Consider the following 144,179-nt stretch of genomic DNA (forward strand, 5'->3'; position numbering starts at 1 on the left):
GCTATATAAAAGCTGTATGAAATTAAAGGTTTACAATACATTTTTGTCACTTCTCATTTGCATATTCCTGGGAGTAAGTTGACATATGACACGTAATAGTCAGATTTGAAAGGCCCAGCATTTTGTTTTGACTTCATGGCTGTGGACTGTGCCTGTCCGTTCGCCCTTGCAGGAACCTGTGTAAGTGCAAACACAATCAGAGCAGTTGTGAAGTGAAACATAGTCTGGCAGTCAGACACGCACATCACACCGACTGCACCCAGAAGGAGACTGAGGGCAGGATGGAAGGCAGAACCACAGATGCTGATCTGCAGGTAAACCATGTTCCCCATGGTGGGAACTCATTGTCCCAGATCCTCATCAAAGTCAGCCATTTCCAGGTATGCGGCCTCTTCTTTTGGAACAAGCTTCAACCCCTGGCTGTGGGGTTCCCTCAGCTGGGGAATGGAATAGACAACTGGTCGGCTCTTACCTACCTGGGACATGGGTGCATTGGGAAAATCCTTCTGGGCCATTCATCTGGCCTTGGGAAACAACACAATGCACAGCAGCATCTAGTGCCAAGGGCACAAAAGCAGATTGTTAGAAAAACTGCCTTTTTCTGAAGATGTAGTGAAATGCTAGTGTGTATGTGCTGATGTGTTAATAGAGGCCTCCAACACAAATATCATGCTAAATCCTTGTATCTCCCTGCAGGTTACTTTTCCAAGTGGGGGAACTCTTCAAATCACATTACATCAGCATTGTCAGCGCAGAAGTGTGCCTTGGCTCATGTCCGTGAGTTCTAGCAAATGGTACTCATTTGAGTGCTCTGTGCATTGCTGTGACAAAATCTCACCAGTTTGCAAACAAAACCCTGAAAACATCAATAGAGGCAAGAAAAAAAAAAAGACAATTACTCTTAGGCAGACTAGGGTCAGATAACTCACAGTATCTTGTCATAAACTTTTATTATCCTCAGCTCTGCAGGATACAATTGGGATATTAAAAGTTCTCAGCAGAGTGACATGCTCTGATCTTGTAATCTGACTAGCAGGAATGGTAAGGATCCAGATTTGCCCTCCCTAAAAGAAAGTATACTGGAAATAGCTCGTGACAGATGTCAGAGGGAGAGACATTGTATCAGTCCTACTGGAGTTCTCCAATAAATAAAATGACATAAGGGGAAATAGAAAAATGAACTTTGCTTGGAAATGAAGAAAATTGCCTAAGAAGTTCTGTCAGAGCATATAGTATTTTGCTTAATGGTGAAATTGCTCAGTGAAATAGGTTCTAAGGGGACTGTTGAACTTGAGGGATGTTTTCCACCATTATCATGTACCAATCCAGAATATGTTTCCAAATGGACTATTGTATGCTCAGGTGTTTAATACCTCTCTCAACACATCTTCAGCTAAATATCTATAAAGGGTACGCCTCTGTATTTTATTTGTCTTGAGTAATAGCTGCTATTTTTTTATTTATGTGGCACTGACAGTGTGTATTCATTGATTTACAGAAGTGTGCCTTCTGACAAGAGAAAAGTCCTGGCATCCAACTGCTCATTTTTGGTTCCCCGTCCCATGGGTACTGAAGTGACGACTCAGCCAGAAGGCAAGGAGGGGAGTGGCAGTGGCAACAGTGGCTTAAAACAATCTTTTGTGCTGCTTTAGCTCTGGGTGTAACTCATCTGTGTGGAGCTCTAAAGTATCCTGTAAAGATTTATGTGAGAAGTAGATTGGGCCTGTGATTACTACCCATTGAACACAGGAAGAAGTGAAAATCTGTGGATGTAATTTTTAGCAATACTACAGAACAGCCTACACGAAAAAACAACAGTTTGGCAGCTGGCTTTTTGAGCATACTACTCTTACCAGCATTAAAACCACTTGAAATCTCACCCTGACCTTTAGATTTTGGGCCATACACAGCTAAAATCATCTAATTATCCCAGTCTGTCTGCTGATTAATTATCCTTGCAAATTCTCCTATTAACAGTCTGTTAATAGGAAACATACTGCGCTACATATTTTTGTCCCAATCTGCCAGGAAATTCTACAACATATAGTCAAGCTTCTCATCTTTCTCATGCAGGCTATTTTCTCTCAGACATGTAATCATCAGAATTGCTCTTTCTTAAAGACTTCTTTAAGGTAAAAAAAAATCATTGTATGACTTACAGCATTTCCTTATCAGTGCCTGAAGCGTGGTTTAGCCTAGTACAAGAGCTTGTTTGAGGAGAAACCAAGCATGTGTCCCTCACTTTCTCTACAGTGCCCCACAATGCTGTTTTTTCCAACCAAATATATTTGTGGTCCTGACAGAATTATCTAACTAAAGGCCAATGTGATGTGCAGGCTCACAGTCCACATTAGCAAGGATAGCATACCATACAAATACTCTATATGTTTGCATGGGGTTTTTTTCCTAAATCATGTATTCCAGACTCACTGCACCAATGTGTCTCCACTGTGAGGTATTTCACCCCAGCCATCCCCAGCACCTTGCCTATTTGATATCACATTATGCATGTAAAGATTTTCTTCACTTGGATGCAAGTGACTGGGTTTTATATATTCTGATAGCCCATTCATTTTCATTGAAAACAGCTTGATAATTTGCAGTTCTGCCAACATGTAGGAACTAATCAAAAGTGCTCTGATTTCATTTTCTGCTTTAAAAGAGATAAAAATCTGGTATCTCAAGAAAAGCAAAAAATACAAATAGGAAAGAATAAAAATTACAAAAACATAGTTACTGACCTCTGTTTTGCTGTGAGTTTCTTACTAATTATATAATTTTCAATCCCTGTTACCACAACCCTTACCTGACATTGAAGGTTTCCAACAGATTATTAAAACTAATGTTCCGTTGATCTACTTTCACTTTCTTGGTAATTTCAACTATTTTCTAATTTCTGTCTCCTGCAGATGGGAATCAATAATGGCTATGCAGATCCTTCTAGGGTAGCTATGCAGGAGTAGCAACACAAAAAAAAGTTGATCTGACTTCATGCTTCTTGTTGGCTAAATATGTAAGGAGAGATCATTGCCTTCAAATACATCTGTAAATTCATCAACACAGAGTACGTGTCAGGTTCTTATTACAATGCCAGCTTCCCAGGGCTATGCTGGGAGCCAAAGGATTGGCATCATGAGGGGCCAAAAGATATTGCTACAGGCATGGTTTTGTGGGAATGGCAGCAGACTACCAGATCAGTCCCTGCATGTGGAACAGGTGGTCTCTCTCCTTGCCCTGTTGCCTACCTGTTTCCACATTAAAGTTTTTTACTTGCTCAAAGTACTTTTTTTACTTCTTGCTCTAAGTACTATTTTAAAATCTTGCTGTCTTCTTGCTCTAAGTACTATTTTAAAATGTCTTCTTGTTCTAAGTACTATTTCAAAATCAAGGAAAATTACAAATTAGGACAAGAGCTTAAATGAAGGCCTTCAAAGCTTCCTGAGTTCTATTTCCCATCTCACTGCTTGCAATGCTGCTTCTGCAGTATTTGAGATTGAAAAACCTACCCAAAACCTTACCAAAATCCTCAGTCACTGTGTCAACTTTTTCATACAACAACATTCTTAATGACTTCACTGGGGCATTATCAGGACAGAAATCAAGAGTACTTATTCCAGAATCACAACTTTGAGAATGTATACTCCACAAAAGAGAGACCGTGAAAGATCAACGGAACAGACAATATGTTAAGGATCTTCATTAAACTCATTCCTCTAAAATAGTACCAAGATCCTATCTGCCGCGGGTGGTGAGGGAAGACAAGCACACAATCAATATGATTGATAAGCAAGCTCCGGTTTATTCAAAGATCCTGTCAGTTTATATAGTATTCTACAAGCAAAGTCGGCAACAAGCTCTCATTGGTTATTTCATAAAGGGTCATTGTTACGTTTCTTCTACTTGCAGTTGCAGCTGCAGCCAAGTTCCTCATCTTACAGCTCAGTACATTTCATTTTGCTAGATACATCTTGTTTCATATCCTGTTCTTGTACAGCTCATATCTCAAGGATATGCTGTCTTTTGCTATCTGTACATGCGATGTGTGCTGTTCCCAGGCCAGGCACAGTGCTCGGTTCTGGGGTCTTAAGCAGGGGATTGCTGGAACCAATGTGAATGTGTCATGTACCTTTCAGCCATATCTCCAGAATAATGGAGGTGAAAATTGTGACTGTGATTGACATATGTGTGTTGCTGGATAAATATGTGACATACGTGTGTTGTGCAGATACAGTCCCAAGTCACACACATGCTCTTTCAGCTGCTTAAGCATAGGGGCTTAGAGTAACTACTAAGAAAAAATATAGAAGTACTACATTCTAAATAGCACCTTCTAATTCTGATCACTAATTTAATCACATAACTCTCATAGATACTACAGCAAGCTGGTAGGGACCAGAAATTAGAAAAACAAAAGCAATCATAGAACTTAAGGTTTTTAATGCACCCATTAGCAACTCTCTTTTCTGCAACACACACTTCCCTAGAGAACCCTCCATTACATTGGTAACGCATTCCCATTTATTTGTCTCTGACATGTTTGAGGTCTTTGGAGTGCTGCTCAGTGTGGCTTGAGTTAGTCAAATCTTGGCCTTCAGGTGACAAGAGGAAGAAAAGCTCCCAACGGCTTAAAGTACGCAGCCAGCTTTTAGCAGAAGCTTCAGAAAAGGTCAACAAAAGGCCTTAAGAAAGTCAATCACACTTGATTGCATTAATAACCAGCTACAGAAAAGCAGTATAGAAGCTGATAAATTTAAAACTCATGATGAAAAAGTGGCACAGACAGCTGCTGAGTAAGGTCTTAAAGCTCCAGCATGACTGATGTAGTAGTGTGACCTATGCAGTCTGCCAGTTACCAACACAAGCAGCTGCTAAGGGTGTTGATTGAATGTACAAATGTGTACCAGGGACAGCATCCAACTTTTTGCTGTGTTGAGATTTGGCCAAGACTAAAACCTTCTGTAATTTTGCCAGAGCACTCTTATGTCCTCTTCTGTCCTGCTTGCCAAGATCTAAGAAGAACGGTATTTTGGAACACTGGGACTTCAACATAGAACTAACACCTTCATCACATCCAGAATGCTTTTCAAGAAAACCTTTGAGACTTAAGACACATTAGGAATTGTTTATTTATTGGTATGCCTGCTATCTCTTTTTGTTTCTTTCAAGTACAGTTGTGGGAAACATTTTCTTTCTTCTTTTATAACAGAAAAGGGAGATAAACAAGGAGATAATTGCAAAAGTGGCAAGAATCAGAAATGATGTGAAAATATATTAAAAATTCTAGAAAATAGGGGAAAAAAGAAGGGAAGAATTAGAGGGAAAAAGGAATTAATAGGATTAATAACTATTCAGTTGTCTTTTATATAGCTATAAATCAGGAGAAAGTGAAGAACAATAAAATGATGTTCACTTGGGACCTTGGACTTTTCCAGGGTTTTTTATTTTCCTCTTTAGTTTCCATTTCAATTTTAATGTGAAATCTAGATTTCAATGAGGGTGCAAACAGGAAGGGGAGGGGAGGGGAGGGGAGGGAAGGGGAGGGGAGGGGAGGGGAGGGGAGGGGAGGGGAGGGGAGGGGAGGGGAGGGGAGGGGAGGGGAGGGAAAGGGACGGTGGTTTACTTGAGCAGATATTTCAATGGATACTTAGAATACAGCTGTTTTATCTTATTTTTATTATTCCTACCACCTACATTCTCCTATGTTGAGGTTGTTACTGGGTCTAGGTCTTCAAAGAGACACAAGCAGTTGTTCGTTGTTATAAGGTTGTTTATTGCATGAATACCTAAGTCTCAAAGGCAAAGGGTTCAAGGTGTTAGAGTCCATGTAAAAGCTTTTCTAGTATAGAGTCCCAAGCTGGAGCAGCAGCTGCCAGGCTGCTTTCTGGTATAAAGTCCCAGGTTCCATGCAGGAACAGCAGCAGCAGCAACAGTTGTTCTCAGGCACAGAGTCTGATGTCCTGGGCAGCAGCAACAGTAGTAGAGTCTGATGTTCAACACAGCAGCAGCAGGGATCACAGCTTTTCTTTTCTTTTTTCTTCTTCTGTCGTCTTCTTTTTCTCATGGCTGCTGATGTGTTGATGCTGTGATGGTTGATGATGAAGGTGAAGCTGATGTTGAAGATGATGTTGCCAATGATGATGATAATAATTGTACCCCACTACAGGGCTTTTTATTTATAAAACATCCAATCAGCTAAAAACATTATTCTAAAACATTCTTTCTAAACCAATGTGAACTAGATTCTAATGTGCAAAGTATGAAAGTAGTGTCAGTTCTTACCTAAAAATCTATGCATATAATATTATCTATTTATGCAAATGCACTGTTTTACTTAAAATTTACATCTATAAGTTTATTTATTTACGTGAATAGTTCTATCTCTTAACGCATGTAGTTTTATCTGTTTTACGTGAATAATTCTAGCTGTTCTAGTGGCAAGGTTTTGCTACGTTTTTGTTATGAATAGGGACAAGCTGCTGAACTTTTAACGAGGCCTTAGGGCCTTCACTAGTTAATACAGTTTCTTAAGGCACTTAGAATGTATTTCTACTTACTTAAAATCTAAAGTTTAAACTTACTTATAACTATAACTTACACTTCTACTTACTTAAAACTTAAACCTCCACTTCTAATTCATATCTATGTGGCTTAATATATCTTAGTTTCTCTAAAGGCTTTAATTCAACTCCTGCATTCATCTCCCCCTCTGAGGAACTCAGACAGGCTTGCATTCCAACACTTGTACAAATGCATACTAAAACTAAGTTACTGACTCCAGGCCTCTTTTCATATCTTGTGCTTTTAGTTTCTTTGGAACATCTACAGGGTACTAAAGATGAAAGCCAAGCCACCTTTCCTTGCCATCATGCCACCAACCAAATTCCCTTCTACCTAAAGTACAGCTTTATGCAAAAATGAGTTGGAGTGAGAGGAATAGGCACTCATTTAGGGAACAGAAAATTAATTTCTATAATTCCATTGTCAAGTCTGGAGCTCCTTGACTTCTGGGGCAAGTTAAGCATTGGCAGAAGTTACTGGGGGACACAGACACTGGTCTGCAGCTGCAGAGCCACAGATCTGTCTGTGTCCAGGCTGTCATGTCTGCCAGCACTCCAGGTCAGGACTCACAGGAAAAAGTGATGACCACTCAGTCCTCATCAAATAACAGGAAGCTGATGGGATCAATATGGGGCCAGATCATCCCATAAAGAAGGATAGAGACAGCCAAAGGGCTGAATGCAGGCTCTGCTATCTACAGACACTAAAAGCTTGCTCTTGGTTTCCTTAAAAAAACACACAAAAAAACCCCCCCAAAAAAAAACAAAAACAAAACCAAAAACCCCAACAACAACAAAAAACTAACAACCCAAAAGCTAAGCCTTTAGTAGCTATCATGTACTTCTCAGATGACACCTGGCGGACAAAACCTAAAGTGATGAAAGCATTCTGCCTTCACAGTGCAGAACCTTGATCCTTACTCATAACTGCATTACTGCACTTACTGCAGGTACACTAATCAGCTGTCCTCCATACTCTGCTTATCCACCCCAGGCCCCCAGTCCATTATTACAGTTTCCCAGAATAAGCACTTATCAACCATGTATCCTCAACAGCTTTTTTTTTTCAGCACTCATCCATTTTCTTTATTCTTTAATTATTATACTGACTCATGTCCTGAGTTTGTTTAGTTCTGACTTGCAAGTCTGAGGCTAGGCTAAAGTGGACACACCATTTCCACAAATAAAAATACAGGGAAAGAAGCACATGGTAGCAACAACAGGGTGCTTTTATGACATGGGATAACTAGACAATTTTATGAATGCCTTTACAAGTGCATAGTTGCACTCATAGCGTTAAAGGCTTTAGATTAGTCTGATTATTTATTTAATCTTTTAAGCTAATTCCAATTTGCTTCTGTTACAGTGTCTGTCTTTTCTGCAATTGCCCTAATGCATCCCTATTGAGATCTCAGAAATAACTTAGCAATATGAAGAGGGGGAAAAAAGGTACTCTGAAGAAAAATGTGTATTTAGAAAAGTGTTTCTTATGGGGATGCTTATATCTTGTGGTGAAACAGGTGATTTCCTCAAGGATCTCATGGATAGGAATATTAAGTTCTGGTGCAGTCCTGTTTCTCTATTTGGCTCAAAGGATTTCAGATAATGTCAGATACTGCTGAATCAATGCTGTGACACATGAGGCCTCTGCCATAAATAAGGTGACCATGATCAATTGTTTGATTGCTGGCATTGCATCTTCCGTTTTTTTTCCTGTTATTTGCTTTTTTTCCTGTTCTATGTATACTCTATCTCTTTAAATGTTAACAACTTTATTTTTTCCTTGGTGTATTTCCATGCTTTCTTTTTGTGCCAAATCTTGGAAGATTTTATGAAGCAAAACACACAGAGAAGTCAGGGATTCATTGACTCCAAACACCAAGCTAAGCTGAAAAATAATGTGGTAAAGGTCAGAAGGAAATTCCATAATTATCTAGATTGCTTCTTGTGGATGCAGATTACCTGTTTCCCTGTTTGGCAAACTGGCCATCCAAGAGTTGTAGCATTGGATTTTGTCTGGCTGAGGTGGAGGTAACATTCAAACAGCTGTACTTTGTGTTTGTAGCCACAATGGCTGAGACCACTCCAGTGCTGGGCTGCTGGTGAGCCATGCTCAGGTGACATCAGGGCTGTCTCTCCAATACCTCCCACAAAGGCCAGCAGGCCTGGAGTGTGCAAGAGGCTGGGAAGGGAGACACAGCTGGGACAGTTGGTCCAAAGTGACCAGAGAGACATTCCATACCATATGATGAGTGAAAACGAAATCTAAGGGGCGGTGAATTTTTGTCATTAAGGTGTTTGTCTTCTAAAGCAACTGCTATATGTACTGGGGCCATAGTCCCAGGAAGTAGCCGGACATCACCTGCTAACAGCAATTAGAGAATGAATATTTTTGCTTCCCAGTGTGGCCTTTGCCTTCATCTCAACCAATGAGTTTTTCCATCTCATTTTCTTCCCCTGCCCTCCTGAGCAGAGCAAGTGGTGGAGCATGTTTGTGGAGTCTTGGTGCCCAGTCAAGGTGAACCCACTGCAGGCATATCCTGGCTGAAATGAAGCTTTCTCCACAGAGAGAACAAAGTAATGTCCTAGCATAACTGAAAGCCAGGGTTCATCTTTATACCAGCATCACAACTGGATGTCTGACACCCTGCTGTCCAAAGCCAGAAGTAACCTAATCTAATTATGCTCTGATACTTGAAATATCCCTGCATATAGTTTCCAGACCCATTCTGAGAAGTCCTCAGGATTCTGAGTAACTCACAAGTAAAACATTCATAAAGATTGACCAGCTAGAAACTGGTGAACTACTGAGTTACACTATGAGTAGAAACACCTTATTAAAGCACTTTCTGAAAAAAGGTGCTTCCTGTAGAGCAGATCCCAACCAATGACCAATTTGCTGCTCACAGTAACAGGAAACTTGGAAGGGCTGACCATCACCAAAAGAAAGCAAATGATAACACAACTTACTTTTTTTTTTCTCTTACACCCAGTAATGAAGGCCAAGACAAAAAAGACTTTGAAACGCTGCTGAAAAGAGAATACAAGCCTTTCAGGTAGCAATCTGTGAGAACAACCCTCTTTATTTCGTGCTGAAGAGTATTTGCAGGTTTGACATGTTCTCCTTTACTTTTTAATTTCTATTCAGCAAATACCAAGAGAACAAGCATAGTCGTTAAATACAAATAGGAAAAATTTATCTGGAAAGTGCTGTTAAAAACATCAATTAGGCAATACAATGTCTTCAGCATAGCACTTCGGGCAGCATCTGTGAATGCGTTTGTATCCCGCAGCCAGGAAAACACCGGTTCCTAAAACCCCTGTAGCTGGAAAGCCACTGGATAAATAATTATTTCTGTTCCACAGAAATGTTAAATGGCAATTCATTTGAAAGTTTGACTTGCATACGTGAGTGAGAAACAAGATCTTCAGAGCCTACCCCCAAGAATTCATTGAATCATGTAGAATTCTCCACAGTCTGACAGGCTAATGAGGGTATATCCCGCTTTTCCTGAAGTAAGCAATCCATACGAACCCCGGCACATAAGCGGAACCAGGGGCAGCGAGAGCACTCCCCGCAGCCGCGGAAGGAAGGAAGGAGTTAATGGCGGCAGCGCGGGGCGCGGCCGCCCCTCCCCTCAGGGGGCCGGCAGCAACATGGCCGCGCTGGCCCCGGCGCTGGCGGCGGCGGCGGGGCAGCTCCAGGTAAAGGCCGCCGGCGCCCCAGCCCGGAGGAGAGCGGACTCCCGGAGAAGCCCTGGGCTGTGCGGGTGTGTCGGGCTGGCCGCGGTGCCCAGCGCCTGTGACAGCCCTTCGGTGTGGCAGACTTGGCGTTTCGTGTGTGCGGCGGGCGTGCCACACCCCTCACTCCAGTTGCGTGTCCCTGCTGCTTAAATTTACTTGAATCGCGCCAGTAGAAAACCGAACTCTGCGCTGTGGTGTTGTCTGCTTGAAAGTAAACAACGAGCATTAAAAAAAAAAAAAAAAAAAAAAAAAAAGGTTGTTAATAACGATTGATTTTGTTATCTACAGAATGAGAGCTGTTCCAGTACTGCAGGTGCTGGCCGACAGGTTCAGAGCTGGAAGATCAAAACTGAACGAGCTAAGAAAGTTGAATTCATAAGAACTGCAGAAAAGCTAAAAGCTCAGTAAGTTAAACACTTTATCATAAGTACTTTTTCATTCTGCTCTGGAGGTAACATTATTAACTCGAGGTTCAAAGTAAGACTATATGGTAATGAAATCTTTAGGCTAAAGGTATCCTTTTCAGGAGCTAAAATTATTGTGATTATTACAGTAGCTCAGGATAGACTTATGAGCTCCAAAATGCCCTGTTGTTTGCATTACCATTTGGACTTACGCCAGTCATGGAGTAAGACTTGAGACGAATTGCTGCTCTTAGGTGCACCAGAAAAGGAAGTGTGAGGCACAATTGAGTGCTCAGTCTTCCTACTTAGCTGTGCTTACCCTCTAAGGACCTAAAGCCCTTAAGACACACATACAAAAGGGGAACTGCAGCAACAGAGGATTGAAAGACTTCATCTAGAATATCTAGGCCACTGTTTTGAAAAACAAGGGTTCAAGACAGCTCAGGCAGAGTGATATAAATCTGCTTCCCCACATCTTGACCAAGTGCTGATGACAATTACACTGGCAGCGGAAAGAACAGGGAGTTTTCTTGTCAAACAGATGAGCTTTATGGGGAATAGCTAATCTAGCCATCTGATTGAAGGCGAGGTTTGCAGTTGTGAATCCTGATTGAACAGGGCACTTAAGTCTCCCCCCAGTGTTTTATGCTGTGTGGCTGAATCGAACTCACCTTGATTACCCTGGATCCTGGGTTGCGGCTGAAAATTCGACTGCTAATCTAATGTAATGTTCCTAAGCCGCTTGAAGTGAGGCATGCCATTTAACTGTGGCTCAGCATCCCTCTGTAATCTTGTCTGTGCTGGGGCTCCATCTAGGTGTGCCACTGCATTAATACAGCCTGTCTGCCTGCACTTCCCAGGGAAAACTCTGGCAAGGCTCCCAGGGAGAATGCATGCACATAAAATTTCAGTGTGTAAACCACTGTATGCCACTGAGATGATTTCCTTGTTAATTTCTTGTTAAAGTTCTTGAGTTACTGTGGTGTGTAGTCTTATAGCTGCAGAAATATTTTCCTTGAAAACAGTTGTAGAACAAACCAGGGATTTGTATAAAATCCAAGACAGTCCTGTTAACACAGCCTGCACACTAACCTTGGAAAATCTTGGGGCTTTGCTGAGTGTTTGTGCCTTACTCAGTGTGGCACCCTTTCTTCCTAGGCTTGCAAATACAGAAAAAGAAAAAACTGGACACCTTTATAAAAGGAAGAGTGATTTCAGGGTAGAATATAGATTGCTAGAGGAACTGGAACACAGCATGACTGTCAGCAGGAAAATGGAAAGTAAGTGAGGTTTTATTTGGGCTTGTTTGCTTTTTTTTAAATATGCTGTTGTTTTTGTAAATGGTTTAAAAATCAGTAGTACCGAGAGATGATTTTAGAAGGAAGATGGATACTGATAAATGTAGTATTTCACCATGTGCTTATAAACAGACAGTTCACTGTAAAATTCAGAAGCATGAATATTTTGGGCCTCATATGTTATTAACTGATATCTTTTAATCTTCATTGTAAAACCACTGTGGTGGAAAGGTACTGTTCAAGAAACTTGGACTCAATTTTGTGTGTTATTGCAAAACCCAATGTAGTCCAGCTAAGGTACAGTAAAAATACTCTTACCTCAACATTCACACACTGACTGTCGCTTGTTGAATATTCCTAGTTCAAGTAGTGCTTTAAGTTGGTGCACAGTCTGTCCTGCAGTATTTGTTCCACTTACAGACTATAATATAGCTCAAGAAAAAAAGTTACTCCCTTTACTCACAGTACTTGAATTCTTTCAACAATAATTGCATAAATCATGCTATGCCATCTGATACAGATCAAAATAAGTTTAAGAAAGGAAAGGAACATAGAAACAATTAAAAGTATACTTTCTTACAAATTTGCATGTGTTCTGATGTGCACCTTTTATTTAAGGAATCTTAGAATATCCTTTACATCTTGCAGTTCTTAAGACATGTACATTTTTGAGGAATGACTAAGCTAGTAAGTTCAGAATTTTTTTCCATTAGTAAGAAGGGAGCATGGCATATGGATGGAAATACGATGTAATGAGATAATAAAGAGGACAGTGATGAGAGAAATATATGTCAGATGTGAAGGAGTATATCCTAAAAGATACAAAAGTGTACAACCACCCCCCAACCTCCCCAAATTCCCATTTACTATGTTGAAGTCTTTCAGGTCTTTCTGCATGATCTGTGTACGATTTTCTGTGGTCTCAGCAGGAATTTGTACTTTCCTTAATCCAAGTCTTTTAGGATAGAAGATACAGCTTCTTAGTATCTGAGATGTAGCCAGAACTTCATCCTCTTCAGCAGTGTATTTATGGACTCATGAGGAGCCAAGTGGTAACAATGCAAATAAGTGCACACATACTTGGAGCACATGAAAATATTGATTCTTCGTCATTTAACACAATGAATAAATGAATCTTGTTGAAGTAGTACATTGACATACACTTTCAAAGTTTGTTTTCTCTTCATAAATGGGTGTTTTGAAGCCTAGGTCAAAGTCTGCCTCAAAATTCTAGAAGCTACCACCTGCATAGGCAATACTCTCAAAGCTCCCCTTTAGAAATGGGAGCTACTAATTTTAAAGTCTGCTGATGCAGCGTAGGGAGCTAACATGGACCACGTGGTCAGCTACATGCAATTAGCAGTTAAAATGCTTAGTACTATGGCAGTTTCTTATCATCAAACAGAATTTGTGTCGCTGCTTAGATCAAACCCCTGGTTTATTTTTGACACTTCATTGCTCTTGTTCTTTTACTGAATTTAATGCATGAAGAAATAGTTAGAACTATCAGCACCTTATTTTGTTTTACAGAAGCTAAAATCCTGCAGCAGCTATCAAAAATACAAAACAACATGAAGAGACTTCAGCAGCAATTGAAAGATGTGAAGCCTACACCAGAGTGTAAGTAAGACAACAGGTTTAAAAGCATTTTCCTCTACAGACAGATTTCTTGCATAGTTGTCTTTCTCCTGCAGACTTAGGACACTCCTCCAGTCTTTAAGATTTTGCAGGACTCTGGAAAGGGAAGACTAAACCTAGAAATGGCAGAAACCTAAGAAATGATAAAAGATTGTGCAGTTCTGTGTGGAAACCGAAATGTTGTAGTTTGACATGGAAGTGATTTTTTCAGGAAGTTGGGTCAAACCAATCAGTGGTCAGGTTTGGATATTGGCACCTGAAGTGACCACTGAAGGTATGGATGCGCCTCTGAGAACACAGGGGGTTAAAAGCAAGAACTCCCAAGAGCTTGCTCTCTTTGGTTCCGGTCAAGGTGCTGTGCAGATCTCCCCTGCCCAGCCACGGGCTGGGTGGGGGAGGGGAAGCCATGTAGCCTGGTCAAGGTGAGCTGAGGGGTAGAAGGACTGGAACCGAGCCAGCTCCTGTGGACGGAAGGGTGGAGAGAAGCGGAGATGTCTTTGTCATCCCCCCTTCAGAGGACGGCACCTGTAACTTTGCCGGCTCGGAGGCGAAGGAGGTGGGGGGAAGGTGCCCAGCCTTGGCCTTAGGAATCGGCTGCTGGGCAGAGATTTCGGCCATCCAGGGAGTCTGAACTTTTAACCCTTTCCTGGGAAATGAAGGCTTTGTAAAATATGACTCCTTGATTTGAAGTAGAAGAGAGACAGTCTGGGATCCGAAATGATAGAAGAAGAAATTCTTGAGTTGGAAGGAGATGATGGAGTGGCTTGTAGCTGGACTTTTCCTGTTAGCCATAGACTGAACCAAATTCTCTTGACAGAAGCTGCACTTAGAGGGGTGTGTTGGTGGGCCAAGAGACCTGTTTCAGTGATTACCAGCAGAGGAGTGGAGAGAACAGAGGAGAGTTGGAGAAGGTGGAGAGAAGCCCTCCATCTTTGAGGAAGATGAAGAGGAGAAGAAGACCTCTGTTCTTGGACCCTCAGCCCCAGGGGAAAATGGGGGGGACTGTAGTCCCAAGATGAGAAACTGAACTGTTGTCTCTTTTGGTCCATGGCAAAGCATCCTTAAAGGAGCCCTATGAGCAGTCTGTCCATGCACAGTGGTGAGAGCACTGTGACATTGAAAGGAGAGTGTCACCATGGCAGATTTTCTCCGGGTGGTTGCCATGTGTGACATGGAAACACAAGGGTGGCAATTGTGTTTCCTGGGGGGTCTGTGGCACAGGAGAGACTCCTGTCTCCCTTGAAAGACTGAGTATTTGATTATCTGAAGGGTGGCAACCTGATCCTGGGTGGTGTCTCACTGTTGAGTTTGTTTGGAAATTAGGTGGGAGGAGGAGGGGTGTTTTGGAAGGTCTTCATCCAGGATTTAGTGTTTGTAGTTTTTATAGTAGCAGTAGTTTAATAAAGTTCTTTTTTTTGTTATTAAGCTTGGGCCTGCTCTGCTCTGTTCCTGATCACATCTCACAGCAATTATTTAGAAAAGTACATTTTCATGGGGGCGCTGGCATCGCGCCAGTGTCAAACCGTGACAAGAAACTTACTTGGTCTTACAAGTGGTGTGTGTTTGTTCCTTGAGGTTGTTGAAAGCCAGGTTTCCTATCTGTAACATTTGTCTTATGGAAAATAAATTTGGTATTCTACTACCATATAACTCCCTTTGATCTGCTAAGAGGTCACAGAGTAGGTTCTACAGGGAACTCATTTCTAGCCACAACATGGTTTGAAATGTAAATTGGAATATTCCACAGAAGATGCTGCAGCAGTTTGTTCAGTTTGGATATTTTAAAACTTTTGAGAAATAGGTTCTGAAAGAACCATCCTCATGTGGTACCTACTACCTTTTGTGGAGCTCGGGTTGAGGGCCTCCTACTAGCTGAGGGTTTCTGTCAGTTAAGATACTAAGAACTAAGGAGGCATAAAAGCTGAAAAATTAGATTTCGTTTATATAACTTTACCAAAATACAGGTTAGTTGAACTGCATTCAGTGTGTCCATAGAGACACTGGACTAATTTAAAACATATTTTAGTCTAATAATATCATTTAATCTAATGGGTGGATTTTCTTCTACTGCAAAATATATCTTTTCTGGAGATCTATATTACCATCTTAAGTCAGGACTACAGCATGCTGACAGTAAAGGACAAAGTCTTACACTGATGTTTCTTTGTCAGCTTTGTAGAAGTAGTTGCCTGCAGGTTAAGTGGGATTGCTGTAGTGGGGTATAAACCCGAGTTGTTTGTGCTTAAGTCACTAACTACATTGCTATAAAAAACAAAAGTGGAACTCTAGGATAAGTCTGTCTTATTTTGGGCATAAGTTGAAGGTTAGTCAAGGTGAGACTTCTTTAAGGGAAATAAACATTTGTATTGGCATTTGCATTCAGTTAGCTAAATCCTTTCATAAACACACCTTTTGAATAAATAAGAGTTTGTCTTTTAAGGCTGTTTGAGATGGAAATGCATGCTTTTTTGTACACTGAAATACGTGTCCTGAAAGTCTTCACAAGTCCTGCATTTATGGATAGTGCTGATAAATACTGCAGACTTTATATTTGTTATTTATATTTACTGTAGAAGTTTTATGCTTTTTTCTTCTTTTGCTTTTTTAGTTGTTGACAGGATCAAGGAAATGATGGAAGAAATTGAAAATGCAATCAATGCTTTTAAAGAGGAACAGAGGCAAATGTATGTTTATACATGCTTCAGCTACTAGAAAAAGGGCCTTTGTATGACACAGTGAAAACTTTGCATTAATCTAGCAAACTCTTCTTATGATTTACTCTTTCGGTAGTGATTCTTGTGGTATATAAATCAGAGCACAAGCTGTCAGCGTTAGAATCTTGATAAACTGCCTTTTTAGAGAGGGTGTTTAGACAGCTATTGCAGCATTCCAATGTAACAACGATTTGCCTATGAATAGGCTTTTTAGAGAGGCTGTAGAAGAGATTAGATTGTGGGGAGTTTTTTTTTTGTTGTTGTTGTTGCTGTTGTGTTTTCTAATCGGGTTGGGGGGGCTTTCATTTTCTTTTTACTGGTGTCAGGAGGGGACTGAGTTAATTGTATGCATGCCATAAATGTGTTCTTTCAGTAAAAGGATAACTTAATTCTCATTGTGTAGGGCTTTATTACCGGATCATTACGACTGTGCTGTTACCACTTCAGTTCTTAATCTTTGAAGAATAGCTCTTGTGTGGTATTGAACAATTCCAAAATTCATTTTTGGTGAATGGACAATGAATACTGGAATTTTTTTTCCTTACATTTCAGTGTTTGTCTCTTTTCAGATATCAACAGCTTTTGAAAGAGGAAAAAGCTGTCATTAATGAGCTCAGTCTCTTTGAGAGAAAAGTGGAACTGTGGGCATTAGGGAGCTCAACAGCAGAAAAAGTTTGGAAATTACCATCAGCCAGGATCACAGTTGATAAAACACTGGAAAATCATCTACCCAAAGAAGTAATAGAGTTTGAAAGATTTCTTCAGCGAACAGGGGGGCGGCAAGGAGGCTGGGATGATTATGATCATCAAAATTTTCTGAAAATATGGACAAAATATAGAGGAAGGCTATCTTACATGGATGAAGCCCTTAAGCATCTCAGTGGAAGAACAAAAGAAGATATAGAACAGCATGACAAATGGTATCAGGAATATGTACTTTTACATGAAAGAAAGAAAGAGGTAAAATAACCCTTCTAAGGCTTTTGAAGATTTCAGAAAATATACTTATTTTTGAAACACATACACTCTTGTTTTTGTATCTGCCTCTCTGATCGTAGTGCTAGGCAGATTTCTCTCACAGTTGATGGTCTATAACTGAGATCTTTAGCATCCCCAACTTGCCAAAGTATTTGTCTTTAATAAATAATTACAAATAGGCAAAGACTTAACAACGCAGGGAAGTGGCCTGTGTATTGCCAGAATATATTACAAATACTTTTGAAGTCTGCGATCTAGAAAGTTAGGTGAGCAGTTAGTGCCCAGAGCAGTTAGTGATCCTGTCTTCCTGTTACATTTGTCTCTAAGAATATGTGTCCCATTGTATAAGCAATGACTGAGGCAGACTGACTAAGGCAGACTGACATGATGAATAATGATTCCCTCAAGAACTATCTAAGTAATAAAAGATATACTGACTTAAGAACTACTATAAAACAGTGGGTTAATTGGAAAGAAAGCAAGAACTGAAATACGTTTGCATTAAAAAAGTATATTTCATCAACATTCGTAACCACCCGAAGATACTATGATTGCTGTAACAGTTTTAGCAGACATCTGTTAAACCTGTTTGTGTGATTCATAAAGTAGAAAAAAAAAAGAGAAAAAACACATACAGGTGTTGGTTCTTGGTGTTCTTGGTTTTAGGTTTTACCTTCAGTAGACTTATAATTCCTATATACATTTTTTGTTCTTTGAACCAATGTCTTCATCAGACCAAATCAATGTGAGTATGTAAAATTTTCATTAAGACCTTGGATTTTTTTTCCTGTGGTCTCTTGCAGTCAATTAAAAAGTGGAAAGAAAAGCAGCAGCAAGAAAAAGAAAGAAACTTGAAGGAGAAAGAGAAATCAGAAAAAATGCTCAAGGAAAGATGGCTACAGCATGAAGAAGCTCAAAAGCAAAAAGCAGAAGAAGAAAGAAAAAGAAAACAAGCCACAGTTGAAGTCTGGAAGAAACAGAAAGTAGTAGCATTTGCGATAGATCAAGCCTCACAACTAAAACTAGAAGAGAAAGCAAAAAAGCAACCAAAAGAGCGCCAAAGCCATGTGAAGTTACTGTTGGAAAGGAATACCTTGCAAAGAAAAGTAAAGGAGGAACTTGAAAAGCTTGAAAATGAGAAGAAAGAGGAAGCTGAAAAGGAGGGAAGGAAGAAAATTGCTGCAGAAGAAATTTCTAAGTTTCAAGAGCATGTGCGTAATTTCACCTCCATTTTTGCACTTTGTTGTTTAAAATTTGATACGTCCTACTACAATATAATCAGTTATACTGATTATAAAATCCAAGTATCATTCATCTAAATCCATTATTGATTCCTTACAAATAGCAGCACCTATTATTGCAGATAAACAGTATGAAACTTTACTTTAGACAAAGATGCTCCTTTTCTTCAATATCTAAATTCTACAGGATTATTCAAGCTCATATTTCTTTATCCATATAGAAGTGGTTTTAGTTCTTCAGTAAATAATTTTTTTGAGAAAAACTGCTTGGGCTATGTTGCCTAAGAAGACTTCAGAGGACCTGAGTATCGTATTCAGATGGGAGGTAGAAAGAGTTGTTTGAATATCCTGCGGGTTTTAGTACCTGTTCAGCAAAATTAGATCCCATATCAATGTAAATGCAATTAATGGAGAATTGATATTATTGTCAGCATTCATACTAAAGTTTTATAAACAGTGTTTGAACTACTACTTTTTTATTTCCAAGCCATTTAATGTAACTATAATTTGTTTGTGTAGGACAAGCTATAGAATTTGCTACCTAATGAAATCTTATTTTTTACTATTACAATAATTTCAAAACAAAAACAAACAAAAAAAACCCCAAAAATAAACAAAATAACAACAACAAAAAAAAGCTGTGAAAAGGATGCATGTATAGTTTTATATAATTTGTTTTACTTCCTAATAAAAGATTGCTTTTCCACTCATTATGTTTCAGGATCTACATAAACTGGAGCTAAGCATTTTGCAAAAACATGCTAAAGAGATAGAGAAACAGGAAAGAGAAAAAAGATTGGCAAAGTTAAGAGAAAAGGTAACTTTTTTGTTTGTTTTAACCAGATCTGTGTGCAGCTTAGTGGTTTAAGCAGAGTTTTTTTCTCATTGATCTAAAAAGCAATTGTTTTTAATTATCTAAATGGTTGATAAAAGAAATCAAAAAAGTCATGCCTGTAATCAGTAGAAAGAATTGCAGCAGGCATAGTTGTTCCTGTTTAAAAAAACGGGGAAAAAATCCCTAGAATTTATGTCTCTCACAGTAGTATTTCACTGGGTAAGGCCTATAAAAGTGAGTTCCAATATGGGTGGTGGATTTCATTTTTTCAAATAGTTTTCTACCATTAGTTAAATAAGTAGGCTGTCTCCCAGAAGCGTTTTGCATACACTGGGTTTAACAGGACTTTAACCTTTTCTATTATTAAATTATTAAAATTTAATGACAGCAAGCAGTGTCACTGTCTTCTATGGTGAAGAAGCAATGAGCATCATGAAACTCCTTTTGTGATGAACGAAAAAGGCTAATTATTTTTGGTTGTTTGTTTCACTCTGAGGTCGAGTTTCGGGTCACCAGAGACGGATCCAGGTTGAACCGACCTTCCAAGGGCTGGGAGGAACGCAGGCAAGAGAAGGCACCAGCAGCTGCAGAACCGCTGTTGCGCGTTTCTCAGAGGTGAGGAGGGGGCCGATGGACATGCAGCATGACACAAGCGCACTTTTATACTTCAAGCCTTTTTGTTTTCTTGTCAGAGCTGTCTCAGCCTGGAGAGGAGGGTCGTAGCTGCGCACCAGCCTGTCTCTGCCGCAGTACGAAGCAGCAGCCAGCACTTCCCAGCACAGAGCTGGACTGACCCATGGCGTGTATTACCTGTGTATTTTGCGAGTGTCGGGTTTGACACGCCGGCTGTCAGACCGGCCGGCTGGGATGTCCCTTGGCATTAAAAGCGCGTTTTCCCCGAAGCTGGCTGTGGCGGTTCCGTAAGCGTGCGGTCGCCACCCTGGCTCCCGCCGCAGTGAACTGAAGCGCTCTTCCCTTTTCCCCCGTCCTTTCCCTTCCTTTCCCCTTCCCTTTCCCCGCTGCCTCCCCCCTCCGTTTCCCCGCCCCGGGGCGGGCGCTGCGGGTGACGCGATCCGGGCGCGCCGGGCGCGGGCAGCAGCGGCGAGATGGAGATGGCGGCGGCAGCGGCGCCGTGCCCGGGGGAGCCGGAGCGGCTGGACTTCCTGCGGGAGCGGCACGTGCGCTTCTTCCAGCGGTGCCTCCAGATCCTGCCCGAGCGCTACTCGTCCCTGGAGACCAGCAGGTAGCAGCAGGCCGGGCTCCTCCGGCGGGACGGGCGCCGCCGTGTCCTCCCGGCGCCCCCCCGCCCGTCCCGGGCCCGGCCGCGCTCCCCTCCTGTCGGGCGGTCGCGGTGACGGGAAGCCCCTCCCGGGGCGCTGCCGTCTCCCGCGGCCGAGAGCAGCGCCCCGCGACGGAAGGAAAAACATCCCTATAAATCTGTCCACCAGCAGACGGCTCCCAAAAATATGTGTTAATGTAGGGGTGTAGTCACTGCTCGCGTAAACTGCTTGACATCCACGAGGGAAGACTTGTTGATCCTTCTAATCTGCTTTAAATCCAGTGCTTCAGTCTCTTAATCTGCCCTGGAAGCCATTTTAAAGTAAATCACCTAAGCTTTACTTCAGCTCGCAGAAGACTCCTCTTCATGTAACAAATATTTTTAAGTCTTCATTGCCTAGTATAAAAGAGAAAATACTACTAAAATATGTTCCTCACTTTGAATTGGAGGGGCATTTGTTCCTCTAATGGCTTCAGAATGTACTTATGTGATATTCTTACATTGGAAGTGTAAGAATACCAGCATTGTGATTATCAAGCTGCACTTGCTAAAATATTGGAGACAAGTAGATGGTATGATAATATTATTCAGCCGATACAGTAGTGAGATTCTTTCCACTTTATAATGTCTTGACAAGTCATCCTGTGCGGAATGCTTCATGGGTTTGATCAGGTCATCGTGCTTTATTTTGGTTGAGAGCACAAACACCTGGCATAAACATGTAAGCACTAGAACAGATAGTGCTGAGGTGTGTGTGAAATAAGACTTTATATTGAAAAGTTAGAAATGGAACTACTGGAGAGGGGCCAGCAGAGGGCTTAGAAGATGGTTAAGGGACTGAAGTGTCTGTCCTGTGAGGAAAGGTTGGGTGAGCTGGGCCTGTTCAGCCTTGAGAAGACATGACTGAGAGAGGGTCTTACTAATGCATTCAAGTATGTTAAAGGGTAGGTGGTGAGAGGATGGGGCCAGAATCTTTTAAGTGGTCCCTGCAACAGGGCAAAGGGCAGCAGACAGAAACACAGGAAGGTCCATCTCTATGAGAAAAAACTTCCTCACACTGGGCTGATCACTGAAACAGACTGCCCAGAAATTTTGTGGAGTTTTCTTGCCTGGAGGTATTCATAATCTGCCTGGACGCAATCCTGTAGAAACTGCTCTGGGTAAACCTGCTTTAGGAGAAGGGTTTGTATGAGATGATTTCCAGAGATTATTTCCAACCCTGGCTATTCGGAAATTTTGTGAAATTTTGATTGCAGAGCGGCAGATCATTTGTTCATTAAAAATTAGCTGGTGTTTCAGTCTACTTTCTCATTTATTTTAGGTGACAGCAAGGGGAAGTTTAAGCATCCTGTGCCTAACTGTGTATAGGCCATAAAATGACTACAGCATGCAGATGTACTAGAGCGATAACACAAATAGCTAACTTTAGCCCCACTGACATTTGAAAAGAGCTAAAGAAAAGGGATGTCTTCAGCCTAGAGAAGGAGAGATCTAATCACAGTCTTCCATGGGTGGGAAACTGCTTACAAAGAAAGATGGAGGTGTACTGTTTACAAGGGATCATGGTGCCAGGGAAGGAAGCTGTGGCAATGAGGTACTTCGGGGAGAATTGTGGCTGTTGGAAAAATCTTCTTCGCTATTAGAAGAGTTAACTATAAAAAGCTTGCCCACTGAAGTGATGGAGTCACTTTTGAGGATGTGGCTTCTCAGGGTCCTGGGTCATCTCTTCTGTGGTCCTGTGTTCTTCAAAAGGTGGGACTAGTGATCTCCAGAGGCCCTTGACAATGTAGACGTGTTCTGCAGGGGTGCCCACCTGTCTGTTGACTAATTCTGGGTGGGAGATTGAACCATAAATGCATAATCTCCAGTTTGATTTCAAGGATATTAAGTTTCCCTTTTTTGCCAAATTCAAGGTCACTGAGTTCAGCAAACCTTCAGCAAACCTCTGAAGCTGATTCAGCTGCAGAAAGAAATGAAGTTACCCTTTTATTCCTATTTCCCCTGTTCGTGAATTGGAGTGGTTCTATTTTGAGTTAGATGGGGAAACTCAACTAAATTAAAGAGAGATTTGGTAAATAAATAGCTAACTAAATAAAGTAATTTGTCAGATTTTTTTTCTCTGCACTGCAGTGGAAAACTGTTGTCACCAGACAAGGATGGTAGAGAAATTTTCCTCGCTGTGATGGTGCATTCCAACTTAAGCTGTAGATTGTCAAACAATAATGGATAATAAAGAAAATTCATTTCATGTTCTCTACTCAACTTTTTGCCTCAAAGCCTTTGTAATTATTTTTATCTGTAGTTATTTGCATGCAACAGTAGTTGCAGCAAGAGTAGGTTTTAAGCATTCTGATTGATAGTGTTTCATACACACTGATTGTGAGCACTGTGAGGTTTTGCAGGAGAATGCAACTTTCTGGTCTCTGAAGTCTTTTAAGATTCTGCTACTTCGTGGTGCTCTTCGTAGCGCACTTAATCAGTTTCTCAAATTTGTCAGTTCCAATGCTTTGTGAATTCTGTAAAACTGTAGTCTTTGTCCTCGCTCGAAGACAAAGAGGTCTGAATCTGTCATCCAAAGTGTCCTGGTGACCGTCCTCTGTGGAAATGGCAGTAGATAAAGTTTTTACACTTCTAGGCATGTGTCTATCACCTGAAGTGCTGCTAAGAGTTGCTTTTGCTAGGATATATGTCTATTACTTTTCAGTGAGGGAGGATAGTATATTGAGTAAAGATGCAGTACCTAAATAGCTGTATTGCAACCTGTGTATGACTAGTGGTGCCAGACAGTCTTGCCCATCATAAATAAGTTCCATCACATTACAGGCTGTTCTATAGTAACGCTGGAGACAGACAGTCAACTCTAAGTAAGTGAACTGAACTCTAACTATATGTAAAACCACGTTTTAAGTTCATATATCTGACATATGCATTTTTAACTGTAGATGAGATTTGCTGTCTGTGTTGTATGTATAGCCTTGTGGTTTTGGGCCTACATTGCAGCAGTTTCTAGTGCTGATGTTGGCATGTTGTTTGTGCCTCTTTGGAAGTAAAATAGAGTGAAAAAATATTTTTAATAGTTCTAGTAAAAGATTGTCAGTGTTTGTGAAAATCAGAACGTACAGGCAGTGTTTCAAAGAAATAGTTTATTGTAGCTGAACAGTAAATTCCTTGTTTTTTTGAAATAAATGTAGTGATTTTTTAAATTAGTTATTTACTGTCCGGGGTCAAATTCTGTGTTAAACAGAGATCTGATCAATGGTAAAAGTTGATATAAGCCTTGAAGTGTTAAATTTGCACTTTGAAAGACAATTTCTTAATCATCAGAAGGGTTAAAATATACTCTTGTCCTATATAGAAATACTTATGTGTGCAACATACTCTTTTTGGCTTTCTCTACTCAAAAAAATTATTTGAAATAATGATAGTAAATATACATGTTTTACCGGCCTGCTGGTAGGAATGTCACCCTAGGAGGTTGCGCCACTATATTGAGATTAGCATCTGCTGCGTTGTCATTTGGCTGCTGTGTTTTAATTAGTATAATTCTTTTGGATGTGTGCTTTGAGCTGACTCACATCACTATTTTTTCCATGGTCATACTGTTTGTGGTTCTGATGCAGACCCTCATGCAGAAATTAAGTGGGTGTGGACGCTTCTGTCTACATCTGTCTCTTCAGAGATACCAACCTCTGGCCAAGGTGGCTCACCAGTTTGTGATTACAACTTAATCTTATAAGGAAAGTTGGTATTAACTGTTGGCTTTCCTTGGCATACTGAATTTTAGTTTCTGCCTGTGTAGCAGTTGTTTCACAATCCATCATTTTATCTGGTGTATGGAGAGCAAGAATTTCTAGAAGGATCAGCAGACAAGTGTGAGTGGCAAAATAAACATCCAGCTAATTTTAGTCTGAGTCAGAACATCCAAGGTACCATTACATGAGCATTTTCTCTCATAGCAAGTTCTCCAAAGTCCTAACCCAGTGCTGTTGCTTTGGTGCTCTGTCAGAGTGAGTAATGCACTGTTGGAGGGCTATGCCGTGGTTGGCTACAATGGTTTGAGTTAAAAAAAAACCCAGTAAAGGAGTTGTTAGTTAGCAGGTATGATAGCACATATTCATGGAAGGAAGCAAGCTGTAGGAAAGAAGGACATTCAGCATGCTAGCTACTCCACTGCTCTGTTGGCTACTTGAATGTGACAGGCTAATTTTAGATGTTTAAGTAAGGTAGTCATCTAGTCTGCTTTACAGCCAAGGACCAGAAATAAGTACCTCTAAATTCATCCTATATACCTATTTATGCATTGTTTGCTTACAAAGTAGACTTTGCTGTTTGACATTGACATCTAAGCATATGAAATTGGGTTTGGGACACAATAAGAGGCAGCTTACTATAGTTAAGGGTTACCTTGCATATGCACCTAATGCATATTTAGGGGATTGTTCTTGTAAGAATTCTTCACAAACAAGTAGTGCTCCATATGTTAATATCATAACCTAATTTACTTTGTAGTGTGTTGTTTTGTTGGGTTTTTCTTTTGGGTAAACAGGCCCTTAAGTAAATTTTTATTTGACATATCGTTATTATATAAAAGGAGGGGCAGCTTATATGAAAAACCTTGATGAGGCAGAGAAATGTTTTCAGTACAAAGAACATTATCTTGTCCAGTAGATGACTTTCATGTATTCTAAGCTAGGCTTTGTGTTGCACCACTGTCAAAGGCTGAGAATTCATAGATGTGTCTATTGCTGCAACTGTTCGTTAATTTCCCCATGATATTTATGGTGGGAAGTGTAAGTCTTATCTTTTTCTTTTAGGTTGACAATTGCATTTTTCGCACTCTCTGGTCTGGATATGTTGGATTCCTTAGATGTGGTGAACAAAGATGATATAATAGAATGGATTTATTCCCTGCAGGTCCTTCCCACAGAAGACAGTGAGTGAGTTTTTAGTTTTTTTAATTGATAATAACATTTTTACTTTTGCTTTTTACTTGGGGAATAGTGGATGGCTCTTGTTTTTATAAAATACAAGGTTGACCTTCCTGAAGTACAGTCCCAATAATTTGAGGTAGTCATGTTGAGCAGATCTTGGATATCGATTCTCACAAGTAATAAAGCTAGAAAGAGCAGAAATTAATTTTCTGTATAAAGTAGTATAAAATAGTATAATAAAGTATACTTTATTATACTAATATATAAAATAGTATAATAAAGTTGCACCTTTAGGCATTTCAGAGGAATATTTCACCTGCTTCTAAAAGAAATGTGTATGCTGTAAAACTGTTACAAGTCTGATAGTGATTATATTGATTTCCACTCCAATGCCAGGAGCTGTGATCACAGGTGTGGTTTTTTACAAGAGCTTTTGGAGGTTTGGAGGTTTGCTTTTTTGTAAGCAAAAACAATAAACACAGGCCCTGCTTGATGTTCCTTAGATCTGTGAAGGTTAAAGTTACCCAAGGTTTTGAGAAGGAATAACACTGCTGCTGAATCCCAGCTGTCCTTAGATTGGAAGGTGCATAGCAGAAAAGCTGGCAAGGGTACTTGCAGGAAATGTCCCTTTCCTGGTTGGTTTGACAGAAGTTAGGGAGGTGCTGTTCCTGTGGGCTAGTTGGTGTTGGCAGTTTTTTCTGTCACAGCCCAGGTGAATGGCTGGTAGCACTAGAAGGGGTGGGAAGGAGGGAGGGAGATGTGGATGAGGCACTGCTGCTCTGTGACAGAAGGTGCTGGTGTGGGCATAGCTCCAGGCTGGTGGTCTCTAGAGAAAAGGCAATTCCAGTTGCCTGTCTGCAAAATTATGAATACATCCATCCATGTACTTTGGATGGACAGAGGCAGAAAATTTTGTGTTTCCTTCTATTATTTATTTTAATTATATACAACAAATAGGGTCTCTAAATACAACAAATTAGGTCTCTAAAATTGGTTTTATGAAATAAGCATATGGAAGTCAGGACTGCTGATGCTTTATTTTTAGTAATAAAAAAATCCTTTTTCTTACTCTGGAGATTTAGAAACCATCAGATCCACCACAGGAACTAGTTCTGATAGAATTCTTTTTTCTTGTATTGCATTCCAGGATTGATTCTTAAAAAATAGGAGTTTGGATTACATAAATATTCCTACAAAGTTTTTTAATGATTAGAAGATTCCTATGCCTTATTGTTAAGAAATTCTTCTGCAGTGTACATGCTTTGTTTCTAGGAGTTGCTCACTTTGTGACTTTTAGTCTAGTCTTCAGGACTTAATTCCAAAAGAAGAGGGAAGTTTGCAAGAAGAGAGATTAGAACAGGCATTTCTGTTTGTTTGCTTGTCTGTGATAGTATGCAGTAATTCTCTGGGGATTCTACCTGGTCAGTTTTTAGAATATTGCCATTGTCTAGAGCCTCCTAGGGAGGGCAGTAAAAATATCAGCGTGCAGATGTGGAGGCTGACAGTTCAGCAGAGATGTGCTCCTTCTTTTTCTAGCAATCATCCCCTCATAAAAATGAGAGGAGTTTTGGGGAGGGCACTTTTGACAGTGCACTCTATGCTTTTCAAGTAAAAAACCTGCTTTTCACTAGAAGAACAAGCTGCCCTTCAGTCCTGTATTTTTGTATCACACTGTAATAACTCTTGTTCTTCCTATGCTTTTGGTAATAACACTGCTCTTATCTGCTAAAACTAAAACACTGCTAAAACTTCATTGTGTAACTTCAAAGTGTCATTTGTATTTCATTTTTGCTTTTTCTGTTGGACAATAGGAAGTGCAAAAATGTAATGATGCTGATAGCAGCAGGTTGGATATTGAATGACTAAATGTGAACAAGGAAACACCTATACTCTGGTAATGTCTTCTTCCAGTAGAATGTATTGGCTCTCTGTTTTCTAATCCTGAGTGGGTGCAATGCCTGTTAATTGGCAGCCTCTCAGCAGCAGAGAGAGGCTGCTCCTACTCCCTCTTTCGGCCTCTTTGAAGAAGTGACTAAACTGTGGTAGGGTACAGCACTGAAGTTTTTGGGTTCAAAGTGCTTGTGTATCTCTAGTTAAAGAGGAGATTGCTAGCTTGATGGTTTGGAATCTGTCTAGATTAAAAATAAATAAAGAAAGCACAACATTTTACTTTTAAAGAAACATGCTATTGTAGCATTTTTTCATGCATTCTGATAAATGTCTCCACTGAATATTGGTTTACAAAAATTTAAATTAAAATACTCTTTAATAATGATGAATTCCACCAATCTAAAGTAACTGCATTGTATTCAATGAAAGTCTTCACTAAGTTTGGCTCTGGGACTGAAACCAATTTAAAAGCTACATTTTAAATGGTAAGATGTTTTTACAGAATCTTGGGGTTTGTTCTTGATTGCATAAGTGGTTGAATTTTTAAAATTTGGTATCAGTCAAAAAGAGGATTTCTGTAATTCTTATTTGAAAAATAAATTTCTTTGCTTTTCATGTTTGTCCCTCCAAATGTTCCTTTTATGCACAGCACTTAACTTGAATTTTATTTAAAGCATTTTTTTAAAGATGGTAAATTCATATTGTTTTGAGAACTGCTGCTACTTTAGAGTCTTTTTTCTAGTGGACGGGAGAAAGAGTAGCTGGTGCTCCGCAAACTTAGTATCTGTTTATTTCTGCTGTAGTAGGTGTACAGGCTGGGCTAGAATTTTTTTTTTTTCATAGTAGCCTCTAATCTGATGTGTTTTGAGCCTGGTAGTAAAAGAGTGTTTTAGTCTTTCAGCTATTGCTGAGCAGTGCCAGTCAAGGCTGGCCCTGTTTGCCTCCTCTGCACTCCTTTTTTCATGGCAGATATAGCAGGAGACACAGCCAGGACAGCTGACCCAGGCTGACCTCAGTACTGTCCAGAGGGACACTCCATACCATCTAACATCATTTTCAGCAGTAAAAAACTTGGGAAGAGAAGGAGAAAGGTGGCAGTATTCGTGGTTCTGGCATTTGCCTTCCTGAGTAACCCTTACACTTGCTGAGGCCCTGCTTTCTGGAAAGTGACTATGCACCTGCCCAGCTGATGGGAAGTAGTAAATTAATTCCTGTTTTGCTTTGCTGTGTGCCCACAACTTCTGCTTTACCTATCAAACTGTCTCTATCTCACTCTGCGAGTCTTCTCTTCATCTCTCTGTTTTCTTGCCTCAGATTCTGGTTGGAGTCAACTCACTACAGCAGAGTGTTACAGAACCTGCTAGAAAATTCAGAATTTGATGGTTTAGAGCACTTCTTAGATAAAGTCTCCCTGTGATAGTCTTAAGTGACATGTTTGTATTTTACTGATATGTAATATGTCTGTCTGATGGCTGATGATAACTTCACTTCAGAGGTTTGTAGTCTTTGAAATTTTATGTGAAACTAAAACTCACTAATGGTGAGATCTTGATCTACTGAGTAAGAAAGCAAACATATGCTCTGTCAGCCTAATCAAAGTGCACTTAAGGAAGCTGAAGATTAGGGTTTGTCAGGATAGACTGTATTCTTCTGTGGGTTTATTGTAGCTGTGATTCAAACAAAAAGTGTCCTTTTGGTACTATAATTTTAGCTCCAGTCTTCCAGAGACTGGCTCAATACCAGTTCTAATTCAGAGGGAATGGCACATGTGCAAACTGAGCCTCACACAGAAACACATTCTTAGCTGAATGCTTCCACTTACTGCTGCCTTCTGCTTGTTTGAAGGGCCCCTGTCTTCTATAACTCACGCTAAATAGTTTGGCTAAATCTTGCACAGATTTTGGCCATTGTTACCTTCCCTTCCCTTTTTAGCGAATACTTTGCTTAGGTGCAGAGCTAATACATGTTTTTGTTTTCTTTATGCTCATTGCAAGAAGACCTAAGTATGTTTCCTCTTAGAAAGAAGTTAAAATCTTAAAAAGTGTTTTTTTCTTTTTTTCATTTTGAGGAGGGTAATGTTCTTTTACAAGGCTCACAGAAATTAATACGGTTTTAGATTAAAACATTATTTTTTGAAGTGTTTGTGAAATTGGGAAAGGGTTGACAAAACACCTTCTTTTAACTAGTTGCTTGTTATTAAGATCATTATCATGTCAGTGTTTTACTGTTTTTCCTCTCATAGTGCAGCTTCTTGACAGAATTTCAAGTTTATTTTAACTACCTGAAGTGCAGCTCATAGCAATTTAAGAAAGATGCATTCCAGTTTCTTGCAAGTCACATTCAGGCTAGTTCAGCACTTTTAAAAGAGAGTGAATCCGGAGCTTTGTACTCAAGTAATCTAATTACACAGTGGAAGCATGCTGCTTGGCCATGTTCATCCACCATCCTCCCCTATAGCAACAGTGGCATTTGTTTGACCCTGCTTGAGAGCTTGCTGCAGTGGCAGAAAAACGCATTTATTTATCTAACAGAAGGTTAGCTTTGTGTTGCATTGGTCAACTGAGTTGATTGGAAGTGCCAGTGCCAGCCCACTACAGGAGAAGGAAGAAAATTGTACTCTTTGACAGCTGGATGCTTTACTAGCTTTGCTGTACTAAGAAGTGGAATCAAAAGGAATACCAAAACATATTTTATTTGTTGATCTGAATCCCCAGGACCCATGGATACAGGACTGAAAACCAGTATGCTACATGACAGACCTAAAATTTACTTCTGTCAGTCTAAATTTAGGTTTGTATTAATGATTCTTTCTTATGTGGCAGTACTAAAAGAAATGTATAAAATGACATTGACTTTTTTAAAATCATTGATGCATATGAGCTTTCTGATAATGAGTTTCTTGAGCAAAAATACAAATTTTCCTGTAGCATAACTTTCTTTTATGCTACATTTGAAGTATTTTTCTGGATGTATAATGGACTTCTATTTTAGAGAATGCAACTTTGCATTTAGTGACATCTTCTAGTGCTTTGATCTACAGGTACAATTACAAGCTATAGTTCAGTGATAAGAACTTATGCTTACTTTCATCTGGATGTCCTGACTGAATCAGCCTATGTTAAAGCTATGATTTTTTAAATATATTATAAGATGTTAGTAATGTATATAAACTCCTGTACTTAGCAGAAGGAGACAAGCCTTGCAGCCACAGGAATGCATGGATAATCTGAATGTGAAAAATTAGTGGTAAAAGTTTATCAATCCTTCCATGTAGGAGAAATCATAAAATATAAATAACAAAAATGCCCTGTCTGTAAAAAAGAGCTCTTAGGATAAGTTGTCTGAGGTCATCGCTTGAAACTCTTTTACATATCTTAAGGGCTTTCTAGCTTAAGGACACATAAGTAACAACTTTTTCTTCACAGGAAAGTTACAGCTCTTGATTTAAGCATGAAGACTTTTGGTTTTGGAAAAGGGTCAGTTTTCTTTAGTTGTCAAATGTGAAAGGTTTTTCCAGGTATGTTTTTTCAGCTTTCAAGCCACCACAGCAGTTTATGAAATATTTGTTACTTTTTGCTTTGTCTTAAGCTCCTGCAGAAAGTGGCTAAGGTTGATGGTGGAAGTGAACACCAGGTGGTACCATTTCACAGCTGCAGTTGAGCTGATGCAAACTCTGCTGGAGCTGAACTGGCCACTCCAGCAGTTTTTCCACAAGGGACATAGCCTGCGGTCACATCCTTTTAATTTGGGTCTATTTCGTTTTTAATTCTATTTCTGATTCTGACAGCCCATTTTTGGTTCAGGAAAGTGAAGAGTTTGATTAGAAGTACTAAGCTATTATGTAAAACAAGAAGTATAAGTAAATTGCAATAAAATAGTAAAGCAATTTTACAGAAGATGAAATTTCACATTGTAAAGTTTCTTTCATAAACTGAAAGACAGTCTTTTCCTGTAACTCATCTTTGGTTCTCATTTGATTTCCAGCTTGTATGCTCACAGGATGCTAACAAACCATTTTGAGACACTACATCAGTGTACCAGAGTCATGTGGTTAAAAGCAAGCTGTTTTCACTTCCTGTTTCAATGCTTCCTTTATCAACTCAGAATTCTATTTTTTACTTCACGTATTGTGACTAGAGATTTAGCAACTCACTTGTAATAGTCTGGGAAACATCTATTGCAAGCACATTAATGCTTTGAGGACAGGATAAAATTCCCTGCAAAGTTTGCCCTAAAGTTTTCCCTAAAGGGCATGCTGGTCTTCTGTTTTTCCTAGGAGCCAGTGTGTCAAGTTTGGAGTGGGAGATGAGAAGTACTGACAAAAAGTGTCAAAACAGATTTTAAATTCATAGCAATACAGTTAAAAATCTAACTTTAAATCCAATTTTAAAATTGCAAATGTTGTTCTTTAGTTGACAGTTTAGTAGTACAAGAAAGGTTTTAGAATACTACTTGAAAATTGAACATCTAAAGGGAGTAATAGATCATGATTTCATTAATGTACTTTATTTCTAATCTATTTGTATAGCATCTGTGATTCAGCAATCAGAGTGACCCACTAACAGCACAGAAACTTGGGTTTCATGCTGCCATTTCTACCTTGATAATGAATTATAAGCTACACTCCAAATGGTCAGTGATGGGGATAGTATTTCTGGGATGAATCCTTCCATCTAGCAACTGTCAGCTGAGTTCTGTTCAGCTGCAGAGCTGTCTTAATTGTAACATGTGTCCTTTGCAGTAGGCCAGAATAGCTCTGTTAGTAGCATAATAACTCTTTCCTGGATAAAGGGTTTCCACACCAGTATCATGTAAAAGTGAGTGTTCTAGTCTGCTTGAGCACTTAAGACACAGGTTCATTTTTACTGAAAATGAATGTGAATGGTGATTTTTTTTTTCCCACTATGTGCCTAGGAAATCTTGGGCTTACTGGGCAGGAATTCTAGGTCTTCTCTTACTGATTTGTTGTGTCATTTTTGAAATTGTGATGCTTTTTTAAGGTCCATTGAGACCTTAGATTAGTCTCTAAGACTCATTTAATTTTTCATGCTTTCCAGAGGCTGAGGCAACATGAAATGCAAGTTTTTGACTCTGCAAGTGAACAGACAAATGTTCTCTACAAAGAATGTTTATATTATAATAAAACAGTTACTATTTTTTTTCTGTTTCCTCTGTGTAGATTAGACTATGGCACACCAGCTTTTAAGCAGGCTGAAATTGCTTTTGTTACATGTGTAGAATATTTGAAAAGTACTTCTGACTGAACTGTGGAGGAGGTGGAGAATTGCAGGTGTTTCCCTCCATGTCAGTTAGCTCTAAAGACTTGTCTTGCAGAGAAACTTGCATACTTCAGGCCAAGTTGAAATTCTTAAGCTAATAAAACCTTTCTAGTTTAATGCAGTGTTTATTTAGAATTAGAAGGTAATGCGCTGCTAAATTACACTAGAGCTTATAGGTCACTTGCATATTGATGTTACTTAGAGCTTTCAGCTTTATAACTATTCATTTTTATTTATTCTTGTGCAAATTTCTCTAGTATCCATGAGGATTTTTAGCTTGAAGGCTGAATAACTTTAAAGAGGTGGATTGGGTTTAAGAACACCCAGCTGCTGTTTGACTGTGGCATTCATTAGGTTTTTAGTTTCAGACACTGAGCAGTTAACAACTGAGGTTTTGCCATGCAAAAACAAGTTTGAGCCCTGCAAAGCTGTACTTTTGACAGTGTTTGGTTCATGGTTCTATGTGCTACATGCTCAGGTATTGTGATGCCTTTGAAACAAATTACACTGTATCACTGACAGAAATGTTTGATAGCTACAATGTGCTTAAAACTGTGAATTGTTTAACTTTGAACGTGTTTCAAAGTATCTTGAAACAGTTCTGCTTGGGAACAGATGGTATTACCCGGCAAGAATCCAGAGAGGAATAAAAAATATGTTAACTCTGGCCATTTTCCCAGGGAAGCAGTCCTTTTCTCTTTTTTTCTTGTGAGCATGGAAGACAAGTCTGTGGTGCCACAAACTGTATTTCCACCAAATTAAAAAAAAAAACCAAAAACCAACAAACTGATGCTTTGTGTTTTGTCACTACAGCAATGAGTAAGTTAAGTTTGCTTGTGGTTTTCTTTATTTTTTTTGTTTATCAGAGGGATACCAATCTAAGGTTGGGAACTGCGAGGCACATGCACACTTTATTAAGGCTGTGAATAGTGTTGAACTAGTGTGTCTTGATCTCATTAGAGAATTATGGTTTATAATAAATGTTTCAACAAAACAAGTTAGTTGAGTATTGTTTTAATCTTTTCCAGGATCAAATATGAATCGCTGTGGATTCAGAGGTTCTTCATATTTAGGGATGCCATTCAATCCCTCCAAGGTCAGTTAAGAATGTGTATGTTAAATGTTTTCAATTAGGCAATAAATGATCTTGTGTCTTTTTTATAATATTAACTGCATAGTTACAGAATTTCTGAAAGGCAGGGAATTTTTTACTGTTAATACTGAAGTGTTTGCAGAACTTTTAAGAAGCATGCATAAGAAACATACTAAAATGATACCTGGAACTTAAATTCTCACAGCAGTGAAGAAACTGACTCACAAATTGTGGCTTATCTCTGTGCAGTCTCCTCCTTCTCTGGTCTTCTACTAACAAAGGAAAACTTTTCTGGCTGAAGAATTATCATGAGGTAGAGAGGCCAGGCAGAATAGCCCTAATTAAGTGATGAAGAACGTGCTGTTCTTTGGTATCATAGAAAGGTTCAGGCTGGAAAGAGCTCTTAAGATCATCTAGCTCCTCTCCCCTTGCTGCAGGCAGGGACACCTTCCACTAGACCAGATTGCTCAGAATCTCATTCAGCCTGGCCTTGGATGCTTCCTGGCCTGGGATGCTTCCACAGCTCTGGACAATCTGTTCCAATGCCTCACCACCCTCAGACTGAAGAATTTCTTATTAATACATAATCTAAACCTGCCCTCTTTCAGTTTGAAGCCATTCCCCTTGTCCTGTCGCTGCATGCTCTGGTAAAAAGTCTCACTCCATCTTTGTTATGGGGTCCCTTCAGGAACTGGAAGGCCAAAATTAAGTCAACTCAAAGCCTTTCCTTTTCCAGGCTGACAAATCCTGACTCTCATAGCCTTTTCTTATAGGAGAGGTGCCCCAGCCCTCTAATGAACTTAGTGGCCTCCTCTGGATGTGTTCCAACAGGTTCCCATCCTCCCTGTGCTGAAGACCCCAGGGCTGAACACAGCATTCCACATGAGGTCTCACCAGAGGAGAGCAGAATCCCCTCCCTCCCCTGCTGCCCACGCTGCTTTGGATGCAGCCCAGGACATGTTTGGCTTTCTGGGCTGTGAGGGCCCATGGCTGGGTCATGTACAGCCTCTCACCCACCAGGGCTCCCAAGCCCTTTGCTCTCGATGACTTCTCTTCTCCCAGTCTGTACCCTCCCAGTCTGGGATTGTCCTGACCTGGGTGTAGCACCTTGCACTTCGTCTTGTTAAATCCCATGAGGTTCTCATGACCCACTTCTGGAGCTTGTCCACATTTCCTTTGAAAAAAGTGAATCCCATCTGATGCCAATGTGTCTGGTGCCATGTAGGCCATCCCACTGTCAAAAAACCACCTAAAATCTTGGCAGTGACACCAGCCAGTGAGGCACATACTAATAGACTGGGCCTGACTGTTTCTTCCAAAGTCAGTGTCTGCAACTACAACTGGTATTTCTCTTCCTGTGTTGAATCATGCATATTTGATTGCACCTGATACCCACCCAGACTTAGGCATGTCTGTTTGTCCCTGTTTGTAATGAAAATAAGAACAGATGCTTTGAAGCCCAGTGAACTGAGGTTCAAGAGATTTAAACTTCCATATGAAAAGAAAATGTCTTTAATAAAAGACAGAAATGAGGTTAGCAGAGGCTAGTTTAGTGCTCTCACAGATTTTTCATCCACTTTTCAGTCTGATTTGATTCTTCACTCTCAAGCACAGGACAGAACTACTGTACTTCTTTTGCAGTCCTTCCTGCACACTGGCCTCTGCTTTCCTTTTCCAGCTGTATCACACCTTTAGCAGCTCTACAGTGTAGTATTTTAAATCAGTGCATACTTTTGGAAATCTTTTTCAAATCCTCCCAAGTGTATGAAGCTTGAAGAGTTTATTCTGGATATAGTTCTGAGACCTTGCAAAGGACCATGAAGACAAAAGGTCTGCAAGATTGGCAAAGCATTGTTTTCCCCTCCCAGCTCTTTCTGGTGTTTTAATTTATTTCTCATCTTCCAATAGTAAATGCTTCATACTGAAATATTATCTTTACTGGAAATATGTTGCTGTCCATTGGTGTCTTAGAATGTGTTGGCCAATATACATGTGAGATAAAGGGGTAGAATCAAGTTGCCTGTAGAAATTAGCTACAAGGTCACTATCTCTAGAAAATTGTTTGCACGTGGATGTGGTTTTTATTCAAGCATTGCAGTATTTTCTTCATTGTATCTGCATTTGAGGGATTGCATCTGTTTGATTTATTGTCAATGAAAGGTTTAAAGCATTTCCAGCACCGTTGCCTGAAATGTTCTGAAATAACTCAGACAAAAAAGAGTTGGAAGTTCACAGCCATGACTCTAGGATGTGTTTACAGTCACATCATTTTTCTTTTTTCATTATTTAAAAGTGTTCTGTTAAATCTGCCGCGAAAAATATTTTTTGAAAATGCCTGTAAGCATTTTGTACTTGCATTGACATTTGCTATCTATTGCATGCCACTTCAATGATTTCATTCTTGAACTCTAAGAAAGTGCCATACCAGAGATAGCCAAATCTATTCAGTCACTAGGGGCCCTTCAAAATAATAGAAAAACACCAGGGTTATGTTAGAATATCCAGCTTTTGTAAATCTCTCAAGAACAGGTCATTTTGGTTTGTTATGGGAGTTGTGTTGTTTTAGCTGTTGCCTTTGAGGTGTTTGACGGTAGTGTCTTTGCAGCTTTTTGGGACAGAAACAAAAGTGAAACAAAAGCACATCCACTTCACTAACTCACAACACAGCCCTCATGAACTGTGACAGTCTTACCTGAGAATGAAGGCTAAGAGTGACTTCTCTATCATCACATTCAAAACATAATTACTTTTAGAATTAGAAAATAATTGTATACTGAAACGGCTCCATATTTTGAAGTCTCTCAGATTTGGTGTTACTGAAGTTTAAACTAGCTTTTTAATTTAGGGTGAACAGTCCACTCAAAGTTTCAAATAGGCCTAGGTCTTTTCAGTGTGTTGAAAGCGTTGTGATTCAGTTTCAGTATGTTGAAAGTGTTGTGAATCAGAATTTAGTTTTCAATAGCTGCAACTTTTACGTAAGATTGTGATAATTAACATATGCTTTCACTTGGGGCAAAAAAAGTTCTCTCTTGTGTTCCTGACACAACATTGTATTTTCTCAAGGCTGCAACACTGATACTGGTGAAAGATAGTTATAAATATTTTGCAGAGTGAATCACAAAAAAGTTAACAATAAATAGAATATAAGAATAAATGTAAGATAAAAATAAATACTATAAAGACCCAGATAAGCTTGGGCCAAAATATCTCTGTAACATCGACTGAAAAGTGTCTCTGTCCATGGCAGGGAAGTTGCAACGAGATGACCTTGAGGTCCCTTCCAACTCAGGCCATTTTGTGATTCCACAAAGTGAAATGTCAAGGTTTTGCAGAATAGTTTTGAAACAATTAAAGAGATTACAGAAACAAAGACACCTTGAATTAGTGGCTAGATACTGCATTTGGCAATGTACTTTAAGTTTTTCTCAAATTAGCTAAACTATCTAAAATCATGTGCTTTAGATGAACTTAAGTCATTATAACATGAAAAACACACCTCTAAAGCTGAGGCTACCCTTGTCCAAATGAAGACCCCTACCAGTACACACCTCTGTGCAAACATGTCAAAGCCACTTAGCTCCGTGTGTGGACTGACACCTGCGTGAAGGAACCCTGTCTTGAAAGTGGGACTGTGTCAGTGCAAGTGCATATTTAGTAGCATTCTTTTTTAGTGTTTGAAGAGATCTTGCCCATGCTTCTGCAGCAGAGAGAGTTTCTTGGCTCTGCAGTGGTCACTGGGAATTCTTGGTGTTCCTGAGTTATGTTTTAATAGCTGTTCTAATTGATGTAGTAGGGAAGACTGTCACATCACTGAGCCAAGTTTAAATGTTTGAAAGCTTACCCCCAACTTCTAAGTGTTAATTCTTTTGAAGAAGGTGGAGACTGTGGGAGCAGAACAGAACTGTGTACTCCATCTCTGAGATCCAAGTAAATCTCTTTTCTGTGGGACCTACCTACAGACTAATTCTTACAAAAGGCAAGGTGCATAGAGAACAAGCCCTGGCCACACCTCCTTTGTTGTCTTCTCAGAGTATGTGTGCACCAGTGCATTAGCTCAGGTAAGTAGAGACCACTTAAAAGCAATTTAATGCGCCCTATATATCTATTTAATGTGCAGGGTAGGACACAGTGATGGGAGCACTGGCAGTAGAGGGATGGGAGGGGGAGCTGTTGAGATTTGTGATGTCACCTCAAGAGAGGGTCCAGGACTGGAAATAAGGGAAAAGAGGTGCAGCTCTTGGCACACACTCTTCTGTTCTCTGTCTCTGTTACATTGATTTTTCAGTGCTGCTGAACCCATTTCACCCTGTTTTCTGCCTCCCTTTTCCAATTGTCTTTGATTCCTTTGGGTGAGAGCAGTCTTTTGCTGTCCAGTGGGTAATAACAATTTTTCTCCCAGTTTCTTACTAGAAGTAAAGCCTTTTGGCTTTGGAAATAAGCATGACCTGCCTGAAAAATACCAATTACACATAACATAATATTAAATTTGGTTTTATACTGCTTTTTCCTTGTGTTTTTAGGATGAATTGCAAAATAGGAATTGCAACTGATTAGGCAATAATGCTAGTAAAATATAATTTAAAAATGTATCTCTACTACTCAGTATTGAAATAGCTTTTATTGTGTTTAAAATAGTTATCTTCCAGTTGCTCCAAACTGAACCATCCCACGTATTTTCCAGTTGCTCCAAACTGAACCATGCCAAGTATCATCTTGTTATGTGTGGTCTCTATTTCTGTGAAGTGGTACAGTCCAGGATGGGCCTATAAAACACCATAAAAATAGTCGTTTTAACACAGCTGTATCAATCCCTTGCCCATTTCTATGACTTGTATTGTGGGACTAGTCAGCCTTTAACTGTAATTTTTGCTTCTCAGTTGATATTCAGTGATCCTTCTGAGTCCCTTCCAACTCAGGATATTCTATGTTTCAGTGATTACTTGGTATATAAATACTTTGTTTGAACTCTGATTTTAAAAGAGAGGTGAAAGTAGGTAAGTGGCTAATTTGGCATTGCTTCAATTGACGGGGAGATTACTAATAATCTCTCACTGCTTTTTACTTGTAGATCATTATGTTATAAAATTTCTGCTGAGGGGCCTCCAGAGTTTGGCTGTTTAAGAGTGCTTACCCAACTGCCAGGAAGCTAATGCCCAGTGATGTGTCAGAACAAACTTGGGTACAGTTGAGTACATCCCATCTTTTTCCTTAACTTTCAAATGGAGCTGTTTCGCAAATGGAGCTCTTGGCAAAGCTTTTTTCCAAAGCTTCCTACTGACCGAGTGTTTACAAGAGCAGCAGTTATACAGTAGCTTAGTTTGATAAGGAAAGCTGAGCAGGATACCTTCAGTTTAACCAGAATGAGTGAAGGGAAAAGTAATTTGTTTACCTCTTACCTTAAAAAAAAAAAGCTTTGCTGTAGTATAAGCTTTTGTGATGTGTCAATATTTCTATTTTTTTCCTCTTTTTTAGGGTCCAGGTATATCTCATCCCTATGATAGTGGGCACATAGCAATGACTTACACAGGACTATCATGTCTGGTTATTCTTGGAGATGATTTAAGTCGAGTAAATAAAGATGCCATACTGGCAGGACTGAGAGCTCTCCAGCTGGAGGATGGAAGGTAAAAGATATTTTATATGCTGCAACTATCACAGCCCACCTGTGGAATGAAACATAAGAAACTTGTTTTTTATAGAAGAAGCTATAATCTTTTTATTCTATTAGAAGATATTTGATTGGTAGCCACATAAGTCATAGAACATATGCTGGCTTCTTGGAAGTAGTTAGGTCATCAAAGGATACTAACTAGCTCTTCAAACCAAATGGAGGCTTGCCAAGCAGCAAATCCTGGAAGAAACAATTGAAGGTTGATTTATTGTCACAGGTAATTCAACCATTTACCTATTTTTATATATTGTAGAAGCATTTATGTTGGAAAAGACCTTTGAGACCATGAAGTTCGACTCTTAACCCAGCACTGCCAAGCCCAGCACTAAACCATGTCCTTAAATGCCACATCTACATGTGTTTTAAATACCTTCAGGAATGGTGACTCCACCATTTTCCTGGGCAGCCTGTTCCAGTGCTAGACAACCCTTCTGATGAAGAAATTTTTTCTAATACCTAATCTAAACCTTGTCTGGTGCAACTTGAAGCCGTTTCCTCTGTCCCATTTGGGAGAGGAGACCAGCCCCCACCTTGCCACTTTTCAGGTAGTTGACTGATAAGGTGTCCTCTGGGTGTTCTTTTCTCCAGGCTAAACACTCCAAGCTCCCTCAGCTGTTCCTCATCAGATTTGTGCTCCAAGCCCTTCCCAGCTCCACTGCCCTTCCCTGGACATGCTTTAGCACCTCAGTGGTCTTCCTTGTCTTGAGGGGCCAAAAACAGAACACAAAGCTCGAGGTGTGGCCTCACCAGTGCCAAGTACGGGGGGGTGGTTACTGCCCTAGTTCTGTTGGCCACTTTCTGATACAAAGCATCCATCATCATCTTGGGAAGGCAACCATCATCATCTTGGGAGTCTCTGAGATTGTGCCAAAATAACCCAGATACAAAAAAGTTTAAATGTTCATAGAGTTTGGTGAGATTGTAACAATAATTAATGAAACACTGATTCACCTTTTTTATTAGAAATGGTAGTAGTAGCAATTACCTCTGTACATATCTGGGAAACTGGTCCTCAATAGGAAAATATGCAGTAAGGAATTAGAAAGCCTTGTGAGCTATTAGGATTCCTAGGAAGTCAAAGAATTCTGCCCAAAAGAGGTAAAATGGTAAGTCATTTATCTGTATATACTCTAATAGGTGAAAGACTGTAAGCATAAACATCTTGGAATAAATAAACACCAGTGTCATGTTGCTGGAAATAGTTTCTCAGGCTCCTAATGTTTAGAGTTCTATGCATTTTCCTTGGCTTAGAATCACTTCTTCTAAATAGAAAATCTAGAGTAGCTTTGGGTTATGAGACTACTGTAAACTAATCTTTAAAGAAAACACTGTGCAATTCTTTGAACCGCATTTCATATTTTCTGGTGTAACAAGCAAAACAGTGTCTAAAGACAGAAATGTTTCTTTCAGTTTCTGTGCAGTGCTGGAAGGAAGTGAGAATGATATGAGGTTTGTATACTGTGCTTCCTGTATCTGCTACATGCTTGATAACTGGTCAGGCATGGATATGAAGAAAGCAATAGACTACATTAGAAGAAGTATGGTGAGTGTTCACAAAATATCACTTCCTCCTATGCTTTAAGGCTTTAAGCTTTTTTTTCTTAACTATGGCTAAAAAAATGTCTATCCAAACTGTATTACGTTAATTTCTTTATTTTTCTTCCTGCTCTAGCAAGTTGAGAATTATAAAGGACATTGGTTTTTCGCATTTGTATTTTCATTAAAATGTGTGTGCTAGCAAGATAGTTTTATTTGGTGTGTTTGTTCACTGCTAATTATGTAGAAATCCTCTTTATTTAAAATAATTAAACAATTGAAAGCAAGTTTTTGAAAACTAAGGTATAATGTTTGTGTAGCTTAGAAAAAGTGCATAAAGCACTTTTGAAAAGTGTACCAATAAAATCCTCATATTTCATTGAGCTGTAGTACTACTTTTTAAAAGATACACAGATTCAAATAAACTAATTGTTGTCACCAGTTCATGCTTAAGTGTTTCCAGTCATGCACTTCATAATTTATTTATTAGATACTTGGAATGAAAAAATATATTCATGAGTAGCTACTCATTTTTTTTTCTCTGTCTGTGCAAATTGTCTCCATATTTGATTGGAGTAAAGGAGTTTTCAATTTTTTTCATGTTATTTTATTAGTTTAATTGAGTTACATTTTCAAAGATTGAAACACAATTTTTTAAGGAAGCTGAACAAGCTTGAAAATTGCAGTTCCCTGAGTGTGAGTAAACACATATTAAACTCTTGTGGTCCATAAAGAAGACCCAAATTTATGATGACACACAACTTCTGTTGTAAATTACTATTTTCAGTAGTTGCTGTCAGCAGCAAGATTGTAAAATTTATGTGAGAAACAAGTTTTAAAAAAGACTTCAAAATCTCCTGCTTCAGGCCAAATTTATTTTTGTTTGTTGTTTATTTTTAAAGGAGGTAGTTGAATGTCTTAGTATTTCTCACTGTACACCTCAAGAAGCTTTCTGGCACACTGCCATAGTCCTGGACAGACTGAAATGATCAAGGTCAGGGCTCAGTCATACAAGGATGTGGACCTGCAGTCTGTTCACATCCTAGTAGCACCTTTTATCTGACTTTCCCCTCCATTTCCCCATACTTGTTCTTCCCCAGTCTGCTTTGGTATTTCTGTTTCTTACCATTGGCTCTTTCCCTAGCCATCCCATAGTAAGTTATGCTCACCCCTGCATTCCCCAGGAAACAGTCCATGATAAGGGGGTTTCTATACAATCCTGGAATCTACTTCCCCTGCATCCCATAAGAGCCCTTCTCCCATAGCTGGTAGCTCACCTTAGTTAGCATGGGTTCTCAGCATATCCCTGCTAAATCTGATAGTGGGTTTTGCCCAAGGACAATGATTTATCCATTCTCCTTTCACAGTCTGAGAGAGGAGTTTAGGCAGAGTACTTGCTCTTACTGAGTAGGTTAGGAGCATTCTTCATTCTCTGATCATTTCTGGACCTTAATGTTTACTGACATCAGTCATTAGTCAAATAACTTAGCAGAGATACAATAGGAGAATCAAATGTTACAAAACAATAGAAAACAAAACCCAAGAGCAAAATCCTCATTGTAGTTCATTGCATTGTCTGTTAGTTAACCTTATGAACATTTGAGTGCAGTTTTGATCCCAGAGGAAATGGTGGAACTAGGAAGGGGACAAAGAAAGTTGAGTCAAAGTGTCAAAGATTCAAATCAGCTTGTGTAAAATGAGTATTTAATATACTATGAATCTTTATTCTGGAAATGACACTGTTAACTGAAGTGTGACAGAGATATGTAATGTAACAGATAGCACTGAAAAAATAGAGGGGGAAGCAACTATTTCTTTCTAAGACAGAACAGACAGAGAGCATCAGATGAGGCCATTAACAGAGCAGGCAAGTGGAGATTTTCTTAAAGTTTAGAGCTTTGAAGTAGTACTAGAGACTTACTGTGTAGTGTGATCTTGAACCAAATTTATACTTGGCTTCTAGAACTTAGCATTAATTGTTGCATCTGCAAATTCCAGTCATTATGTTGCTATTGGAAAAATAGATACCATTAAAAAAAAATTGAAGCCTTACCATGGCAAGACATCTTGGAAGGCCTCCTACTAATACTTCAGTTCACCAGTAAAGTAGAACTGAGTCTTGGCGTGGTCAAAGTTCAGAAGACACTGTGGCTTATCACAAAGATTGTGTCTTTTCCTAGCTAGCTCAGAGAGTAACTTAGAGAGATCCTATTAGCAGTGCTCTGTAGGGAGCAGTCATTCTAGCATGTAGAAATGTGCAGCAAGACATGCTGTATATTGTCCAGGTTTACTGTGAATTGGTAGGTTAACTCTACACTGTGTTCAGTAGGACTTCTTTAAACTACTGGTGTGCTGTGAATTCACTGCAGGGTTGGTATGCACATGCACACTAGTGCGGTCTGTGTTTTCTGGATTTGCGCTCCTTGGCCCACCAGTATTTCTGTGAATTAATTCAGTTGCGAGGTGTCTGACAATTCTGGGAAAAGCCACAAAACATTTGCTTCCTGTTTGGTCACATTTAAAGCTGTGAATGTGTCTGAAGAAGTCTCAGACATTCAGGGACTAGGCCATTGTGAAGATCATTTCACAGCAGTGGTTGTTCTTTCATTCATTCATCTCTTTCCACCACTTTCCTTGAGCTGTATTTCAGTTTAATTACCTATTACAGGAGCCAAGTATTTCTTAAAGTGTATCTCTTAAATAAACACAAGTGTGAAATGTGGCATCCAAGAATGTTAGCTTGATTTCTGTCATTAAGATTTTGTAGATGGTGCTAAAACTAACCTATAAAATGGAACAATTTAAAGTAAATTCTGTTGGAGGTTATTTCATTTATTACTCCTTGTGTATCTAACTATACAATTAATACAGCTATAGGTGTTATTGTAAATGCTTATTCCTCTTTTGCTACAATGTCACCTCATTCTGTCATTTTCTTTAGTTATAGAAAAAAAGGGATTGCATTGCTCAGTACCAAACTGCTCTGACAGAAAGATGTAATTTTGATTTACTGTTGTATGGCACTCACGTGCACCTAGATGAAGTGTGTGACAGTTAACATAACTTCTTTCAGTTTTTCAAATTGCCATACATGTGAAGTACAATTGATCTGGGTTGAGAGTAATGTAACTGGTTACCCAGAGTACTCTTTGTAATAAGCTTGTGGGTTTTTTAGCTTATTCTTTGGAATTTGTTGCCTTTATTGATGCAGTATAAGAATTGTGACATACAGTTCAATACAGCTGAATGAGGGAGTGCATTTGTTTAGTTAGGCATGTCAAGAACAGCAGGAGATTGGAATATAAACCATGTTTAAAATGTTAAAAACATTTAAAAAGAACATTTAAAAATAATTGAATCTTCATACAGAATAGATAGCCTTCTTGTCATTTGACTAAAAAGTGTTCATACAATGCTGATCACAAAAATAATTCTGGGCCAGTTTTATTGTCAGTAAAATAGTCAGATTTCAACACACAATTTTTAGCAGTGTAGATTGACTCTTGTCTTGCACACTCAAAACTCAGATCTAACACTCATCAAAAGACAACAAACACTAAGATGTTGGGATTTTAAATGACTTCCAGAGACTCAATAACACTGATCTTTGCAACAATGCTTTTTTTTTAAGTAGAGATATTGCAAGAAGCTTTAGAAATATCATCTTCTTCTAGTATAGTCTTGTTCAAATGCAGTTGTATTGGTCTGTTGATATAGTTAAGCCGGTTGTAAAACTTGTAGACTTCAAAGATTTTATCCAACTGGATTTACATGTTTCCTGAGAATAGTATTTAATTTTGCAGTTGTCATGTTGCAGTAATCAAGAGGTCCTTTTGCATACAATTTCTGGAGTCTTTTCCCTAGCTCTTCAAGGTACAGAAGTCCCCAGAGAGCAGCTGCTGTCGGTAAATAAATTGGTGTCAGTAAGCCAAGGGTCAGCTATTGTCTATTAGAGTTTAAAGATAATCGTACAGCCCAACATAGTAGTGTCTGGGATGCACACTTAACAGCTTTTCTCCAGAGCTAATTACTTTGTCATACATAAAGTAAGCCACCTCCTCTTAATATTGCTGTTTGTAGAGTTAATTAGCTTTGCCAGCATAGCTTTGCTAATCAATTGGCCTTTTCTTAGCAATTAATACATCTGTGGAGTGTGGTAGCACATTTGTACTGCATTCTCAAGAGGCAGTGAAAAAGGAAGAGTTCACACTGTATGCTTTAACATTCACAAGTTCATAGAGATTACTAAAATTTACTGGTTAAATCCTGAGAAATCAAGTTGCAGCTTGAAGTGTATATGTATCAGATATTAGTATTTTTAGTTGCTTCAGCTTGCAGCAACAACTCAAAACCAGGAATACAGTTTTAGTGTAGCTTCTGTGTCTTCTTCTGTTTACTTTTTTCTTCTCAATGTCAGCTTTAAAAGCAGACATACAAAATAATCCTTAGGCAATTTCTATAGATACAATAGTCCCGTAGCCATTATTTGGTTAGAACTATGGGAGTCATTATTGGTTTGTCAAGGTGTCCTGTATCTACTAGCCACTGTTTTAGAGAAAATGTGAGAAATTCACAGTCAGTGCCTGGAGGACGTGGGGGAAAGATTTTTGCTGCTTTGTGTCTGATCAGATACTGATCCAGTCATTAATTGAGCAGTTGATGTAGAATACATAGGGCCTATGTAATTTAACTTCAAGAGTTACACCTCATTGTTCCTACTAAGCAATTTGGTATTTGTTCAGAGATAATTCATTAGGTATTCTATGAACTCTTGTAAAATATTTTCCATTTTATGAATAATTTCTTACAAGAAAGATTATTATTCTTGCATATACATGTGTTCCTAGATAGCTTATGACAGGCATGAGCTATGATACTCTTGGTGCTTTGTCAGACTTGAGTTTCCCCTTTTGTTGCGCTTAGCAGAGTGATTTTTCAGCACTGTTGTGGTATTTTTTAACAGTAATATTTTATAGGCCAATTTAAGTTTATTCCAGTGCATGTTATAATTTCCTTCTTGCTTCTGGCTCCCTTCTCACCGTTTTTTAAAGCCTGATGTACTTGCTTCTTCCTAAAGTAATGCTTGGATCTGAGTATTCTACACACAGTAGTACTTTGCATTTTGCCTCTTTTTTTAATGTTAAACTGCTCTTGGATTAGACACAGATTAAGTTATTTATTTAATTCTGTTTTGTTTTTATTACCTGTCCATTTTTGTCTTTTTATATCTGCATTACATCGTTTTTTCTTTGTGGCTTACCCTTTTTCTGGTTTCTAACATATGTCACAACTGAATTTAATTCCATGAAAGTCATAAAAACTTCCTGCATTGAAAAAGAGCTGATTTGTTAACTGTGTTGTGGCAAGAACTTTTGGAGGTTTAGAATTTAATGAGGTTAAATTGTGGCAGTGATCTGGTGATAATTTTGCTGGTAAACTAAGAAATTGCAATGACTGTCAAAGTGCTGTTGTTCTAAAGTAACTGCTTTGTGGGATTTTTTTTTTCCTTCAGTCTTATGATAATGGCCTGGCACAGGGAGCTGGACTGGAATCCCATGGTAAGAATGTCAAAATGTTCTACACCTTTCAGAGTGGTATTGAAAATGCTTTAGGAGGTAAAGGGCATGCCATACCTTGCCTTCCTTTCTGATTTTTAAGGAAGTTGTGTGGTGAGGAGGAGCAAATCCAAACATGCCTTCAAATATCACTTCTTTGTTTAGGTCTAGCTTAATATCTGAACAGAGAGGCTTTTAAGCACTCCCATTAATTCTTACCTCGAGAGGGTTTTGCTGAAAAGTGTTGATTGTAGTTCTTGTAGTTCTGTTGCTGACAGAGCAAACTTTTTGTACGCACATGGTTGTTACTCTGAGGATTTTATCTGCAAGAGATTTTGTGCCATGTGACTGATCATTTCCAATTTCAACAGCTTTGGTAAAACAGAGAAACATTTCCTCTGATAGATACAGCATCTGTTGTGGGTTCAAATCTTGAAGCAACAGTTAATTTTTGTAAAGAGTTGGTAGATCTGAAGATAGGGATCCCCAAGAGACTGCTATTTTTAAACAAAATATTTCCATGCCATGAAGCAGCAGTCTGCTTGTGACAGAGGCATTTTTGGCTTTTAGATGACTGATATTAAATCTAGTGCTTTAGTCTGTTTGACAAAGTGGTGATTGGTCCACGGTTGGACTCCATGATCTTGGAGGTCTTTTCCAACCTAAATGATTCTGTGATCCTATCAAACATTTGTTATCTTTACCCTTAGTATTGAGCTTTGATAGGATTTTGTCTGTTTCCTTCTTGCTGGATCAATAAAGCCAAAAAATTTAAATTATATCCCTAGATATTAAAACAATTGGTTAATTAACTTTCTGTAGAATGTTAGTGATAACAAATAGTATCTCAGCACTGCATTTCAGCATCAGAGTGAAAATAAACTTTCAGCTCCTGGGGTTTTCCAGCACCAGGATATTGTAAGGAACTTTGGGGCCCAAGTCTTCTGTCAGAAGCTTACTTTTGGTCTTACCCAGCGTTTGATTTTATCATATCAGGTATTAGACTCAAAATAAACTTTGATGGGCTTTAAAAAGTGGTACCTGGGCTACACAAAGAACATGAGTTTATCTTTTTTACTGTGCAGTTTCCTTCACGGCAAAAAATTCCTTCAAAGCACAATTTGTATGTATTACAACCATGAGAATCCAGGGGTCTTTTCACCATATTAACTGAGCACTTTTTTTTTTTTTTAATAATTTTATTTTGAATTTTTTCTCCTCCTGCTCTCCAGACACTTCTGTCTGTTTATATTCTCTGAGGGATTGTGTCTGAGGCATCTCTGCTTCAGTCTGATTACTGGCATTCCAATAGCTTTCTTTTTTAAGTTACAAGTGAAGAAATATTTCTGTTGCAATTCCACTTACTTATTTCTAGACTGCTGTGTAATGTAAATTGCACAGCATTGTGAGAAGAAACAGCTTTAAGAAAATGATCTGGTTTATTTCCACAAGAGCTGGGTTGAGGGGTTTTTCCCCCCTGTTTGACATACCTGCTGAACTAGAGTGTTCTTATTTATTTGGATTTTAGACTCAAAGTTAGCTTTTTCATACTTTCAGAAGTCCATTGATTTAATTGCTAATAGCTTAGTTGAAGTTCTGACTGAGATCATACAGGCTTCAGAAAATCTGTGTATCAAAGCATAGCAAACCATGCTCTCTCTTCACAGGTGGTTCTACATTTTGTGGTATTGCATCACTGTGTTTGATGGGCAAATTGGAGGAAGTTTTTTCAGAAAAAGAACTGAACAGAATAAGAAGATGGTGTATAATGAGGCAACAGAACGGCTACCATGGACGACCCAACAAACCTGTAGACACTTGCTATTCCTTCTGGGTGGGAGCAACATTGAAGGTAGTGTACAGAATAGGTGTAGGGATAGTTACTGACTTGTTTTGATTTCTTTAAGCAGTATTTTCTTTGCTTGAAAGACTTAGATATTTGACACAAATGCACCAAAATGTATCAATGACTATAAATGTCTTTCATCTTGCATAAAATGCAGGAAATGGAGGTTTACCAGATTAATGCTATCTGTGCTGTTACTGCTTATCTCAAAAATAGGTGCTGTATTCTAGTGTTAAAAATATACTAAGACTTAGTTAAGAATTAGTGTTAAAAGTATATGGAGACTTATATCACTGTTACGATCTAATTTCTTTTCAGCTCTTGAACATATTCCAATACACAAATTTTGAGAAAAACCGAAATTACATCCTGTCAACTCAAGATCGCCTTGTTGGTGGGTTTGCCAAGTGGCCAGACAGCCATCCAGGTAAAATAATTTCGCAAAATTACAGTGAGTGTGTTCTAAGTAAGAAATAAATTCCAGCAGTCAGACATCTGAGAGGTGCAAGGGAAACCATGCCCTCAGGAAAAAAAAAAAAAAAAAAAAAAAAAAAAAAAAAAACACACAGAAAAACAACCAACCAACCAAAAACAAAACAAATCAAACAAAAAAAACCCATAAAATATAAAAAAGTTTTCATTCCTGAAGGGGAAAGAGGGAGATGAAGTTTTTCCTTGCTTGTTCAACCACAGAGGAAGTGGAAGTGAGCTGTTGTTTAGATTACTGTTGAAAGAGTATCACTGTCTATTTAGTGTGTGTTTAACTGTTCTGCTTAAAGGATATATTGTAACCTCTGTAAATTGAGTTTAATAAATCAAAATATTTGTTTCTTTAGTAAATTAATAATTTAAGCTTATTCAGAATCATTGGTATATGTAAAAACAGTCAAAGTTTACACAGTTATGTACTATGATTTACAGATTGTGTTTATACAAGTATGTCTGACAATTATTATGCTTTCAGAAGTGGATAATTTGAAGTAGTAAGAAAAAACTGAAAAGGATGCTAAAATCTTTTAATATTACAAGTTCTAAGAAGTCAGTTAAGGTATTGCAAACTTCTGAAAACAAATCCTGTGCCAGTAGTGTTTTCGGTGCCCATGGCATTTTGTATAGGGAAGATTAACAGTCTTAGTAAAGTGACCAAATAATATAAAAATTTAGTCATAATAAAGGAAGAGTCTGTTTAGAATTTGTGCCCTGATATTTAATCCTTTGATAATTTCACTTTGAACAACATTTCAGAATTTTTCAAGGTAAACCCACACTGAAAATAGAGTGCTTTTGATAGATTTGCTTCTGCCTCTTCCCTGAAAACCAGTTTAGGATCTCTGAGGAATTTAGATGTATTTCCTCCTCATCATATATATTTAACAGTATCATTTGGAGGGAGTGTTTTGGTTTATCTTAATGAAACATATACCTCGTGAGTCAGAGATTAGAAAAGTCTGTTTCAAATACTCATCATGTGTTAACCTGTCTTAAACTTAATTTCCTTTTATGACAAGGTTGTCCCCCTAGCTGATCAAGGGAAGCCAGTTGATGTAATCTAAGTCTTTCAATACTGTCCCTTCCAAGATCCTTCTGGACAAACTGTCCAGTATATGGTACCTCGAGTGCTGAGGGCAGTTCTGGATGTCACAACACCAAAAAGACATTGAGCTGTTAGAGAATGTCCAGAGGAGGCCATGAGGATGGTGAAGGGCCTTGGGGTGAAGCCGTGTGAGGAGGGGCTGAGGTCACTTGGTCTGTTCAGGCTGAAGGAGACTGAGGGGAGACCTCACTGCAGTTACAACTTCTTGTGAGGGGAAGAGGAGGGGCAGGCACTGATCTTTCCTTTCTGGTGACAGGACGTGAGGGAGTGGCCTGAAGTTGCATTAGAGGTTTAGTTTGGATATTAGGAAAATGTTCTTCACACAGAGGGTGGTAGGGCACTGAAACAAGCTTTCCCTGGAAAGTGGTCATAGCACCAGCCTGAGAGAGTTCAAGAAATTTTTGGACAATGCTCTCAGGCATGTGGTGTGACTCTTGGGGTGTCCTATGCAGAGCCAGCAGTCAGACTTTGATCACCTTTGTGGGATCCTTCCAACTCAGGCTATTTTATGATACTATGATTCTGTCTTTTAGTATAGTTGTATAGTTCGAGGTAAGATTTAAAAAAGGGAAGACAAATAATATTAGTTTTTCTTTTCTGTGTGTGTGCATGTTTGTGTATTTTCCAGACTTACTGTAGCATTTTTTCCTCAGACAGATGGTGGCATAAGTCTGCAGTCATGTTTTGAAGGAAAAAGTAGAAGTTAGTGCAGTTCTGATACAAAGAAAGACTATAAATGCAACATTACAAGGATTGTTTCTGTGTTTTCATTGTTATAGATACGCAAGTGAGCTTCCTGCAAGCTCAATCTCATATTTGAAAGGCAAGCTGTCTTTTGGTCATGTTGACACTATAAAGATTCCTAAGACTTAATCCAAAATCAATTTTACCTTCTGTTGCTGCTACTTTATAAAAGCTCTGTTTAAATTTGGGGACTCAAGCTGTCTTTGCTGTGCAATAATGTTTTTAAGAAGAAGACCAGAAGAAATTCCAGAAGACAGTCAACTACTGGTGATAATCTGTGTGTTATATGGTCTTGTTAACAAGTAACTCTTTCCAGCTGATTATTCAGGAAAATACTATTTTGTAGTCTTGATATTTTCCCATGCTAAAAGACATCAAAATATTGTTGGTTGTGGAGGCCATTAGCATTATTTAACACAGAACTGATAGGACAAGAAGAAACAGCCTCAGGTTACACTAGAGGAGATGTAGTGTAGTAGGAAACATGTAGTGGCAGTCATCTATTGATCAAGCTGCATTAATTCCTATCCTTAGGATAATCTTACAGGAAAATGGGAACCTAGGAAAAGTAATGCCTTCTTCAATTTTTCTTAAGTCTTGCTGTTGGCAGCTATTAGCACTAATTTTGTTGTTTCAGTAGTTAGGTGCTCATAAAGTAGCCAGCCAAAAAATGTTTGCAAGAAAAAAAAATTGCTTTCTGGAGTGGTGGTTTTCAGATACTTAAATCCTTTTGCTTTTTGGCTGTGGCACCCAGAAAAAATGAAGTAGTGCACAAGTTGATATAAAAGAGATTTGGACTTCAGTTCATGCTGGTAGCTCTGGGCAGAAATGTTTTCCTTCCATCAAAACTCAAGTTTAAAATACAGCACCTGATTATTTGTTTTCCTTGGTTGTAATTACTAGGAGGTGTTTGAATATGGGCTGAATATAGGCTGGATATTGGATGTTACAGCTTGAAATTTTTGGGTTTTCCTTTTCTGTCTTTCTTTCAGATGCTTTACATGCCTACTTTGGGATCTGTGGTTTGTCATTAATTGGAGAATCTGGTATTTGCAAAGTTCATCCCGCCCTAAATGTAAGCACAAGAGCATCAGAGCATCTTCACCACCTTCATCAGATCTGGAAAACACGGACTTTAAACAGCGTTCAGATGACACACACCTCTCTACATGACTGATTTAGACTTGAATTTAGTTCTGGTAGCATAATTGTAGCCCAGGGTTAAAAGCCATGTATAACCAATGTGCTCTTTTAAGTGCTGGAGTCATACAATCAGATCTGTGTTGCTGGCATCACTTTGATAGGGAGTTGCCTTCAGCAGGTTATTCTGCATTGTGAAATGGGGAATATTTTGATTATATAGAAGTTTGTCACCGCAGACTGTAAATGGCTTTTCAGATGGCTTTACTTCTAAGAAATCCCTTGAGGCATTTAAACTTCATTTTGATTTTATTTTTTTACATTTGTGCATACTGTGTCAAAATATATAATGGGGAAGTATTTTCAAAATTGTTTACATATCATACAGTATAGCACAGAACATTGAAGTTCTTTATAATCTTACTGTTTGACATATTTTTGAGTAGAGAATCTCTCATATGAAGTGTCAGTGAAAAATTACCTATTATCATCAACTTTCAGATTCCATAAACTTTGTTTTTCACAGACAAATTAATTAAATACAAATAAAATTATTTTATTCAATATACTGGACTTTTAAGGTTGTGTGGCCTTACTAAATGGAACTTATAATTCTTCTGAGTAGGTTTTACACAGATGCAGTGGATTGTTAGCCAGACAAAGAGTTTTCATCTGAAATAGTTTCTTCATGTGAAGTTCGCTACGAGTGTGGCATATTGTTGTGCATCAATAAGAAATATTCAGCCCAGTCTTTTGGAAGCATAGCTGTATGCAAGAGTAGCATTAGAACCTGCTTCCAAAGACAAACCTTTGCAATACATTGAAGTTGTTCAAATTAGAGTAATGATGGACATTCTCAGCTTCTTTAATGCTTTACTAGTGCCTTATTTTTTATGCTTGAAGTGCTGTTCAGAGTTGAAGCAAGTAACTTTGCAGCTGGTGTGTTTGTGGCAGGTCAGTTTGTGCATTCAGTAGACACCACATTGTCTTTCTACTTAAGCTAGTCATTAACAGCACCTTTTTTTTTCCCTAAAGGTTCCAAAGACAACTGAAGACTTCCTAAAACAGATTAGGTGCACCATTTGCCACTGCTGAGCCCAAAGAAACAGGATGTAGATCTTTTTGGCCAGCAAAAAGAGCTTTGGGGATAAACATGATTCCTGTTTTGCAATGCAGGGCAAGTGAAAAGGGTAGTTGCACCTCTAGCACACATGTCAGAGAGGTCCAATAGGTATCTTTAGGCTACCAGAACAATCCCATTGTCCAAACCTGTAGCAGCCTTCCTACTTAAACAGATAGGTTTTATTTTTCTAGCAGATTAATTTTCATGGCAGCATTGGGAGCATAACTAGTGATAGTGATCTGCTTGGAAAAGCAGAGGAGGAGTGGGGTAAGGTATGTGTGATCTAGACATGTCCCAGTAGACACTTAACTTGGAGGAGGAGAGACTCAATAGTTATAAAAACTGGGAAGTCCGGAGGGGTGGAACCAAGAGAGCTGTGATGCAAGTACTAGAGAGGGGGAATGAGGTGCTTGAGTAAGACTGTTGCAGAGTAAGAAAAATGAAACTGGGAGATACTGAGGCTGGAGGCAGGAGCAAAGAATGTGGAGTAGTAATGGAACCAAACTGGTGGAAAGGATTTGGGCTGCCTAGGGTAAGATTAGGGAGCAAAAGAAAGGTACTGACTCAAGGAATATGAAGGAGTTAAGGGGCGAAGATAGAGCTTGTTAATGGGTTTTATTGCCCACATGCTGAGATGACCAGAAATCCAGCCAGAAGTAAAAAGAACTAGCAAGATACCTAAAAGAGAGGATCTCCCAGGTAGGGAGCTCACTACAGCAGTTCCTGTGAGAATCCCATTTTCCTGGATAGGCTTAATGGGATGTTGGTCAGCAAAGACTGAAGTAGCTTCCCTGAGCAGAAGTCTCTAAGGTCATGGGGGTCTACCTAAATGAAAACCCATTTAAAACCAAACAACAAAAATCTTGAAGTAAAAATTGATCCAAAAAGCATGGTATTTTCTTGTCTTTATATCAGATGGTCATGCCAAATTGACTTCATGGTAGGATAGGATGGGTTTCTGGAACGTAGTGTAGTTTAAAATGAAGATGAGATGGAATTGTAGCTATCTGTCCCCACCACTGCTTCTCCGCCTTGCTGCTGAACCATCTTTGAGTTTTTTAGCATTTACTGCATACCCTGGTAGAGGGAGTAGCTTTGAATTTCAGAAGAGTCAAATAAGGTGTTCTTAGTCTCTGCTGGGAAACAGTCTAAATAGTTGTTCTTACTTAGCTTAGTGAAAAATTATGTATTTGATTATCGTGAGGCAAATCCATACTTGCAAAATCCTGAACTATGGTTCCTTAGTTGTTCTATGTGTGACCACATTCTCATCTATGAGGGACATCGGGTCCCTCAGCAGAAAATATGGGGGAAACAGTGAAAAATCATACTATGTGAACAAGAAAAATTCTCATGGCAAGTAATTTAACAGTTTTCTGTTTCAAAAAACAGGTAACATTTCTTGCTATGTTTTCTGTAAGCTACTCTGGGTTCTTTATATGAATTTTACATTTCTTATCTCCTTGGCCCCCATTTATTCTACAACATCTTTTCAGGCTGCATGTTGACTGCAGAGCTAGCCTTTCCTAAAGGTTGCACAAGACATATTTGTTTCTCAGTAACCCAAAGTTTGATGAAAGCAGCATGCTTTCATCTCACACTGAGTATCTAATTACTTTAATTCTTTTGAAATCTTTAATCTTTTTTAGGTTGACAAAAAGCTGTACTAATAACCAACTCTGCATATATTATTTGCCATTCTGAATGTCCCAATTGATGTCAGGAAAAAAATTATGAACACTGAATGTTCCTGTGTAGCAGACATCTGGATTCTGACTGTATTGAATTGTCTCTGATTTTTGTGGTTTTATTGTGTCTTCTGACTAGAAAAATGTTAAATGAAAAATCAGTGGACAAGAGTTTCACATAAGTCCATAACTAAAACCACTTTTAAAGGGGATACATCAAAATAGAGCTAAAACTTAAATGTGAACTGTGAAGTTTAAATGTAGCTAGAAAAAGCAAACCATGTGATTATTACCTACCTCTAATAATTTTGTGTTAATCACAGCTTTACATTGCTGAGACTGAACCTACATAAGAAATTCATGCATTGAGTGGCTTTACCATGTGCTTGAGGATGTAAAACCTCTTGGCTATTAGGCTGACAAATGTGAGTGCCTCTATCCTGTCTGAAACACTCCCAAACTCTATGTGTGGCCCAAGTTTCTCTTCCAGAAAAACAGCTTTAAAATGGTATGTTGAACAAAAGAAGTCAAATGTATCTTTTCCATAGAATCTGATGACTGGGGATTTAAATGTCATTAGGACTTTCAGGCCCACTTGATTTGTACATAGCTGCTGACAGATATGGTAACACCATTTTGGAAGGCTGCTTCCAAGCATGTTTGTGTTTATGAATTTTCGTATTGAGAACTGTTTTTGCTAAATGGAACAATCATTATCAATGAGAAAAACCAGCAAGTAAATTTGGTATTGCAGAAATACCTGAAATGCATGTGCTGAAGCACATAATGAGTACCTTGCTCTATGCTCTCTTGCCCAAGGTAAAAGACAGCCTGAGAGGAGCTGCAGAAGCTGCATCAAATGTGCTTTCTCCATGGATGCCAGTATAGAAATTCTGTAGAAACTGTTGTATTCCCTAAAAAATACATTTCAACTTTGTGCCCAGTGAGCCATTCAGTATGGGCTTGCCTAATATAGAAGGGAAGAAACAGTGATTTCCAAAGTCAAAGCCTTTTATGGACAGCCCATCTCCTGGCATTTTGGAGAAACTTGCTATCAGTGTCCCTGTGGAGGTCAAAGAGATGTCAGGACATGCATAAGAAGCAGAGAGACCCTAAGTAAGAAGATGCTATTGCTGCAACTAAATATGTGACATCTCCAAAATTCATAAGTTGAATGACATTATTGGTCTCTTTATGTTGATGTTAAATACTGTGGTGGTTCTGAAAAGCTCTTTTTTTGCTGTTGCAAGAAAAGACCGCTTCACAAGTTTTCCTCACTTCAGATGACAGTGGGTGAAAAAGATAGTCTCAACATCTTTATACTAAATGGTTATTAAATTACTCCACTGAGTGGTTACAATGTGTTGTAGATTTACACTTTCTGTTTGCCATTTTTGAGCTTTTGTGTTCCTGGTCTCTATTTGCCTGATTAGTTTCTGAGTTTAATAAAAATCAATGAACTGTTGAGAAAATGAGGGAAAAGTGTAATTTCTTTTTAACTGTAGCTCTTGTCATGTGTTTTTTTCCAAGTTACATGTTCTGGGTGAGAACCTGTTTTCCCAAGGGCACAGAGAATGACAGCCTCCAAAGGTTTTCAAGCTGAACCCATGAAAGGCAGCAAACCCTGTCACTACTGCTTTATTTTTGAGGTACTGGAAAAGTGCCTTGTTTGATAACTACATTGTGAGAATATAGAACCGTAGAATGGTTTGGGTTGGGAAGGGACCTTAAAAATTATCTCTTCCAACTCCCCTGCCAAGGGCAGGGAGATCTCCCACCAGATCAGGTTGCTCAAAGCCCAATCCAACCTGGATTTGAACACTTCCAGGGATGGGGCATCCACAGCTTCTTTGGGCAACCCTTTTCCCAGTGCCTCACCACCCTCACAGTGAAGAATTTTTTCCTAATTGTGGGATGTGCCCTTGAGGAGGACAATGTGGGAATGCCATGGGAAACTACAGTCATTTAGGATAAAGCATTTCCCCAAAGTCCTCTGCCCCCCAGTGCAAATGAGCACATGCCCATCGCCTGTCATTTTGTGGTTGTCATCTCCCCAAGTTCTGGAAAGTTCCCCATTCTCGTTGTTTCTAATGGTTCCCTCTGTAAACCACTCCTTCACTTTCCCCTCACTGGCCCAGTTTATGTTACCCCACCCCTGTTCCTCTCTTACACTCTCTTCCCATTGGATCATTTGTACCCTAGGCACTCCTTCCCTCCACAGTTATATACTCTGGCCCCTCCTTCCCCGGGGCTCTTGGAGTCTGCTTTCCCTGAGTGTAGTTGTCTCCCTGCTCTTGTTTCTGCCTCCCTACTCCTTTGATCAATCCTCAATAAACCCGCTCGGATTCCAGCAGCTCAAGAGTCCTTCCGTCTTCCTGGTGGGAATTTTAATTACGCTATCCAGGTACCCATTGACCAGCCAACTGAGGGTCACCCCGTGGGACTCGGTCCAGGGCAGCCCATACCTAATACCTACTTTCTCAGTTTTAATCCGTTCCCCCTTGTCCTGTCACTACATGCCCTTGTAAGAAGACCCTCTCCAACATTTTTCTAGGGTCCCTTCAGGTACTGGAAGGTGCTGTAGGTCTCCCCACAGCCTTCTTTTTCCCAGGTCAAACAGCCCCCTCTCAGCCTGTCTTCACAGGAGGGATGTTCCAGCCCTCTGATCATCTTCATGGCCTCCTCTGGATGCACTCCAAAAGGTCCATGTCCTTCTTATGTTGAGGATCCCAGAGATGGATGCAGCACTCCAAATAGGATCTCATCAGAGCAGAGCAGAGGGGCAGAATTCCCTCCCTCCCCTGCTGGCCACGCTGCTTTGGATGCAGCCCAGGGCACATTTGGCTTTGTTGGCTGTGAGTGCCCGTGGCTGGGTTATATCCAGCCTCTCACCCACCAGCACCCCCAAGTCCTCAGAAAAGCTGCTCTCGATCCATTTGTTGCCCCATCTGTACTCCTGTCTGCAGGACCTTGCACTTGCACTTGGCTGTACCAAACTCCATGAGGTTTGCACAAGCCCCCTTCTCAAGCCAGGTCCCTCTGGATGCTATTTCTTCTGGTGTGTGGATAGCATCAAGCTGCTCAGAATCATTGGCACGCTTCCTGAGGGTGCACTCAGTCCCACTGTCCCTGCTGCCCACAGGGATGTGGAACAGTGCCAGTCCCAGCACCAGGCCCTGCCAAAGGCTGCTCATCACTGGTCTCTGCTTGGACATACAGTGTGGACCACAACTCTTTTGAGCGAGACCATACATCCCATTCCTTATCCACTGAGTGGTCCACCGTCTCCAGTTTAGAGCAAGGATGTCATGTGGTACAGTGTCAAAGGCTTTATACAAGTCCACATATATGATGCCAGTTGTGCTTTCCACATCCATCAGTATAAGCCCATTTTAGAAGGCCACAAGAATTGTCAGGCACTATTTGTCCTTAGTGAAGCCATGCTGGCTGTCATAAATCACCTAATTATTTTCCACATGCCTTACCTTAATTTCTAGGAGGATTTGCTCCATGATCTTGCTTTCCACTAAGGTGAGGCTGTCATCGTTTAAAATGTTTATCTGCAGATACAGTCTCTGTACTTGGGAATGGGACTAGACAGTCTGCTGTCACTGGAGAAGAAGTAGGATTCTGAGGAAGAATATGGTCCTGACTTGCAGTAAAAAAGATAAAGTTCATCAAGGAAGGGAATATCTGTATGAAAACAGTCTGCATGCTCTCACTTTGAGAATTAGAAGTGTTCAGGAAAGAGCTTTCAATTTGCAACGTATGTTGCTTATATTAAATTCACAAATGCAGTGAGGGAGATATGAATGTAGCAGCTGTGTTTTGACAATTTTAGCCTGCTTGTGAAAGTGGCTTCCATGTGAACTCCTAACAGTGATGATAACCAAGCCCTAGTAAGAGGACCAGGACCTACTCTGTTGTGTTGAGTCTGGCTGAGTTCATTATCCCTTAGCAGCCCTCACAGTGCTGTGCTTTGCACTGGCATCTAGAAAGGGGCTGATAAGACAGTGGTTCTTTGGTTGCTGCTAGGCAGTGCTGGCACAGTGTCAGCACTGTCTCCCCAGCATTCTTGCCTGTCCCATCAGTAGGCTGGGGCTGGGCACAGTTCTGGGAGAACCAGGCCAGCTGACCCAAACTGACCCAAGGGATATTTCCTAGCATATGACATCAGCTCAGATATAAAAGCTAAGGAAAGGGGACATTTTTTATTTACGATGTTTGCCTTCTGGAGCAACCACTCCAGGTGCTGAAGCCTTATTCCTGGGAAGTGGCTGAACACTGCTCGCCAACAATGGGAAGTAGAGAATAAGCCTATTTTTTTCTCTGCTTGTGCATGTGCAAACTTTCACTTTTGCTTTAGTAAACTGCCTTATCTGAACCTGTATGTCCTTTTCAATCTTTTTTTCTCTCTCTTGTCTAGCTAGGAAGGAGAGTGATAGAGTGGTTTGGTAGGCATCTGGTGCCCAGCCCAGATGCCCAACCCAGTACACCTGTGCACCACTGAAGCAACTGCTTTGGATGCTCAATGTGGGAGAGCATGGAGGCTTTCATGAGGCTATTTCTGCAAGATCCAACCTGGGCTTCCATCCAGAACTTTCCCCGTATTCCCTTTGCTCCAGACATGAGACAAAAGTTCTGCCTCACTCTGGGAGGGAGAATCCCATCTTGTCCTTCTATGTGAAATCTGCAAAAGAAAAATTTGAAGTGAAAATGAGTCAAGATTTTCTGTAGTTTATTGCCCTTCGTGAGTGCTTGTGGGACAGGTGCTTATGCTGCCTAGAAAGCTAAATATGTGAGACTGCTGTTGAAATTGCGTGCTACTTTTGTTTAATTTAAAGGTTTCCCTAAGCACAGAGCTATATTTATTTGCTGTTGTGCTGTCCAGAAGACTTTGTTTAACAACCTTCTTTAAATTACAGTCAAACCTTACTAAAATAAATTCACTTGGCCAAATTGCATTTTCATCTTTGTCTCAACTTCCATTCTGCTTATTTTATCATTAAAACCTTCTTTGAATTCAGACCCTATAATGTGGAAAGAGATCATCTGTGTAAACCTATTGCCCAGGGAGCATTTGTCAGGGATGCTCCTTCATAGCAGGTTAGACTAAGATGGTGGGCATGGTGTAGGGACAGTTTATCCTGCCTTGGGACACTTTGGTGGACTATTTCTTGCAGTTCTTTAGATTCCACTTTAATTTTTTTTTATCATCCCTGAACCCTAAACCTGTGGATTCTTAAACCAAGGAGAGTTTTGCTTTGGTGGTGCAGTTTCTTGTGGAGCCAATCTGTGAGGTACATAGATGGGAAGCATGACAGGGGGAAGGTTTCTATAAATAGCACAAAAATACTTCAGAAGGAAATCGGAAATCTTTGTTAGATTGGGCATACATGCACTCTGGTCTGTACACCTGTACTTTACAGATCAGCTGTCCTCGGGAGGTACTTGTTGTCCAGCGTCTTTCCAAAATGTCCTCTGAAATATGCAGTTCTCTGGTTAGGTCAAGGACAGGAGTCTGCTCAAGAGAAGTTCTGATGAGGCTTTCCAGCACAGGCACAGGGCTCTTCTGTATTTTTGTATACAGCTCTATATATAACTCCCTGTATGTGGCCAGAATGAGTCCTGCAGGGTGGTGATAACATGCCCTCTGTGACTTCCTAGTTGCTATAGATAACTTCCTGTACACACCATGCAAACTGCTACTACCACCAATTTTTTTCTGATGGCTCTATGCCTTGACATCTGTTTTCAGTATAAAAAAACTCCAGCCTCCAACAACTTCATTCTACAGAATGAGGAGCTGCTGGTACAAATGAGGACTGTGATGGTGGGCATCTGAAGAAAAGGTGTTAAATGTGTTAACAAGGTGAGCTTCCCTGGCCATAAGACAAGTCCTGTCCCCTTCCCTTCTGCCAGCCCTGGTTTATCCTAGTTTTATTAAACACAGGCATGAGGGAACACCAGAGGCACACATTTACTCTTCCCAGGATGCACACTCCTCCCTGCTGAGGGGTATTGCCAGCTCTGAGCACGAGTTGGGAATGGCAGCTATCAATGAGAAAGCTTTTCCCCAGCCCTGTTACAGCTCCTGAGCTCAGTGGCCACCAGCACAGACCTGGCCAGGTATCTCAGCCTGTGCTCTGCACCACAGGCCCCGTGCAGAGCAGCAGGAATGCTCCTGGCACATTTCTCCTTCTGCCCCTGGATGGTCCTAACTGCATTTCCCTTACCCTCTGCCTGTAACCTCTCAGGACTGTTGCAAGCTTTCTCATCTCCTGTGATTCCAAGCCATGGTCCAGAAGCCACAGAAAAGGCAGACTTCACAGATCCCTGCATAAAGCAAATACAAGCACACTGTTTTCGGCTGCAGCAGAAACCTGAGCAAACATGCAGGCATTTGAGATGTTATGTAGTGTGTGTTCCCCAGGGAGGGCAGCTTTTTAACCAAAGGCTCCACTGACTGTGGAGAGCAACAGTTCCCACAGTTTCCCTTCTATAAAAGGAAATAAAATTCTGCAGCAGCTGTTGATATGATAGCCAGTCTGGACTGGACCCCCCTCCCATCCCCTTACTGTACTGGCTGCCCAGACTACTCCAGCTACCCACAGGCCACTTGTCCTGTCAGAACAAATTGAGCTTTCTGGTGCTTTTTGATGCTAGCTGAATTTGGAGTCAACAGGGATGTAAAGCAAGACTTTTTTTTTTTTTTTTTTTTTTTTTTTTTTAATAAGTAAACACCCTGATCTCAGTCACTTCAATGAAGTTTTGTGCCCTGGAAATACTGGCAAATGAAGATCTTAAATGTGCCTTGTCTTATGGGTTGAGACAGCCCTAGCCTAAACACTTCTGCTCATCTACTGCTGTCATTCAGGAACAGATTATTCTTGTTTACTTTAAAGTAATGGTAAAAAAAATTAAACCAGGCTAAAATGTCAATTTTGCCAACATTTTACACACCTCAGTTCAACATAAATGTGGTAAAATTGTTTAAATAACACAATATTTCAAACTAGTATGAGTTTATCTATCTTTAACCTCTTTGAAATCCTTGCCTGACAAGTTATTTGGGGACAGCACTGAGAGGGGTCACCCTTGGCACACTAACATGCATTTCACTTTCCTCTCCATAGAAGGGCAAAATGAGTGTGCCTCTGTGGATTTGGTGTGTTGGAATTGGAGGGAAGTCTGTTCTGCTCAGTTAGGCTGCTGCATCAGGGAGGCCTGATGAGAGCTGCTGTACTTGTCAAGCAGTCTGTAGAAGTCAAAGGAATGAAAAGAAATTTACATGGGAATCCAGGGAGATTTCATTTCCTAGAAACTCCAGAATAGTGTGTAAGTACTTGTGGGCCCATGGCAGGGACATACATCATGAGGGACTGTGCTTCTGCCTGTTACCCATGAGATGAAGGTGACCAAGGTCACACAGCAAGGTTGGCAACAGCTCACTTTGCTCAGTGATATTTGTGGGACAACACCCGGAGCCTTGGCTCTGCTTCTGCAGCCTGTGCCTGGCTCTGCACCTCATGATGTTTTGTTTGCCCTGCAGAGCAGCACACCTGGGGCACCAGGCAGAGTCATGATTTAGGAGTTTGGACCCCAAATACTGCTGGCCAGTAACAAATTTATGCCTCACGTCCTTTCCACACTCCACACAACGGGACCAGGAATCAGGAGTGTTACTTTACTCCACCCTTGGCTTTTTATTAACACTAAAAGGAACAATTTTCTTTGCAGTGATTTCAGACAAAGTCCTCCAAGTGACATTTCTGACCTTTTGCTCTGTGATGCACATTCCTTTATATACATAAGCCAGCTTTGTTTGAGCCACTTGTTCTTTGACAGGGCACCAGTGCCTTTATCATCCTTCAGAGAGGCAGGGAGGCACAGGAGCTCTCAGCAGTGCAGCACTGCCTGCCCAGAGACAGCAGTCAGTACTCCTGCAGGCAGCTACTCCAGCAGCATGCCTAAATGCTGATCCCAGCTGGATACTGGTGTTAAATGGAGTTATTGGTGTGGAGGTTCTGGAGAGCCTCAGATGCCCAGTGGGCACACAGATAAAGGGGCAAGCTCATTCTGGTGCTGTGTGACACCGGGAGGGTCAGCCCTTGGGCACAGCAGGGTCTTCATCCACCCTGCTCTGTGCAAAGCCAATCTGCAGGGAGCTTAATGCACCTTTAGAGGGGATTAAAGACTTTATTAACCCATGGGTAAATGCAGGGGATTAATTTCATTGTAAGAGCACAGCATGCCATTTTGAAAAAGGAAAGTTAATTCAAACCTAGTCCTGGTATAGTTAAGCTGAAAGAAAAATGTAGAAGCCCAGCTGACACGCTTAAACCTTGAAGGCATGAATAGGACAGGCCTTGTAGAAGGGGTGTAATAGTCTCTGAAGGCCAGCTGAGCCTAAAAAGCTTTCATGTCTATACTTCATTCTTCAGAGCCTTCACAATAACAGATCTGCCCCTTTTGCAAAACACACAAAATTACTAAAACATACATGACAACATTTGCATGCAGATCTCAGCAGAGATCATCTTTCCCTTATCTTTCTCTGATTTGCATGTCTCTGATTTCTTCATTAGACACATTGTTTTAAGTAACTGAATAGAATCAGTAAATTAATAGACTCAAGCTTGCTGTGTTTTGCTCAATTAATATTTCTTAAAACTCTAGATAGCCCAAATTCTCTTTGTATTGTCAAACTTGATTACCAGTAGTTGCAACAAAAAATGGCAATTGCATGATATATTCATGGTATGCATAATTATGTACTTTATTCTTCATAAATATCTAATAACATACTCAATACATTAAATATTAATAATGGTCTACATACTTAACCCATATTTTTAAATGAGCTTGTTCCCAGGGGCATGTGATACTCTGCCAGTGTCAGATGGGACAGGCTAGGAGGAAATCATACATAAAGATAATTTTTCAAAGAGTGCAGATGCAGTTTTCTCTCTGTACTTTATTTTGTGTGCTTGTATCTCAAAAATACTGAATGGATATATTAATGCAACTTGAACAGAGGTCTTTAAAGGGAGCAAGACAAAAAGCCTAGAGATAGGTATCTCCAGTGTCAAAAAGGTCTGAGCACAGTAGAACAAATTATTTGGCTCCAATATATTGTGGATTTGGAATTCACTTTTAAATTTTATTACATTTGCCAAGGACTTACATCCAGAAGTAAGGGAAACGAGAGGTACAGGCAAAGAGTGAGAATCTTTCTTCTGGCCACTAGCAACCAAGTATGTTGTGTTAGCCACTGCTTCAGTTTATTGGCCATATTAAGCCCTATGTGTTTAATGACCTTCATGTTTTTGCTGTTTCTATTAGATTAAAGTATATGAAAATAAATAAAACCCTGTTTCAGTCTCTGGTGATAGGGGATAAAAATTAGATCACTAAGAAAGTTTAGAGACATTGAAAGGGTAAAAATCAAACTCTCCAGCAGAAAGTGAAGATGTGATTTGGCAGCTGCATCCTGTGGAGATCTGGGGATCCCAGGCTAAATCTGAATGTTGAGTGGAGATCATTAACATAGTTGTCAGGGTGAAGGTGCAGGAGTTGGCCATCTTGAAAACAACATCAGTTAAAATGTGGAAGAGATGCAGAAGCAGACGGTTTTCTGACTGCTTGTCACGAGACTTTGGAAACTTTTGCTCCTCTGTTTACCCGAGAAAAACACAGGTGGGGAAAAAATGGCAGAAAAAAATGTCCCTGTGGTGCCTAGAAAAACTATAGAGATGGAGTTTATTGTAGGTCTGCATGCAAGTCCTCCGCTCTTTGAAATAGTTTGGTCTTATTTGTCCTGCTTACAACACCTTTCCAGCCATCATAAGGTCTCATCTGTTTCATGGCAATTTTTTTTCTGCCAGTGACAGCTCACATCTACATCACTCCCTGCAGAAGGAAGAAGTTTATATAAAATTCATAAACTATTCACATAGATTCTCTTTCATATTACTCAAGCTTGATGCAGACCTCTGAAGGCTGTTCTGAGAATAAAAGCAGGTCACAGTCTTTACCAGACATGCATACTCACATTTCAGAGGTGTTTCTTCCATGATTTCAAATGTTTACTCACATGAACAATTCAGCAGTGAAGCATTTCATGCTGAATTCTAGCACAGTTTTCTACTGTCTTTAACATCACCTTTCTTGCATCTCCATTGTTCAGTGACATAGGAGTTGTCTGAGATGAAAGTACATCTACACAAATCAATTTTTCCCCCACATACTATAAAATGGAAGTGCTCTTTCTCTTCTCTATACTGAATTATTTGTGCTAGCCCTTAACCATATCACCACCTGCAACTTGTTTCAAACACCCTTTAAGTAGATTTCCTCAGGTGATGATGGCCAAAAAGTTCAAGTGTGTTTACAGGAGCACAGTGGGAGAAGACCAACCTCACTATGGTGCTAGACGTGTGCTGAGGGTGTGTGCTTGACTGGACTCCTTGTGCAATGGAAATGGGAAAATACCTCACAGTCCTAGGGGAACAGAAAGACAAAAGCATCTGAGTAAGCTTCACTGCTCATATTTAGTTTAGAAGTCAACTAAGACAGAGAAGGATATCAAAGACAAAATCTAGAGCTGTTGTCATTGTCCTGGGAGAATCAACATAATTCACAGGTCAAGAAACACAAATTTCCTTTGTATTTTAATTTGTGTACCAACATGTCACAACAGAACCCGGTGCTGTATGGCATTTCAGGATTGAAATATAGGACCAGTTTTTCCACTGATATAAAATGATACCAAATAATTTATATAATTTTGGAATCTGACTGGTATCCTTTTTTTTTTGAGACCTGCTTCAAGTTTAAGTAACAGAAAAAAAATATGTTCCTGTATGTTTCACTGTAACATAATATGACATACTCAGATAATTTCATGACAACAGAAGGTTTGAATTGATTTTCAGATATCCTGGTTCCTTAGAAAGGAACTGATGTAAAATATGAAACAAAAGAAGGAAAACTATGAAAAGCAATTTCATATCTTGTATTTATGTGGAATAGGTGAGGACTTCACAGCTATTTTCAACATACAGCCCACCTCAGTAAAGGTTGTATAAAACACAGCCATAAGTTACCAAGAGGGGTGAAAGCCCCTGGGCCACCAGCTGCAATGTGAAGCTTCCCCATCTGTCTACGGCCTTCCAAGTGTGCATTCCCCTGTCAGCCTTCTGCCACTCCAGGCAAAGGCTGGAAAAAAACTGTCTGCTATCCAAGGAGAAGTAAACAGGAGCCCTCAGAAAGGCTACAGGAACTGATATCTTCTGCAGAGGATAGTCCCAAATTCCTAGCTAGTCTAGATATATGGAGAGAGCTTGTGTAAATGACACTTAACTGTCCACAGGGCTCTGCTCAGGCTTGCTGGACTTGCAGAAAAACACTTTTCTGCAGGGCTGATGGCAGAGAGCGCTGTCATGCGGGGGCCAGGATCATCCTGGCTAGAGCTGCTTGGGAGGATGCCACTGCTGAAGCTGTGAAATCAATGCAAAAGTGGTTTGTGGCTTCCTCATGCTTAACTATCACTGGCAGCCATCTGAACCAGGAGTGCTAACAGAGCTAATCCTGAAACAAAACCACTTCAGGGAGACATCATGAAAGAACCATCAGCTTCTTCCATCTTCTCCTGTATCCTTCTTACCCTGGCTGATTTCATGACTTGAGCTACATTTACATCTCTTTACATTTACATTTACATTTACATTTACATTTACATTTACATTTACATTTACATTTATCAATTTATGGAAGTGGGACATGAGGAGGTGAAGGAAGTGGAACAAAGAATCATCCTTTTTTGTCCTAAATGTTTGAATTGCAGCCCAGGCTGGCTATAACCTGCAAGGTTTGGCAGCAATAGAGAAATAAAACACACAACCCAAATCTGACAGTTGAAGAAAAAACATCATGAGACAGCAGCCAGAAATTCAGAGCACGTAGTTCACAATACTGGTGTGGTTTGTGGCTAAAGAACACAAGACAGAACTCTGATTTGGAACAGATCCACGCACGGGAAGAAACTCTTGTCTCACATACTTTGGCTGGTGGCTGTTGGGGATTGACAAAGCTGCAGTGAGATTCAGGTGCAGGCGTGCCCTTCCACTGAAAGGGTTCCAGTGCAGTAAACAGTTTATGCTATGGAGCACAAAGGGTTGTAAATTCCCTGGCTTTTCACACAGCCTGTCATTAAGGAGCTGTAGGGTCAAAGGTATGTTTGCTCTTGGTGCTGGTTATCGTTTGGAGATTCACACTGATACGGTGGTACAACCTTCCTTGACACAGGAGTGCCGCTGTCACTGAGGCCACTGCCAGCATGGTTTCCTGCAGATGGCTGCTGGACTTGAGCAGCTTGGGAGAAGCAAGGTACTCCTTCAGGCAGTCCCTTGTCCCAGCCTCAGCCAGCCCTGCTCTCTACCAGCACTCCTCACTGAGACAAAGAAATTACAGTAGTGAAAATTTCCTACATGACTGCCATTTGGTGAGCTGAAATCAAACCAGGAAGCAAAATATCTCTCACTGAGTTCAATTATATACAGAGGACTTCTCATCTGTGTGGGTGATGACATCTGACTGTCCCCAGTGCCACTGCCCATTGTTTATTCCTGGGCTGTTTGCACAAAACCAAGAAGTGCACTGGAAGACTGTCTATATCATAATAATGAGCTATTTGAATAATGAGTAATTTGATATATATAATTGTACAATATCTAGTAACAGAAAAGTCTCAAGCTATTCATGAATCCCGTTTCCTGAGAAAGGAAAGATATACTATTTCAGTGAGTAACCTGTAGAGAGAATTTGAGATAACATTACTACTATATCAATATCCTAGGAAATGCAGCCTCTGAGGGGATACATTATACTGTTATAAAATACTCTTTGTGTGTTTTCACCACACAGGGGTGATGTGCTTCATGGGCTACCTGATAGCTACAGAATAAGAAGGGCTTGTCACCTTCCACCTCTCAGCTTGGAAGAGGACTGGTGAGACAGCAGTGGGCTAGCCATTCACCTGTGCTTCTCTCCCAGGTCTTGCAGGCAGCTGGAACCTTTTTGTTTGGGGAAGTTTGACTCCAGAACAGGAAGAAATGAGCCACTGCTGGCTAAAGTGAACTGCAGTTCCTCTACCCAGAAGCAAGGTATATATAAGGCATGAAGTGGGGACAGGCACGGAGCAGAAATGTGATGTCTGCCACATGTCAAACACCATTCCCCAACTGTCCTGTGGAACCCCCTTGCCCACTGTGTCTGGGTGGCTGTGCAGTGCCTCACCTGATAGCTGATCCTCCTGCCTGGTGTGAAATCAGTGGAACTGATGGTTGCCTTCATCAAGCAGAGGAGGGTACTTGGGTTGCTGGGACCAGTTTCTCTGCCGCAGTTGTATACAGGCATGTTGTATCCATCCCATCCTTAGAAGTGGCATCAGGCCTGGGATGAAGAAAAAGAGATGATAGGAAGATTTCCTCCTGTTTGAATTACCCCATGAACACATCACCAGTCAAGTGCAAACACATGAAAGAGAGATCATATATGTAATTCTGCACATTAGTAGGTGTTCTCTGTTTAGACACAATTTGTCATTTTAACAAAAGTTTAGAATTTAAGAAAACCAGATGGACCCTGGGTGCTAATGCATCATGCTGCTCCTCAGCATACATCCACTTCAAGCTGTGCTTTGAAAGGAGGCATGCCCACCTTGAGTGTTGCCCTGAGGGGCACGCACAGGCGCCGGCCCAGTGCCACAGGCTCAGTGATTGATACAGCATCACTCCGTTTTTATGAGACCACCAGTAGGTGTAACTTAGTCGGCTTTAAAACAGCAACTCTCGCGGCCGCGGCACCTGAGCAGAGGCGGTGCTCTTGGGCACCTCCAGGTGCCTGGCAGTCCTGCCGCGATGCTCCCGGATGCGACGTTCTCAAGAGCATCCCGAGTCCCGTGAGCGGGTGGGCGGGCAGAGCATCTGTCGCACCACGACGGCCCTCCCTCGAAGAGCGCTGGGACCGGGGCTGCGCTGCGGGCGCGGAGGGAGCGCAGGGGCGGCGTGATCCCGTCTGGAGCGCGGGGCCATGGAGGCAGCCGCGGATAGCACCCGGTTCGGCTACATTTTGGAGCTGCTGAAGCGGGACAAGGTAGGGGCGGCCAGCGGTACCAGAACACCGCGGGGCAGGCAGGCAGAGCCCGCGGGGAGAGACGGCTCCCTTCGCAAGTGGTTTGTCGGATTTTTGTAGGGGAATGTGGGGGCAGGAATGACTCGTCTTTACAGCTAATGTATTCTGGAGGTTCGACTAGTGTTTGCCACACACTTCCGAGGCTACCAGGTGAAAATTTCAAAAATAATTTCCGCGCGAAGTGTCCCCCAGCCCAGCCCAGCTGGGCGGGCATCTGTCGCGTTTGCATCCCTGCTCCTGCTCCGTGTGCGGCGGAATGCCCCGCTCCAGCGTGGGGATGGGATGCGCTCTGCACTGGGGGCTGCTGCTGCTAGCCACCGGCTGCGGGCAACACTGGAGAGCGAACTGTCTTCCCCAGGCACTGATTCAGACTTGGCAAGTATTTTGAGGAAAACTTGCGCACGCATTTCGTAGGAAAAAAAAAAAAAAAAAAAAAAAAAAAAAAAAAAAAAAAAAAAAAAAAAAAAAAAAAAAAAGAAAAAAGAAAGAAAAAAGGAGAAACTCCAACTACTTGTACTGTTGAGCTGCTGATGTGTGTGATAACCAGGGAGCACCAAAGGTTCAGGTGTAGGGTTTTTTTTCAAAAAATGAAACAGCCACAATATTTTTAAACTTAAAAATAATTGTGGTAAACAATGGTGTTATCACAAATATTGCTTGTTCCAGACTCATCCTGATGGCTTTCCAGCATATCTTCAAAAGCTGCCTTCACAGCCATTTCTTTGTGCACATCCTTCTCCCTCTCCCTCTCCTCCACTTCCTCTTCTAAAAATTCTGGAAGAACCTTTAGAGGCAGGTGAATGAGGAGCTTCCTGGGTGATTTTCTGCTTCTCCTTGCCTGAGTGCAATCATGCCAGGACTTTAAAGAAAAAATTCAGTCTTGTTCTGTCCATGCACACACCAAAGAAAATCATAAAGTGTCAGGCCAGAAACCCCTTGTGCTTGGAATGTCCCTGTAATTACATCTGTCCCTTATCCCACAGTTAAGCAGTTTGTACTTAATTCAGACACCCTCTGCAAGAGCATATGGCTCAATAGACAGCAGAGTTGGCACAGTAGTGTGAAATATGCATGTTTACTACAAACAGTGCTGTTGTTTATACATAGATAATGACATTGCCAAGTCCCATCATCACAGACATTTGACGTACATGAAGAAAAGGGGAGCAACACTAGTTGTGTGACCGCCACAGACTTCCCGTAGTGGCAATCACTGCTTGACCTTCTTGCTCTGAGACCTTTTGCTCTCCACATTTTCCTTTTGCATTTTTTGAACCTTCAGACCAGGGTTTTAGATTACAGCCTCTTTGTAATTTATTGATGTTATCCACCAGCTTGGAGGTGTTCTGCTGGGATAATTAAACTCCCTTCTCGGATGACATAAATCATGCCAGCAAAAGGACTCTTCTGCATGGTAAACTGTATTTGCTTGGGATCAGGGTATTGCTGCATAGAGGTTACAGCACTCCAGTCTTCCTGTTCCCACTTCCCGCCATCAATAAAGCTTTTCCAATAAAGCCTGGAAGCATTAACATTCTCTAAGTTAACTGTTAAGCATCTGGTTTTCACCGAACAAAGACCTATTAGAAGATCAGGATGCAATAAGAATACTTTACACTTGTACACCCACCTCTAAATACACAGGGTCCCTGCAGGTATGATGCATCAGCTCTTGAACCCTGGGCACATGACCTCTTTTGGCAAGCATGCTGTTTTTCCACTTAGCTGGCAACCTCTATCAGACTTCTCAAACAGGGCAAATCATTATATATCAGTTTTCCCCAGGGGAATGTCACTTCAAAAATCTGTTATCTCTTTTGATGATCTGTACTCATTATTGTCCTGTGACTCCCCTTCACACATGCAACTTGCACATAGTACCTAGAATAGAAAGATGCATGTAGCACTTTTAGTTCCAGTAAGGCACTCCTTGTGTAATCCATATACCCACAACATCTGTTTAGGCTCACTACAATACTCTCCGAGATATTCTGGGCCTCCATGGCACCTGTCACAAATGTCACAGTAGCATCTGAGAATTCCAAAATACCCCTGAGAGACAGATTAACAACTAACTGCATTTTGTATCAGAGGCACTGGTGCAGAAGGAGATTGTATGACCTTCTTTCAGGACTCTGAAATCTCAGTTCAAACCACAGCAAGGACACTCATCTGTCTCAAAATGATGCATGATTCCAGAGATAGTCTCAGGCTTCTTCCAATCTTGCCTCTTCCCCACCCTTCCCCCAAATTATTCCCTGTAAGTTTACTTTTGCAGTAGTCAAAACACACACACTCCTAACCCAGTTATTCACCCAAACTCCAATTCATATTGTTTCACTTTCATAGGTGTATGTGTTCTTCTTTTGAAATGCATACGATTCTCCTGAAGTATTAACTCCAAAGAATTTTTACATATTGTAAAGAAACAATCATATCTGATGGGCTAAGTTATACCAATACTTGCCATCTGTTCCGTAAAACCATTTTTGAGCATTTTTCTGTAAGCAGAATATGATCAATAAGCTGATATAAACCAATGTGAGTTTCAGAGGGAAGCTAACAACACCAACACTGTCCCTGAGATCCCCTTATTTAATTGAAATAAGGATCTTTGCATGCTCTATTTTTTAATCAAGGTTCTCACTCTCTCTTTTTTTCCTCACTTGTTTCCTTTCTTTTACCATCTATTCCTACACTCCCCATGGTTTGCAGAAACTGACAGTTTGTGGTTTATAAGAAACAGCTTTAAAAGCTATTCTCTAGTAAAAGCATTTAGAGAAATAGATACTACTGAAAACAAGCCCTAAACCCCATATGATATGAACATGAGAAATATATAAAAATAATTTTAAGAGCATTTCAAGTTCTGCATGCTCTCTACCTACAACCTGCATGTGACACTGATTTCTGGACTTGCCTTCTGCCTGGTTTCATGTAATGATTAATACAAGATTCTCTTGTGGTAGCATTTCAGCTTTTGTCCAGGTGACAAAAAGAGATAGAGCAATACAGGGTTTCAAACTGAAATCACAATAAGGAGACAGAAAGGAGAAATGCAACATTTGCTAGTGGCTGTGGTGGCTGGCAGGTGGCTCTGGGCTGACTGACTCAGCCAAACTGGAGCTCTGCTCCTCACGCTGAATAATATAAGGCTTTACATATTTCTTGCTTATGTGCAGGAAAGTGATTCTTTGGGATTTGGGTTCCTACGAGGAGAATTTTTCTCTAACAGCAATTTTCTTCCTTTTACAGAGTATTCAAAAGCATGCCAGAATATGTGTATATTTTGAGGGGTATTTGTGTCACTGTAGAGCAGGACGGGAATGAAAATTACTCCAAATCAAAGGCTAGAGAATGAACTCCTCTTTATTTCAAATGCACCGCTCTATTTTTAGAGAACATCATGCGGACTAATTTTATTGGTCATAGAGTAAAAACATCTCACACCATTGGTGTGCAGTGAATGATGCACAGTGGCAGAATCTATCTATAAATAATGTGAACAACAAGATAGATTAGAGAATTATTTACATTCTTCCCCAATTGTCTCCCAGGCTCTCACCTGGTTAGAAAACCTTCTCTTTTTCTCTCTGACTGAACTGAGAATATCCACATATTTGCACAAAGTAGTGACTCTGGTTGTATGTAAAGATAACTTGGAGTTAAAGAAAGAGTATGTAAAGATAAGTTGGAGTTAAAAGAAAGAGTATGTAAAGGTAACTTGGAGTTCAGTCAGGCAGAAGCATTAAGTTAGATACTTCAGAGGGGTCTGAGTTTGAAATCTAACAATCAAGAGCAGTTAAAATACAATTTGCCTTTCTTCACAGCTTTTAATCTATACTTGGCTGGGTTAGTCAGCCTGTGTGACAAAAGTGTGTTTCCACATCTTAGACATGTCCTCATCACTCCAACAGTTTCCCTGAAGCACCTAGAAGCACATGGGATGTGAAATGGCAAGGGTGAGCTGCCAGCTTTGTCTTCTGTGACAGGGGTATCTACAGTCTGAAGTGAAGGAGAGAAGCTCCCCATGATTTGCAGGAAAAAAAAACTTACTCCACAACTTGTAAAAGTTGTAAAGCTGTTATGTTTATTTTAGCACTGGGTGCATGTGGGGATTGTCTCCCCTTAAAGAACATGCGCGCCTCTGAGAATTGAATTCACAAACCTTTTATTTCCCTTACTTGTACATATGCATGGAGTTTCACAATAGGTTTATGCATATTAATTTTACTGGTTTTGCATTGCAACTTGCAATTAGTCCTTATCAGTTCTTGTACAGAGACAACTCTCTGGTCATCTTGTCCGTCGTCTCTTGCAGCCTCAGCTTTAGGCTCTTGTCTTTCAAAGTTCAAGGGGCTCTCCTTATCATGGAAGTTCGCATTCTTTTCCTTGGCTGAGGCAGTTTTGTGAGGACAAGCTTTTTGCGAGAACAGGGAACCTTGAGCACAGCAGAGTTACCAGACTTCAAAACAGCACATTTCACCTAAATCCAGAATGGATTTCTACCCTGTTAAATTTCCAGTGTTTCACCCGTGTGTTCCATGTGTACTGTACTATTTATTGTGTCATATCTTTATGGTGTCAGAAACTGAGCCTGTGACTCATTTTCTTGTAATTTTTATTTTTTCATGTAAATGGTTTATATTCTAAATCCTTTTCAAAATAACCTTACATTTTCTTTCTGCTAAACAGTAATAATTTCTTCAGAGGTAGGACTCTCTCTTAATTCAGAGGTGGAAGATATTTTTATTTGAATGTCTTGTGTTTTTGGAAAGTTTTTTCATTAGAATTCTTTCATTTGCTTGGCAATCAAGTGATTGCAATATATGGAGGGAAAGAGCAGACTTTGTGGACTGTGTGGACTATTGTACATAGCTGCTCCTTGGATCCTCTGCTGCTTTCCAGGTGTTCTGGAACTGAAGCAGAGTACTGTACATTTGGCAGTAAGTTAAAAAGTAAAGACACACTGAACCAGTTTAGCACATTTTGAAACATGCTAGCTACAAATCCTACCCAAAGCTAATTGCAGACCCAGTACTCTAGCAATGAGTGCAATCTTTATTGACTCAGTGCTTTGTGCATAACAGTGGCACATGGGACCTTCTGAACTTGTCCAGTCCTGCTGATCAGGTTATGGGATCTGTTAGGAAACCAGTCCAGCCTTGAGGATTATGGACCAGTAGCACTCCTCTGCAGAGAAGACAAACAACCCTGGACCAAGGGATTAGGGACTGACATTTTTGTTTTATGTTGAAATCCTCAGGCCATAGTTATGTTCACTTTGAAACACCCAAGGTCTACAGATCCTTGCTAGCTCTTCAAGGCCAGGCAGTTGAAGGTCTACCATTGTGAAGACGAAACTGAGCCTCTAATCCTGAGTCAAAACAGGCACTTTCTCTCAGGCAGCATAAATTCCTGCCTTATTGCTGCCTTATTTTTTATCAGGCATTACTGGAAGGATCCTGTGGGTAAAAGTCATCTTCTTTAGATTCAACTGTTCAGGAGAAGAGAAGTAAATAGGGAAGTAAATTGCATCACTGACAATTTACAGAGAGCAGGATGAGGGCTAATACCCCTCTGAATTCATCCCAGAAGAAAACACATTGAACTGGGACAAAAAATGTTTGTATGATAGCTCAGTCCCCAGGTCAGTCATACTAGCTCAGGAAAAATTCTCTTCTTATCCTGCATATCTCCACTGTGATGCATTGGCTCTAATATTTTCAGTCAGAGGAAGTCAGACCAACAGGAAACTGATTCAGTCTCAAGCGGTGGTTGCAAAAAGAGCATAAAAATAAATGTCTTGAAAAGCTTTGGTTTGCAGACCTACTGAAGGCAGGGGAAGTGTTGGCAGAACTTTTCTGGTGCTTTGAGACAGTCTTGTGTTTTTTCCTGCAGCAGGACTTCAGCTGCACTGTTTAACAAGTGTAGGATTGTTACAGATTTTTGGAAAGCAGTGCTGCATCCTTCTTGAAACTATCTTGATAGTTAATGCAAATGAGCACTCGGGAGATTTCTGCATATCAATTATTAAATTAACAAGCATATTTAACCTGAGGTAGGGGGGAAAAGAGGATGGCAATGCCCACCCATCCTGGTTACTGTTTTCTTCTGCTGTCTTGGGAGTGCAGGGCATGCTGTAAATCCTGGTCAGACGCTGTATGCCGAAGCAACTGGGCTGAATTTTGCAGGATGTGTAGAGCTACTTAAACACAACCCAGGCATTACTCCATGCAAAATGAGTCCCTTGTGAGCAGAACCGGTGTCCAATTGATGCACATCTTTGGCTGTAAACAAAGCAGACGGGTAGGTCTGAATTCTGTAGTCTTGCTGATCTTATTAACACCCTTTTCAGAAGCTAAGGACAAGAGTCTTTTCTGACACTGGTTTGTGCTCTTATCTTTTTAATGTATCAGTCATTCCTAGCTGTTGCTTTTTCCTCCCAGTACCTGAAGCTAATGAGAATTTTGGCACTGCAAATTTAGTAGTCCTGAGCTGGGGGAGGATCAAAAGGCTAGTAAAAAGGTGTGAGTGCAGAAGACGGAGTTTTTCCCTTTGGAGGCCTTCAAGGATATCTTCTTCCATGTAATATCTTAATGTGATGGAGGTGGTAATTAAAATCTTGCTCTAAACTACGCTGAAGCCAGAACAAACAGGTACAAAAACAAGGTAATACCTTAACGATCTATGAAGAGATTGAACATTCACAAGTCCTGGCAGTAACAGTAGCTGGCACTGTGGTGCATATGAAGACTTAGGAGGACAGGGGAAAATGTTTGTCTGCACTAGCAACACCCACCTGCGCTGGCATCTACACTTTTAGCATGGAGTGGAGGATGCTTTTCCTTGCTGAGCCACCAAAGACAAAATTTCTTCCTACTGTTTCAAAGGCAGCCTTAGAGCCCAGGGGTCTTTGTTCTAGTCTGAGGCTGATTGTTTATTTGGCCCTGCATCAACCACAATCCAGCGTCAGTGGTGGGTAGTGTGCTAGCGCAGACAAGTGCATATTAAAAGCTACCTGCCTGTAAGGAAAGCTGGAATCAGGAAAGGTGAGGAATAGTAGAGGTGGGTAAGAGATAATATCCATATTCAGAGGCTTGCAAATCATTATTCAAAACATAGTTAGAAGGCTGACAACATGTGACCTTACCAACATGTACTCCCCAAGCCCAGTTAAGTGACACGATTCAGTTTGAATACGCATACTGTACATTTACTGGCAATATCAGAATAATTTCAACCAGAGCACTCTGTATTTTATGACACTGGTTAGTAAAGTAAATGCTAAATAATATCTTTATAAGTTTTCTGTAGAAAGTTCTTATTTGTTATACTAGATACGTAAAAAATCTCCTCTGCTTTCATGATTTCTGAGTGTAAATTTCCATTCAAGTTTCACATCCAGGCCACTGAAACCCAGGTGTAAATAATGCCCAAGTAAGGCTTTTCAACAGTGTTTGTGTTATTGACTCATATGAAAAGTAGTTTTCAAGGAAAAAGGAAACTTCTTATCCTAATGTTTTTCTTCAAATAGAACAGTAGGTCAAATTTGTCCAACTGACAACGTTTCATCATTCACATAACCCAGGCTTCATGTATTTTAATTAACTAAACCTCCTTCCACTGTGTAATGTGAGGACAGTGCATGCTTTTACTTGAAGGTTGCTAACTGGTTCTTTCTCCCTTAGCCTAATGCTGTGTTAATTATTGCCACTGCAATGGCTGTGTCTGCACCCTTGCCAAAACCGGAAGGTGCTGGGATTTAAAAGTATTTTTTGTTTGTTCTGGTGGATGGTGAAAAGGGTATTTACTACCCCTTTTCCAATGGAAATGTGCTGTAATGGAAGGGTACGAGGTGCTGGCCGTCATAACCACTTCTCCATCTCTTTTTCATCCTAGCTACCACAAAAGCTGCCTGGTGCATGCCTCCTGCATGATATTTGAGAGCTCATGGCAGTCAGGCAAAGTCCTCAGTGACGGGAAAAGGGGAATCGCCATACCTATTTTTATTAGGGGATGAAGGAAGGTCTCAGTAATTACAGACTTGTGAGCCTTACTTTAGTGCCTGGGAAGGTCATGGAACAGGTCCTCATGGAAAATTGTTAAGGCACATGAAAAACCAGGAGGTGGTCTGAGACAACCAGCACAGCTTCAATAATGGCAAATTGTGCCTGACCAAACTGGTCACCTTCTGTGACGGGATGACTGCAATAGCTGACAAGGCAAGACCGAGAGATGACCTCTGTAAGGTCTTTGACACAGTCCCACATGACATTCTTATCTCCAAATTGGAGACACATGGATTTGATTGATGGACTATTCAGTAGATAAGGAATTGGCCAGAGAGTTGTGGTCAATGGCTCTGTGTCCAGCTGAAGGCCAGGGATGAGTGGTTTTCCTCAGGGCTCTCTCTTGGGACTGGTGCTCTTCAATATCTTTATAAATGACATGGGCAGTGAGATCCAGGGCACCCTCAGCAAATCTGCAGATGGCACAAAGCTGAGCAGTGCAGCTGGCACAAAAGAAGGAAGGGATGCCATCCAGGGGGACCTGGACAAACCAGAGAAGTGGGCCCATGAGAAGAAGTCCAGCAAGTGCAAGTGCAAAGAGCTGCACCTGGATCGAGGCAATTCCAATGTGAGGACAGATTGGGAGAAGGAATCATTGAGAACAGCCCTGAGGAGAAGGACTTGGGGGTTCTCAGGGATGAAGAGTTGGATATGAGGCAACAGTGTGCATTTGCAGTCCAGAGAGCCAATTGTATCCTGGGCTGCATCAAAAGAAGTGTGGCCAGCAGCTTGAGGGAGGAGATTATTCCCCTCTACTCTGTCCTTACTCTATCCACCCGGAGTACTGCATCCAGGTCTGCGATTCTCAGCACAAGACAGATGCAGATCTGTTGGAGTGAGTCCAAAAGAGTCCATAAGAATGATCATAGGGCTGTAGCACCTCTCCTGTGCTGAGACATGCTGAGAGAGTTGGGACTGTTGAGCATGGAGAAAAGAAGGTTCCATGGGGACTTTATTGTGATCTTTCAATATTTAAAGGGGGCTTATGAAAAAGAGGGAGAGGGAGTTATTATATGGCCAGGTAATGTAAAAAGGGGTAACAAATTTAAACTTAAAGAGGGCAGGTTGAGATTACATATTAGGATGAAATTCTTCACTGAGAGGGTGATGAGACACTGGCACAGGTTGCCCTCAGAAGCTGTGGATGCTCCAAACTTAGAGTAAGGCCAGATTGAAGAAGGCTTGAGCAATCTGTTCTTCTGGAATGTGATCCTGGCAACAGTGGTGGACATTGGAATTAGATGTTTAGGATGAAAGGACACTATCCGAAGCTACATTGGGGGAAATTTAGGTTGGACATGAGAAAGAATTTCTTCAAAGCCCAGTGAGGTGGTGAAGGTATTTCAGGAAAGACAGGATGTGGCTTTTAGTGCAAAGGTCTAGTTGATAAGATGGCTCTAGGACACAGAGTGGACTCGATGGTCTCAGAGGTCTTTTCCAACCTGATTGATTCTGTGATTCTGTGATCTTCAAGGTGCCTTCCAACCCAAACCGTTCTACGACCCAGCGATTCTATCACATGGGTACCACGAGAAGTGATCAATGACAGGGGCTGAGCGGGAAAGCACTCAATACCCCCGGCCTCCGGGACTTGCGGTATTTCCGGTGCCGCTCGGCGAAAGAAAAGGACCAAAACAATAGCAGAGCCAGATAGCCGGTGTCCCGCGGGGAGCTGCGCGGCGGGGGCGGCTGGACAGCTCCGCTGTGCGGCTGCTGCCGCGGGCGCGGCCGCCCCGCCCCGTCCGCGCTGCCCCGCGCCCGCCCGTCCGCTCGCCCGCCCGCTCGCCATTTTGCGCCGGGAGCCGCCGCACAGTCCGTGTCCCAGCCGCCCGCCCGGGCTGGCGGCGCCCTGGCGCAGGAGGAGGAGGAAGAGGCGCGGGGATGGAGAGCGATCGGCTGGAGAGCCCGGTGAGCGCGGGGGGAACCGGCGGGGCGCGGCCGCCGGGGTGGGGTGCGTCGTTCCTCTTTTTGTGCTGCGGGGGCTATACGGTGTGTGTGTGTCTGTCTGTCTGCCTGCCCGCCTGTCAGTCAGTCAGTCAGTCAGTCTGGCAGTCCCCTCGGCGTGCGCCGACAGGTTCGTCCCTGCGCGGCAGTCGGCGCGGCCGGGACGGCGGGCAGGGCTCGCCGGGAGCTCTGACGGGCGCGGTGCGCGGAGGGGAAAGCGCTCCCGGAGGGCGCCTGGCGGAGCGGGCGCTGCGCTGCCGCTGCCGGCGCCCGCCCGACACTCGGTGCTTGGCGGGGCGCGCTGCCAGGGGCGGCCGCGGGGGTCACGGAATTATTGAAGAGCCGCCCAGTTCCACAGGAGGCTCTTTGTGCGCCAGATAAAAGACGTAAATAAACATATAAATAAATAAATAAATAAATTTTGTTCTTGACTCGGAACTATTACCCTAATGAAGTCAAGACAGTTTCAGCCCATAAACGTGAATTACACGTCAGGAAAGCCTGTTGTTTAACCAGTCTGACACTTAATTTCGTTTTGTTTTTTTTTTTTTTTTTCCCTGCTCCCTCTTTGTAAGCCAGTGAGCAAGCTAAACATATGGACTGCTATTGTTAAGAAGCATGGTTGTGTTCGGTTGCATTTCACTAGGTCCTTGAGTGGAATTAAGACTACTCCCCTCCTTTCCTCCCCTGCAATGCAGACATGACCTAAAGATGAACTGAGTTTGCCTAGTGGCAGTGTTCACTTAAGTTGAAATGAATGCTGTCAGTGCTTTCATAAATGTTAATTGATATTTGTTTTAGCCAAAGAAGTGCCTCAAACCAGATACAATTGTGTGCATTTTTTCTGTGGAGCCGGGGTTTGGTAACATAGAGCAATGCCGTAAGTCTTGGTGACTCGTGTTTTCCTGTGCTTACACTTGTTTCTCCCTCTTTCTACCATGAAGGTTGCCGTTAAGGGTATTGAAAGAGAGCTTATCTGCCCAGCATGCAAAGAATTGTTTACCCATCCACTGATCCTTCCCTGCCAGCACAATATCTGTCACAAATGTGTGAAAGAAATACTTTTTGCCTTTGAAGACTCCTTTGCTGATGGAGGCTCTGAATCCTCTAATCAGAGTAGCCCTCGAATTAGAATCTCTGCTTCTAGCATGGACAGAATTGACAGGATTAATAGACCAGGTATGTATCAGAAATTGTGCATGTTTTCCTGATTTTATTATTAGACTGGCTTGAGCTGAATGATGTCTGCATTGGTAAAATGTCTTCCTGGTACTCCTGATGGGGTTATAGAGATTGATTTAGGGATAGTGCTACTCTTGTTAATTTTGTGTCAAGAACAATGGGAATATTTTTGAGGACAATGCGCTCTGTTTCATCTATAATAGATTTGTCTTTGTGGCATTCTATAAGTCTTTATAACCATTGTGTTTGTTTATTTCTGTATTTCAGTTATACAGCGATGCAGTAGCATCATGTTCAGTAGTGTGGAGATGTAGATTTTGGCAATTTCATTGCCTGCCAGTGGTTTGCTCTGGTTTCAACCAGCCCCAATGCAGTAGTTCTGACTTCCTTCTGAGCCTGTGTAGACTTTGCAAGCTAGTTTTGTCCTGCCCACTTCATTATACATACAGTAAATAATTTTCCATTGGTTATGATTATTGCATGGTTGCAGATTTGAAGGGCAGATGACTGTAAGCAGACAGCCCTAACAGCCTCCTTGTTGTGGTCTGCTTGAAGATTTAAGGAGTGCTTAACTTTAGGACTTCTCATGCTCTTTGAGGTATTGTGCTAGAAAGATTCTTGCAGTCTTTGTAATCCATGGATGAGTTGGTCTGCTCTCCTACAGATGCATTGAAAGTGCATTTTGCATGCTTTACTTCTTGAAAGATAGTTCATCTTGGCTTTCAGGCTTTCTTTTGCCATAATTATCCACTTTAAAACAATACTCCTCTGTGCTCTGGAAGAGTTACCAACAAGACAAACTCTAAAGCTCTTAAATTTTGTGTTACTAAAATTCATCCTTCTCAGTTTTCACAGATCAAATGTGCAATTTCACTAGCTTCTTTTATACAACTACTTAGTACCATTTAGTACTAAATTGTTAGTACTGGTACTCTTTCAAATCAGTTTGTTAAGCAAAAAGCCACTAGTTTTTGTGGCCACTAGTGCTCCTCCTGCTGCCACCACCCTGACCTAAGATACATGTACACAAGTTGTTGCAAGAGTTGTAAATCTTTAAATACACTGTGGTCTGCCACTGTGGATCATCTCAGCAAACTGATGGGAATATATCTCCTCATCTGACCTTTCTGCTAACAGAGAGGTGATTGCTTTCCTAAAGACCTGTTTGATGAGTAGCAAGAGAGGGTTGAGATTTGGAAATAATGAGCTTCCCCCCTCTTACCTCAAAGAGCATTGGGCAGATGCACATCACAGGAAAATTATCATCTCAGACAGTTCAAATTTACAGAATGAAAAGCATATGGAAATGGAAGCATTAAAGAATAGATTTTTAAATTCAGATTATACTGTCTTTGCTTCTAATGTTACAGGCATTATAGCTCCATTGCTATATCAAGTGTGAGATTTGCTCTCAGACCAGTTTGGTACCAGCAATGGTCGCCAGCTTGCAATTTACATTTGCATAGTTTTTGTCTTGCATCTGAAGTACTTATACTGTGCATTGCCTTGCTAAATTTGCTTTGTGGGGAATTTGCAAGAAAACAGCTCCATAAGAGAGAAAATGTAAGGAAAACATCCCAAGTGGGGTCTCACATGCATAACAAAAAACCACTAGAACTTTTGGGAGGCTTATGTAGGGTATGTCAGTGTCAAGACCTTAGTGTCACATTTCAGAATGCATATGACGCCTTCTTCCCACTATGGTTTTTTGGTTTTTTACCCCACTTAAAGAATCCCTGATGTCTTCATAAGGGATATAATCTATTTTAAATGGGTTGGCATTTAAATTCTTGGTATGCCAGAAGAAGCTGGTATGTATTTGGGCATGTTCTGTATTTGTTGTACACACACAGCTTGCATTTACAAGTACAATTTATCTTAATGTAAAAACAACTGAACTCGTTGAAATGAAGTGTATGTGCTGCTTAAAAACCAGTGTGTTGGTTTAAAAATACTCCTCTGTATTGTATTTTAAATAATTTTTAATTAACAAAGTCATGCTGAATATAACATGAAAATGATGGCTATTTCTTATTGCTGTTCAATTATCTCTAATGTTACTGTAGTTTCAGTGTTGGTGCAATTAAAGCGTGTAATGTTGTTATATTGACACTCGTGCAAATGTTTGAAATATCTCTCCCTGTGCCCCTCACCCCCCCCCAAAATGCCTTCCTTCTCCCTTTTCCTGTTCTGCTTAAATCTTACTGTTTTTTGGTATGCTAGGAAATTAAACCTTCTTGCCTTTCAACCCTGCAGGAGTTTAACAGCTACAGGAGAGAAAAGAATTGATGCTTTTCATTTGAACCATTGTAAACCAATGGTATATCTCATTTTTTGATGTCTAAATAGCTCTCTGTTCATTGTTCACAGCCTCACAGAGGAGGTCTTTTGGGTGCAGAGGTAGAAATGCTTCACTTCTTGTGTTGGCTAGAGATAGTCTAGCATTTAGATCTAGAGTTAAATATTGTTGATTAGCATATAGCTTTTTGTCAGTGGTCAAGTCCACAAAAATTCTTTTGCAGTGAGCAAAGGTACAGCAAAGAAGTTCTATAAGGACAGCTTTTCATTCTGTGCAAGACTGATTTAAAGGTCAACTGGACTGGAATTCAATTAAGGGTTGGATTATATTTTTTTCCTTGTGTGTATATGACTGAACATACATTGGTAGGTACAAAAATGCACAACGAACCCCAGCAATCGCCACACCATCTCCTCCACCCCCTGCTTTTTAATTTTCAGGAGTTTATCTGCTCAAGTTTCAGTGAAATTGCTGTTTTACTCGTAATGACATGTGATTATTGGATTGATCTTCCTTATGTTTACAGGTCGTGTTTGGCCATCACTGCTAAATGGAACCTAATATTGGTTCATTATTGTATTTAGGCCTGCTTAATTTGACTGAAACTTGCACCATGTTGATATGAGTAGGTAGTTCTGAATCTCACAGTTTATCACAGCATATGAATATGTGAGGAAAATGAAAAATTTTACACTTAGACTTGTAATATTTGATTGAAGGATAGTCGTTTAATTAAATCTCGTTTCCAAAATTAAGCTTGTCTGAGCAGCTCAGCCACAATGTGGACTTTTTAAATACTGATTACATTTTTTAAATGTAATTGTTGGGAGAAAATGGGAGAAAAAGTCTCCAAATTTCTTGTTGCCACAGTACTAGCAGAAACATGAGTAATCCATGGAATGTGGTGTCCTTCAAGAAGCATGTGAACTGAGCTAAACATGAATCTGAATTTCACACTCAGTGGAGGACAAAGCAGCTGATCAGAAGAAGAAGTTTGAATTGCCTCAATTGATGGCTGAAAGTGCCATAAAACAGAGATACCGTACGATACCCTCAGACCTCTTGGAATGCTGTCCATGTCTGCTCTTTTTCCAGGAAGCTCTTTTGATTTGTGAAACACTAAAGTATCAGAAAGTACCATTTTAGCTTTGCTAGCTTATTTAAGAAGCCTCTCCCCTCTCCCCTTTCTCTCCTCCTTCCCTCTTTACCCCTTTCCCCTTGCTATCCCTATCCCCATTTTTCCCTTCCCTTTTTCCTTCCCCCTAAAAGCCCATGCAAAAACAATAACTGAGTTATGGGGTGGCAATATAAATTTCTATTTCAAAAAAATCCCAACCTTGCAAGTGAATCCAGTTGACTTTTAAATCTTTTTTATTAAACTTTCACACATTAAATGTCCATGTCTTCCACAACCATAGAATTCTGGTAATACTGTTTACTTGAAAAACACAACTTTAAGATGTCTTTTCCCTTTGCAAACCATTCACTTAATCTTGGACTTTTCAACATTTTAATTGTTGGCACCTCTCCTTGGGAAGATGACTTTTAAGCATTGTCTTTAAAGGACAAACTTAAAATTGCTTTTTGACTTGAGTCTTGGCAATCTGTATGGTAATATTTGTGTGTCTGAGTGTATGTTGTGATTTTTTTTTTGTAACTGATTGAGCAACTTATTGCAAGTGGAGCAATCAGTTTACAAATCACAGTGGAAAATTTTGTGTGATGATTTCTAATATTTCACAAAATACATATTTGTATGTATGCTTGTTATAAACTGAATTGGCAAAGTGTAAAAGAGAATGTGGGTAGAATCTAAGTTTCTTTGAGTTGCACATCTAAATATGTCTACAAAATTCATGGGGTTTTTTTTGGTCTGGTTATTTTTCTGTGCTTTTTGTTTGTTTGGATTTTTTTAATATAACCAGAATTTAATTTCAGCAAATTGGACATAATACAGATAGGAAAGACAGTGTCTAAAGTAAGTCATTACTTCATCAGTGCTTTCTTCTTAAAATATGAGTGTAGAAATCCTTTAAGCAGAAAGCAAACTAGGCAAAAAGAGGATGTATCTCCTTATTTTTGAGTATTGAAATTGCAGAACACTCCAAGCAGCTTAGCTAATAAATTTCCAGGATTTAAAACAGGAAAAAACCCCAACCTAGATTCTCAGAGTGCTGTCAATGAAAAGGGATGAGACATCTGAAGGTGTGCAGGACTTCCTTGACACTGGATTGCTTTCCGTAAAGAATGTCACCAGTCTTTGCAGAGCATGGCTCATGATGGCAATCTCATTTCGGTCCACCACAGGCAGAATGAAAGGCCTCCATTGGGATGGATATGAATTTCAGATTGTATTTTTAAACTTGACCACTGCACCATGGTTTTTTTTCCTTGTTATCTTGCTTTGTCATTGTTTGCTCTCTGCTCTAGCATACTACTTGTAGGCAGTCCCAATATGTGCTGCACTGTATGATTATTTTCTTAATTTCAGTGAATGTGTGTATTCTACATCACTTTTTATAGCTGTTGTCTGCATGGCACTGCATGTGAAGTCATCTTTTTGTCTAGGACATTGTAGAAGTCTGTGTAGAAGATTTCTCTGTGTTCCTGTGTGCAGTGCTAGCTTGGAGCATACACTGGACATACAATTTGTGTTTCACTGTTGATGCTGTGCCTTGCATGCATGTGCTGCTGTGTATGCCAAGTTATAGGTACTGCAGGATGTGCAGTAATTAATTCATTTCAAGTAAATATGAAAAAAGTGAAATCAGGCAACAATCTCTGCTCCCTTAGGTAGAGAGTTGCATACCTGTGCCTTCTGTCACTCATCCTGTTCTGTAAATGCAGCCTAGTTGTTCTGCTCAGAACTTACAGAAAGGCATGGGACCAAGCTGGATGGGAGACTGTCAGTGCATGCACACTTATCCATGCTCTGATTGTGACTTCTTAGCTGACAGTCATGCATAACTACCACGGGTTAAATTTCAAAGATACTTAAAGGAACTGATTGCTTATAGGAGTGTTGGTTTGGTGTTTTATTTGAAGTGACTGGAAAGGGCATGATAGGTATGGAGATTTTGGATTGTTAGGTGAAGGAGCAACAGGAGAGCAGCTCAAGGCAAGTGTATTTTGGATAGCATCACAGGACACTTCAAAAAGAAATAATGCATTAGCAATTGTGATGGGAAAATACTGATTAAATACAGAGGAGAACAAATTTCCCTTTCTGAAGAAGAGTCAATTTCAACACTAAGAATTCAGCTTGAAGACATACCTCCATTTACAAAGGTGTTAGTGTGCTGGTTTCAGCTGGAATAGAGTTAATTATATACTGGAGTATATATTGGAGGGATAACAATAATAAAAAAATAGTAATACAAAAGAGAGAGATGAGTAAAATCCAAGAGAAACAAGTGATAGACAATACAATTGTTCACCCATTTCCCACCCTGTCATGCCTGACTGCCCCTAGTTTATGTCCTGGACATGACATGTTATGGTTTGGAATATCCGTTTGGCTGTTTGGGTCAGCTGTCCTGGCTGTTTTCCCTCCCAGCTTTTCATGCACCTGCTCTCTGGTGAAGCATGGAAAACTGGAAAGTCCTGGATTTAGGGTAAGCACTACTTAGCAACAGCCAAAACATCAGTGCGTAATAACCTCATACTGAATCCAAACCCCAGCACTGTACCAGCTACTACGAAAATGATCTCTAACCCAGTTACACCAATGTGCAGTGCTCTCAAAGAGACCTTAAAGCAATGCACCAGCACTACAGAATATGGGGGTTTTTTTGATTCTTTGTGAGGGGAAGCTGACAGAATACAAGTTAAGCCTAAAGACTGGCTTAGCCTGCTTTTGAAATATGTAAAGGATTCTTTCTGGTAGTTGCAGCCTGTGGGTTCATGAAGGAGACAGAATGCACTCTTGGTTTGATAACATCAGGAATATTACCTTGTGAATAACTTCTGAGTTTGTGTGAGCCATCTCCCTAGAGACTCAAAAGGCTTCTTAAGTTAGTGGCTTTTCATGAGCCTGTGATTTTACTTTGGAGAAAGAGGGAAATTTGTGTGTAGATGTTTGGTAGGAGTGCAGCTTCTCTGCAGCTCCCTCTTTAGAAATTAATAGAGGTAGATATATGCTGTTTAACATCCCTGTAGACATCTGTGGTTCCTCAGTTCAGGGTAGAGGAACCTGAAGATATAACTACCTCAGATTCCCCTTTGGTGTGCAGGGCTTATTTAGCAGCCTTTATTGAGGCCTTTCAGGAGGGGCCAAGTGAGCCTAATAATTTTTTTACTAAATTATTTGGCTGAGATGTCATACTGTTCTCTTGTTTTCCTGGGGTTTTTTATGATGCCTCCTGGGATGAGAAAAGTAAGTTTGAACTCAGCCAAAGCAAATTTCAGGGAGCTCAAGGTTGGCTATGTATTTCTGTTGCTTTGGAAGTAAGCATCTTTCACTTCAATATGTTAGGAAGCTGTTGCTCTCTATACAGGTAACCAGTTAGTCTATATCTACTTGGCTTCCAGAAAGTTTTTTGTTTATTGTTTCAAAAGGTTACAGCTTGAGTGCATCCAAAACTAGATAAAGAAAATGGAATTGGAAGAGCTAAATTTATCTTAACATAAAATTAAGTTTTCGAGTAGTAGTTTGTAATGTTCCTTGGAGTCAGACATTACACTACCTTGTCAGGGCAATTGTATTCTCTTTGGCTTGGCAGACTGCATATGAATTGGTGTTGTACTGGTTTGGACGGTGTGCTATAGTCTGGAATTGGTTTGTAAATTCCTGTGCTTTTAAAATCTAAACCAGTTTGGTTTATGCTCATCCTAAATTGGGTTTTGGTGTCTACGCAGGCAGAAAACGCAATTCACTGACTCCTAGATCGACTCTGTTTCCTTGTCCGAGTTGCCAGCGGGATATTGATCTTGGGGAGCGTGGCATCAATGGCTTATTTCGCAACTTTACTTTGGAAACCATTGTGGAAAGATACAGACAGGCAGCCAGGGCAGCCATTGCTATTATGTGTGATTTCTGCAAACCTCCACCTCAGGAGTCCACAAAGAGCTGCATGGACTGCAGTGCAAGCTATTGCAATGAATGTTTCAAAATACACCATCCTTGGGGAACTGTGAAAGCCCAGCATGAATACGTAGGACCAACCACCAACTTCAGACCCAAGGTAAGTATACTTGCAGAATTCAGGTTGCAAATTCTCCTGTAACTGCAGACATATCTGTGCAATGATAGTTGCTTTTTAGGACCATGATTGTTTTCTTGAAAATTGCTGTTATTTATTGAGTAAACCACAAGCTTTTGCTCCTTGCTGTCATTGAATGGGACATTGAGAACATACTTGAAGGGTCCCATAAAAATAAGGGTTTTTACTTTGTGGAATAGATTGTGTTACTTGTGATTTGAGTTTTTCTTTCCTTTCTTTTTCTTTTTTTTTTTTTTCTTTCTTTTTTAAGGCTTAATGATCACAAGTAACAGAATATTCTAACTTGGAAGGGACCCACAAGGATCATCAAGTTCAGCTTTTAAGTGAATGATTCATACAGGGATTGAATCCACACCCTTGGTGTTATTGGCACCTTGCTCTTCAGCATCTAGAATGGACTACCTAGTAAAGATGCCTGTGTGTGTTAAACTTAAAAACCCCAGCACACCTGGCCTCTTCCATGCCCCCTTTAGGTACATCCTCTTTGGATGCTTTGTGCTTGAATTTCATCCATCACCAAGCATCTTCTTTCTCTCATTCCTTGCATCTAACAAGAACAAAAGGTGGAGTTATGGTCCCCATTGTTATTACACTATTATTTTTTTATCCGTAGCAGAAGAGATAAAACGTTATGGCAAAATGTCTACTTTATACACTGGTGCTGCTGTTACTGCATTCAGACAAAACAGTGATAACAAAATGCCACTACCTTTGTGTCTCATGCTGAGCATGGTGCAGTACATGGCAGTTCCTTATTGAATTTGTTAGATCACAAATGTTACATGTCACAGATGCTGTCTTGCTAACCAGGGACCACAATAATGGCCTTAATGTCCCAGCACATCCTGTGTGCCTGTGCCTCCTTGCTGGACGTCCCACAGGTGCCAGAAATGCTGATGGTCAAGGAGTCCTGATTAATTATGATAAAATTAAGTAAATTTCATTAATGTGCAATGTGTAAGAAGTTCTTAACTGCTGGTGTACTTTCCTTCTGGGACTGGAAAAATTTGAGCCTCTAAAGTTAGCAGGCTGGGAGATAGTGAACATCCAGAATTCCACTTTGTGGTGTTTTCCTTGAGTCTAAAACATTAATTCCAGTTAAAAGTGAGCACATGCTTCATATGCATTCAAATGTGCTTGCACACACATTGTGTGAAATGTCCCTCTGTTGGATAAATGACAAAGCTGAAAGTTTGCATACTATCTTCTAGCTCTTGCTTTAAGAGCTATAAAGCTCCTTAAAAACTTCTCTTCTATGGCATCTATGACAGCTGCAATGTTGCTATTGGAAAATACCAAAGGCATCTTGTGATCCCTGTGCACTCCTAAAAGTGCCCTGTGGTGTTACACTACATGCAGACTGAACTCTGGATGAAAAGTCAGTAGTTGAATTCTCTTGAAGCAGAGCAAAATGGGGTGGAGTGGTTTAGATTATTCTGTCACTGATGTAGTAAGTATGTGTGTGCATGTGGGATTTAGCATTTCTAATTATATGTGAAGACAGGAAGAGGGGAGAAAGGAGAAAAGCATAGTATAGTTAACTTTAGATACATCTACTTGTTTTGAGAAACTTCCCAACCGCGGTAAGCTGATCTTTACTGTGCTCTTATATAAAGAAGCTTTTCTGAGGACTGTTTGTCCTTAATATAAAGAAAGAAAAGTGCATTTTTCATTGCACTGCATTTTTAAGACCTGAACTGAAAGCATGAAGTATTTGTTGATTTCTTAAACAATGTTCTCAGTCACCACTTTAATTTACAACCAGGCTGGAGAGCACTTTGTAGCGTGTGTGGTGAGGATGGGAGAAGAACATACTGGGCTGATTGTTCTTGAGTTTTGAGAGAAGACAAGGCAGTCTGCTGACCTCTGCTGTCTGTTGCTTGCAGGCTGTAATTCTTGCTTTTATGAGGAGATGAATAAAAATATGAATTTTCTGTGAGATGCGGCTGTACACTGCAGTGGAAAAAATTATTCACGCAGACTAATTGAATGACTGTAGTTTTTGGAGATGTTTGCCCGCACAGCTGATTTTCTTGGCAGCTGCCTTTTTTCCCTTTTTTATTTCCTTCCAAATCCAGTAGTCAATCCAAATGGGATTGCTAATTGCATATTTGGTTTAATGATAGTCTTAAAGTGCTGGTTAGACTGGTGCCTTTGGGCTTTTTCACCATACCTTAATATAACATTTGAGACTTAAAAGCCCGTTTCAGGTTTTAGCTTATTGTATCCATATTTGTGCTGCTCACAATTTTCTATTTTTATGCCCTTTTCTGACCTTTCTTGTGCAGGGGCATATTGAAACTAAAAAGCTTCCTCAAAAGCTCCTCTTTGGTAACTTCTATGGAATAGATGACCTAAATGTTGTCTTTCAGTGCTCTAGAATGAGGCAAAGCAAGCGTTGTGGTTTTTTTTTTTTTTAAACCAACACACACACACACACACACACACACACACACACACTCTTTATATTGTTTAATCTGTCACCTGAGCTTGGACTTGAGCAGCACTTTTTTAACTCTTTGAGTGTTTATTTCAAGAAGTTCCATTTTTGAAAGGTGATTTTTAACAAACACCAGCTTTCTTGCAATGCTGTTTGAGCTAATCCTGGAAGTAGCAGTCAGTGTGAACAGCTTGTAACCGGAGTCAGACAGAAAGACTGAAACACTGTAGTCTTTTGTCTTTAAAATGACTGTAGCTGTAGGTGGTGGCTGTACTTCGTGGCTCCAAGAGCAATGGCTATGTGGTTTATCAAAATCTAGCTTGGACTTAAATTGCTACAATGTTATGTCAGCTCTTGCTTTAAGAAACAGTTCATAGCTGTTGCAAGAGATGCTGGCATGAGCATGGTTAAGTTTGACAGGCTGGGTGTGTTAAATATTGCATTTACAGCGCTGAGCTGGAGTGTAGGGTGCTGGAGGCATTGCAAACAACATGGGCAGGGTTTAGCGAAAGATCGATTGCTATATGGAGGCTACACAGACACTGCTAGAAGCTTACTTACTGTGAAACTTGTGAAACTGTGTGTGTTCATCTGCTGTCCTTCAATAGCACTGACAAATATAAAAGGTAGAAGATAAATTGACTATAAAAAATTCACTGATAAAGTGATAAAGTCCTATGCTGCTTTGGGTTCATTGGGTGTTTTGATTTTTGTTGAAAACCTCCATTTTTGGAAGTACATCTGTATTGTCTCTGCTCTTTTTTTTTTTTTTCCCACAGATTTTGATGTGTCCAGAACATGAAATGGAGAGAGTAAACATGTACTGTGAAATCTGCAGAAGGCCTGTTTGTCATCTTTGCAAACTGGGTGGAAGTCATGCAAACCATAGAGTAACAACCATGAGCACTGCCTACAAAACTCTTAAGGTAAAAGAAAATGTCATTGGACCTGGCCTTAAGAAGGAGAAGAGTACTTCTGATGTGAGGGCAAAATCCCACTGATAGAAGCCAGGAGGTGTGTTTGGGAGACCCTGAACTAGTCTTGAGTCCTGTTGTTGTGCAACAATTGTTAACGAATTATTAATGTGATATAAAGCATGTTTTAGAAATTAAACTGTTTGCTATGATGCTCAAAACATAACCCCAGAAAAGTGCTGTCATCTTATTTCAGCTAATTATACAGCAGTACAGACAATGCAGAAGTTTTAAGCAGTTAATCAACTTTACAATCAACTTTTTTTAATGTAACTGTTCAGGCAGCTTGTGGTAGAGGATACTTGAGGAGCACTTCTAACAGATTTGCATCTGAAGTATCCGTTGATATCTTTGTATGTATTTTGTATGTTTCTGAAGCTGCATAGCTGTTAATTTCCTAAGCACAACAGAGAAGACTTGTAAATATCAATTTGTTATTAAAGACATACCTACTTCCTCTTCCTCCTTTTCTTCCTCTCTTGCTCTCAGGAGGTTAAAAAAAAAGAAAAAAAAAAGACCAGATTAGCCTGCTTTCTGCTCTTTGGCCTCCTCACCAGTTTGCAAGGCTTTTCCTGTACAACTGCTAACTCTTGCATTTAGGGAAACACAGGGACAAATCTGTGATTTGAGCTACTAATTTTTTTAGCAACTCTTAATACAAATGAGTTAACAACTATCAACTTCTTCCCGTAAGTTTAATGTCCTGAAGCCTCTTTTTCCCAGTCTTAGAGAGCGTGATTCCTGGGTGACTGGGAGCCAGCTGATGCTGTGTACCTCTGATTCTTAGAGCCTGTGCCAGCAGTCTCACTCACAGTTGCTTTGCAGTCACTGCAGGTCACCAAACAATTCTCCACAGGACTGCTGCTCATAACTGGTGTCATGCTGTTGTCCTTGTGGCTAGATAAACTGAGGACTAGCTGGATGACCTGCCTGTGCTGGTTGTCACTTTGTGTGAGATGCCCTATTCTGGCTGTTTTACTTCAACAGGAGAAACTTTCAAAAGATATCGAGTACCTCATCAGTAAGGAGAGCCAGGTGAAAGCTCACATCACACAGCTGGATCTGCTGCTGAAAGAAACAGAGGTAAGAGTGGTTTGAAGTTTGTCTGGGGCTGGCCTTTGTACAGACACGGGAAGAATTCAAAACTGTTTTCAGTGAAGTGTTTCAGACTTTGAGTTTTTCAGTTAAGTAGTAAAACAATTTTTGAACAGTTTGTGGTAGACTAAATCACATATGGTAAGACCTAGTCCTGCCAATATGGAAAGCAGACAAAGGGAAGTTCATTTTTGAGTGCTGCTTGAAATTTAAATAAAATAAATCTTACTTGATACCTTAACCAAAGTGGGTCACGCATAGGGCATTTCTGTATTTATGATGGTGCAGTATTTATGCTGCCTGTTTACATTGAAAAAGTCAGAATTAAGAGCAAAATATCCCTGCAGAAGAGTCACATACAAGTTGAAAAACATGAAGGCAGAAATTGCAGAAGCTCCTAGTACTGGTGTGTTTTGATTACAGACTGCATCTGTGTTTTGCAGTTCCTTTCATCCAGGACAGTATTTAGAGGTGGCACTATGGTTCAGAGGGTGTAAGCAAGAAGCTGGGCTGGACCCTCAGGTCAGGGTGGTTGGAGAAGGTAGAAGAGCATCTAGCTCTTGTGCATGAAGACTTCAGAGACTGACATGTTTTTACAGTGCTTTTTCATGAGCTATATAGACAAATGTAATGAATAACTCAAGGCATAATCAGAGGAATACTTTCCTACTCTTCATTCTCTGTTAAAGACAGCAAATGTTGACTAGCTTGGGTGCTGTGCTGATCTCATTTTCAGTGCTGAATAGCATAGCAAAGCTCATTAGTCTTATCTGTCAAATGGATGACTAGATTACTGTAATGTCTTGAACAACCTTAAGTATGTTTCTGTACAGTCACAGTGATGTAGAATGTCTGAAATGTCTTTTGTTTGCTCCTAGTGCAACAGTGAAAGAGCTAAACAAGAAGCATCTCAGAGTTTTGAGAAATTATACCATGTCCTGGAAGAGAAGAAATCTGCAGCTCTTAGGGCAATTGAAACTTCTAAGAATATAAGGCTGGAAAAATTGCAAACACAAGCAGAAGAATACCAAGGGCTCCTGGAAAATAATGGCCTTGTAGGATATGCTCAAGAAGTGCTTAAAGAAACGGATCCCTCCTGTTTTGTTCAAACAGCAAAACAACTTCATGTCAGGTATCCTAAATATCTTCTGTTTGAGGCACAAGTACTGTTCCAGATGTCCGTGCAGTTGTATTCTTGGGAGGTGGTCCTGGTCATGTTCAGCTGGAATTTCTGCATTAGTGTGCATTAGGAAACAACACTCAGGAGAGGAGTGCTCTTGTCCTGTCACAATGCCTAGCCTTGTTCAGTGGATCTGCAGTGGGAGGATAGTCTGTTTAGCTCCCTGACAAATTCCTTGTCTCAGAGATTTTATCAGGTATTTGCAAGTTAATCTAACAGGTCTCTTCTGGCTTTAGGCTCTTTGATCTTTGTGTTCTCTACTAGCGCCTCACATCAGTTTGGTACTTTGAACATAATCCTCCAAATTGTTTATATGCTTTGCCAACTGAATGACTACCTGTTCATTATCTTTACACTGATGTATAAAAGGCCTTTAAATTTTGCGTTTGAGAATCTTTCTAGAGATTCTAGAGAAAATTTCTGGGAGACATCAGTAAGTACATGAAAGCAGAACTTTTTTTAAAGCAAAACCTAGCATTTTTACTTTAAGGAATGTCCAACTTGAATTGCCTTTTTTTTTTTTTCTTGTGCTTACCCACTTTTGTGTTTTCAGAATCCAAAAAGCTACTGAGTCTCTGAAGAGCTTTAGGCCAGCAGCTGAAACTACTTTTGAAGACTTTGTGGTGGACACTGCCAAACAAGAAGATATCCTTGGTGATTTGTCCTTCCATTCCAATGGTAAATTCTGAGAGCATTAGGTCTTTTTCAAGTTTTAGCTTTAAGGGCTTCTCTAGAGAAAGGCAGAACTTGCACAGGGCAGCAGTTGCAGAGCTCAGTGTTGTGACTCGCATTGTTCCTTCTGTCTCCACAATTCAGAAAGCATTACCTGGCAGCAGTGTTAGTTTCAGCTTTCATAAAGAAGCTAAAATGACATTTTCTTCAGTACCAGTTTGCACTGGCTTCAAAATATTGTATTTACATCACACTTAGTCTTTCTAAAAGCTTTTTTATTGCATGATAGAAAGTAATAGTTTTTAAAGCTGCCAGAAAAAAAAGGCTCAAGCCTTTCAAAGTCAAAACAGAAAACAGGGGATTTATTTAAGTGTATGAACAGAGAATGATCCTTATCTACTCCTTTTAACTGAGAGAGTCAGATTCTCCCGTTTAACAGTGCTACAGCTCAACAAAGAGGTTACGTCTTTGTTTAAGATATCTTTAAAAGGTGGATGCTTTAAAATGAGTTTCTTCTCAATGTGGTTTTAACCAAAACCTTTCCACTAATAGGGAAAAACAAATGAGTTGATAGAAGTGAAAAAATAACAGTTTACTAAAAAAGCAAAATAGCATGGCCAAAAATAACTGTAACAGTCCCTAGCTACAAAGTAGCTGAAATCTCACAGGTGTGCAGCTAGACTTGGAATACTTGGAATACAGTAACATTTTGGGTTACCCAGGACTGGTTGTATGGTTAACTCCAAAACAACATGTATCTAAATTTCGGAGCTTTTTTTTCTCATTTGTTTCAGGTCTAGAAGTACCAGAAATCAATGAAGAGCAGAGCAGAATGTACAACAAAGCTCTGATCAGCTGGGAATGCCCTGGGAAGACAGATTCAGCTGATATCTATATTCTTGAGTATCATAAACTTAATAAAGAAGAGGAGAGTGTGACATGGCAAAAGACTGAAGTTTGTGGCAAGAGCAAAGTATTATCTGATCTTGATGATGACAGCAGCTACGCCTTTAGAGTTCGAGGATACAAAGGGTCCATCTGTAGCCCTTGGAGCCGAGAAGTTATTATGCGTACTCCTCCAGCCCCAGGTATGGGGTTTCCTTATGTCCGTCAGTATTAAGAGCTGAAAGTAGTTTCCAGTAGCTCACAGATGTCTCCTACACTGTTACCAGTTTCATAAATGTTTAGAAGCACTGTTATAGATTAAGCAGGTAACATATGGAGACTGTTAGTTTGCATGACACTCCTGGTAGCCTTTGAAAGTGACAAATTCTAATGCCAGTATGATTTAAAATGTAGTTTATAAGCACAGAAGGCCAAATACATAACTAAGCAGAATTTCTTTGGGATACTGTTTTTCAGTTTTCAGTTTTCTTTTTGATGACAAATGTGGGTACAACAATGAACATCTCCAGCTGAACCCAAGAAGAACCTCTGTGGAAAGTAGGGCTGGATTTCCTCTGCTTCTGGGATCTGAGCGCTTGCAGGTTGGATGCTACACAACCCTGGATTACATCATTGGTGACACTGGGATTGCCAAAGGGAAACACTTCTGGGCTTTTAATGTGGAAACCTATTCATACCTGGTGAAAGTGGGAGTTGTTCCTAGCAACAAGATACAGAAATTGTTCCACAATACCCATGATGTGACCAGTCCAAGGTAAATTGCATACTCTTGCTTTAATGCATGTTTTACATAAGAGGATGGCTTGTTAAAAAAGTAAATGAAGAGCAAGTCTGTTCTCAGTATGCAAGGTGAAGCTAACCAGTGAAAAGTTTGAAGGATATGGTGTAAGCAGGTTGTCCTGTTATTAGCAGAAAGATGTCCCGATTATCCAGAGTCTTATTTTTTTTCTTTTTGGGAAAGAACTCAGGTTCCTGTAAATGCCAAGGAATGTCAGTTAAAGCAGGAAGGTTAAAAATAAGTTTTCAATTTTAAGATTGAATGCTTGATTGTCAGTAGCAAGGCTCTGCCTTAATTCCCTTAGCATAAAAAGTTTGGCAGCCTTTCAGAGGAACAGTGTTCACTGTACATATTTGTTCGTTTTTGCAGTAGCTGTGTCACAGTGGATTCCAAGTCACTGGCTTACCCTAGGCTACATGCTTGCATACTGTATTGGGGTGCTACAGAGCACAAGCTAAGTACAGTGGACAAGCCAATAAAAAGATTTCCATCTCACAAGTACAGTTGTAGCAAGCCTGGATGTGTGTAGGAACTGCAGGCAGGGAGGCTATCTCCTGGGGACTCTTTTTCAGAAATTTAACAAATTTTTGGCTTCTTCTGTGGAAAATGTGTCAGCACAATCTTGAGCTGCTTAAAGCCAGATGGAGCCATTTGCAAAGTGAGAAATTAGATCTAAATTTCCTGATTTCTTTCTCCTTATCCACATAGATATATGCACAATTTTAGCTGACACAGAAACAACTGCCCTCACAAGCATCCCAAAACTGAAATCCTAAGTAGGGAATGTCTGTACTGATGAAAGTGTGCTTCTCCATGTGTCTTTATCTGGGGACAGAGGTGGAGGGAAAAGCATGTAGACTGACCAAATATGTCTGCAGACTCTTCAGTAACCGTCTGGGAAACTGTTCAGGGAATTCTTCAGACACAGCACTTTAAAAAAAGCACCCAAACTTAAACCACTAAAACACTACCTTTTGTTTTGTGAAATTTAAAGATACCGTAACATAGCAGCATCATGGAAAACTCAGAGAACATGTTCTTGTCTGTAAGGATTGGGCATATTTGCTAAGTTACTTCTCAAGTTAACTAATTTACTGTACCTGTAGGTTCATTAATTATTGCCTAGCATAAGTATGTTTAGATACATCCACTCCTTAGTAAAGCCTTCTGTGGTCTTGTCCTTATTGGAGTTCAGCTGTTATTTTTGTTAGCTGTTTGAAGTAACCCAAGTGAGTCTTCACCTACTAAGTGCATCTTCCTTCCTGGCTAAAGTATGTATCACTGGTGAAAGCAATGCCTGGTGGGATGAGTGCTGTGACTGGAGTGCCCTGTGGGTTACAGGCTCTTTAGAGGGACAGGAGGACAGATGAGGTGGGGGTGGCGCTGTCTGTAACATAATGTCTGGAATTTGTGGAGCCTGCAGCTGGCAATGCCACAGTTGAGAACCTCTGGGTAAGGATTAAGGGAGAAACAAAGTGGATGTTATTGAGGGAATCTACTACAGGCCACACAGGCAAGATGAGGACACTGATGAATTATTCCTTAAGGAACTAAGGAATATCTCTACATCAACCACCCTTGTCCTTGTAGGGCACTTCAGCTTGGCAGATGTTAACTGAGAGCACCACATAGATGAAACAAACAGGTCCAGAAGAGTCCTAGAACATCTGGATGGTAACTTGTTGGTATGGGTACTAAGGGAGACGGCTGAAAAAAGTGTTCTCCTTGATTTTCTCCTTGTCAGCAGAGAGGATCTCATGAGCAAAGTGGAGATGAGCAGCCGTCTTGGCCACAGCAACCACAAAGCAATTGAGTTTAAAACCTCTGTTGCCAGGAGGAGAAGTGCCAGCAAAACTTCAACTCTGGACATGAGGAGAACAAACTTCAGGCTGCTGAGGGTACTAGTCAGGAAAGTCCCCTGGGAGACCACTATTGCTGGTCACCTTTTAAGCACCACCTCCTAAGGGCACAGGAGCAGGCAATTCCAAAATGCCATAAGTCTAGCAGGAGAGGAGAAGACTGGCTTGGGTGAGCAGAGATCTTCTAAAGCTAAGGCAAAAAAAAAAAAAAAAAGGGGTATGGCCAATAGCAGCAAGGTTGGACAACGTGGGAGAAATAAAGAGATGCTGCTTGACATTTGAGGGAGAAAATTCATGTGGTCAAAGCCCAACTGGAGTTGAAGCTGGCCAGAACTGTGGGGAACAATAAAAAGAGTTTTTTGAAAAGATGTTAATAGCAAAAGGCAGTCAGAAATACCATTGGCATGTTACAGGAGGAGGATGGTCACCTCACTAAAAGGGACAGAGACAAGACAGGGATGTTTAATGCTTTATTGACCTTGGTTTTCAACACCAGTGGTGTGCTTTGGGGGTCCCAGAACTCAAGGACCACGACTGTGAGAATGATAAACTCCCAGCTAACCTCAAGTTTATGCAGGATTTTCTATTCCACCCAAATCCCCATAAGTTTATGTGGCTTGATGGGATTCATCCTAGGGTACTGAGCTGGCTGAGACGTCTCTGATGTTTCAATGGTCTTTGGGGATTTCAGTCAACTCAAAGCTGGCAAATGTTGTCCCAGTTTTCAAGACTGGCACAAAAGATGACCCTGACTGTCAGTCAGGGCCTGTCAGTCTCACTTAAGTGACTGATAAATTTACGGAAAAGATTATTCTGGGAATTACTGAACAACACCTGAAGGACAATGCATTCACCAGGGGAAAGTCCTGCTTGAAAAACTTTCCTTTCATGACAAAGGTAACCCACTGAGCTGACCAAGGGATGCCAGTTGGTGTAACCTCTTTTAATTTCAGTAAGGCTTTTGATGCTGTGTCTCCCAGGATCCTTCTGGACAAACTGTTCAGCACACATCTGGATAAACACATTGTGTGATGGGTGAGCATCTGGCTCATGTTTTGGGCACAAAGGGTTTCCGTGAATGGGGTGACACCAGACCAGTCATCTGTCACTAGTGGATGTCACTAATGGAAGCCAGTGGATGTAATATTTTTGCATTTTATCAGAGCTTTTGATACTGTCTCTCTCACAGTATCTTTCTGGATAAGATATCCAGTGCTCAGCTGGATAAACACAGCATGCAAGGGATGAGCAGCTAGCTCATCCAGTGAATGGGGTGACATCTAACTGGTGACCTATCACTGGGGGGTTCCACAGGGCTCCATCCTCAGCCCTGTGCCTTCAAGAGTTTCATAAATGGCTTGGACTCAGGACTGGAAGTGTTACTAAGCAAGTTCACAGATGATACAAAACAGGGAGGAGCAGTTGATTCCCTCAAAGGCAGGAAGGTCTTGCAGAGAGACCTTGACAAATGAGAGGGCTGGGCAGGCACCAGCTGTATGAAATTCAACAAGGGAAAGTGCCAGATTCTGCACCTGGGATGGGGCAACCCTGGATGTACAGACAGACTGGGAAAGGAGTGACTGGAAAGCAGTGGTCTCGAAGGGGCCCTGGGGTTGCTGGTCAATGGCAAGGTGAACATAAGCCAGCAGTGCCCTGGCAGCCAGGAGGGCCCTGTGTCCTGAAGTCCATCAGGCACAGCATCACCAGCCTGGCAAGGGAGGGGATTGTCCTGCTCTGCTCTGCACTGGGGCAGCCTCACCTTGAGTGCTGGGGACAGTTTTGGGTACCACTATATAAGAAGGACATTGAGCTGTTAGAGAGTGTCCAGATGAGGGCCATGAAGATTTGAAGGGTCTGGAGGGAAAGCCTTATAAGGAGTGACTGGAGTCACTTGGCCTGTTCAGCCTGGAGAAGAAGAGAATGAGGGGAGCAGAGAGGTAGACACTGATCTCTTCTCTTAGGTGACCATTGACAGGACCCAAGGGAATGGCATAAAACTGTGTCATGGGAGGCTTAGGCTGGATATTAGGAAAAAGTTTTTCAGCCAGAGGGTGGTTGGACACTAGAGCAGGCTTCCCAGGGAAGCTGTCAGAGAACCAAGCCTGCCAGAGCTTAAGAGGCATTTGGACAATGCTCTCAGGCACATGGTGTAACTCTTGGGGTTGTCCTGTGCAGGGTCAGGACTTGGAATTCGATGTTTTTTGTGGTTTCCTTCTAATTCAGGATATTCTATGATTTCATGATTTTTTTCTACCAGCCAAGTTTTTTTTTGGGTGATTATGTGGTGTTGCCTATCTCACAGAAATGTTCTTCTCCCATTCACATCACTGATCCCACTTCAGCATTTGACAAAAGCACATGGGGTTTTTTTTGTGTTCCAGATATGAGCAAGACAGTGGTCATGACAGTGGGAGTGAAGATGCCTTCTTTGACTCATCGCAGCCTTGCACACTGGTCACTTTAGGCATGAAGAAGTTCTTTATCCCTGCTACGCCTGCTGCTCCCAAGGATCCAGCCAGCAGAATCCTTCCCCTCCCATCGTGCTTGGGCATTTGCCTTGACTGTGACAGAGGCAGGGTAGGGTTTTATGATGCAGGCCGTATGAAGTGCCTGTATGAATGTGAGGTGGATTGCTCTGGCTTAATGTACCCAGCGTTTGCTTTAATGGGCGGTGCGGCAGTGCACCTCGAGGAAGCTGTCACAGCCAAGTACAGGGAGTACCACGATGACATCTAGTGCAGTGATCTCTTCCCATTGCTGTTCTGAGACAGAAGATGAAAGCAGAAGAATTCTACCTTAGCTTTTAGTCCTGATAAATTATAGTCTACTTACGTGTTGCTCACAAGCCTCTGGCCTGTGATTTTTTAAAATAAATGGTCCAGGTGCTTCCTTCACCAGAGGAATTCTTCTGCCTTTCTTGTGATCTGTGCAATGCTGTTCTCCACAGACTTCTTTTCCTGGGGGAAGCAGGAAAGAAGTCTGACTAGCAACCAAAATTTACTTTTCAGGACTAGCAACCAAAACTTACTCTTTGGGGTAGAAATCTGCCTTTTATTTAACTGAAATCCTTACATAGTCAGTTTTGTATTTAATGAAGTCAAAGCTGACGGTGTGCGATTGCCATTCTCCTTTTAAGAAATCTGCCTGAATGCCTCTGCAGGGTTAAATGCTTTCCAGTTAACCCCTGAGCACCAGTTGGGCCTTTCAGCACAGAATAGCATATAAAAATATAATATGAAAGTGGAAGAAATTAGAAATGGTGTTGAATGTTTAACTTATACTTGGAATGATGAAAGTAAACTGGATTCCAATTGCATGTTGTATACCCTTAATGTGATTGTAAGTTAAAATGCAAGCTCTGACACTCAGTGTCATATAGTTGGTGGCATAATGGTAAGTTTCTTTATTCTTTCAGGCTTTTACTATAAGCTATCTAAAAGAAAGTGCAATTGTACCTTAAATGTCAGAATTTGGAGTCAAAAATCAGAAATGTTTGCATGTGTGAATAATAGTACCTGGTATTTAGGCAAAAGCAAGTGAGTTGCTGACATGAGTAATTATATGTGAATTAAAAAAATAAAATCAGGTACTCACTACTTGCTTTTATAGGTTAATTTTTTTATCTAGTAGCAGCTTGAATTTTTCTTAGTAAGAATGTTAAAAATGCACTGTTTAAGTTCTGAGACCTAATTTCTGCCTTAAACGATGTCTCCCTTCAAATTTCAGTTCCTCTGATAAAAACTGTATCACATAGTAGTTTTTCACAGAATCATATAATCACGGTTGAGCTTGAGTTGGAAGGCACCTTTAAAGACCATCTAGTTCCAATCCCCCTTGCCATGGGCAGGGACATCTTCCACTAGACCAGGTTGCTCAAAGCTGCATCCAACCTGACCTTGAACACTTCCAGAGATGGGGCATCCACAGGTTCTCTGGGAAGCCTTCTCCAATGTCTCACCACCCTTATTGTTAGAAATTTCTTCCTTATATCCAAACTAAATCTATCATCTTTTAGTTTAAAACCATTGCCCTTTCTCCTGTCTCTCCAGGCCTTGGTAAAAAGTCTTTCTCCATCTTTTTTTAAAATACTTTTTATATACTAAAAGGCCATAATAAGGTCTTTCAGGGGCCTTCTCCATGCTGAATAACTCCATCTCTTACAACGTCTTCACAGGAGAGGTGTTCCAGCCCTCTGACAATTTTTGTGCCTCTCCTCTGGAACCACTCTGTACTGGGAGCTCCCAGAGCCGAACGCAGTATTCCAGGTGGGGTCTTGGTAGAGCAGAGTGGGAGCATCATCTCCCTTGCCCTGATGGCCACCAGGCAGCTCAGGATGCTTTCTGTGCTGCAAGCACACATTGCTGATTCATGGCCAATTTTTCATCCATCAGGATGTCCAAGTCCTTCTCTGCAGAGCTGCTCTCCATCCCCCAATTTGTATTGATAGTGGAGATTTCCTGGATCCAGGTGCAAGACCTTGTGCTCAGTCTTGGGGAACTTCATGAAGTCCACATCAACACCAATGCCAGTACAGACCCTTGAGGAACACTGCTCATTACTGGTTTCTGCTTGGACATTGAGCTGTTGACTGTGATTCTTTGGGTGTAGTTATCCAGCCAATGCGTTATTCACTGAAAAGTCCATCCACTTAAACTCTTTTCTTTCAAGTTTAGAGGTAAGAATGTTGTGGGGGATCTTATCAAAGGCCTTACAGAAGTCCAGGTACTTGGTATCTCTTAGCTCTTCCCTTATCCTCTGGTGCAGTCACTGGGTCACAGAAGACCACTAGGTGAGTCAGGCAGTTTTTGCCCTTGGTGAACTCATCTGGCTGTCCCTGATCACTTTCTTGTCTTCCATAAATTTTGACCTATGTTCCAGGAGGATCTGTTACATGATCTTACTGGGAATGAAGGTAGACTGCCTCTCTTTATAGAAACCCATGTATAAAAAAAAGTAGGGTGCATGTACTGTTGACTTGTGGAAAAATAAGAATCTAAAATGAAGGATGTTTCTAATAAGTACTTGTTGCTTTCTAATTTGGGGATATGCTTTGTAATTTGGGGATATGCTTTGTAATTTGGGGATAGAGTTGCATCTTGATGAATGTGTGTGACGTATGCTTACTAAGTCCATGTATACAGCTGTAGAGCTGTGAAATGGGACCTGAAAATCACAATACAGTTAAGTGAATGTAGGTCATAATGCAAAACTTTTGTGGGCTTTGCTGTCTGAACTGCTGTACTGATCTGACCTGGAGTTCACCTGTCCCAATGTCTTCTCTCCTAAGCCCCTGACTGTGGCCACTGCTGGAAAAAACTGTCAGAAATTGTTGTCTATGCCAGCATGAACATGACAGCCAGAAAGGCCCAGCAAGCACAACTTCTTGTCTGGATCTCATCTGCAAATGTTTCTGTCTTGATTAGGCTGTGTGAAAGTGCCCTCCACAGATTCAGTGTGAGTTGTGTGAGAAACACTTTGATGTCCCAACAGCAGGTGTGAAGTATGGGGTACCTTTTGGAATTTTCTCCTGCAGGAGAAAAGATAAGTAGTCTCTTACTAGTTTGCCTTTTTAATAATTTCTTCTGGTTGAGATGGTTATCATTATAGCCTTTATTTCTGTCATTCCCTCCCTTTCATCTTCCCTCTTACTGGATTGAAGCCATTGCTCTCTTCTTGCCTGCTGAGGCTGACTGAACAGTCTGTCCATAAGACACTCTGTTGCTGTGAAGGATGACAAAGTTTTGTGTTTTCCTTCTTCTTTTAGTCCTAAACCATAACTGCCTTTTATTTGGTTGATATCCAATACCATGCTCATGATGAAGCATCTTCTGCAGTGTTTTTCATGCAGTCCTGATGGTTAGCTGTGCATGCAGCGTTTTCCCCACTTGGTATGCCGTTTTGCATTTGTTTATTTTGATGATGCTTGTTTACCTAGTCACTAAGATCTGGCGGCCTTCTGCAGCTTTTCAGTCACTGCTAGGCTTGGATGTTCCTGAATAGCTTAACTGGAAACACAAACATGCCCATGTTTTTGTTTGTTTGCTTTTCCAGGTCTTGGAGCAAACTAAGTTGTAGTGAGACTCAGAAGATCTCTCTGCTGTTAAGATTTTTTGTTCCTCCTACTTCTTTTCCCCCTCCAATATTTATTAAACCAAAAGTCAAGCACTGAAAACTCTTACATTAGTATACTCTGAGTATGTGAGTCATGATCTTATGTGTGAGTGCAGCAGTCAGAGAGAGCCAGGAGAAAGGATTCTCACTTCAGTAGCTGTGACTTCTCCTCTTGTATAACTGGCAATGGTCAGTTCATCAACCAAACCAAGAATCGGCTTAGAGCTGTAGGTTGTAGGGCTGAACTTTCTTTTCCACACCATATCTCCTTCCATAGACTAATGTTTCATTTTTGATTCCTCTGTTTCAGAAACTGGTGTAAATTAGAGGCTTTACATCATGGTTAGCACTCCACATTTCCACATTTAGATTTTTTATAAGCATCTGGATTTGTATCCCCAGACCTTTTGTTACTTTCTGGAAATATTTGTAAATGGAACACTCTGTTGCAGATATGAAGACAGTGTCTCAGACTCAATGATCTAAAAAAGATATTGGTTTGAGACTGTAGAAGTAAGAAATTAAAAATTTAGGGGCCTTTTCTACTAGACTTTCAAATTCATTTAGCATGTGTTCTACTATGCAATTACTTACTCTACTGGACAGAAACTGATGCTACTTTAAACATTTATCTACCTTTTGATATATCTGTTTGTATTTATCTCATTCTGATTTTAAAAATTGATTTGGCTTTTGGTGTTACTTGAATACTTAGTATGCATTCCAGACAGTACTCTTTGGTGCTTAGTCCAGCTTATTAAATAAAAAACACACTGTCAAGAGGTACTGACAACACGCTGTGATATTTTTTCCACTACCATGGAAGTGTCAACTTTCAGAAATACAGTTCACCAGTCCTTGCCTATCCAGATAATTATTTTTTCAAGTTTTTCCCTATGAAACAGCACTTTACAATGTAGACTAAGCTAAAAATGGTGTGGTATTGTGTGGATCTTTGTGCAATATAGCTGTTTGGTGACTATGGTGTGACTTGCAAAGCTTCATACAGGTGTGAATCATGTAGACACTTTTTAGATACCTAAAGCTTTAACAGAAAGGCCTTGTTTGAAAATATTCTGAAATGTAAAAGTGATGTCTTGTTTTTTTTTTAATAAAAGCTGAAATACAGTTTCTCAGTCATTCAAATTATTACATCCCAGCTCCTAAGTATCCTGGTTCAAATAATTTTTCCTACAAAACATGACAATAGGTGACTTGTGGGGAGAAAGCACTGGTTTGGTTCTCAAGTGTGCTCATATACCAGTACCTCTGATTTTAGAAGGACAAAAGAGTAATTTGGACTGACTGCCAGGCTTTCACTTAAGACGCTGATGTTAGGAACTTGACTGCCTGAGCCTCCCTCCCTAGTCAGTGAAGGAAAATGTGCATCCAGAAGGAATTTGGCTCTTGGGCATTTTCAAAGGAACCTACCGATTCCCTAGCACAGGAAGCAGATGCTGTTTAGCTTTCCAATCTGGATAGCTCTGCCAAAAGACCTCAGGTTGGGTGGACCTGCCTGGCTCTTCAGTTCTGAAAATTGGTGCCACTGCTTAAATTTGCATTCCTTTGTTTCATTCAGTGTTTACATAAGTTGATGCTGTTGTTTGCAGGATGTTTTAAAGTTCCAGCTTCCAGTGGTTGCTGCCTTCAGGCAGCTTTGTGTGCATGTGGAAGCAAGAGAGGCTGTATCCACAGGGAATTTCCCGTGACCTGTGCCAGTGCAGTTAAAGCAGCCAATATGTGGATGTGTATGCTCTAGGAGAGGCAGACTGACACTCCTGAGAAAGCAGAATTATTGAAACCAAGAGCAGTATTCTGCTGAATTTCCACAGAATCACAGAACAGGTAAGATACAATGGGGCCTCTGGAGATCATCTAGTCCAACATCCCTGCCAAGGCAGCGTCACTGTCATGGTTCAGGAATGGCATTCCTCAGTTAAGTGTTCCCATGGAAACAGCCCATACATGTGCTGCTTTCCCCCTTCCTTCCCCCCTGTGGGAGGATGGAGAGGAGAATTGGAGGGACAAAGAGGTAAAGATCATGGGTTGATATAAGGAGAATTGCCTAGAAAAAACAATGAAATAGGAAAATTAACACCAAAACCAGCAATACTAATAACAGAGTGTACAAGACAGGTGAATAATTGACATGGGAATGCTCAGCATATGGAACCTGGTGCCATGTGAGGGCACACCTGGCACACCTCAGTGAAAAACCCCACACCACTCTGTCCCCACTGTGCAGGGTGTGAGCTGGTATAGAATAACCTGGCTGTGCCCCTCATGGCTGCTGCAAAAGTTAACTCTGCCCTGAGTGGAACCAGGACATTCACCCAGAACCAGGGAGTACAGGAACACTACCAGGTGGTTCTTGAATGTCTCCAGTGATGGAGACTCCACAACCTTCCTGGGTAGCCTGTTCCAGTTCTTTCCCAGTCTCATTTAAAGTTCTTCCTCATGTTAACATGGAACTTCTTGTCTTTGATTTTATGGCCATTATTCCTTGTCCTGTCACTGAGCACCACTGAAAAGAGTCTGGCACCATCCTTTTGGCTCCCATATCTGAGATGTTTGTATTTATGAGGTCCCCTCTCAGTCTTCTCTGCTCTGGACTAAGCAGGCCCAGCTCTTGCAGTCTCTCCTTGTGAGAGAGATGCTCCAAACCCTTAATCATCTTTGTGGCCCCTGCTGAACACCCTCCACTAGCTCCTTGTTTTTCTTGTCCTGAGAAACTGGGCACAGCACTGCAGATGTGGCCTCACTAGGGCTGAGCAGAGGGGCAGGATCACCTCCCTGTTGACCTGCTGACAGTGCTCTTCCTGATGCAGGATCCCATTAGCCCTCCAGACCACAAGGGCACTGCTGGCTCACAGTCAGCTTGTCATTCACGAAGACTCCCAGGCACTTCTCCACAGAGCTGCTGTCCAGTAGGTCAGCCCTTGACCTGTACTGGTACTTAGGGTTATTTCTCCCCTGTTGTAGTACACTTGCCCTCGCTGAACCTCACTAGGTTTCTCTCCACCTAACTCTCCAGCCTACCGAGGACTTACTGAATGGCAGCACAGCCCCAGTTTCATATCATCAGCAAACTTGTTGAGAGTGCATTATACACCTTTCTCCAGATCATTGATAAACAAGTTGAACAAGGCTGGATCCAGTACTGATCCCTGGGGAATGCTACAGACCACAGGCCTCCAGCTGGATTCTACTCTGCTGACCCTCTGAGCTCTGACATTCAGCCAGTACTTAATCAGCTTCACTGTCCATTCCCCTCATGTACTTTTCCTGAGCTTACCTACAAGGATGTTATAGGAGACAGTGTCAAAAGCCCTGAAGCCAAGGCAGACAAAATCCATGGCTCCCCTCACCATCTCATCCTGCCATGCCATTACAGAAGGCCATAAGACTGGTCAAGCATGATTTCCCCTTGGTATGTCCAAACTGACTACTCTTGATCACCTTTTCTTTTACATGCTTGGTGATGACTTCTAGAAAAATCTGTTCCATCACCTTTTCAGGGAGGGAGGTGAAGCTGACTGTCTGGTAGTTTCCTGTGTACTCCCTTTTTGAAGATGGGGTAACTTTGGTCTTTCTCCACTTATTAGGAACCATTCATGTTCTCCATCATTTTTCAAAGATGATGGAGAGTGTCTTAACAGTGGTATCTTCCAACTCCTTCAGCTCCTAACTCTCTTTGACCATGGGGAAATCTTCCTGTTTCCAGCATTCCTCTCTTAACCCTGTGGTCTTGGATTCCTGAGAGCCAGCCTCAGCCGTAAAGATGGAGGCAAAGAAGGCATGCAGTAATTCTTCCTTCCCTGTGTCTTCTGTCACTAGGACACCCATCTGGTTCAGCAGCGGCCCCACATTTTTCCCTAATGTTCCTTTTGCTGATGATGTATTTGCAGAAGCCCTTCTTGTTGTCCTTGATATCCCTTGCCAGATTCAGTTTCAAGTGGATCTTTCCTTATTGCATCCCTGCATATTCTAATGATGTTCCTATAGTTCTCCCATGTGGCCTCTCCCTTTTTCTACATCCCATAAATTGCTTTTTTCTGTTTGAAATCAACTAGAAGCTTCTTGCTCATCCATTCAGGTCTCCTGCCCACTTTGCTTTGCTGCAGTGTGCCTGCATGGTTTACCCCTGAACCCTGGTTCCTCCCCCTGAAGATGTCCTCCCAGGTGTGTCAATCACTCCTCCGTTCCCCACCCTGACCCCTGCTGAGCGCTGTCACTCCTGGAATTCTAGAAAGGGCGTCGAGTGGATTGGGCAAATTCAAAAGATGCCCTCCACCCGCCGGGGGGCATTGGGCCATCCAGGTGTCCTCTGTCCCCTGAGACCTTCTCTCCCATATTGGTTGGTGGGCTCCCTACCCGTCCCTGCCTCCCCTCCCCCAGGTAAAAGAGAGGGGAACCACACAGTCCAGAGGGTTCTGGTGGAGCAGTGACTGGGTTCAGAGGCCTGCATGGGAGTTCTGCTTGGAGCTGTTGCTACATTCAGAGGCCTGCGGGCCAGAATAAAAGCTCTGGATTAAACCCTCCATCAGAACCCACTCCTATTCTTCACCATAGCCTTAAAGGATTCTCTGACAGCGGGAAACCTGAGGAGCGGTCCCTCTGCGAGAAGCTCCATCCTGCCGCCACCTGAGCCCCGGCTTGCCTGGACTTGTCCTCATGCACCCAGCTGCAACATCCAGCTAACCAAAAGTGTCTCTGGGGTGAAACACCACAGTTGCCGCTATTTGGCTCAGCAGCTAGGGCACGTCCCGTTCTCGATATTGGTAACACCAATATTGCTGGAATTTTTTATCATGGGGATAAACTGGTCTTGAGCTTGGAGGAAGTGATGCTTGAATATTGACCTGTCATCTTGGACCTCCTTATCTTCTACAGCCCTCACCCATGCTCCTCTTTGAAGAGGCTGAAGTTAGCTCTCTAGAAGTTCAGGGTTCTAGACCTTAGTGCTTTGCTTCCTCCATGAAGGATTCTGAGTTCCATCATCTCATGGTAACTATAGCCAAAACTGTTCCCAGCCTTCTTATCTTTGACCAGTCCCTCCTGATTTGTTAGTACAAGGTCCAGCAACACACTGGACCTTGTACTAACTGGACACTGGACACTGTCTTGGGTCCCCTTCCACTTCCATGAAAAAGTTACTGTCAATGGTCAACTTCCTGGACTGGGTATGTAGAGCCATGCCGTCCCTCCAAAAGTATCAAGGTGGCTGGAGTCCCCCAGGATAACCAGGGTCTGTGACTGTGAGTCTGCTTCCAGCTGTCCACAGAAAGCCTCATCAAATTCCTTCTCCTGATCAGGTGGCCTGCAGCAACCACACACAACAGTGTCACCCTTGATAGCCTGTTCCTTAATTCTTACCCATAAATTCTCAACTCGTTCATCTGCCCCTGGAAAGAGCTCAGTACATTCCCGGTGCTCTCTCACTTAAGGAGCAATGCCATCACCTCGCTGTGATGACCTGTCCTTTCTATAAAGTACACAGCCATCCATGATAACACTCCAGTAATGTGAGCAATGACATCAACACCCGGTTTAGGCTTCTAGTTCTTTTTAATTCCTCATGCTGTGTGCATTTGTGTACAGGCATTTCAGAGATGTGATGCAACATCCAGGTTCCGTAGAAGGGATTTACCAAAGCCATACACACCTTGATGTGGTTAGCCCTATGGCTCTCATCTTGAGAGGCAGCCAAGGGAGATTTGTCACTGCACTAGCTCTCCAGGAGGAAGCAGTAGCAGAAGAATTGCCACTTCAGACTCAACACATCCCCTGCCCTCAGTCCTTCTATTTAAAGTCTATCTCACCAAACTGGCCAGCCAAAGATTCTCTTGCCCCTTTTTGATAGGTAGTTCCTGTTTCTCCCTCATAGGTTATCATCATTAAAGTACAACCCATTGTCATAAAAGCCAAAAAGTCCTGTGCAATGGGTCTGCTTCTCTCTACTTCTTTCTAATTCTTTCTCTTCTGCCTCTATTTCTCCAACTGGTAGCATAGATGAGAAGAGGACTTGGGCATTGATATTTTCCACCTGCCTCACCAGGGCTTTAGAGTCTTCCTTGATCTTGCCTATTTTTTAGCTTGCCTATTTTTTAGTGTCATTTGCACCCACATGAAATAGTAGTAGTGGCTACTTGGCAAGTTGGGCTGCTCTCTTGGCAACATCATGGATCTTAGCCCTAGTAGGCAGCACAGATCTTCTGCCTCTTCATCAGGCTGGCAGATGGGGCCTGCAGTACCCCTTAATAGAGAGCTGCCCACTATGAGTAAGCTTTTGATTTGACTGCCATTCTCCAGTATGTTGTTCAAAGGTATAAATGACAGGTTTGTTTTTTGACTGAAATGTAGTAAAACAGACAGAAGGGTGTCTGAGGAATTCCTTGAAAAGGGCTGTGAAGAATATTTTGAGTACCCCACCAGCATATGAATGCAGAGCTGTCTGGTGCTTTCCAGAGTGTTTACCATCAGGGGAAATCTGAGATGGTTCATGGTCTTTGGCTCAGTTCCTGCTCAGAACCAAGTATCTGAAATCCTATTTTGAGGTTCAGAAAAACAAATGGTGCATCTGTGTGAGAGTGAATTTCAGTTTGCACTGGAGTCTCAAATTAGAAAAAAGTGGCTTTGATTCGGCCTGAAGGATATTTCTAGCTCCTTGGCAAAATAGTAAGGCTTTTTGTGTATTTACTGCCTAACTATAAACATTGTACTGAGAAAATCCAAGTTAGCCTGAAAAGATCCATTTGTTTTAGCAAGCCTGCCTGGTTTGACAGGCTTAGTCCTTGTTCTTAACCCTTTTATTCCTCCTGTCTTCCATAAGACATTTGCATGGGAGAAGTAGGGGGCTTAAACACTATAAAAATACTTCTCTCAAAAATTAATTTTTTCCTGTCCGTTTGTTAAATTCTTCCTCTCTTCCTTTCTCTCTTTTGCTCTATCATAGCTGGTTTCCTGCTCTTTTCTCAGACCTGAAAACAACTAAAACAGCAGTACTCTGCTCCTCTGTTCACTCTGACTGATGAAGAAAACAAAGAAAAAAAATACAGAGCTATATTTAAACTAGATGAAGGTGGAGAGAAAGTGCCCTAGGTAGAACAGAAAACTTTCAACTTAGTATGAAAAAAAAAAAAAGGAAAGAAAAGACAAGTATTTTCAGAAGACAGAAAAAATAATTATTTTCTTCCTTGGACTCTATGAGTGACCATTCTGCATGGGTGGTTGAGCAGGGAAGGGAATCAGGCAGGCAGAAGAGGCTCCCACCAGTGCTGCTAAACATGGACAACCCACAGAACAGCTTGGCATATTGTCCAGAACTGCTTCTGGGGTTGGTAAGCCACTGGAAACTGGTGGACTAAAACAGGGGAACATTCAGTTTCTTCCTATATGGTATAATGTGCGAGTGGCTTTGCTTCTGTCTGAACTTGAATAAAAAGATTATATTTAGACTGTCTGTGTTAGTTGATTTAAAAGATGTCCACCTCCAACAAAAACATTGTCTCCATATGTATCCATCCTTTCTTAAAAAGAGAACTGTGGTATAATTTTAAGGGTAGTATTTATAGCAATCTAATTTAAGTGAGTCATCATGATTTGCTATATAACAGGCAACAAGAACACCATAACTAAACTGGTGGAAGAAAAAAGCTTGAGAAATAATCTAATAAAAACTCCTTCAAAACCAAGGTAAGCAATAAATGAAGAGTGAAAAATGAGAATTCATTTGAGAAGTCATTTCATAACAGAACTGCAGGGATTTGAACTAAGTACTTGGCTAGGAAAAGCTACTTTCATTTCTTATAGAACTTATCTCTATATATATTTTGGGTAAATGTGCTTATATTTGTGCTTAAGTGCATGTATTTTTTTTTCCTGGAAAGTTACTTGACTACTCACAACATTTTTAGGAAAGTCAGAAGACAGAGGGACTTATTCAAATAATCCTGATAATTGTTCTTAGGCCCATCTTACTCAGAATTGTGCATATTGCTGAGCTAAGTGTGCTCACTGCAGCCAGGTATTTAGATTATCAAGATGATGGAGGATGGTCCTTTCCTTTCCTCACCTGGGAGTGAACAGCGTGAAGGCACACTTTACTTGAGACAGAAGGACCTGCATCACAACATTAAGCCAAAAGAAGATGTGAAGGTGTGGCATTGTACACCAGTGGAGCTGACAGGATTAATTTTTCTCACTTTTTTTCTCACCAAACCTGTAGACAACACAGACACTTTCAGCTCCCTTCCTGCCATTTCTTGGGAGTAATAAGACTCAAGAGTTGGGAATGATGTTAGGGAGCACCTTTCAAGCCCAATTCCTGTACCTCTAACCTGGCAGAAATTCTCCGTGGCTATGTCCACAGGATGCCCATTCAGGCTCTGGAAGAAGCTTTCTTTGTGGACTGCCTGGGAGCTAACTAGCAAAGGAAACAAGTTTTCCACAGGCGCTCCAGACTTGAGCTGAATTTGTCCCTTCTTTCCCTATTTAGAAGATGCCATAAATCACGTGCCCTGATACTCCAGGGTATTAATGCAGGTGTGAATTCATTCATGCTGGTTTTATTGTGACTTTTTCCTGCTTCACAGAGAAACAAGAACAAAGTAAATGTAACTCAAAGTGTTAATTTATCTTTTTTAAAATTACAATAGAGATCATTTTAGAGAGCCATTGAGACAGAAAAATAAGGATGAAGAAGGATAAGGCTGGGACTTATTATGAGAAGTAAAATCACGTACAGTACCAGGTTTGTACTATTTTAATTTTATTTCAGAGCACTTCATTTTTTTCAGACACAAAATAAGGATGAGAAATGTATTTCCAAGACATCAGAGAGAAAAGCAAGATTTTTCTGTGTAAATTCTCTTTGTTGTCTGTAGCATCCCAGGTTTGGGTTCACATAATAGGTTTTTTCTTTGTTAGTTTTCCAGTTCTTTGTACCCTCGTGCATCCCCCGGGTTTTCCCCTACTCCTGTGGTTTCCGTGCCCGTCTTCCCGTTCTCGTGGTCCCACTCACCCCAAAGTCTCATGTCCGCCCCTGCCGTGTTCCCATTAGTCGCTGTAGTACACGTCATCACCGCGATGTCTTTGTCCAAATACCGCAAATCCCTTGTAAACTCAGATTTTTGTTTTTTCTCCCCTACCTTATGCAGTTTGTATTTTATGAGGCTGCACGGAGGCAGGCTGGCCAGCTCTAAGCCCCCATCCAGTTCCCCATGCACTAGCCAGGCACCTGTGCACCTGGCAGGCACAGCACCCACAACAGTGCCTTACTGCTCCAAATCAAGAAGCAGTAACACACAGCACACAGATTCGTGGTGTAAATGCATTCAAGATTACTCGAGTATGAGTTTATCTTCCAGCATCCCTTTTGTGACTTGCTGTGAGAGCAGTGAGTACAACAGGACACATAATCTTGTCCAGCCTTTCCCTGGGCGGAAACATGGGGCCCTTCCATGTTTTTTGTTGGGTCTCAGATGCTGGTTTTGGAACAGAGTGAGTAGATGCCCTGGCCTCTTATCCTGGTTCCTTGTGTATGGAGACCCTGGGGAGCATTTCCCTGGATTAGGGAGACACAAGAAGCTTCCCTCAAAAAGCTGTTAGATCCCATTTTCTCCTTCCCCTGTTCCTATGTCTGTTCCTATGTCCCTGAACCGCTCCCTCCCTATTCCCTGATTGACCCTCATCTTTGTACTGCATTGAGACCACGTTCACGCCCCGACCCTCCGGACAGGGAGGGTGGAGCTGAGACATGTGTGTGCTGAGGGAACTCTGAACATCTCACCGGGCGGCTGAATTAAACATCTGTGGATTTTATGCAAAGGCCCTTTCTGCTTCTTTACCATGGACTTTACTAGCAGCAGTTCAGGCTGCTACACTTGTGCTCTGCTGTCGTCCATGTTGGGGGATGGCCACTGTCCCTCAGAGTTTCAGCTCTCCTTGCTCAGGAGTCTGGGATCCCTCTGTTGGTGCTAGCACTGAGGTTTTGCCTTTTTTTTTTTAATGAAAAGTCCCCAAGGTGCCCTGGTTTGATCCTCTACTCCAGGACATGCCTGCCTCGGCTAGCTCCAAGTTCATCCTTATAGAGCCACTTGTGTGTACTGGTGAGCCTGGAACACGTAATAGGGCAGCAAGGAAGAAATGTTGAAATATTTTTAAGAATGCATACTCAAAACATACTGATGGATAAGCAGAAACAATAGTTAGGAGAGATAGGCTATCTGTTTTCACAGCAGCCATCGGCAGTTTTTCCTGGGAGACAGGCGGACCCTTCTTTGCTCCGCTTCATGTACTCAGTATGTGCTTTGCTTTGTACAATATGCAATCTCACAAGTACCCATTGACTTCTCAAGGGAGACAAAGGATTTAGAGCTGTGTGAACTGCTGTTCCACCTGGGACCAAACAAGGCTTTTGTGTATTTTCCAGTGCTGCTGGTAGCACTGGATTGTCCTCAACAGACCACACAAGAAATGCGAAGGCACAAGGGCTGGCTGCTTTGAAGTAAATCTGGGAAATTGTTCTTCTCCTCTGAAATGCAAACTCAGTGGCAAAGCCATTGCTCCAGCAACTACCTCTCTAATCCCTTTGATATGGCACAATACAATGCAAATGTATTCTAGAGAGTGACTATCAAAAGGTTTTGAGAAACAAAGGAATAGAGAAATCATATTCTTATTTTCCACAGCTTTTATGCTAAGCAATACATGACCTGTTGAAATAGAGCTCAACAAGTAGGTTTGCAGAGACCAACTTGTTGAAAATTAAGTTAAAATCTTGCCCTTCCCCAGTGTGACTCAGTGGATGATTGTACTATGTTTCTCTGTTCACATCAATATTGTTCCCATATGCAATGTTTTTGTCAGAAGAAATTTAGGTCTGGCTTTGCTAGCTTCTACACTGAGAAATCTGCTTGAAATTCTTACATCACTAGGGAATTTGAGAATAATATTCTTTATCAATACAAGAAATATTTCTTAGTCACTGAGTTGATTTCTTAGTTGCCATTTGTTCATGCTGTGGAATTAGCAAAAAATGAATTTTTTTACACTTGATTATTTCTTTTTAAAATGATACAGTACTTTTTTCTCCCTGCGATTCCCTCTTTTGTTGAAGATAACAAAAACAAAAGCAGGCTGCATTGAGAAAAAAAACAAATGGAAAAACCTACTTTTTTTTTAATTTCAAAACAAAATTATATTTTATTTTAAAAAGGACAAAACTCTATGTGATCTATGAATTACATCTTCCTGAACTGAGACTAAGGAAGTAGATATCTGATGCAGACACAATTATTTCTCCTTTTCAGTGCAGACATGATTTTAACCATGTTCTTTAACCCAGCATATCTGTCTTTCTGGCCTGAATTTACCCAGTTTCCAAAGTTTAGGTTTCATTCACACATTAACTTCATGTGTGACTAAGATGTTCAGCCCCAAACAGATTGAAGCTATAAAATGGACTTTGTTCCATGGCTTGCTGAAACAAGTAATAGATCAGAAGAAAACAGCTTTAAGCAAAGATACTGAAAAATGAATACAGGATATGATTATTAATACTGCAGAAAGATTAGGTAATGTTATAACTTTGTCATACAGGAATCTGCCAATTCTACTTCTCTTTTCTGTAATTAAGTTGCCAGAACATTTTTATATCTCTGCCCTTCCACTTCTTTTAAAGATTTAGTCTAAATGCCTTCAAAATATTGTATATGTTGATATAAATAGCAGTAGAAATACTTAACGGACAATTAATGTTAGTTTGCTTCTTTTAACAGCTAGGGTTTGCTATCTTAACAAAGTGCTAAGACTACAATATTGCAAGTTACCAAACTGTAAAAGAGGAAGAACAACCCTGTTTTACAAGGGTAAAACATTAACAAACTCTGATCTGATCCTTGGGTAGCTCATTTGACACAGTTAATATCAACAAGCTTCCAATTATTTAAGTTTTGTGTTAATTTTTTTTTTTCACAATTAATTATTAAAAAACATTGCTGTTCTGATTCAACAGAAGAAAGAAAGAAGGAAAGAAAGAAAGAAAGAAAGAAAGAAAGAAAGAAAGAAAGAAAGAAAGAAAGAAAGAAAGAAAGAAAGAAAGAAAGAAAGAAAGAAAGAAAGAAAAAAAAAACATGTGTTGAGCCTCGACAGTGAAATACCAGATAATCTTTTTCATTTTGAAACACAGCTGTTTTTCAAAACTTAAGTCTTTACTTAAGAAAGTATCCTATTGACAAAATATCAGTGCTCATTTCCTTTTGCAAAAACTGCTCCACACAGAAAGGCTGTCAAAAAGAAAGCCAAGCAAATGGAATTAAAAAAGCTTTGAGAAAGTAATTTAAACCCATTTTGACTGTATTAGTTTCCATACCTTACCACTTACCACTTTCATGGCTTCAAAAATTCCTGAATAGACTCCAAAAGAGGACAAGAAGAACACATTTCATTAAACTCCAAACTAGTTTTCTGCTGGAGAGATGCAAGTGTATGTCCACATGAATGTCACAGAATGGTGAAGATCTTAACAACAGACATGAAAGCATATCATATTAAAAAGAAAACCTAGGTTCTTGTAAATAAATAGTCTTGGGTTTCTTTGTGTTAAAAAAAAAAAATCTCTGCTGTTTCCCTTCTCCCTCACCTGCATTTTTTTACTTTTCATAGGATGACAATTTTTACACAAAATTATGACAGGTGGCTGGAGTTTTAACCTCTGAAATCATGGCAGTCAGCATGATCATCTCTGCTTCTATCAAAACACTTATGTTCCATTTTAAATAGGTATTTCTCCAGCCCAAAAGCCTGGCACTGTGCTATATGCAGTCTTCCAGGTCTGACAATTAATATAATTTAGTAGTGAGCTTAGTTCCATTAAATTGTTGTCATTAAACCATCTGCATGGTGATCACAGCACCTCTTGTGAACTATTGTGGGTACAGCCCAGAGAGAACCCTTCTCAAACAGTATATTTAGTGAAGTAAAGTATTCAGTCCCTTATTCTTCAAAACTGTTATATCTTCATTAAATACTGTAAAGAAATAGGTAGAAGCTGTAAGTTAGTGCCTTTCCCTATTTTTGTAAGGTAGTGCCCTGCACTTTTCCTGAGGGAAGCAAGCAGAGAAGTCTGCTAAAGGAGAACCAGAGTCCATTTTCTGGGCTACTGGCAGGGCTGTTACCCACCACATGTTGCACACAAAAGTTGCAGACCTTTGCCTGGTTGGTTTGTCACTACCATTTTCATTACCAGACTGAAGTTAGTAGGGGGCACAGTGGTCCCTGCTGGGCAAGAAGGATTATATTGGGTGCCTCCCCCAGAGTGTCTATGGGGCAGAAGCCTGGGATGAATTATGAGATAAACATTAGGCAAGAGTATATGGGAAACTCTTCTGCAACAGCACCAGTGGGGCCCTGCCTGTGTCCTGGCCATGGCATGGTTGGCCAGCAGCTGAGGGGCACTGCTGGACCAGGGCCAGTGACCCCTTCTCAAGGTCACCTGGAGATCCAGAGGAAGGTTGTGGATTTGTGGAAGGTTGTGGATTGATAAGCAGCTGAGGTTTAGCTATGTCTTCCTTCTACTTGATCTGATGACAGACCATAATGCCACAATGAGAAATCTGTAAATGCCAAGGAACATGTATCTCTACTTGGAGTGCCGTGAAAGGCAAGGAAACTGGGATAAGAAAGGGGAAGTTGGAAACAGGATGCCTGCTTAAATGTAAAACCTATAGCTGAAATGAATATACTGCACTGCTCAAAGTGAGTTATGGGATTGCTGTAGGTGGTAGAGATATAGATGTATTAATTTGTGCTGTAGGAATAGAGCAAACTCTCTGTTAGGGTGTATTTCAATGCAGACAAATATAAATTCACTGCTATAAAGGCAAAACATTTCTAAATGCCAGTGAGGAAAAAAAGAAAAAATACTTAGAAGGTCAAAACTGACTATCTGAATGGTCTGTGCCAAAGAATGTCTGGTCTCAAGCACCCACAGTACCAATCAGTTAAAAACTTTACAGCAGAAGATATTTGCTTCAACTTCAGTGTGTTTGGCCATCCATTTGGATGAGATGCGTAAGGTTTTAGGAATGTGGCCCTTCCAGTGACCTTGGAAGGAGTCGCGTGAACAAAGCTTGAGGCCCCAAACAGCTCTTGCTGAGGAGCACCCGAAATGAATTTCTACCATAACCAGAGCCACTGGTTCCAAAGTGTGATTCAAGGGACCCAGCCAAAGACCAGGAACGCCCAGTAGCAGGTCTGTGAGCGTAGCAGGAATTCCTGTCCATCAGGAAGGGGTGGCAGCCTTATCTATTCACCCCCCTCCGTGCCCAAAAAACACCCACCACCCAAACCACAACAGGAAACAAACCAAACCAACGAAACCCCCAAGCAACAAACACCGTCCAAAACACAAACAAACAAACCAAACAAAATAAATGAACTGTCCCCAAAGCAGCCGGCCCCGCCGCGCTCCCCGCCGGCTCGGCGCGCTGTGGCGCCGTGCTGCCGGCAGAGGGCAGCAGTGCCCCGAGCCGGCGCCGCCGGGCCCGCGGAGCTCCGCGGCCGCGAGGTCAGCGCGGAGCCGCCGCTCCCGGCCTGGGAACGCGGAGCGCTTCCACGGGCTGCTCTGTCACCGGGAAATAGGCGCCCCCACCTTCCAGGGATACAGCTGGGGCACCCCAGAGGCTGCGCCCGCAAAGCAGCTGCAGGGTGCTAGCGAGCGGCGGCAGAGACTCTGGCTTGCCAAGTCTCACCTGTGCGCTCTCTGGTTGCCTTGGCCGGACGCCCGCGGAGATCCGCAGCCCCGTAGGAAGCACCTGGAGTCCTGCAGCCCCTTGAAGAGCTGAGAAATAAAGGAGAAATGCTTTGCCAGCAGGTTCCCAGAGCGAAGACAGCAAAGGCCAAGCCACTGTTGGATTGCCAAAGAGCTGTCGAGTCTTTGCTTACCCGGGTTCCCCATGCAGAAGTGGAACGGGTGAATCTGTGTTGCTGGCAGAACTGGGCGGTCGTGGTCTGGCCATCTGTGGGCCATCTAGGTGAGACAGGAGATGCAGGATTACCACTCCTACACCGTGTGTGCTTTTGTTGCACTGGTGCTAGGACAACTGCTGCAAAGTGCAAGAACAAATTGTAGGATGCATGCAGTAGGTATGCATTGGGTACTAGGCAGGATATATACATTAGGTATACCTTTTACAGTGGTAAAAATCTGCTGTGCCCTACTAGTTCATATAAATAAGAGATTACAGAGGCTAACCAACAGGAAAAAACCTAAGACAGATGTAGTGAAATAAAATTGAGGAAAAAGCATACGTGTTCACTTGGCAGTGCTGATGATCAGGCCTATGTACACAAAAAGAGGTTTCTATCTGCTCTTGGTTAATGCATCTATCAAACATGCTTCAGACTTCCAGTTCTGATCTCTTTAGAAATGCCAGAAGCACTCAGCTTTGTGCCACCACCGCAGGAACAACTAAAATGGAGTTCTGCACTGGGCGCTAGGTCTATTTTCTTGACTGCTCGATCAGCAGGTGGTCGGAGGTTGCTTGTGTGAGTACATGTGCCAACCAAAAAGATTACACACCTTTTCTCTTCCTGAAAGAGTGCTGCACTTCAGCACTGTGCCAAGCTTTCTCTGCACTGCAGACCTGCATCCCCTGCCTGCCGAGACTCCTTCCTGCCCAGCTTGGTGCTCCCAAGTCCTGCTCAGCACCAGGATCGGCTGCCCCAGGGTTGGTGAAGCAAAGCCTCTCCTCCATCTGTTCCCGTCTCGGCCGAGCCGCCACTGCCGTGTCCTCCCCGAGCCCGCGCCACAGCGCCCCCTGCAGCCGTGGGGGAGTCACCGCACCGGCCCCGCCCACCGGGAGCGGCAGCGCCCCTGCTGGCTGTGCCCGGAACTGCACGAGTGGGGAAAGTGCCGTGGCCGAGACGGCTGGGACCGAGTTCCTGGTTCTGTTTGGTGTTAATGCCAATGTTGGTTTTGTTTGCTTCATTACACACGCTAGTAATGAGCTGTTATTCCTATTGCCATATCTTTGCCTGAGAGCCCCTTAGTTTCAAAATTAAAATAATTCACAGAGAAGGGGTTTGCATTTTCCCTTCCAAGGAAAATGCCTTCCTTAGCAAACACCTGTCTTTCAAACCAAGGCAGTTGTCTAGATGGGGCTGTAGCCATCTAAAGCAGTTTCTCAGGTATCTAAATATCTGGATCTCCTACTATGCAATGCAACTATTCAGCTTTGGAAATGCTCGCTACTGACAAGTATATCAGCAAGAGTATCTTTGATTTCTTTTTACTTTCTTTTATGCAACACATAGGAGATTTTTTTTCCCCATGATTAGCTCAGTAAATAATTCCTTTATAGTAAAGAGACAAATACCAGAATAATTGATGCAGAAGGATCTCAGCCATGGTGTGAGTAGGTCACTGGTAACTATGTCCTGACATAGAGTAACCTAACATGTCCTTAACCATTCCCCATATGGCAGTTTCCACAGATTGCCGAGATGGTCCCCCTCCCATGCAGTAGTATAGCTTGCCTGATTGAATGTTTTGTATGATTGTGTTCAACAAATCACCCTCTTTCCTAGGGAGAAGTTTCCCAAAGTTTTAAAGATCCTTATTACATCACTTCCTTTTTTGTCCTTTCTTTTTAAGTACAAACTCTCTGCCACGTTCTTTAATCTGGCTCTAAAAGTCATGCTTTCTAGCTTGCTGATTGCTTCCTGCACTCTCCCCATGCTTCTAGTCTCTCTCAAGTGGCTTGTATTTTTATGGAAAGACAGGCCCAAAACTGAGCACAGAGCCAGAGAGAGCAGGCAACTGCTTCACATTTCATATTTGCAAGCATGCCAGGTAGAGTCTGAATTACATATATCTGTTTGCTCACACTCTTAATAGCTTTTTGCCTGTAAGTTTCAGCAGATTTTTTTTTTCTCAAAGAGGAAAAAAAAATTAATTCAAGAAGGACACTGCTTCTCTAGGGCAGTCCAGAAACCTTCTAGCTAATTAAACGTGAACGTTACAAAACTATTGTTTTTGGAGGTGTCAACCAGAAGACTGTTTGTTCACCTGGCATTACTAAGCTACTTTCACAATATCTGTCTAGGGCTTGATATCTGCTGGTTTTATAAACTGTGAGTTCAAAGATGGCCCAGAGAGAAGAATGAATTGTTTTGGCACGTTCAGCTACTTCAGTATCCCTGAGTCTTTTCTGGCTCACATTTCCAAGGGATCCAGCATCCTGACTCTCTATTTCTCATGTGTTTTATCTGCTGTTTGCGTCTTTGTGCATTTTTTTTCATGACTTATTACCTCAGCCTCACTTAGTAGCATCACGAGCTTATCCTACAATTAGCCCAAAAATTGTAATAATTTTCTCCTCTCTGACACATGGACACTGATTTCTCTGACTCATCTGTGCCCTGTTTAAGGGCACAGTGCCATGCTTATGCCATCAGTGCTGTGCCATGATTAAGTGAAGAAAGGATCTGTTTCAGGATTCTAAGTCACATTTTCTGGAAAGAGCAGTGATGTAATTCTGTATTACAGTTTTAAGCAGCAAAGCTGATTTAAGATGCTTCTGACCACACTGCCACCAGCTGCCTGACCGCTTTTTTCACACCCCCAGCAGACATTTTTTAAAAGGATAGCGACTGGTACTGCATGGGTGAGAATGAGCAACATGCCGTGGGAAAGGGTCAACATCTTTCACAATTACACCACATTATGAAAATGTAACATGCAATAATGAGCTAGATACTCTGTAACAAAGTACCAGAAGAGGCATACAGTGATTTCTTATTTTTAATTTTTTTTTCCTTGTATAATTTATTTTTATTCAAACCTCTTCTGGTTTTCTTTGATGATAAACAACACTGTCAGGTTTGTGGAATTCTCTCCATTATTATGCTGTAATTTAACTAGATATGCAGTTTTCTGATAGTCACACTAGGAACCCTCCTGGGAGCCTGAACACTAGTGATCAGCATTGGCTTCCAGAGAGAATCCCCTCTAAAGTCTGGAAGCCTTATTTTATTAAATAGGTATTTTATTAAAATAGGTATTTATGGATATTATGGTATTTAGGCTCAATAGGCTGGGAATGATTTTTTTCCCAAAACTGATTTGATAGGTGCTTTTAAAGTTTCCTCTGGCAGTGATTTTTAGCAATGTGTTGCTTACTCTTTTGATCTGCTGATGCCAGCCCATCAAATAGTGGAGGGCTTTGTTAAAGTTTTGTGCCTGCTTCTGAATCAGGGTGCAGCAGAGGATTTCCTCCACAGATGGCTGAGTAGTTATTTTGTGTTGGGAAATACAACTAAAATAATCCTGATAGGGTGGCAAGAGAGCAAACAAGCCTCTGCAGGCTTCTTCATAAGGAATCCTACCTACACATGGAAATACTGGTAAACTGAGGAATGAGGAAGCAGCAGTAGTGGAGTAGCTGTGTGAGTCCTGGCTGGTCAAGTGTGGCTGCAGGAGGCCACCCTTGTGCTCAGGAAGCACAAGGCAGTGACAGTCATGTAGAAGGGCTCCAGTGAATCTGGCAGTGATAGTCAATGTCGTACAGCAGAGATTTTTCACTTTCCTTAGATGGGAAGGTTCATTTCGTGTGTGTGTATGTGATGGAGGCGTAAACAATAGAAAAATCCAGTAAGCTTGACCTCTAACATCCCAGTCTGTGACTTTACATAGAAATATGGAGTTTGTTTTTCAGAGCAGTTCTGAGATCCTCATGTTTTCACATGTATGAACCACAAAATGGGACCTTGGAACCAGAAAACAGCAGGAAGCAACAAAATGCTGGTCAGTTTCCAAATTTGCTTACACATTACAGAGGTTGTACATAAATGCAGATGTTTATTATATGCTTTCATGTGAGGGCAAGAACATATCACTTAGTACATCTCATTCTGTGAGATGTATTTTTTCTTGGATGCTTATAAAGATACCTTCATAATGGTCCTTTTGAAATAAATTGCCTCCTTTAGCAATTAGGGCTGTTTGCTATCATTCACTTACCTTTGGAAAATTCTAATTGCAGACTGATAAGCAAAGGAAACTTAAAAAAAAATACACTATTTCCATGCTTTGGGAGTTGATATTATCACATTAACTGCTCTGTGAAGGTAGCTGGTAAGAGGAATAAAAATGAATATTTTTAAACAAGTTCTGGCACTGTGGAACTTTGGTCTTTGCTTGACTTGCAATGAGGTGTTTTAACATCAGTCGCTGTTTTTTCCACAGAAAATTATTTAATGAAGTTGTTGCTTTTTTTGAAGGACTAAGACACAACTGATTCCCATCAGTTTCTGAAAGGGTATATTCACAGTCCAAATACAAGATGCAGTATTCCAGGTTACACAAATACTAATCTGTAATCCCATGACCAAGTATCTGTATGCCAGGCAGCTGCCTAATTGTGCTCAGAAATAGATTGCTTCAGTGCTTTTCAATCACTATCTTAGCCACTCAGTGTTTTGTTGATGAACCTAGTAAGGTTGGTACCATTTTTGTAAGGCCTTTTTATTAAATTTATGGATAAAGCAAGATGCATGGGATGGGGACACTCGCTTTGCTAAGCTGTCTTCTAAGTATTTAGTGTCCTGGATAATTTTATATAGTAAAATCTGTTCTGGAGGCTGAAGTGCTTCTTCATCTTGCTATATTCGCAGCTTGGATAATAACTATATAAAGTTCTCTATCTGTCATGGCCCTAACTAATGCCTTCTTCATGAAGAGTGGTGGAAAAAAATTGTTGTACTTTCATGATCAGGCTTGTTCCTTTATTTCTCCACCTTGGAGGGTCCTGTGATATCATTCCACAGTAAGCTTCCCCTGACAGTGAAAATGATGTAAACACTTTCTTCCTTGTTGCTAGTAGCTGTCCATGCAGTGCTTACTCAGGTTGCTGTGCAGCTCCACTAAGGATGTCCTAACTTAAGACTGATCTACAAAGATTTCTGTAGTGTTCAGAATATACCTAAAATTCAGTACCTGCAGTCATAATGGCCAAATTCATCTGATGATGGAGTCTCCAACTCACCTGAGTTTTTACTGCTAACTGTGGAGGAAATTCTCCCATAGAAGTAGAGAGTACTGTAGTGAGGAAGGGAAGTGGTCCCTATTGCTTTTGATATAATCCAGGAGTTCCAGGGAGCTCAGGGCTCAGGTCCAGCAGCAGGGCTGTCAACCAGAAGGAGTTAGTCAAGGGGTGAGACCAAGGGATTTGGCTTGACACTCCCATTAGAAGAGGCAGAGTCCACCAGCGCACACAGCTGAGTCACCCTCTTCATGTGAGTGAAGATACCCTCATTTGTTTACTTTTATTACTCTCTGAAAAATAATTTGAACACACAAAGGGTCCTTGGGGCAATGGCAGTTTTGTAAACTGGGTATTTGTGCTGTGACACTTAGAAGAAGTAGTGTTTACTTTGATGGTTATTAAAAGAAAAGAAATTCCATGAGATATAAAGGGCTGTGTCCACTTAAAATAACAGTGAACTTGTCCGTGTTGACTGTGCACCTCTGCATGGCAGATTTTTAGTTTGGTGCTGGTGTTCTCTTTAGACTTGTCAGTAGCCTGGGGACTCTTTTCTAAGTGCAGAAAAAAAATGAGGTTCTTCTCTTACTCTCCTTTCTGCCTAATGTGAAATTCCATGCTCATGTCTCCTATTTCTGAATTTAGGGATTAGGTCATTATAAGCAAATGTAATTTCCCTCAAACAATCTTGTCAAAATTCAACTGGCCAACACAAGCATGTCTGCCTGAACAGCCAACCTGACCAACTTCAATACTTTTGCTCCTTAGTTGCTTCCTGACACAGACTGAGTATGCAAAATTCATTATCCTGGCAGTCCATACATTCCCTTGATGTTTGAGAGCACAGGAATGATTATTAACTAAGGAAGGAGAAGGCCTCCTGCAGATAGTATCACAGCCATTAAGTTAGCAGACAGAACCAGTCACTAGTGTTTTACCTTCCAGGTCTCCCTGTATTGTTGGGATTATTCTTAAAGGTTGATGGAAGGTGGAAATAGATATTTTTCAAGACGCAGTCCTACTGTACACTTGTCCACTGTCCTACAAACTAGATGAACAACATAGCGGCCTATTAGATAAACTAAAAAGGAGTTAAAAAGCAATGTTCAGCCATTCAGATCACTTGAAGAGAGAATTTCCATAGTCTGAAAGGCTGCCTGTACCATGATGTTTAAATAGATGTTTAGTGCATTGTAGCCAATACTGTCCATGTCTTTAAATAGAGATTGAAAACTAAATAAAAATAAAACCATTGAACCAACTGCTGTCTGTAAAGGGTGCCATTGGCAAAGATGCTGACTCATGAAGGAGAAAATGCTGAGCAGGCAGCAAACAATGATTTACCATGAAAAATAGATTTATCTGCAGTTACCAGAAACTGACAAAATAAACATGAAGTTTGGGCCGTAAAGGCCTCAGCAGAGAGTTTCAGCTCTGACTTTACTGTGACTGAGATGTTCCTCACTGTTCTCCCTCTGGCTTTACTGGGTGAAATGAGACATACCATACCATGGCCTTGTGACCTTGGCGCAGGGCGTAAATAATGTCTTAGCATGTCTTTGCTGGAAATGCTGCATGACTGTGTGTAGTTTTGCTTTCATTTTATAGAACAAAGTGAGTTTGACTTGTGAAATGCCCTCTGAACCTGTCAGTTACATGCTCAGTTTTCTGGACTGTCCTGAAAGTTAGAGATAAGTCTGACATGAGGAATCACTCCATAGGGAAACATAGCAGCTAGGTGTACCTGAGTATACCTCTGTCTCTTATTTTCAGTCACTTTCATTTAATGGTTGAGATTTTGAAACCTTCTGATATACATTTTATCATAAGTGTTAATTATTTTATAGGGAATAGTTGCTACCCCAGTTTGTTTTCCCCTTCCCAATACTCTTCCTGGTACACTGATTTTTTTACTGTTAATGCTGTCATCACTGTTAAATCTGGAGAAAGGATAGTTTTGATGGCAGTGGTTGTTGAAGTATTCATTATAAGAAAGGCTCTTTTAAAAGAAATGAGATGGTGCTCAAAATCTAGCAAAGACAAACCCCAGGGTCCCGAAAGGAATATTATCTTAGAAGTAGTCAGACATTTAGTACTACGTCATCCAGAAGGAAGATGTGTGGAGAGGGGTGAATTCAAGAACAAACAGCCTGATAATGCTGTAAAATATCAATATTCAAGTGTTGGTTCAGAAGAGTAATATGATGTAAGCAGTATATAATCCAGAGTCATGACCAATTATATTTGAGAGGCACTTGTGTATTTTACTCAGTGGTATTACATTTTCCCTAATCCACAGCACATACTAAGGGACAAATCCTCTTCCCCCAGCAGGGTATATTGATTCACACTGCTTTCCTGATGTTCACACTCTTATTCATAGGGACAAGTGACAAGCCAGAGGAATTTTGCAGAAGGGCGTGTTGCAAATTCCTTAGCACAGGGCTGACTGTGTCCTAATATGCATTAAGATTTTGAGGAGAGAATGGCCAGGTGGGGTATATGAGAATAGTAGGGATTAATGAGATACCACTTCCACAGGTTGGGAGTCCGAATTCTGCCAGTCTCTTCCATCCAGTAAGGGTACCAAGATGACAAGAAAATGCTTGTATTTGTAGTAGACAAATCTGAGTTGTGTCTACAATTTATTGTAAAGTTATAACTGAGTGTGTTCCAGGAGACAAGGGAGAGTATGAAAACCATGATGATATTTTTAGAAAGGTAAGAGAAATGACCTGAGTAATTTTAGGTCAATCTTGCATTGACTTGTGGCCAGAAGATAGAATGCCTAAAAGATTGAAGCAGAATTAATGACAGTCAATAGGGCTTAAAATAAAATAGGGTTTGTCAAATGAACTTAATTTAATTGCTTTAGATCATGGATTCTATTGATTAGAAGTATACTGCTTTTCTTGGACTTCACTTTTTTGGACACATGACAGTCTGCTATGTTACTTCCACAGTCATGACCATTGTCTGCTTTAGGATTTTGTGGAGATTTCAGGTACTGCCTGTAGTTTGGTAGCCTTTATTTGTAGCTGCCTGAGTCTTGGCATGCAGCTGAGAGGGCAACCTCGCCTGTAAGTCACAGATGCCTTCCCTGAGGACCCCAGCAACTGGGCAGCCCTTTGGAGTACAGCAAATCACAGCAAATTTTCTTTTGCAATTATTATTCATGAAATTGCGGTATATTCTTCTGTCATCTAGTGTGGATGTAGTTACTCATATTGTTTGTTCTGGTGACTCGGTTTACACTGAATTTAGGTGCTATCACTATGAAATGGATGGTGACAATATGCGAGGTTAGGAAAGCACCAAGAGAACATTTTGGTGTCTAGTCAATGGCCCTACCAAGGGAAATTTATCAGCTTGGTATCTAGATTACTTTCTTGGTATAAAAGTCCTTTCTGGGGTATTGTATCTTGTCGTTGTTGAGTAAGAAATGACACAGACTCACTAGAAGGCTGGTTTGCATAGAGCACTCATCTTTACTTCGGATCCTTTTTTTGTGTATTGCTCTGATACTGATAGACCTGGTTGGTCAATTAATCAATATATTTTACCTGATTGGCTAATTAACAAGATGTCTTTCTTATAAACAATCATTGAAACAAACAAGAAAACAGAGAGTAGGAAAACAGCACCTGCAGGTTGTTTATAATAATAAGCTATCATTGTTTATCTTCAACTCCCTAAAGTCTCTCAAGCTGATTCTAGGAAAACTTATCTAGTTTTCTCACTCTCTGACCAGACTGTCACATCCACAGTGCCTAACTGCTTATTTTCTTATAATCTATTAATGAAAATTATAATAAGAGAGCATAAAAATCAAAGTGAGAAAATGTGTGTCTTGAATAATCCTATAAGGGTTAAAGTAAATAACAGGTCAGTATTTTATGAGGAGTATGCCAGTTGGCTGGTGTCTTTCTCCAGGATGTATGTAGATTGGCCTTAATTTTTAGGTTTCTGGCAGAAGATACTTGGTGTCCTTTCATAGCTTCTGCTATTTTTGACTTGAATACACTTATGAACTGATCAAACCTACAGCAGTAAGCACCCACCAGTAATTACAGAAGAACTCATCTTCTCAGGTGTGATTCTTGACTGAAATGCTTAAGCTCATACTAAGATATGCATTATGTTAGATCCTCAGCTGTTAAGGTTTTATTTAGCACCATTAGCTTATGTGGGGCTGCAGTCATTAGCACCAGTTTGATTTTGCTTATGAGATGCCAATTCATGTCATTTCAAGGCAAGCACTTGAAATTCACTTATCTCTGGTATCTATATTGGGCATCAAATGGAAAATTTTTAAAAGCAGACATGTCATCTCTGGGGAACAAAAAAAAAAAATCCTTGATTTCCTTGTAACTTCAGTAAACTATTCAATTCTTGTTTCATAACATGGCTGACCAGATTTATTTGTCATGTGCCCCTGTAGTTCAATGTTCAAATCCAAACATGATAAAAGGAAAATAAATAATGGGACCTTTGTTATGCCCTAATCCTCCAAAGTGTTTTTTAAAACCCATACTTTAACTATACCTAATGCTTTAGTATAGAATAGAAGGAAAGACACGTCAGGACAGTCAGCTGTTCTCTCCCCGAGGCCAATATCCACTCCACTCCTCTGACACAGACAGAGGAGTACAAACAGACAGAAAATGTAACTATTTGAAAGAATAATCCTTTTGGAAGTGCAACTTGCAACATCTATCCAGACCATGAGTAGTGCTATATTCCTGTGAGTTTCCTATAGATACTGATAGACCTGATATAGTGGCTACAGTTTTGAAGGCCATAAGAAATAAGCACATGGCTAGAAGTTTTGCTGACTACAAATTTATTTGAAAACATACCTGAATAGAAATAGCCAACCTAATCAAGGGTCTGTAAGATTTTTGCTGGTATAGCATCCATAGCAAAATACCATGTGGAAAATTTTGTGATTTACCATGACACTGTACTCTATTAAGCATCTCTAAATACTTTCTTATTTTTACTCCCTTTTATCTCATACTGCAGTAACAAAGAACTGATAGCTGAATCTGTTTAATAAATTATAGTCTGAATTTTTTACCTATATTGAGTAGATATGCAAAATTCATATTAATTTCTCTAAACAAAAAGAAAATCAAAAGTAGGAAATTCTGCATAATCACACTATCATAAAATTTAGTAATAATTTCCTTTAAAGGACATAAAATTATACACTTCTAAGATAATCACATGTATTATCACTAGTCTATCTTTCAAGATGCATCTTCATTCATTTAATTCAGGAGAGTGATTTCATTATGATAATTTTCTAACTCAGAACATATTTTGTATCTGAACACTTTTTGTGAATAGTCATAATATATATACTTATTCTGATCAGTGGCTGTGTTTACAGAGAGACAAGGACACCACAAACAGCAGAGATTTATCATTCAGGACCCCAGAGTGATTGCACAAAGCTTCTGTGCTCTTTTCTCCTGAAAACACCCTTGCCTGGTTGTCATGGCTAGCAGTCATGGTCTTTCAGCTAGTGAGTTCAATGCTTAGTTCAGAGGCATGTTGTATTTCTTCAAAGCTGTGAAAAGAACTTGCAGTGGTCAGTGATCTACAAGTGTCTCACAGGCAGGTTCCTGATGGACAGCCCAGATGAAAAAAAGCCACTGGGAAGAGCTCTGCTGAACTCAGAAGTCTTTGGATTGAATCTTCAGCAAGGGGAATGACAAGAAAAGAGAAATGGCATACTAGTTCTAACTTTGAGTGAAGAAAGCAGGTTACTAGGTCATGCTAGTCAGCTATCTGATGGGAATTGCTCTTTCATGCTTTCTGTAGTTTCACACAGCTTTTTAACTGGGGCGTATGCACAATTCATGAGCAGCTGAAACAAATAAAGACAAAATTTAACACATAAAATAAAAAAGACATCCAAATATAAAAGACTATAATGCAGTAATAAGTGAAAAATAACAGATTAATACTATCATAGCAGAGGCAGTTGTTCACTGCTATTATTCATGGCTGGAGTTATGAATATTATTAAACCCAAATAGCTGCATCTGTAAGTCAGACTATCTTTTAGAAAGTGATTTCTGTTATCAAAGACTAAATCAGTATTCAGATATCGTAGGGTGGAATCAGTGAGACAGTAACTAGTGAACCCTCTTCAGGGTTCCTGAATTTTTACCTGGTGGAGATGAAGCATATATTGATTTGTCAGGTCTTGGCTTATAAAAGTGGTATTAGAGGAGGAAGGAGAAAAATAACAGACACTGAAAATCTGAGCTTTCAAAAAACATTCCATTACAGCAGAGGGAGAGAGGGAGGAAGGAGGGGATGGAACAGGACTGTGGCTTTTGAGATACCCACTGTAGATTGTTTCAGAGCTCAGAGTTCTCTGGGAGATTTGGTAGCCAAAAAATTGCTCCACTCTCCTCAGGAGAGGCCATGTCAGTGTGTGTCTGCGTGGAGCAGCTCAGGCAAGGAGGAATCTGCCTGAGATTGTACCTAAAACATAAATGTGACAAATTATAACAGAGTTGTGGGAAATAAAACAGCATTGCTCCACAGACAGCTCAGTTCTGCATGCATATCAGGCTTTGAATTTTGACAGATCCAAAACCAGCCCAACCCAATCCCATTGTCCCATTAATCCTTTAGGTTAATATTTGTGGTTAGAGGCCCATTTAACTTATAATTTGATGGGCATCAAATAGGAATGGAACAGAAGTCTATCTTTCATTTCAGAGTGAGTCTTTATGGCTGGGGAAAAAGAAAAGACCAGAACGACAACCTAAAAATGAACATTTAAATCTTTGCAACTGTAAGCCAGCCACTGCAATGGAGATTCATCTCCAGGCAAAATTTGCAAGATCCTAGAACCTCTGCTTGTTTTCCCAAACAACTGCTCCAATACAACTGTTACATATTAAAAGAGATGTCTGCAGGGACCTCTCAGTCAAAAATGAGGGTACAGAGCAAAGCAATAATTGAACAGGAATGCTGTGCTGTGAGCTGAAAAACCCAGATGATGAACACTGCCTGATATCTCTGCCAGCTCAGGACAGGTGGCAGATGCCTGTTCCTGCTGCAGTTATCTAAATTTACTTCATGGACTTCATATACAGCTTTTGATTTTTATCTCATTGTCCTGGTTCTGGCCAGAGCAGTCTTAATTTTTGCAGTAGCCATGCAAGGGACTGGCCAGGATATTGAGGTTATTCTTTACCACCTCACATAATTGTCATAGGCAGGGGAAAAGGAGTGTGTTTTGATAAGGGGTTCCTGCCAGCAGAGTGAGGCAGGGGGCTCTAAACTGAGAATTTTGCATGTGAATCACTCTCTCTTTTGTTCAACTCTTTTGTTATTAATATTGTTGTGGTTACCATTTGTGTTGTTATCTCATTGCTCTTCCAGTATATTGTTCTTATCTCAACCCGTGATCTTCATGTTTTGTGCCTCCATTTCTCCTCCCCAGTCACCCAAAGAGGGAGGGAAAAGGGAGAGGGGAAGCAAGTGGGTGGCAGCATGGTTTTAGTGGGAGCATGAAATGAGAGAACACCATTCCTAAACCACAACACTTCTCAACAAGCTAAATGTTTTGGGAATATGCCTAGTAAAAGACACATGAAAGTTTGGGAGTCTAATTTGCAAGAGTAGACTCTTTGAGAGAGAGTCTACTCTGCTATTACATTCAAACTGTCATTGATTTTTCCAAAATTAATTAATTCTTTAGGTATTTTCCTTCTTTACAAGTGAACAATAAATTTGTTGTTATCATTTGTGGTAGTCGGTGTTGAGGGCAGCAGGCCTGGGATGCCTTGGGAGAATACTTTTGTTTAACTATCAATTTCCCGAGGCTCCCTGCTCCCGCATGTTAATAGCTACCTGCCAGTCACCCGGGACTCATTCCCACAGCCCAGAAAGTTCTATTCTCCCTGTTCCTCCATTGGCTCCTGTGTTACAGTCACTCCCCTCATGTTACACCATTGGTTAAATGTATATCACCCCACCACAACTCCTCCTTCTACCCCTGTCCCCATTGGTTTACTGTGCCCTGTCCCCTCCTACCTTCCCCAAGTTTATATACTTTGGATCCACCCTTGCCAGGGGGCTCTCAGCTCCAGCTTCGGCTTCTGCTGTCAGCCTGCGCTCCTCCTGTGGTTTGTCTCCCTCCTGCTTCACTTGCCTCCCTCCCAGCCTACCTTCATCCTATCTCTGAGGACCCTCTACTCAACGTCAAATAAAACTCAGTTGAAACTCTACACGGAGTGCACTCCCATTTGTTCCTGGCATGGAAGATTACTCCATCCGGGCACTGTTGACTGGTCAGCTGGGGGATCGGTTCGTGGGACCTTGGATGGTAACGTCGCCAACCCCGCAGGTCACCCTGCAGGACATGGTCCGGGGCAGCCCGTAGTTGGCGCCCAAACAGACTGGACTCCTGCCCTGTCCAGTCGAAGAGCGACCATTGAAGATCGATGGCTCCGTGAGCTGCTCTCGTTGAGGAAAAAGCACCGTTCACCGCCAGCTCAAGGAGGACCTGCACCTTCATTGTTGGAAGGACTCCTTGCCTGTCCACAACCCTCTGGTGTTCCTCACTCTTCAGCTTCAGGGGGAAGCTCCTGGGACCCAAAGGATGGACAGAGTCCCACCAGCCTCCACTAAGTTCTTTTTGCCTTTGCCTTCTACTGGGTGAGTCACTTGTGCCTTAGGTGTAGGCACTGGCATGGGCTCGTCTTTTTTCTGTTATTCGTTTACTTCATGGGGGGGGAATTTTAAGGGTTTCAGGGGAAACCATGGGCAACCACATGGGCAATCACCTGTCCCTGGCCCAACGGGAGATTTATCTCCAAGTTAAGGCAACCCTTGTTTTGGGAGATATTTCTTTTTCAAAAAGGGATTTAAAAGCTTTCGTTCGTTTCTGTTTGTCTATTTTCCTTGGATCACCCAACCCTTGTTTTGGGAGATATTTCTTTTTCAAAAAGGGATTTAAAAGCTTTCGTTCGTTTCTGTTTGTCCATTTTCCTTGGATCACCCGGGAAGATGTGCATTCTGTTTCCTTTTGGGGGAGAGTGGGAAGATGTATATATGACGTTCAAGTAAGGGGAGATGTCAAAGTGGGGAAATTTTATTCTTTATTTGATTCTAAGTTATTAAAAGAAAAAAGGGAGAAAGTTGGGGACCCCAGTCCACCTTCACTGTGTTCCACCCCCACCCATTCCTAACCCCAATTCCTCTATGAGTGGAACAGGATCCAGACGTTGCCCATAGGCACAGGGCTGCTGCCTCCTGCTCTACTCAGTCCCTTCCTCTGACCGGGACTGGCCACCCCAGCTTGGACCCTATCCGCTCCCTCTCTCCAAAATCCCCAGATCTACCCCCAGTTGTTCATGTTCGTGTAGTTGTTCATGCTCACATAAAGACCATGAGGGAAGGGTTGTCACCCAAAATGGAGCCCAGGATGGCACCAAAAACTGCGCCAATCCACAAAATGGCGCCTCCCCATTCCCCTCAATTCCCTCAGCTGTTGCCGCCTCGGTTGTTCCCACCTCCTCTGCGTTGGGTTCTGCCCCCGCGTCGGTCCCCTCCCCTCCTGCATCGACTATGTCAGCGTCGGGATCCACCCCCTTCACCCCTCTGACGACATCCATGAATGGGCCTCCTGTGGGTGGTTCTGGCCTCCACGAAGGCCATGCCCCAGTGGGTGGGTCAGGCCTGACTCCTGACCACCCACTGACCACTCTGTCCCTGGATCCCTCCTCATGCGGTTTGTCTCCCTCCTGCTTCACCTGCCTCCCTCTCAGCCTACCTTCATCCTACCCTTGTGGACCCTCTACTCAACGTCAAATAAAACCCAGTTGGAACTCTACATGGAGTGCACTCCCATTTGTTCCTGGTGTGGAAGATTACTTCAACTGGGCACCATTGACTGGTTGGCTGGGGGATCGGTTCATGGGACCTTGGATGGTAACGTCACCAACCCCACGGGTCACCCTACAGGACATGGTCTGGGGCAGCCCACAATCATTCACATTGTTTTTCCCAAGAAAAGGACACTAAAACAGCATATAAACAGTAACATTTATGCATATCCTATTGTGAAACATAGCCATCTACAGAAACATTTCAGGCCTGTCCCTCAGTCTTGATATAAAGGTCCTATTCCTTCTTAACACAAGTAATCCCCTTCACCTGACAAAAAGAATGCTAGTTTAATACTAAATATTAGCTACTTAAAAGAGGGTTATTTTTTGCATAAAACCTTGCTTTATTGCCATTTTAAAATAAAATTGACTTTAGGAAAATGGACTAAAGCAAAAATGTCACATTTTGGACTGTTTTATGAGTGCTTATTTTGGTAACTCTGTTCTGCTGATGCTTTCTTGATTTATGCTGAAACTTAGATATGAATGCAGCAGTGCTGAGACAGTACAGTACAGGACAAAGGATCACAAAGACTAGAAGTATTTCAGCATAATTTTCATGCTGTGAAATGAGACAGTGCTTCCTTGAAAGACTAGGCAAAACATATTTTCTGAATATCTTTTTCATGTTGTTAGAGCTATATGCTATTAAGTATTTTCTTAAAGATATTTTCTCAATTTTCTGGTATTCACTATTGAAATATAATATATTTTCTTAAGCCTCTCAAAGCTTTAGGCAGAGAAACACAAGAGGGCACTTGAGTCCATTTATTTATTCAAGCTGGTATCAAGAAGAATCTGCTCCACTACTCTAACCCCTTGAACAGATAAACCAACAAAAAGATATTTTTAGCACTCACGTTTCTTGCCCAACAGAACAAAACTGAGCACCATTTGTAAAACCACTAGAGGTGGTGAACTAGGAAAGGGAGAGAATTGAAGGAAATGTGTTCTGTGCCTTGGGAATGGAATTTTCATCTTGTTGAACAACTGGTTCACCCCTATTCAAACTGAAATACTAGGATTAAGCATAGGTATAGGCAACTTACAAAGAATATCTTAAAGAAGGTTTTAGAAAATGGTGGTGCTGATTAGGTGACTTGCATCCCTTTAGGTCTAAATCAGGCTGCGAGTATTAAAGTTCTGGAAATATAGGCACATGAAATATGAAATAAATTTCTTTTTTTAGACCTTTTTAATGAAATTTTCCTTAGGAACAAAGTTGAAGCCAAAATCCAGTAACAGTCATTCTGCAGCGGAAGTTGTTCTTAAATTCTGAGTTCGACTGTCACTATAAAAATGGGTTTATTCAAGCCAGCGAGGCTATATTCAGCTGCAGGATGTCTGCTACAGTCATCAGTTGATGAATTAAAAAAAAAAAAAAAAAAAAAAAACACCAAAAATAAAACCCTGGAAGAGGGTGCAAGGATAATGGCAGTAACCTATTTTCTCAAGGACCAAAAGTTTCATTATTCTGCTTGTAATGAGGTACTGCCAACAGCACCACACAACCAGAAGATATCCTTAACACACCAGAAAGCTTTATTATCTTTGCTGGTTTTCAGTGCAGTGGATTTCATATGTATTTTAATATTTCAGGCTCCCTGAGGTTCAATTGTCCTTCATTATGAATCTATATGACCAGGGACATTTTGTTGATAGCAATATTCCCTGTGCCCCTCCTTTCTGTGTCTTCTGTGTCTCACTACAAAAGCAAGCTTTTCAAGTTAGTTGCTGGGCAGACTCATCTTAAGTATTGCTGTTGTTTTAAGCCCAGCTGGAAAATAAACGCCATGCAGTCACTCCTCAAGTTCCCCCATTTCTTCTTCACTGCCCCAGTGCAATGGGAAAGAGAATCAATGTAAAACTTTTATGTTGAGAAAAGAACAATTTAATAATTAAAATAAAATAAGATAATAGGAGATGATAATAATTATAGTCATAATGGAAAAAACCAAGTGATGCACAATGCAATTGCTCACTGCCCACTGACAGATGCCAGACCCCGCTCCTGAACCCAGACTGGACGAGATTCTGGGTTATTCCCCTCAGTTTATGTACTGGCTAAGATGTTTTGTGGTGTGGAATATCCCTTTGGCCAATTTAGGTCACCAGTCCATCTATGCTCTTTCTCAGTTTGTTGGGTTTTTTGTATACCTCCTCACTGGCAGAGCATGAGAGACAAGGGAAAAAACAGTCCTTGACTTCAGATAAACAAATCAGTGAGTTATCAACACCATTCTTATTCTGAATCCAAAACAAGCACTGTAACAGCTACTGAGAGAAATACTGTAGTTGAAACCAGGACAGGTATTTATTTGCATGGCTACCTGCCACAATGTGTTGCATGCCTTGTTAGGCCATACTGCTGAGAGCTTTTCACCTGTCACCAAAATCCCTGGTCTCAGGCCTTCCACAGTTAGGGTGCTTTTCTGTCTGAATAATAGCACTTACTCCTTGTAGACACATTACTGTTTTTCAGTTTGATTAGATTTATTGACAAGAATGCACTGAGTGTTTGTAGAATAATTTCACCCTTTTCTGTCAGCTTGTCAGAGTTACTACACAGTCAAAGTTTATTTTTAGGACCAGAAAGGAAGACAATTTGACAGGAGCTCAAAGGAGCTAGAGGCTCAGTTGCATAGGATGCAGTGGATTGTCTCTCATCAGTTCCCATTGGTATTGCTAGCTGCTTGGCAATGGGCGAACAAATATGAAAGTGATATAACACAAGCTCTTACCAGTTTAAATTCCCTAACATTGTACTTACCTAATTTGTTGGACATGTGCTTGATGTATCTCGAATATAAGTCTACTCATTGAGAAGCTTGTTTCCTTCATTCAAGCTGTAGAGACACATAAAGGGAGGGTTTGAATGATAAAGGTTGCCAGTTCAATTCCTAGTGTCAGCTGTGTTGAAGGTGCATCATATATCACAACAGCAGTACAACATGTACTGTATATGACTGAAGAATTCCTTGAGTATTAAGCAGTGCATAGTAAAATCACAGAAAACTATACACCAAATAAAAAGACAATTTTTTCATCATCACACAGGAAATATAAAAGGCATCCATGCAAGGTACCAAGTATTATATTTTTCACAGATGAAAGTTTCAGAGAAACTGTTGTTATTTTTTTTTCTAGTAATTAGCTCTCATATGTAGTAAATTGTCTCTTGTATATATTTATAAACATCTGTAGAAAAGATGCTAAATTTCCTAAGGCACATCATTGACCTGAAAAAATCTTTTTAGCCGGTGAGATTCAATCTAGTTTCATTTTCATTGGTTATGAAGTGAGTGGCCAAGTTTTTAATGAAACCTCACAAAGATGATAAATGTACACCTGGAAGGAAATAATTTTTAAATCTGTGTTATTGAAATTAATTAGAGTGCCCATGGTACATGGGGTGTTTATTTGAGCATTCTTAACTTGGCTGAGGATCTCCTAGTGAGTTAGTTAGGGCTGAGTTGCCAGAGTGAGTGCAACAGAGGCATGACCTTTAACTTTGAAAGGCAAGGTCATGTATGTTACTATGGAACATTTCTCAGTGTACAATTACTATACCAAAAGTACTGCATATATAACACAAGGATATGCACTGTATATCACAGACATGCAGAAAATACAGCAGTGCATTTTATATATATATATATATATATATATATATATATACTATATATCATACATAATTTTAGCTGTAATGTCACTGTGCTATTTTAGTGTCAGACAAACAAAAAGCAAAAAACCAAAACCACTTTTTAAATGATGCTCTGGATGTTAACAGCTTTTGTAATGCAACGCATTTATTTGGCTCACAGATCATCTCAGTCACTCTGCACAGCTACAGTGGATTAAGAGAAGATGTTAATCTAGGAAAATACTGTTGTAGCAGGACGTATTCACAGATTATATTAACAGCAGACATATGTCTGAATGTGTTCACATTTTCATGCTGGTGTTAAGAATGGCTGGTATGCATTAGTTATTAAAATGTTTTTAATTTATCTTGTCAGAATAAACTATAAAATATTAATTTTGGTTCCATTATGAAAAGGTATATATGAAGAGTTCATGAGAAGGGGTTAAACTTGAATCACCGGTGAAATATTTGTATTTAGATAAAGCGGCTTTCCATTTTCCTTTGAAAAGAGGATGGGATTGTTTTTTTCCAAACTACTAGAAGATGGACTCTCATCCATACAAAATGCTCATGCTTTGAGATCTAACAGAGTAATGGGGTATTTGCAAGTGATGAGGGCAATGATTGCTGATGCCTGCCTTTACAGTCCATGCAGACCTGTGTTTTGCTGTTCCTCTGCTGTATTATAAGCTGAACTGCTGCTGGCCTTTCCCTGTAGGCTTTTCTCGACTTCCAGGAGAAGTTGTTACAGCTATTCTGCAGGAGAACTTGAGGCCAGCATGGCCTGCAATTGCAAAAAAAAAAAAAATTATTTCTCTGACTCTGCCACCAGTGAGCTATGCAACCTTGAGGAGGTGCTTTCTATCACATAGCCTCTGAGAAAAAGAAGAGCAAAGGGGAGATGCAGAGCTGCTGGCTCAAGAGATGAGATAGCACAAACCCCTTGAGCAGAGCAATGTGATTGCTATCGCCACACTCCTCGGCAGCACAGACATCCCTGCGGATTGCTGCAGTCGGGGGTGGGAAGCGAGGAGTGCAGAGCAGGCTCATGTTGGGTAACTGCAGCTTGCAGCAGTGCAGCCCCGTGCCAGGGGAGCCTGGCAGGGTGACCTGCGGTGAGCAGCTTCCCTTGCTGAGGAGGTGTACTGCAGCTGGTGCAATTAATTATGCCCAGGCTGATTGCCACAAAGCAATAGGTTTAAAAAGCAAACAACTGATGTGTGCTAACATTGCAACAGCTTTGTCATACCACATCTGAGAGTTGTATTTAATTCACATGAGTGCCAAGGGTAACAAGCTGACAATTATTGCAAACATTTTCTTCCTTTGCCTCACTGTAACAGATGATCCTCTAAAAGCTGCAGTAGCGATGTGTTTTGCGGCTGCTTTGCACTTTCACTGGGGTGTCCCTGAGCAAGGATGATTGTTAAGACAGTCGTTGTCTTTTTTTGAGTTGTCTCCCTGTGAGATCTGGGGAGCAGGGGGGCTTTCCTCTGCCTGGCGCTGCAGCCATGCCCCACTTTGTGCACCCTCTGGTGTTGACATGGCAGTCAGCAGAGGTTTGCTTCCTCTGGAGAAAAGCCATAACCTCAGCATCTTGGCACACTCCTTTAGGATTCCCTGGAAGACTGAATTTGGATAGATAAGGTGACACTGCCATTAGCTTTTAGCTAACAAAATCATAAATTATCTTCTTGGTAGCAAAGTCATATGAATGAATTCATGTATCAGAGTATCTGAGCTATACTTTTTTAAAAACCCAGAGGAGGAATCAAGACCACACTGAGATCTTCCTCTGGGTGCCAGGAAATTCAGCCAGGCTGAGGAGGGCATACCTGGCCCTGGCCCTCCCCATGGGGTAGAGGGCAGAGGGGCCAGCAGAGCCAAGGGGAAGGTCGTGCCATGTTCTGAAGGTCTTTAATGGGGTTCGGTCTCTCAGACTGTGTTGATGTACTTGGGTGGGGACATACAGGAAAGCTGTTGGTGCAGGGGAAACTGAGAGGCAGGGGCTGGGGCAGCACACCTCTGGGGGGGAAGCGGAAAGAAAATGACAGTGCTTCCTCTGTATAGAGAGACAGATACTTCAGTCATTACCACCAAACAGCCAGGATCTGCTGCCTGAAAAACAGAGAGCAATTTTGCTGGTTAATGAGTTAGTAACAAAGTCCTTCAAATGCTGACTTTTCCTCTAAAGAAAAATAATAAAACAAAACAAAGCAAAGAAGTAAATACCTGCTCTGAGAAGGAAGTTCTACAGTCTTAAGGGAGATCACAAAAGGAGAACAAAGGATCTTGACTGTCTTGCAGCTGTGTTAGCAACTGGGGAAACACTATGAAATCTGCAGGCACCAAGCAGTCAAATGGTCAGAGCACTGGAATTGTACACTGGATATGAATGTTGTGCCATATTTGTACAGAGACTCAACTTTCCACAGACATATGTGTCATGACAGCCTGTGGTTCCCAGAAGTATAGGAAAAATTTTAAGCATTGCTCAGAAATTCAGAATAATAACATATTTTCAATCTTTTTTTGCCGTTTCTTCCTGCTGTTTGCAGTTTCTCCCATGTAATCTTCTTGATCTCTCTCCTTTTTTCTCTGCCACTGGTGGTAGGCAGGTTACATACAGAAGAGCATTTTACAGTAAGTAAATAATAGCTTCTTCAGTACACTGCGGAGTCAAAGCAGGCACAGTAGTGTTCATTGAAAAGTCTGGGGACCTTTGCTGGTTATTAAATGTGTGTGCCTGCCACTCTAGTGCCAATGTGCTGCTGCAGTGGCTACCCAGACAATACTGTCCTACCAGGTCAGCTGGGAGCCTGGAGAGCTTTGTGGGGGCTTCATTAGTGCTAAACAGTGCAGTATGTGGGGAACCCTTGCACTTTACTGTTGTGCTAATTGTTATTTTTTTAAAAGAACAGCCTTTGAAAACTAGAATTCATAAATGGGGGTTTAATTTTGTCAGGACTGCTATTACCTTCCGTGTTAATTGAGTACTAACCAATTCTGAATAATATGCCTATCGACATTTATCTGCTGAGTGGCAGGGCTAGAAATGCACTGGGTTTTGGCAGGATAATAGCTGGGTTCTTCTGAGTAAACCAAAGGCTTTCCGCCTGCTGCTTGGTGTCTTGATCCAGAGGGCTATTTCTCACCGACCTACCACTGAGCCATATGGACGGCAGTACTTAAGCACTAAAATAAACTTTAATTTGAATCATCGGGATCCTATTCTACTTGTACCACATTGTCAGTGGTGGGCAACATGGCTTACAAAACCTGAATGTCCAACACTTGAAGTGGGAACTCACCACAAGTACAGATGTCTTTTCTCGCACAGAATTCCCGCTGCGTGGCTCATCTGGGGCCAATAGGCTTCAAATACACTACCTAGAGCAAAACATAAGGTGTGGGGTAGAATGGTGCCATACTGCTGCATCACAAACTTCTGTACATGAAGATTTCATCTCAGAAATTCAATTTTTCTGGCTAGTTCCCAAGTAATTGTCTTAACTGATTGTCACAGCATTGCTTTTCTTTAAATAAATGTCATCCATAAGTAAGTTAGATAAATACTCCAGGTCTTACAACTGTCAGGTTCTTGAGCTTGATGTTTTCTCAATCTCACGGAAGTTTTGTTTATGAAGACTACAATTAACTTCTTGTGATTCCTCTATATCACTGATGTTTTCAGGACTGACCATATTGTTCTGGATCAATTCCATAGGTATTGCAGTGAGCTGCTCAGTGACAATACTGAGGGGTGTTTAAACTTTCCATTCTATAATGAGATAGGTACAATAAAAAGCACCCCTATAACCCTTTGTTTGAACATTCTGAGAGACTTTTCTGCCTCGATCTGCCTCTAGGCCAAATGGGTCATCTTATCTGACCCAAGTTCCCGGGAGCATGTGGGGGTTTTTTTATTATACTACCTGCAGAGAAATTATTTCTTTTAAAAGGCTCAACAAAATTATGAAGAGAGTAATTGATCAAACAAAATCACCTACGTAAATGAACTATGCCAGTGAAGTTTAAAGAAAAAGTCTTGTGTGTAGACTGTGGTGTTCAAGGTAAAGAAGCACTAGGAATATTTGTTTATGTTTTGTAGCTGCATAACTACTTCTGTTTTTCTCACCATTGAAGGTGATTTAATTACAAGGAACTTGCCTTTAATGCAGCCATATACTTTTGATTATGCCCTGAAATTCTATTACTGTTGTGGAAAATAATAGACAGGTGTACCCTTTGCAGCTGATGTAAGATGATGCATCAGTAAAAGAAGAAAACAAACAAAAAAAAAACCCAACCAACCAACCAAAACTAACCACAAAACCCAAAAGAAGACACTTGACTTTGACTTCATGCAAATATTCAAAAATTATTCAGTATAAGGATGTTAAAAAGGTCTTAATAAATACCAAACATCATTCATTTGGTCAGATATTAATGTAAGCAACTTTCCTATCATACAACTTTCTGAAATCAGTGTTGTTTGGTTATTGTCTGTCAGCAGCCTAAGAAGCAGCAAGTACAAGATAAAAACAGAACAAGAGAACAGCTTAAAAAGTCAGACTTGCATTGCAGGAAGCTGACTCAATGCATACTTTTAAATTTGGAAATGTAACTTAAAAGTCACAAGACAAAAGTATTCTTCAAACTGAAGGAGTTTCCTTTGTGCTTCCAACTCTGTGCACAGTACAGGAAAGATGTTTCACTTTCTCTTGTCTTTCTAAAGAAAATCACTCTGAAAGGGGAAGTTCTGACCCTCTACAATCAGCAAGTACTCACATTTGGAGAAAAATTGGTAGCTTATATGATTTACAGTCTTCATGCCACTTGGTCATTAGCAATTCCAAAAGATATATGGGGTATTTATTAATGTCTTCTATTATAGTCACACCCATTTTATATCTCTTTCTGTATTTTAAGAACCACTCTATGGTAAAAGCTGAGTATCTGTTAGCTGGAAATATGGTTAGATGTCTCATGATATGTGAAGTCCATAAGAGTACCAGAGTATGAGAAAACAATAAAATTTGCATATGTGGAAATGAGAGAACATGAAGTTTAAGATGAAACAAGGGTTTCAATAAAGCAGTTACTTCAAGATGAGGATTTGTAGCAGTTTGGGTGTGTTTTCTCTGTTTCATTTGCCTTGAGTGCAAAAAGGACAAAACCCACTATTTTTAAAAATCAGTACTGTAGGTATTATTGGTGAAATGTCTTGGCACTGTTTCAGAAACTTAAGATAGAAAACTATAGAATAAATGCGTATGTGAAGGCCATTTATTGTAATGAACATCACTATAGTCAAAGTTCATTCTCAAATAAAAATCTGAAAAGATAAAAACCAGTGAGTCTTAAAAGTACCAAGGAATATAAATTTGCATATGTTGTAAATGGTGTCAATTCTGTGGCTATTAATAGAAAATAATTTGAAGCTGTAGTAATAGTGATTAGAATGTTTGAATGTCAGTAATAAATTGTGCTGAATAACCTTCCAATAAAAGATTGATTTACTAAGAACTGAGTGTGATTAGGTTTCATATAGAGGAGACTGTATATATTGTGTATTCACCAGAAGTATTCACAACATAATCACAGACTGCAGCTGTCAAGGAATGATTTGGGAGATTCTTCTGTAAACCAAGGAAAAAAGGAAGAAAAGGTATGACACTTCTGGATCTGCCAGGCCAGCCTTTACAGAGTATGCTTTGCCTTTGCCAAAACTTCCTGTATCCCATGGTCCTCACATCAAGAGTAGAGGTCAGACCTGAAGACTAGTCTCACCTGACCATAGGTCAGGGTACATAGATTTTAAAACACAAATAGAACTGCGAGTTGAAGTATAGCATTTGAAGTAATGTTCTGCCAGTGCAGCTGTGTGCTCAAACATATTTTCTTCATTACAATTTCCCTTTGAGAAGAAAATTTCAGCTGAATTACTCTGATTCAGATAAATGACACTTGTTCTAGTCCCACAACAGGAGCTGAGTAGTGGGGACACATGATTTGGCAGATTCAAGAGAAGTCCAGCCTGTGACTTCAGATCTCTGAGACCTTGACCTTTCTCATCAGCTGGCTGAACATTTGCATGATTTCAGGGTTAGAAAGTTTGCTTCTTGTCTCTCAGAGATTTCTCACTGCAGAGCTATCATTTGCTTGAGTGATCTCCTTGGTCTGATATGAGCTCTATGTTCGTAACATGCTCGGCACAGAGACTTGCTGTTTCCCTGGAAAGAAAAAGCCTCCACAAACAGAACATAATCCATCTGCCCATAACTTTTCAACTATCCACTTAAGTAACTACTTTTTTCAGTCTCTGTGCTTCAGTATAGCAAGTACTGGATATCCTGTACTGCCTATCTGCCTCCTGACGCTACAGACCCTGGGCAGCTGTGTCCTGTAGTATTACTGATATGAATATACTGACTTTTGGGAAAGTCTGATGATCTGTTCTCCTATTACAATCTGCCTGAAATCTATTCTTTCAGGAATATTTGGGGATCAGGAAGACTGGCTGATTCATCTATAGTTGTAATTTTCTATTTATACAGGGCTAGAACACAGAAGGCGCTGGAAAATTCCAGTTGTCTGTCTCCTGAGCAAAGTCAAAGCCTGACTGGGTGTCACAGACAGCAGCCATAATGCGAGCCTAACATACAGAGTCCACTGTGAGTCAACTGTGTGTACATCACTGCTTCCAATCAAAATGCTTATGGTAGGTAAATCTAATGATGATAGACTCAAGGCAGACCATATAATATCTGGAAGCTGCCATCAGTAGCTTTCTTGTCACAAGCTGAGCTGATAGCATCCATTTTAGAAAATGTTATCACCAAACTCTGTATATCTCA

At 40.8% G+C, this 144,179-nt stretch overlaps 3 protein-coding genes and 2 long non-coding RNA genes across 10 annotated transcripts; 4 read left to right on the forward strand and 1 right to left on the reverse strand.

Annotated features, from left to right (window-relative positions):
- The first annotated feature begins 10,187 nt into the window (after window positions 1–10,187).
- CCDC112 (coiled-coil domain containing 112) lies at window positions 10,188–20,309 on the forward strand. 2 transcript variants are annotated; one of them, XM_068176404.1, is made up of 10 exons: window positions 10,188–10,262; window positions 10,590–10,705; window positions 11,864–11,985; window positions 13,534–13,623; window positions 16,250–16,325; window positions 16,925–17,315; window positions 18,137–18,544; window positions 19,296–19,391; window positions 19,906–20,024; window positions 20,102–20,309. In XM_068176404.1, the coding sequence occupies exons 1-10, from the start codon at window positions 10,215–10,217 to the stop codon at window positions 20,130–20,132; spliced, it is 1,497 nt and encodes a 498-aa protein (XP_068032505.1). In that variant the 5' UTR covers window positions 10,188–10,214; the 3' UTR covers window positions 20,133–20,309. The 2 variants fall into 2 exon arrangements, with proteins under 2 accessions (XP_068032505.1, XP_068032506.1); XM_068176405.1 differs by lacking the exon at window positions 10,188–10,262 and adding an exon at window positions 10,414–10,497.
- A 139-nt stretch (window positions 20,310–20,448) lies between these two features.
- Window positions 20,449–53,678, forward strand: PGGT1B (protein geranylgeranyltransferase type I subunit beta). Its single transcript, XM_068176406.1, is given in 10 exon segments — window positions 20,449–20,652; window positions 25,503–25,621; window positions 33,817–33,884; window positions 39,354–39,505; window positions 40,963–41,095; window positions 46,601–46,646; window positions 48,311–48,495; window positions 48,808–48,916; window positions 51,820–51,954; window positions 51,957–53,678. Coding segments are annotated over 10 exon segments (1,128 nt in total). The 5' UTR covers window positions 20,449–20,515; the 3' UTR covers window positions 52,001–53,678.
- LOC137464851 (uncharacterized) lies at window positions 20,661–24,745 on the forward strand. The gene is made up of 2 exons (XR_010994450.1): window positions 20,661–22,691; window positions 22,726–24,745. It is a non-coding gene; the product is annotated as an uncharacterized lncRNA (long non-coding RNA).
- A 15,158-nt stretch (window positions 53,679–68,836) lies between the features above and the next one.
- TRIM36 (tripartite motif containing 36) lies at window positions 68,837–101,066 on the forward strand. Of its 5 annotated transcripts, none has more exons than XM_068177595.1 (10): window positions 68,837–68,935; window positions 79,935–80,169; window positions 87,329–87,654; window positions 90,913–91,059; window positions 92,095–92,190; window positions 93,081–93,334; window positions 93,936–94,060; window positions 94,849–95,142; window positions 95,417–95,714; window positions 99,979–101,066. In XM_068177595.1, exons 1-10 carry the CDS (start codon window positions 68,873–68,875, stop codon window positions 100,331–100,333), a joined length of 2,193 nt encoding a protein of 730 aa, XP_068033696.1. In that variant the 5' UTR covers window positions 68,837–68,872; the 3' UTR covers window positions 100,334–101,066. The 5 variants fall into 5 exon arrangements, with proteins under 5 accessions (XP_068033696.1, XP_068033697.1, XP_068033700.1 ...); XM_068177596.1 differs by lacking the exon at window positions 68,837–68,935 and adding an exon at window positions 78,875–78,954; XM_068177599.1 differs by lacking the exons at window positions 68,837–68,935; window positions 79,935–80,169 and adding exons at window positions 86,785–86,917; window positions 87,193–87,248.
- A 34,203-nt stretch (window positions 101,067–135,269) lies between these two features.
- On the reverse strand, window positions 135,270–138,201 carry LOC137465492 (uncharacterized). Its single transcript, XR_010994666.1, has 3 exons — window positions 137,977–138,201; window positions 136,444–136,519; window positions 135,270–135,498 (listed from the first exon to the last, which is right to left on the reverse strand). It is a non-coding gene; the product is annotated as an uncharacterized lncRNA (long non-coding RNA).
- Between the last annotated feature and the right edge of the window lie 5,978 nt (window positions 138,202–144,179).

The sequence above is a fragment of the Anomalospiza imberbis genome, chromosome Z (assembly GCF_031753505.1).
Source record: "Anomalospiza imberbis isolate Cuckoo-Finch-1a 21T00152 chromosome Z, ASM3175350v1, whole genome shotgun sequence".
Taxonomy (NCBI): Eukaryota; Metazoa; Chordata; class Aves; order Passeriformes; family Viduidae; genus Anomalospiza; species Anomalospiza imberbis.

Bases quoted from the DNA above. Each gene is read 5' to 3' on its own strand.
- CCDC112 (XM_068176404.1), top strand. From the start codon at position 10,215: ATGGCCGCGCTGGCCCCGGCGCTGGCGGCGGCGGCGGGGCAGCTCCAG. The intron at 11,986-13,533 runs GTAAGTGAGGTT...TTTGTTTTACAG, and splicing joins TGTCAGCAGGAAAATGGAAA to AAGCTAAAATCCTGCAGCAG. The intron at 19,392-19,905 runs GTAACTTTTTTG...TTTCACTCTGAG, and splicing joins TGGCAAAGTTAAGAGAAAAG to GTCGAGTTTCGGGTCACCAG.
- TRIM36 (XM_068177595.1), top strand. From the start codon at position 68,873: ATGGAGGCAGCCGCGGATAGCACCCGGTTCGGCTACATTTTGGAGCTG. The intron at 94,061-94,848 runs GTAAATTCTGAG...CATTTGTTTCAG, and splicing joins TTTGTCCTTCCATTCCAATG to GTCTAGAAGTACCAGAAATC. The intron at 95,143-95,416 runs GTATGGGGTTTC...ACTGTTTTTCAG, and splicing joins GCGTACTCCTCCAGCCCCAG to TTTTCAGTTTTCTTTTTGAT.